Raw genomic sequence first — 144,179 nt, 5'->3', positions numbered from 1 at the left:
TGGTGATCAGTTGGCAGATATCTTCATAAAGGGGCTCATTCATCATCAGTTCAGTAACGTTTTGAGCAAGCTGGGAATTATGACATATATTCTCCAGCTTGAGGGGGAGTGTTAGAGTTTATATATTAAGAGTTCTTTGGGAACTAGTTTATTTACTTATTGTCTTACAATGTATTTGTCTTTTTTTACTTTTTACCTCCCTAGGGAGTTGTATGTATTTCCATATATTATGTTAGTGAAGTAATATATGTGTGGTAAAGAACATTCTCTAAAACACAACATTCTACCATCATTTCTCTTCTTCTTCTTGTTCTCCTTCAACCTTCTACTCTCATCTCTCTTCTTGTCTTCTTGTTTTCTTACAATCTTTGACTTCCAACTAGTAGAGGAGTTGATATGGAAATAGTAGCTGTTAGATAGATAGAATACCATGTGGTTGGCAATCTGTGATGCTTGAAGCCAAAATCCTTCCCTGATCATCCAAAACTTGATTAAGATTGTGCAATGTAGTGTAACGCTTTTGAGCTGAAACCTACCACAAGTCAAAGGATGGTGATTGCACCCTCTTTTTCCTTTTGTTGCGAGGGGAAATCAAAGTGAACGATTTGTTAACGTTGTATATTTTATAATTGTTTCTATTTTAGTTTTTGTTGTTGCTCAATTATTGCAGAACCTTGTTGAAGTCAATTATTAATCATGCTACCACGGCTACTGCTTCTGCTACTACTATTGATATTTTCGTTGTTATTGTCATCTTATTCTTATGCCCTCTCTAACCGGTCCACCATTTTTGAGGCACGTGGATGGCTGATCTTGATGATTCCACAGTTGGACAGATAGAGCACCCTTTGCAAATAGTCTACATGTTGAATTTTGTCTCCTATCTCACCATGTCTCACCCTCTTGTTGATTTGCTGTTGTGCATTTCAAGCTGTCTAACAGTGGAGGGGCTGATATGGCAATAATAACTGTTAGATAGAGGACCATGTGGTTCAGACTGTGAAGCTTTGAAGCCAAATAATCATCTAAATCTTGAGTAAGCTTGTGCCATATGGTGTAATGCTTTTGAGATGAATCCTATAATGGTAGATGAGTCAAGGATGGGGACAATAAGACCATAATTTTTGAGAACCCTGAACATCTCATCAGTGCTCGTCAAGAGATTGCCCTCTTGGAGGCCCAAGGTCTCATCGAGAAGACATCTTCCCCTTGGGCCTGTGAAGCTTTTTATGTCAACAAGAGAGCAGAACAAAGACGCGGCAAGCTTCGCCTCGTTATCAACTATCAACCTCGGAATGCGTTTTTGCTCGATGACAAGTTCCCTTTGCCAACCAGGCCGGCTCTTCTCCTCCAGCTTTCACAAGCCAAGTTCTTCAGCAAGTTCGATCTCAAAGCAGGTTTTTGGCAGTTGGGTATCCATCCTCGACGATCGGCCCAAGACCGGTTTTTTCGTATTCTGGAGGTCATTACCAATGGGTGTTCTCCTTTCGGACTCAAAGTGGCTCCATCATTGTTTCAGCAGGCCATGTTACAGATCTATGCTCCCATTCAAGAGCATGCTCTCATCTACATTGACGACATCCTCCTGTTTTCTACCACAGAGGACGAACATGCCCTTCTCCTTCAACAATTCTTGGACATTACTGTGACCCAAGGCATCATGCTTTCTCCAACAAAGATGGTTGTAGCAGTCAACACAATTGACTTTCTGGGTGTCACCATCTCCAATGGACAATTCCAGCTACAACCCCATATTGGTCACTCCTTGCTCGATTTCTCAGACGGTCCTCTTACTCGGCAAGAAGTCCAATAGTTCCTCGGCATCATCAACTATATGGCCGAATTCCTTCCTCATCAGATCCGTATGACTAGTCATCTTCACCGTCTCCTGAAAAAAGATGCACCTCCATGGTCCACTATTCATACTAAGGCAGTTAAGGATCTAAAGGCTCTGGCTCAAGACCTTCCCACTCTGCAAATCCCTACTACAGGTCTCCGCATCCTCCAGACAGATGCTAGTGATACTCAATGGAGTGCTATTCTCCTCGAAGAACTCCCAAACAAGACACGCCGTATCTGTGGATATCGCAGTGGTGAATTCAAGCCCTCCGAACAACATTATCACTCCACATTCAAGGAAATTCTCGCAGTTCATCGCGGCATTGAAAAGTTCCAGTTCTTCCTCATCGGACATTCTTTCCTCATCGAAGAAAATCAATGAAAAACTCAACAAGACACGCCGTATCTGTGGATATCGCAGTGGTGAATTCAAGCCCTCCGAACAACATTATCACTCCACATTCAAGGAAATTCTTGCAGTTCGTCGCGGTATTGAAAAGTTCCAGTTCTTCCTCATCGGACATTCTTTCCTCATCGAAATGGACATGACAGCTTTCCCAAAGATGTTACAGTTCAAACAGAAGCAACTTCCTGAATCTCAGCTCCTTCGTTGGGCTCAGTGGTTTTCCCAATGGTCATTCAAGGTTCACCATATCAAAGGCAAAGACAATGTGCTTGCAGACTTCCTCTCTCGCACCAAGAAGAAATTACCATTATCTTCTTCCATCCCTGTCCTTTGCATGCCCCTAACTCCAGGTGCTTCCTCTTCCTCACTTCCACAGCCTGACCCTTTGCTTCGTCTTCTACCAAGGCTTCCAGCCTCTCTTTTTAGCCATCTTTCTCTTCGTACCCTGCAAGCATATAGCATCTCTACATACCAGTCTATCCTCCTCTCCATTGTTCACACCAGTGGTCTTCAGTTTGACTGGGTAGCTTGTCACCCGGACTATCCTTTCCTTACCCCTTTTGCTATTAATCCAGCCTTATTTGATAAAGAATGTGTGGTCTTCTTCTGGCATCTTCTTGCAGTTCATAAGGTGGCTCTCACCTTCAACCACCATACCCTCTGGCATTATCTCAGCACCGTTTCCACCATCTTCTCCAACCCAATAGGCTCAGCCTATTTTCGACTACAGAGACCCCAGTGCTTAGCCCATTTTCTCCGTCTCTTTGCTCCTATTCCCACTTGGCTCGATATCCTCTCCGCCCTTGAGGAACTTCCCTTTGTCACTTACATCTTCCATCGACCACCAGACTTCATCCATCATCATCTGGTTACTCCCCCCATATTGGATCATAACCTCATTGCTTATGACCCTACCTTCACCTTCCATGAATCCAGCTCTCAGGATCTCTTCATCCATCGTGATCAGTCAGATGAGCATAAGGCTCGATGGTTCTCTTTTATGACAACCATGTGCACCCATAACCATGTTGATCCAGCCACCTTGCCCTCTTGTCTTCTACAAAGTACCAACACGGCTTGGGAAGTCAACAACGTCTTGCAACATCCGTTCATCCATCGCATACTGAGCGAGCATATGGAATTCGAGGTCGATCATGCTCTGGACTTCTTCATCCCCTACACCAGCGATACCGACTTTGATACGGATTAAGTTTTATTTTTGAATGTATGTCTGTATTGGGTTTTCTACTTGTATTTGTACCGATTGTCTGTATTGGGTCTTCTACTTATCTTTGTACCGATTGTCTGTATTGGGTCTTCTACTTGTATTTGTACCGACAGCACTCAACATCAGTTCGGTGTCCGTGTCCACCAACTCTGGTTAGATGAAGACTTCTCCACCAACTCTGGTTAGATGAAGACTTCTCCACCAACTATGGTTAGGTTACTTTAAGACTTTGTAATCCTTTGTAACTATGGTTTGGTTAGCTAGGTTTGAATAGTTTGCTTTTGTAATTCTATATAAGCAGTTGTCCTGCTCAGTTGTAAATCATCGAAGAAAATCAATGAAAAACTCTGAATATGGTATCAAAGCCTTGTGAGTAGTTCTCTTGACTCCTGTTTGTTGGAGCTCTGCTCCCTGTTCTTCTGTCTCTTCCTCTGGTTTCTTATGGTTTCCTTTTTTGTTGCCTAAGTATGCTCTGCAGTTGCCGTCTCTGACGGATCCTCTGCATCAGAAATAGGTGTGACGTTTGAATAGTGTTCTTCCAAAGCTCTGGTTGGTAACGTCCCTTGAGGTAGGTGTGGGTATGCAGGCAAGGCCGCTATAAAATCCCGGCACAATCGGGTTACCTCCAACCAGGGTCTAAGCAGTTTAGTATTCATTCTTCTCCGGTTATATTAAACCATCTCGAACCAGTTCCCAGACAGAGGTCCAGATGCATCTCTAGCAAACAGTAGTCCTCCTTTAAGTTTCATGGCTTTACAACCTCCAACTACTGTTACGGCTCCGGTTACTCTTAAGCAATCCCATGCGTCTAAGGTGGATTACTTGTACGAACTCAGTTACACTCCGGCTGAGCAACAGATCCATCCGTCGAATTTCCCGATCCTCAATCCTTATGATGTCTTTCCGCAGACGTCATCTTCGGTTACCAGGAAGCTTCGAACTATTATAGCTCCCAAGAAGACTCAGGGTCTGAAAGAGTATGTTCAAGCTCCCCGTTTTCCCGGGAACGATTCACGCTAGTGGCAAGGAACAATATTTCCCGGTCAATATTAGTCCGGACTTGATCCGCGGTGGATCCATCTTGGCTACACTCATCTCCATTTGGGTGCGGTTAAGATCGCAACAACCTTCCATGGTCGCAAAGGTCTCCCCGTGGCTATGCGTCTCAACTTCCTGGACACTCGATTCCAGAATTTCCCTCATGCCACCATTACAGACGTTCAGACCACTCTGAACGATGGCACCGTCTTCTATCTGTATACCCCAACTACAATATTTCTCTTGGGATCCAAATCTTACGGATGCCTGGCAATTCTTGATCTGACTCACCGGTGCTCCTCGGAAGGAATCGGCAATTGCAGCCACCCTTCATTATCGGATCACTACAGTTGCAAAATCATGCTATGAATCTCAATTTGGATTCTCCGATGTGATGCAGCTCTCTTCGTCCGGATCGGCGAAGACAGGATCCCTACAATCACTCATGTTCCCGACGATTGATCGAGAGCGCTCATCAAGCTCATCCCGAATCTGGATCACTTTGCTTATGAATCTACCCACAACATACTGTGCAACACCTCCGTTGACAGCAACAAACCCCGTCTACAAAGCACTTGACGACGGACGAACTATGGTCACTTATCCACGTCCGACTGATATGGGTATGATTCTCCCAGTTCCATCCTCGGATGACTGGTTTGATCAGGTGAATGATCTCGATGATTCCCCTCCTCCTACGCCGCCTCCGAAAACCAAAAAGAAGAAGCGCGGCCCGGACTCTCTCTGGCTCCGTTATCAGGCAGGATGCCCCAACGTTGGCCCTCTTGGCGAAGATCGTGGACGATATCAGTTCATCGTTGAGTATGGCAACAGCAAACCCTGTCTTGTGGGTTGTTGTTCGTCTCCTGACTCTCCGGTGCCCACTCCGCCATCCACTCCTTATTGCAAGCCAGATCTACCTCCTGCTCCTCCATCTCCACCAGCGGAACCTCCGCTCATGTTATGGCAGCAGCAGCCTATTCCATGTTACATGGCTACCAGTTCTGAAGGCATCAGCAGAAATTTCCCTCCTACAGTTGATTATGAGGATGCTGATCGCCGCCATCACAAATGGAAGATTACACCACCCAATGTTCTTGACAACAATGGCTTGATGGCCCATAATTCCTCAGTTGAATCCCAACTCAACTGGCAGGCAGAAAATGCTTTGGTTCAGAATCAGTACCTCACCAAGCTTCTCTCATATCAAGAACATCATACGCTTGCTCTCCGTCAGAATGAAGGCGACATCCGTTATTTGAAATCTCGGATTGAATCCCTCCACCAGGAACTTATGACTATAGCTATGACGGTGAAGGATTCTTCTCAGGCCTCTTATCTCATTTCTGGCCGAGAAAAAGAAAAACGTATGCTAGAAGAACAGCTTCGACTGGCCCAAACTCAAAACTATCCGGCTAGTCCAACACTGTTCCCTGACTCAGTCATGACCCCTGCTTATCATGACTATCAGGCTCCGCATAGTTTTCCTACAGCTATGTTCAAAGAGCTCCAGGATCAGCAGAGACATCTAGCTGCACATAAGGCACGATCCGCTAAACCTAAGCGGTCTCATGACTTACCATACCCATCAGTGCCACAGCCAGTCTTTCAACCTTCCCCTATAAATATTGCTAAGCCCATGGTGCAACCCACTTTCCAACCTTTACCCGAGCAACCTTCAGGACCTCCTGGTTTTGTCCCCTGGGTCCCTCCCAGATCTAAACCTTCACCTCCTGACTCTGCTTATACGGTTGTTCCAGCACCTGCACATCCAAATACACTTAGCGATTACTTGACACAGTTAACCTTAGCCCCTCCGAGCATCCCTGCTTTGGCTATCTCTAAGGTTTCCTCTGTCACGACTTTTTCGGACTTAGACTCCCAGTCTTCCTCGGGTCCTTTGCCAGTCTACCAGACCAAGGCACCTGATGATCCTCAGGCAACTGAGCCTATCATCTATAGCAGTGATAGTGAGGTGGATACTGCTTCACATACTGCTCCTCATGCACCGCAACAAAGGCAACATCAGCCTCAAGCCCAGCATCCCACGATGCCTCCTCAGGTTCAGGCTCCAAGCCCTTTTGGCAATCAAGACCCCAAACAACTGTTTACCTTTGACGGTCTTCCTTTCCACAAATGGCCTGAACGTATTTCCGAGTTTCATGCTTGGCTCACTGCGAAATGTTGATTGCGTTGCGACGAAATACTATCCTCACCAAGTTTTTGGCCCGTTCCCATGGCACTCTCCGAGAATGGTTTATGGCCCTTGGTGGTTATCGTCAGCTCCTTGGTGGTTATCGTCAGCTCCAGTGGACTCAGATCCCCATTGATGTTTTCATCGCCCAATTATACAATGAAATGATTGGCCCTATTGAAAACAACCGCATCAAAGCTCGAGAGGAATATTTCGGATGAAATGCTTGCTCCTTCCGAAAGCGACCTTGCCAAACATTACACCGCATCTGCTGGACCGCTTCTACATCTTAGGTGGACTTGATGATCCTAACATGAAGCGGGTTTTCCTAAACTCTTTCCCCGAACCTTTGGGAAAAGAGGCGACTAAGGCTCTGCGACGATATGGCCTTCGTATTGATCGTGCTCCTATTGGACGTCTCTACCAAGAGATCCTCGGGCCCTACGAAGCTTTGTGACCAACTCTTCTTCAAGCAATGGGAGAAGACTACCCATAAGCTCACGATGCTTGTGACACTTCATATCTCAAGATCAAATGTAAAGATAAGGACTTCTGTCCTTCCAAGAAGAGATCTCATTTCTCCAAGATCCAGCCCAGCAAGTTCCGTTCAAAACATAACCGACCTCATCGGTTCAAACGGACTTCCCAGCAGCAGCGACCTTACAAGTTCTTCAAACGTAAGAAGTTCAGGCACAAGACTTCCACGAAATGCTATGCCTGCGGCAAGATCGGACACTTTGCACAGAACTGTCCTGACAAGGCTAAACAGGCCAAGCTCATGCATATGCTTGCCCCCTTTTCCATCACAGATGATCCCGATGCAGACGTTGAATCTCTCTACTCTGTGGACGATGATTTCACGCCAGATCTCCTGTTCGTTCTTGAAAATTGGAACGATGATCCAGACTCTTCTTCACCCGAATCCGAACCCGAGTCCGATGGATTTGACCCCATCTACCCGATTACTTCGTCATGGTCTTTTTCTAGCCCTCCTAAGTCACCAGCTTTGGCTATCACCAAAACCCCTTTACCGCAGGCCCCTTTTTCCATCCTACCTACAACATGGGATCGTCCTATTAAGATCATTGGTTATTTTGACACTGGATGTGCTACAACTATCCTAGCCCCCCATGTCCTTCCCTCGGATTTTTGGAAACCCCATAGCCAGTTCTTTACTGCAGCAGATGGTCAAACTTTCTCCATTGACCTCATTTCCAGACATCCTATTAGGCTTCGATTGTTCCCCAATCTTACCGTCTCCCACACAGTATTAGGCTCCTCTCTCCCTGGTCGAGATGCCCTTATTGGCTTTGACGTCTTATGTCAATTACCCCATCTTCGATGGAGTATCCATGGCCTTAGCTATAAGAAGCATTTTATCCCCTGGACCACTACTCCCACATTGTTTCTAATGGCTCCTATTGCAGGTATCAAGGAACAATTAATCCTCCGTTGCAGTGCAGATAATCATGCTGATTTTCTCCCGAAGTGTTCCAGCCCCCTTTGGCAAAATGCTAAGTTCTTCATCTGTGTCCCTTTCAAGAAGAATGAGGATATCAATCCTACCAAGGCCAGCCATTCGAGGCATGAACCTGAACATCTCATCGAGTGCTCGTCAAGAGATTGCCCTCTTGGAGGCCCAAGGTCTCATCGAGAAGACATCTTCCCCTTGGGCCTGTGAAGCTTTTTATGTCAACAAGAGAGCAGAACAAAGAAGCTTGTCCTCGTACTTAATATTATTCTATAGGTTTAAGTTTTTTAGGGCCTTTTAGTGAAGGCTCTCCAAAGGGTCCATGTAAGAAGCTTGTCCTCGTAATAATATTCTATAGCTTCAAAAATTCAAACCTATCAAATATGTAACCATTAAAGGTACAAGGGGAAGTTGATTGTTGGCAATATGAATCAGTTGGCCTGGCCACCAAAAATCTGGTATGTTGACTGTGTTACCTAGACACTCTCAAAACAGGAGCCACACCTGTGTCTGGAATGTGTACATATGGACACAGATCTGACTGACACAGCCCATTGTCTAAACCTTATATAAAAAGGCAATATATATACATACATCTAAATAAGTTGACCTTCTCCATCTAAAAAGGCTCTCAATGGATCAGATATTATCCGAAACTGTATTTGTGTTCGATCTGATTAAGCAGGAAATGTATACAACAATATTCAATCTGATTAAGATCCAACCCCTTATACCTGATGAGTGATTGTTGTTGTTGTTGTTGTTGTTGAAAAAGTATCATATCTATTTCTTTTCCTTATAACCACTCCATTAATTAGAGGTCTTAGCTAGGTGTAATTTTTAATAAAATAAAAGGTATATACTTCCATATAAGGTCTTCATTTGTATAAGGTCACCCTTCTGTTTATTTAACAAGTGGAATAATATTTATATATCTGTACGTAGTATATTTTATGGGAAAATTCTGGCTCGGTGCCCACCCACGTGACCCACCTATATATGGTGATCGATCTCTTGGATATTTAGTCAAATATTTGTGGTTATCCGCTTAAGTAATTGATCTGTATCTGGTATGCACATAGCCACCCCATATCTGATCGACCTGTTTACAACCCTAATTCCATAGCACTTAAAAGAACTATTTATTTCATTGTATGATATGGAATTATTTGACGAGCTTGAGAGGATGGAATGCAGTTTCCCATGATAAATGCAATTATCGATCAGATTTTTAATCTCCAGTAACTCTGTGATTAGCTTATACCTGGTTTTATCAGTAACTCAATTTGTCTCATTCCAGACGTTGCAATTACTCCTTCAATTTTTTTTATATTTCTTTATGTTGGATTGAAAGTTTATTTCATAGATATCCTTCAAAGTAGACCCAAACTATATATGCACTTTGAGAGCCATAAGAAACTAACTTTTTTACTCATTGCATGGCTGTGCCTACATACTTCCTTAGGTACTCATTGGAGGATTTAGGGTCTGGATCTCACGTGCATTTAAGTCTGTGGGAAAATGGAAAGAATGTATTTATGGCATCCAGTGAATCATCTAGACATGGAATTTCCAAGATCGGAGAGGAGTTCATGGCTGGAGTTCTTAATCATCTTCCTTCAATCCTAGCATTTGCAGCTCCACTTCCAGATAGGTTGAAGGATTTTGTGCTTCATTAATTGTAAATTGATTACATTTTGAATTCTCTCAGATTATTATTTCTTTATTATAGTATAGGTTACTAACTGAAGTGAACTATATGTTTATGAAACCTAAGAATTTGCAATATTAATTTTGCAAGAGTTTCTTGTTCACATTCACTTCACTGTTGGAGATCCAATTTTGAAGTATGATTTCTTATGTCTCTCTCTTGCTTAATCTTGAATATGACTATTATTAATGTAATTATATGTGACTCCACTTACAAATCAAATCCTTGTTTCATATCATCTGAACTCCAAAGGCTAGCTCTTAGTGCATCCAAATGATTTTCATTTGGGTCTTTTTAATTTTGTAAAAACTTTTAAATTGGTGAAGTTTTCATAAAATGGTTTTAAACAGTGAATGAATAAATAGCCTTGTAGGCTGTAGAAATGTAAGGATTTACAGAATTTAGACTTATTCCAAAATCAAATGGTCATTGCTTTGATTTGATGCTCTTCTAAAATTTATTCATTCATTGTTTGTTGATGTCATGGATTTATTCATCTTCAGTTTCAACCAAATACATGGACTGGGGCATACCGTTGCTGGGGAAATTAAGGAAAATAGAGAAGCTCCGATCCATTGAGGACAGCATCCCCACCTGGAATAACGGATGGACTCGTAAGCAATTTTGAGATTAAATCCTTTGACGGGTGTGCAAACCCATACTTGGGCTTGGCAATTCAGTAGTTGCTGCTGCGATTGATGGCCTCCGGAGGCATCTTTGCTTACCTGAACCCATTGGTATGTTGTGTAAAGTTTAATCCTCAAAAATGTATCTGCTTCTGCTTACCCATTTACATTCACATGGAATTGTTATTCCCAGGCCTAGAGGAGTTCCTACTTAAACCATCTACTTTCCTACACAAGATATCTATCCAAAGTGGTGGAGAATGGAAATTATTATATTTAGGGAGAATAATTCCCGGCCCCACACTCTCTCCTGGTACCTTTTCCAATAAACACTGTAATTTTCTGCTATTTGGACTGATGGTTTGCAGTCTGACTGACTGTGGGATAGATGGAGGAGGACTCCCTGGATAAAGAACTTGTCAAACTTCATTGCCAGTCTCAACTGTATGACCCATTATATATTTTTGGGCTTTTCCCCTTGTCCTTTCTTCAAGGTTCTTGAAAATGTTTTAGACAGAATTGGTACAAAAAATTCAAAGCATTATAATTACTTGTACAGTGGTTTTAGTTTGGTCTGAAATTTGACATGTCTATATGATGGTGTGGACAATATGTTCACCAAAATTGAATTGCTAGGTACGTGGCAGTTCAAGAGACATGATTGAAGGGGTTGCGTGTAAGGGCAGGATGGAACCCTGCTCGCTTAAAGTAACGGTTATCCAAATTCCCACTACTTACTAGAAGAAAAGCTAGGTATTATAGTATTTAGTGTTTTTCTTTTGGAGTCAAAGATGCCAAATTAGGCCTAATGTGGGTTCATGGTTTTCCTTTTTTATTTTCTTGTGGTGCTTTCCTACCCCATTGAAATCTAAAAGCATGAGCTAAATTAGCAACTATTTTATCATATGAAGCTTTTAGTAATTAATAATTCTTTATGAAATCTGTATATGTTCCAACGTCACATGATTGAATCTGTCATTTGGGCATAAGGGCATTTGGGTTGATAAGAGAAACAAAAGATGACTGCTTGCCCGAAAAATAGAATATGGAATTTTTTTTCCTTTTTAAATCGAAACCACTGAAATGGGCTTGCCAACGTTTAATTTAACAACAATTTTTTTTTATTCGGCATAATGACTTGCTGAGTCTTCATTTCCCTTATCATCCTTATATTAGAATTCCTGTCTGATTTTTGTTACTAGTGTGTAGATCATATCTACGAATATGATTCTTTGACCTAAATTATACAGAAACAAACCCTTCCAGGCTCCATGGAGAAATTGAAAGATTGCCACAAGAACTTTCTGAATCTGTTGAAGCTCGCTCTTGAGAAAGATGAGATTTTAAAGGATCTGATCAATGAAAAGCTTAATTCTGACAGCTGTAATTGGTGTTCGCAAGGCAAGTTCAATCTCCCAAACTTGATTTCCAAAAGGTTTTCGAAATGTTACATTATTGAGATGTATACAAGCAAAAAATTTTAACCCTGACAATCTCAGGCATAAATATTTGGTTAACATTTTGACACTCCTGATTCTCCTTGAAAGATTGGGAGTCGTCAATCTGTCTTGGAGAGTTGGGTCTAAACTTGATTAGGTAGCGGAGAATTGCCTGGTAGGTAGCTAGGTTTCACTGCTTATGAATCTTTAACTCAAATTTCACCCTTGTTTTCTTTCTGAGTACCTTTTAGATTGCATTTTTTTTTTTTTTTTATAAGAAGAAAATCACTTTTAGATTGCATTCAGTTGTGGGCAATTAATTATAATTTGATTGGTAGATCAAATTCTTAACTTATACCTGGAAATGTTTTTAGCTAGGTTTCACTGCTCACCATGATGCTTTCTTTTGCAGGCAGAAGTTAACTACTATTCCAAAAACAAGGATGCTTTCAAGCAACTTATACACCGCTACTAGTGAGCTGACAAGGTTTCAAACAGGTATCTTCTACACAAATTTTCAGCTTGAATTTAACGGATGCCTCTTATATTTCTTATGGTTAAGCATGAATAAGTTTACTCGAAAGTTATAATTACTATGTGATAAAATTGGTCCATGTATTTTTGGCCATCAGATTTGCATCTTAGTAAACTACTAGTGTGACCCCTATGGTAAATATAACAAGCCCGATGGATGTAGTTTAGGTCAGCTGGCTGACTTTTGAATTCTTCTCTGAACCAATAGAAGGTTTACCTCACTGCTAAACATTATTGCTAAAAAAATTTGGGTCAGACTTCCTGCAGCTTGGTTGAATTTTATTCAACATAAACCCAGACTCTATTTTAATCCAAAAAAAAAGTTTTGTTGGAATTTGAAGTATACCATCCATGTTGTCCAAAATTCACATGAGGAAAAATCTTATCACAATAACAACAACTACTCAGACTTATCCCAACTAAATTTGATTTGCTACATGGATCCTTACACTCCAATCAGCTTTGTTCGAGGTCATACTGGATATATTTCCTAAGTTATGCATGTCTTTTCTCACCACTTCTTCTAGAATCATTTTAGGTCTACCCCTGGCTCTTTTAGCTCCTTCAATCTGAATCAAATCATTCCTCCGTATTAGATCATCCAAAGGCCTCCATTGAACATGGCCAAGCCATCTCAAACAACTTTCTCGTAGCTTATCATGTATCAAAGCTACTCCCAAATCCGCTCTAACATGATCATTCCTTACTTTATCCTTCCTAGTTTTGCCACACATCCATCTCAACATCATCTCAACTACACTGAGTTTATCTATATGATGCTTCTTAACTACACAACATTCAGCATCATACATCATAGCGGTCGTATGACTGTCCTATAAAATTTTCCTTTAAGTTTTAAAGGAATACATTGATTGCACAACACTCTGGACGTACCTCTCCACTTCATCCATCTTATTTTAATTCTTTGTAAAACATCATCCTCTATGTCACCTTTTTTTTTATGATTGAGCCCAGATACCTAAAATAATCACTTTGTTGAATCTCCCTCTCATCAATTTTCACCACTTCATTATCTGTCCTTGTGTATCTAAAGCTACACACCATATACTCCATCTCTGTTTTACTTATCTTAAACCTTTTGATTCCAAGGTTGATCTCCATAACTCCAACTTGGTGTTAATCCCTGCTTTTGTCTCATCCACCAAACAATATGAGAGAGGGCCGTACCCAGTGCACAAGGCTCTCGCATTTCGTAGGGTCTAGTTACCACCAGCGCAGTGGCCCAGGTTTGAGTCATGGGAATCAAGGAACACTGAAGGAAAAAACATACACCAAGGAACCTCATCTTGAATGTCTCTTGTTAAATCATCCATGATAAGCGCAAACAAATAAGGGCTTAAGGTTGATCCTTGATTTAACCCAATTGTAATTTGGAATTCACTACCTTGACCCCTCCCCCCCGCAGTTCTTACACTAGTCACCACACCATTAAACATATCTTTAACTATGTCCATATATTTAGTTGAAACACTTCCCTTCTCTAGTACTTGCTAGATTAACTCGCTAGGGACTCTACCATAAGTTTTTCTAGGTCAATAAAGACCATATGGATATCCTTCTTACACTCGCTAAATCTTTCCATGAGTCTCCTGAGTATATAGCTTCTATCGTGGATCTTTTTGGCATAAGACCAAATTGGTTTTCCATAATAGTAGTTTCTTGTCTCTAGTGAGTTTCAATACCTCTCTCTCATAACTAGTTGGTATGACTCATTAGTTTTATGCCTCTATAGTTATTGTTGCTCTGAATGTCACCTTTATTTTTATAAATTGAAACCACAATGCTTCTCCTCCATTCATCTGGCATTTCCTTGTGCTCATAATCTTATTAAACAACTTGATTACCTAAGATAAACCACAGATTCCTAAGCTCTTCCACACTTCTATTGAGATTCCATCTGGACCTCATGCCTCGCCTAAATGAGAAAAACCTTATACAACATAAGTAATTTAAAATAATTGTCACTATAATTAACATAATAAATTATATCATGCATTAAGAATGGCAGTGCAAGCATCTTCAGGGTCCACATACCTTGTGTTGTTCTAATGTACCCAATACTGAGTCCATTTACTATAGAAAATGTTAAAAATGCTCTTGATATATTGATGGTGCAGTAAATTTTAATACATAATTGGGTTAGCATTGCATTGGCAATTTAGGGATTTTTTAGTTCACGGAACACAAGTAGAGGGGATATCAATACCAAAAATGTGGTTAGCATATTCTGACAGAGATAAAATGAGACCCAAACAAGATCATGTTTATTCAAGGAGCTTGTAATTTATTGAACAAAATGTCCATTGACATTACAAAATGGCCAAATAGCTTTTTCCAATCCATTGTAATGGAGGTCAAGATAGGATCAGATTAAGTTCATGTTGGTTTAGAAAGAGAGTTTCTCATTAGTGACATGGGGGGGAGGGGGGACAGGCAAATTTATTTTCACGCTAAACATATTGATTGGGTTTTCTATTCTTACAAAATAACCAAATTCCCTAACAAGCTGGCTGTTCAGTGTAACATCTTTTTAGATTTGAATCTTAATGCCAGAACAGACTTATGTTGTGCTATATTTTCATGCAGGCCCAGTATGGTTATAAGTAAAGTGAAATTAAAACAAAAAACCAAATGTATATTTTTCTAGTCATGATTGTATAACTAACTTTGAAATTTACTAAATATGTAATCAAATTTTTTCAGTAGTTCAAATAGATTTGTGCTCCCTTTGTGATACTCTTTATTAAATCTTTGGTTGAGAAATAAAGTAAAATTTAGTTACCATATTTAGCAATTTTGGGGGGTTGAATTACACAATTGTGGTTGGCCATGAATTGAAAATTCTCTCTTTTTTTTTTATTTTCACTTCACTTTTCTTCAACCATGGATTTAAGGATCCGGACCCTCTCCAGCATATTGGCTAAGTCCACTCGGGATCGTGTGGGACCTATCTGAGTCCTAATCCAATACAGGGTGCTTGCAATATTACCCTGTTTACCCCCTGTTTTGCCCTAACTTGGCTGATCCTGGCCAAGACTTGTCCAAGTTGACTTGATATCAGATCAAGATCAGCAATGGCCAAGCCGAATCACCTAGTCCAGGCCCTACATCCTTACTTGCAATTAGACAAAGCCTTAGTATTTTTCTTTGAAGGAATGAATTAGGGTTAGAGAAACATTAGTTGTGTTTATATAATAATTTCAATCATAGGCAACAACATGTCTCTGTCTTTCTAAGCTATATTATAAATAGTCACTTTTTCTTGTTTTTGCAATCAGTCCCATGTTTGTTTTGGTTCTTATAGTAGCAATTCCTAGAGCTATGTTATTTTAAAACCCTTATAATTCCCATGGATTTGCATGGACTGAATTTTACAGGATTTCGTAGATTTACATTAACTTTAACTCAGCGTTTAAATAGAAACTATAGTTTAGAACTTGAAACTAATAACTGAGTTTTGCAGGTGCTGATCCCCGCAAAAAGCAAAACTTAAGGCTAGAGGTCTAAAGGGATACCCAGGAGCTCGTTGGCTAAATCATCGATTATAGAGTTATCATATCCCTTGTTCTTTGATTTTAGAATTTTTCCTGTGATGTGACGTGGTGGATATCATAGGATTTCCTACAAGTATAAGTTTGTTTTATTGGGTCAAGTAGGAACTAAAGGAATAAAGAGAGAAGGTTCCCCATGCCCCCAGTGTGAGAGGGATCTCCCACGCCATACCAATGGCAGCACAGAGAACGGTATTATTCACATGGGACTCACATGTTTAGAGGTGAAGAAAAATTATAATAAAAAAGTCCATTGTGAGAAGGCGTATGGTATATTGGTTGCATGAGAAACTTTTTCCCATAAATAAAATGAAGGCAAAGAATAAACTTCTCTCCGATCCCCCCCCCCTTCCCCACCCCCCCAAGAAAAAAAAAAAGTAGTTGGTACTTCATTGAAGTTGCAGTGCATTAACCTAACAGGGGGAAAGAAATCTTTGCTAATCTCACAGGTGGAGTCTGGGCACTGTGAATCCTCTAAAATAGGGGGAATCCAAATTAAAGTTATTTTCTGTGTGATTTGGCTGTGAGGTTCACAAATCTGTGAGTCCAAAATCTCCCTCTCCCCCTCCCTAAATAAAAATTAAATTACTAAAGTAGTATCAATTCTTAGCCATGCTCTGAGCTGAAGTGAATTTCCCCAACCCACCGAAATTTTTCTGCATTTTGGAATTAATACCAATCTAGATTGTACATGGTTGGTCTGTGATTAAATGTTTTCCATCCCTTGCCCTGCCCTAGATTAACTTGTTACCTACCTGGCCTCTTGGGTGGCATGTGTGTTAGTTTCAGTTGATGCTATCCTCATGATCATAGTTTGCCAACTCAAGGTTTTAAACTCAACTTAGGGTTCTCGATCAGGAGTTGACCCTCAAGTTGCATGGACTGAAGGAGTCAAAGGTCAATTAGGGGAGTGAAGAGTTTTAATTCAAATTTTATTTTCCTGTAAAATAGAATTTTCCATTGTTTATTTTAATGTAAAATACAAATTAGGGCATTAAAAAGTATGAAAACTTTACATGGAGAAAAGTTTGTGTGTAAAATAACAACAAACATAGTCTTTTCCCAGCTTAATGGGGTCAGCTACATGGATCCAAAACGAAAAGGAAAAGGGTAATGAAGAGATGGAGAAAAGGGGGATTGGAAATGAGATGAGAAATGCAAAATTGCAAATGACAAATGAGAGATGGAAACTAAAAAAGAAAAAGGAAGAAAGAAAGATCAAAGATCAAAGTAAGAGGAAAGAGGAGAGGCATAGCCCAGCAAGTCAGTAGAATCTCTAGTAAATGAGGTCTGCTACATCGATCCTTGCCCTCCAATAGGCTCTATCTGAGGTCATAGTAGGTACAAGACATAGACCTATGCATGTTCTTCCTCACAACTTCTCCTATGGTCATTTTAATCTTGCCCTACACTCTTTTAGCTCCTTCAATCAGGAGCATATCACTCCTCCTTACTTGGGCGTCCCTAGGCCACTGTTAAAATATCATTTACACAAAAAATAAATAAATAAACGAAAAAGAAAAAGAAATAATATATCAATGAGTTGTTCTGGAATCTCTACTATCCCTTAAAGAACGAGCCCATGTCTAGGCCCAATCACAGTACTACACATGTCCTAAGGTACAAAAATCGAACCAAACAATTTTCAAAATAGAAATTATCCCATGAAATTGAAATAAAAATCATACAAGATCAAGCCTAATTAAAGAGCAAGTGACTTTCGTTTGTGTTTCAGACTTTCAGTTGTCCATGTTCTTTTAATATTTTCATAAATTTTATTACGTCACCCGGTTGCGCTAAACACGTTGCCCCTACGCCTTGACACAGGGGTATGAAATGATCGCCGCACCCCCTGGAACCCCGAAAATGACCAGGGGTGTGGCGGTCATTTCGTGCACCCTTGTGTTAGGGCGCAGGGCTGGCGTGTCTTGCACAACCGGGTGGCATTCTTTCTCCCATTTTATTTTTTTATTAAAAGGATGAAGAAGGCTGTTAGGCTGCATGGCGCACCTACATCAAATATAAGCAAGGAAAAATGACACTCTTGCCCCCATGAAATGAAAAATCCCACCTCTGTTGGGTTCCCTGTACGTACTCTGGTGCAGGGCCACACAGCTTGGCCAATGTCAACACCTGCTGCCGCGCTGGACGATCTCTAACTCGAGGATAGGGTGCGATGAAGAGGAACCTAATCCCCAGACTAGTAACTAGTTAACTATTGGTCCTGGCCTTACACACCATATTAAGTAAAAAATAACCAAAGGAAGACATCAGTTTGGAGGTATTTAATTCGGGTAGGTATCGAGAGAGAGAATGCCTCAAGAAAGAGCCATGAGCCATTTCACAAGACTAGCGTAATTCAATGGCATTTCTCTCTTTCTGTAGGCCAACTTGTAAGAGTATTTATGTAATATCCCTTCATATGTTCTAATATAATCCTACTTGTATTAATACTCAGGCTGTGAGGGGCAATCTAGTAATTAGCCCCTCTGACCTAAACCCTAGTTTCCTATAAATACTAGCTGGAGGCAGCAGTCTGGGTATTCCAAACTAGATACTCAGAGTCTAATGCTTTAAGCAACCTTGTGCTTAAACCCTAAACCCTAACAATCTTAAAGCATTAGGATTTTCGTTTCTCTGCGATCAAGATCGACTTTGGATTTCGGATTCACCTTCGGCTTCGTCACAATTCTGGTTTTCTGATCGGCTTTGGAGTTTATGTGATCGGCCTTTTGGTGATCGAATCCACGGTAACGGCTTCTTGAGAGATCGATTTTCAACTTTGGTGATCTATCATTCACGATTCTGGTCTTTTGAAGATTGATTTTTGAAAGTGTGGAAAAGTGATCGTTCGTTGGTGATTAGAAGTGTGCATAATTGGTTTTTCTGGTCAGTTGTGCGTTATACGGATTCACGGTTCTGGTCAGTTTTTCTACACCGTTTTGGTTTTATCAAAACCTTTAGAAAAATAAAATTTAAAAAAAAAAAAAAAACCCCACTAAGAAAGGACGTTTGCTTTTTTATTCAATTCTAAAAGCCAAAAGTCAGCAAGTCGTCTTAAAGGTTTTCTTTTGATTTCTTTGATTGCCACAAAACTGAAAGAGACAAAAGAGTGACTTCTGATTTGATCGATTGAAAAAAAAAAAACATCATTAACTTTGTCAGAGAAGGACGTTTGCTTTTGGATTTTTGCTTTTGACTCAATTTCAAAAGCCAAAAGTGGTTTGCAGAACGGTTTCTTCAAAGAGCATCGATTTTTTTTATTATTTGAGAAAAGGATAAAAGCAGCTTTTGGCATAAATTTTTCCTTTCTTGGGTTTGGCCACTACCCGCGAGCAGCCAATATCCGCATCAGCGCCGACACCTCTACAATTTTGCAAATCTTTCCTCCGCTGTCTAAATTCAGGGTTCTCCATCTCAGGTGTGATTATTCCTTGGAGCATTTATTTTTATTTGAATTTTTCTTTGGGCATATAAATAAATCACTTACAATGGAGAAACATGTTGTTCTAATTGAGATGATCAAACTGGAAAGCTTTAGTGGCTCTGAGTTCTTGGAAAAGGAGGACTCAGTTTGGACTGAAGTACCTCAATATTTTTTACACTGTAGTAAATACTTTTTCTGATTGTACGGACCTAACTAAAGCCCAATGGATAAGTGATGAGGACTTTTGCAAAGACTACCTATTGAACTGCCTATCAAATAGGCTGGCAGAGACCTATAGTAAATATGAGACTGCAAAAGAGATTTGGGAAAACTTAGAAGCCCAATTCAAAAAGGAGGAGGACCTATCAAAGACTCACTTGGTTGACAAGTTTATGGATTTCAAGTTTTAAGAAGACAAGAAAATACTTCCTCAAGTAACAAACTTTGAGAACTTGAGAACAAAACTGAACCAAGAAAATATCCATATTGTAGATGCATTCTTAGTGGGCGCAATTATGTTTAAGTTACCCTCTACCTGGCATTCCTTTAAAACTGAGATGCATAGGAAGAAAACACAAGTGGGGCTGGATGATCTCAAACGGTTCATTAGAATCGAAGATGAGAACAAGGCCAGGAATAACTTGGAGATGGTGAAACAAAAATAGGCATCTGCCAATTTAGTTTCACAATCCAAGAAAAATCCTAGGCAGTCCCAGCCACCTAAGAAAGAATCCCAACAGTTGGAGGCCAAAAAGACTAACTTTAAAAAGAAGGGCAAGTGCCGCAATCGTGGAAAGTGGGGTCACTATGCATCTGAGTGTAGGGGTCCTAAGAAAGGGAACATTGACACACCACAGAAGGAAGTTCACATGTTGGTGGACAAGACTGAGCCTACTAACTTTGTTGCCATGGTTGGCAAGGGTAAGGGGTTGGCCAGTACATCTCCAGACTGGTGGTTAGACTCTGGAGTGACTTGTCATGTTTGCAATAGCAAGAACATGTTCACTGATGTTGTTAAAGTAGCAAAGACTGTCATTATTGCAAATGGAGACGTCGTGGAAGTGCTTCAACAAAGGACAGCGAACCTGGTTCTTTCATCAGGTAAAATACTTACTTTGAAAAATGTTAAACTTTTTTCTGGTTTTGAAAAGAATTTAATTTCAATTGAAATTTTGCTTGATGTAGCATGTCTATTACTTTTAGTAGTGGTAGAGTAACACTGTCTGTTAACTCTTTTTATTTTGGATGTGCTTATAATTTGAATGGTATGTTTAGATTGAGTTTAGCTAATGAGACAATAAATCAGGTTAACCATATTTCACTTGATCCCAAAATACTACATTGTAGGTTAGGACATGTGAACTATAGAAAAATGCTCAAACTAGCTAAAATTCATAATTTACCATTAGACACTTCAATTAGATTTAACAGATGTGAAGTGTGTGCTCAAACCAAAATAACTAGAAAATCTTTCAAACTGGTTTCTAGGAGCACTCAACTTCTTGAACCTATACAGTCTGGCATTTGTGACTTTAAAAACTACACAACGCAACTAGAGGAGGTCGAAAGTATTTGATAACATTTATAGACGATTTTTTTAGATATTGTTATTTATACCTATTAAAATCTAAAGATGAAGCATTTGACAAATTTAAAATTTTCAAGAAAAGGGTAGAAAATCAGTTGAACTTGAAAATTAAAAGATTTAGAAGTGATAGGGGAGGAGAATACAAATTGACAGAGTTCAAGAAATTTTGTGCCTCTGCGGGCATAATCCTTGAAACTACTGCTCCTTACTCACCTCAATCAAATGGCATAGCTGAAAGAAAGAACAGGACATTAACAGAGATGTTAAACTCCATGTTATTGACAGCTGGCATGCCCTCTTAATATTGGGGAGAAGCAGTGTTGACTGCAAATCACATTCTAAATGGACTACCACATTCAAAACTGACTTCTACACCTTATGAACTATGGCATAACCATCCATGTATATATGACACTCTTAAGGTTTGGGGCTGTATAGCTTATGTTAGGATACAAGACCCTAGGAGACCTAAGGTGGAAACTAGAACAAACACTTGTGTATATCTAGGTTGTGCAGAAGACAATGCTGCAAACCAGTTTTTGGATCTATCAACCAATGTGGTGATAGAATCTAGGAATGTCATATTCTTTGAAGATAAATTACTCAGAGATAAAGGCTTGACCTTGCCTGGTTTGACTGAAATGGTTACAGAATCACCTTTGGAATCTGAACCAATTATTTCTGACACTACTCCCACAATGGTTATTAAATCATAACCTAGAAGAGTATCTACTAGAGATAGAGTACCCAGGAATTTTGGTGAGGATTTTATGACCTACCATCTAGAGGCTGATCCATCCACCTATAAAGAAGCAATGAGATCTAGGGACTCACTGCTATGGAAAGAAGTCATTGACCAGGAAATGAGCTCTTTAATGCATAATGAGACGTGGCACCTTGTTGATCTACCTAAAGGGGCCAAGACAATAGGGTGTAAGTGGGTACTGAAGAAGAAACTTAATCCGGATGGGTCTATAGCCAGGTATAAAGCATGGTTAGTAGCTAAGGGCTATACCCAGGTGAGAGGGATAGATTATTTTGACATCTACTCTCCGGTCTGCCATTTGGCAATGATAAGGATTCTTCTTGCCATAGCATCTATTGAACACTATGTTGTACATCAAATGGATGTAAAAATAGCTTTCCTAAATGGAGACCTAACAGAAGAAATCTACATGAACCAACCTGAATGGTTTGTCATGGAATGTTTTGAAAAAAGAGTTTATAAATTAAACAAATCTCTCTATGGTCTTAAATAAGCACCTAAATTATGGCATGAGAAGTTTGACAAGACAGTAAAGAGCCTTGGTTTTCAAATCAGTAACTCAGATAAGTGCATTTATTTTTGGTCTGAGTCAAACAAGGTCGCAATTATTTGCTTGTATGTAGATGACATGTTGATTCTAGGTTCTGATCTCTTTGTAGTGAGTAACATTAAAGAAACTTTGTCCAAAGAATTCAACATGAAAGATCTTGGTGTGGTAGACATCATTCTTGGGATGAGAGTAAACTTCAGTGGGCAAGGGATCACCCTTAGTCAGTCTCATTACATTGAAAACCTACTTTCTTGTTGGGGATACAGTGATTGTAAATCGATTGAGACACCCTATGACTATAACAAACGGTTGAAACCTAACAGAGGTGACATCGTGAATTAGTTAGAATGTTCTAAACTGATTGGTATTCTTATGTATGCAATGAGTTGCACCAAGCCAGACATAGCCTTTACGGTAGGCATACTGAGTTGTTTCACTAGTAATCCTGAAAAAGAGCATTGGGATGCCCTGACGAGGCTGATGAGATACCTTAAGGGTACTCTAGGTTATGCTCTATGTTATACTGGACATCCTCCAACTTTGGAAGGATATTCTGATGCATCTTGGTGCTCAGATTTGTGAGACAGCAGATGCACCAGTGGTTATGTATTTACACTAGGAGGAGCAGCTGTAGCATGGAAATCCAAGAGACAGACTAGTATTGCTCTGTCATCTATGGAATCAAAACTTTATGCTCTAGCTTCTGCGGGAGATGAAGCAGAGTGGATAAAGGATCTGATCATGCCTATTCCATTGAGGAGTTTTAAGTTAAACTCTATATCTATTTTCTATGATAATCAAGCAACAAAGACGATAGTGAATAACTCACTCTTTAATGGTAAGAGGAGACACATCAGGCTGAAACAGGTCATGCTGAATTATCAAACAGAATAAGGGATTATCACTTTGATTGATGTGAGATTGAAGGATAATATGGCAGATGCCCTTACAAAGGGATTGAACAAAGATCGAACATTCAAAATTACGGGGGAGATGGGGTTAAAGACCATTTAGTCAGGTCTTAACTTAACCCAGTATTATTTTGAATTATTCGAATCTCATCTAGCCTTGGTAAGCATTCGGGACAGTTTACATGTTTCAGATAACTTAGTTAGGTTACTTAGTATAGGGGTTTGTGAAACCATTCCAAACTTGATGGTGTAGCAAATTTTCATGTGAAGTTTCCTTACTTTGTTATTCCACAAAGGAATATGAAAAATGTCTGATATGTTTCAATGATATTGCGCTAGTCTTTATATCATTCCAAATTTGATGACATGTCTTTCATAGTATGGTGTACCATTCTACATTTGATGATACAATATAAATTCATGACTGATATGACGAACACAGTATTCCAAATGAAAATATGGTATGGTCCTTGTGATAAAGACTATATAGGATCGAGTTCTTGTAATAGAAACTTGATGATGATGCTTATTATTTTTTGATCTATCTTCAGTCATATATAGAATGTACTAAGTTCTTATTGTTGAACTAGATACTATTGTACAAATGATTGAATTCATATTATCTTATGAAATTCATATTGGACAAATTACAGAGAATGGCGAAGATGGAGGAGAACGGTTGAATCTGGATCTCGATGAGGATGACTTACTTGATGAGTAAAGTCACATGGATTGTAAGGACTTTTTCTTTTGACTATTTCTTTTGGTTTAGCCACTTGCATGTGGAACTTCAGATTTATTGTTGGGTTTAGTTTTGATCTAAAACCCTAGTTTTATTTCTTGAAGTTTATTTTTTTTTAATTATTTGATTTTTTGGATTATTGATATTCAATTTATTCAATTTATATTGATTCAATTACTGATTGAACAATGGTTTTCTATACATGTGTGGTGGATATATGTAGAACATAGGAGGAGATTGTAAGGGTATTTATGTAATATCTCTTCATATGTTCTAATATAATCCTACTTGTATTAATACCCAGGCTATAAGGGATAATCTAGTAATTAGTCTATCTGACCTAAACCCTAGTTTCCTATAAATACTAGCTGGAGGCAGCAGTCTGGGTATTCCAAACTAGATACTCAGGTGTAATGTTTTAAGCAACCTTGTGCTTAAACCCTAAACCCTAACACAACTAACTAACCTCAAAACCTTATATAGTATATTCAATTTAAACCACCAAGAGAGAGAGGCAACCCATGCATGTCGCTACCTAGCTTTCCTTCAAATTTTATATAAAAGTCTCAAACCCAGTTGCAAAGACCATTCAAATTCCCTGCGATCATCAATTTAACCTCTGCTAAAATGGCATCGCCTGGGTGCACCCTCTTGTCATTCTTGCTCATCCTCATAGCGCTTGTCCTACATGAGGCTCAAGCCGCTAGCATCCACCATCACCAATTGAATGGCCACTGTGCACCTTGGCGACATGCCAATCAAGCTCACCATGCACCTTTGCTCCATCACAAGAACCACAAACCCCGGTTCAAGCCTGGACCCTGGCAAATGGCTCATGCTACCTTCTACGGAGGCAGCAAATAGCAATGGCCAAGGAACAATGGGTAGGTTACGTTTGGTATGCATTCTTGGAATAGATTCTGAATCTAAAGAAAAATCAATTTTCAAAATATGTTTTAGATTTAAATTCTATTTAAAAAATGTATACCATACCAAACACAGCTTTAGTAAATTTGCATATTATTTATTTGGGAGAAAGTTCAATTCTCTGGCCGGGAGCGTAGCCTCCCCATATGAAAAGACACCTCTGCCCCCTTATTTTGAGGAGAAGAGAGATAGACACATGGAAGTGCTGGCGTAAGCCACACTCTGGACAGAGAACTACTTTCCTATTTATAAAAATAATTATTTCATGCATGCATGTATTATATAAATTAATGAAAAATAATGGATTTGTGTGGTAGGGGGTGCTTGCGGTTATACTGATTTGAATAGCCAAGGCCCAAGGGTATGGGTATCAAACTGCAGCATTAAGTGAAGCTATGTTTAATAAGGGGTCGACATGCGGAGCATGTTATGAGATCAAGTGTGTGAACGATCCCCAATGGTGCAAGCCAAGGCAGCCTTCTATCTTTGTCACTGCAACCAACCTTTGCCCACCAAACTACTACCTATCAGCCAACAATGGAGGATGGTGCAACCCACCCCTCTAGCATTTTGATCTTACCCAAGCTACTTTCCTTCAGATTGCTTAATACAAGTTCGGCATTATTCCCGTTCAGTATCGCCGGTAAATCACCATTTTCTACAATTTTTATTTTGTACATTCTTTCAAAAATAAAATCAAAGTTGAGCAGGAAAAATAATTAAAGGTAGGGGAGGGGGAGCTTCCATATCATACATCTTTATCCCCGGCCTCTAGTTCTCGGCCTGGCCCAGTTCCCCAGTGCCCCTAACAAGGGGGTGCAATGACCATTCCACCCCTGCCTGAACACTCTGGCTTTGGTTGGGTCTAAACCCCCCCCCCTCCCCCCTTATTAGAAGCATTGGGGAACTGGAAGAGATAATTTTCCTCCATATCATATATGAGTGTTGAGTTAGGTGGGATAAAAAACTTGTACTTGTTTCCCACAAAGTGTCACAATTCACAAATATGAGTGTTGATTGGGTAGGGTGGGAAATTTATTAAATATATTTTTTCTTGTTTTGTGGTGTCAACTCACTTTTTCCCACCCTCAAAGTCATTTTGTGTCTATCACTCTCCTCCTCTCTCATTTCCTCTTTTTTCCATATAGAATCCCACGGACTCAACTCAAATTCATGTACGAGAACATTCTTGTATGCCTGGATGCTATCCACATAGAATCCAGAGAAGGAGTAGATTCCATATGGATGGCATCCAGGCATACGAGAATGAGAACATTAGTCGACCTCGAATCCCACCCCAACTCCATTTCCTCTCTCTCTCCTACCAAATCTTACCCTATTACAAAATACATATTCCATTATTTCCTTCCCTTCCCATTCCTTGTCAATCCAACCCACATTTATAGAACGTGGTTGCATGCATGCATGTAGGGTGCCTTGCCAGAAGAAAGGAGGGATTAAGCTCACCATAGGAGGGAGTCAATACTTCACGCTGGTTCTGGTATGGAAAGTGGGAGGCCCAAGAGACATCAAGAGTGTGCAAGCGAAAGGTGACAAAGTGCCATGGACACAAATGACACGCAACTGGGGTCAGAACTGGCAAACCGGTACCGTTTTGATGGGCGAGTCACTCACCTTCCGAGTCGTGGCTAGTGACGGCAGGACCTCTACCTCCTGGCACGTTACCCCACATAACTGGCAGTACGACCAAACCTTCGAAGGCAAGAACTTCCGGTAGTCATCGATCGATCCAATCTCATATCATCATCGATCAATCTACGTTATACGTACTCATTTCAAAAATTAAGCAGAGAGGCAGCCTACATTCAGCACCTCATCATTTATATTTATATTTATATTTATATTTCTCTCCCCAAGAGTCTTGTTTGATTTGTTATAAATCGCTCATGTTTGCTGATTAATTTTGGTCAAGAATGGTATGGGGTTTTTTTTTTGGAGGGGTTAGAAGAATGGTGTGGTTATTACTTGTAATCCATAGTTTCACAAAATGTTTGAAATTAAGAGCAAGAGCTGGTTATTTTGTTTTGGAAGAATATTCAAGACCTGGTTTGAGTGAGTACATACTGTGTATATCATCTGTACGACAGTATAATTAAATTAAAAGCTCAATGTTGCTGAAAATTGAATTTTATTTCTGGTGTAATTCATCAAAGGTACATGAGTCTATTAAAAATTCACTTTCAAGGTTTTGGGAAGAGCAAAAATATATATAATTAGATTAATACGAGAGGATTAAGAAGATAAAACGTCAACTCAAGAACAAAATGAGACACTACATTTTTGTTGGGAGGTGGATTATGTGAGGGCTTTTTTCTATGTTTCTAATTAGTTGGGGTTGGTTAATTTTGGTATTTATAAGTGTCCCTAATGAATTACAAGCCAATTAAAACTCAGAAAATTCTTTTTTATTTTCCACTCCTTTATTTTATGGGATTCTGTGTTAGAATTGCGAGTACAATTCGGCGGAAGCGAATTGGAATCATTGCAACGGATGGATAAATTATTCAAATCTCATAACGAAACTTAGGGTTTTAATTGTGACATGAAACTTCACAAGCGCAAAGCAACCTCCATGCGATCTTAGCCCTTTCGTAATGAGTCTCACACACACATACAGCTTTACGTTCCCTTTAATGCAAGCTCGCTCCTCCACAATCAATTGGATTTTTGCCAAAACCATGATCACAGACTGGCAGAGAAGGAGATTAGAAAAGATGGAAATCCTCAATAATATTATGAGAGCTTGTTTCAGGGTTTTTTACAACATATTTTTATATAGTGCAAAACCCTAGTATTAAGTGATGGGATAATTATTAAACTACTCCTGGATTATCCTAATGCTAATCCCCTGGTATGTGTTCATATTGGCATATAAGCTAAGTCCTCCATATATATATATTTAAAAGGTTAAGGAGTAAAGGAGGGCTCCTATAAACTAGCCTTGTGGATGCCCAAATAAAAACGCTACGGACACGTGCCCATCAAATTCACATTTGTGTAGATTAAATAAATTAATTTGTATAATTTAATAATAGTCTTTGGTAATCTTTAGGTTTTAACCTAAAATGGTTCACAACTAGGAACAAGATTAGACATTCCATTCGTATGGTTGGCCGCACTATGTGTACCTTGAAATTGAGATTTCAGCGCACAAGTGTAAGTGTACATATAATGTGTACATTAAACTAGATCATACGAGGATTTCACATGTAGGTTACTATCAGTTTAATTGGAATGGAATTTTCTTTGGGAGTGCACGGTCGGTCCTTTTACCTGAAAGGTCCTTATTGGTGTGGTTACACATTCTGGGTATTGACGCACCAATGGTTGATGTCTCTATGACTATATCGGTATACTTGATTCACAGTGTTGTCGTATTAAAAAGAGATGCCCAACATGGTATCCATTGCCCTAATTGGAAGAATATCAAGGAAAGAGAAAGTTTGTAATTGATTGCACATAAATCCGGATCTAATGGCATTTTGGTAAAATATTTAGAAATTTATATTCATAGATATATCAACCGTTGGTGTGCCTAAGTTATGATCATGTTCAATGGAGGCCTAGGGATGCCCTAGTAAAGAGGAGCGATATGATCCTGATAGAAGGAACTAAAAGAGCAAGGGGCAGACCTAACATGACCACAAGAGAAGTGATGAGGAAGGGCATGCATAGTCTAGCTAGGTCTTGTACCAAGTATGACCTTGGATAGAGTGTATTGGAGAGCAAGAATCCATGTACCAGACCTCATTTAGCTGAGATCCTACGGACTTGCTGGGTTGTGCCTCTTTCCTCTTACTTTCATCTTTTGTTGACTTTTTATTTTTCAACTTTCGTATGTCATTTTCCATTTTCTATTTCCCATCTCATTTCCCATTCCTCTTTTGTTTAGACCTTAGTTTTTCCTACCTTATTTTGTTTGGATCCATGTAGCCGACCCCATTAAGTTGGGATAAGGCTGAAGTTGTTGTTATTTTGAAATTTATATAATTTATTGATTATTAATATATTATTTTCATAAACAATTGTTGAAACGTTTTCATGGGCTCTCTTTGTTATCATTTTTATTTTTGTTTTCTGACGCAATGTTTTTGTTAGTGTTTGATGTCATTTATGGACCCTATTTCTATTTAATATAAGTCAAAATAATAGAAAAACCATAATCGGATCAAGACCCATTTATCTATCATGACAAAAAGTCATTTTTAGCCAGTTATGCAAGTACAATGCATTAATGAACATGTACACTTTCCTTTTGCCTCTCTCTCTCTCTCACACACACACCCACACACACACACACACCCACACACACAGCTACGTTTAACTACCTATATATTATATTATATTATATTATATTATATTATATAACATATAATATATTTGTTGAGGATATGATAGTTGGTATTGTCATTGTTGTCAACACAATTAGGATCAACATGCTCACACATATCATGGTGTGAAAGATAGTCAGTGTGACAGACTTACACAGTGGTGGATATATGTTCAATGTAGCACTGTAACATGGACAGAGCAAGTATAGTCAATAGAGTACAGTTATAAGAATGTACAGTGGGTACAATGATAAAGGGCAAGCATTGTACATGTTATAGTGGTAGTTGTACATATATTGTAGTATACTTACAATGCAATGTTAGTATAGTGACTAGTAATGCGTTATTGGAGTGGCAACACAGCTGAAACTGATAAATAGCATTTTGGCAGCTTCTGAGGTTTTGTCTACAAGTTTTCGCATCTCTACTCTCTATTGCCTCAATGGAGATCGTGCAATGCACTCCAACTTCAAACTCCTCAACCGCGAGATCGAGATTGAATGGGAAAAATCGTACTCAATATGTAATAATAATTTGGGTTTTAGGGCTGCAATAGGGTCGGATTGGGTCGGGACTTTTAAAAACCCCAACTCAACCCTGAGTCCCCTTAGCTAGGTCTAGGCCTGGCCCGACTTGACCCTGACTCAGGGCTAAAAAAACTAACCCTGACCCGCCCTCAAGGTCAGGGCGGACTGATCCTGATTGGCTCTGGCCATGGGGTGAAGGGAGATGCATGGGTTGGCTACGTTGGGAAGAAGAAGAAGAAATTTCTAATCCGATTGATGTTCTAACATCCCGAATCAAGGTGGCTCTAGAGGAAGAAAGAAGAGAAGAGAAGAGAAAGAGCAAGAAGAAGAGAAAAAAAAAAAAAAAAAAAAGATAGGGTCGGGCCGAGCCGGGCTCAGCTCGAGGCCTCAACCCTGGCCCGGGCTAGCCCAACCCTGACTTAGCGCAAGAAATTCCCAACCCTGACCCTCCATCAAGGCTAAGGTATCTCAACCCAGGCTTGTTCGAGCTCCAAACGGGTCAAGGCAGGCTCGAACCATCATGCAAACTTGCACCCCTATTGAGTTTTTGTAGGAAAAAGAAGAGCGTTGATGTCAAAGATCGGTAGGGGTGACTCAAGCTGGAGAATGGGAATGTTGAATGAGGAAAAATCATATTCTAGAATGGGCTGCAGTATTCTTGACTGCTTTTCCAATGATTAGAGAATGGAATGTTTACCTAACAACATTTTTTTTACGATCCAGAATACATTCTAGGTCGATTTTTGCATTCTGAGATGAAAAAAAAAGAGAGTTAATTTTATCATCTCTAAATGCGAAATGACCTAAAACACATACCAAACGCAGCCTAAACCTTAATGAATCTTATTATAACAATAAAATGGGCTGATGTTCTCTGTGTCGCAGCGCAGCTTGCGCCCCCGAAATAGAGAGCATTTGGCCCAATAAAATAATGGGAAAGAGTTCTCTGAACAAGCAACATAGGGGAGTTGATACACAATGAAACAATTTCGTACATGGAAGGGAAATGAGGTCATTTTATCTGAGAAGGAGAGAGATAGACACAGAAGGTGCTAACATATCCAATCCAGCAACTCAGACAACCTTTTCCCTCTGAGTTCCCATGCTGCCAGTATGGGGAGGAATCTACATGGCACCCAAATGAGTGTCCCTAAAATGGGTATCATCCACATGAGACCCACATATTCATAACATGAGAGAGAAAATGACAAGCTAACCCATGTGAGAGGGAAATTGCACTATGGTGTCATGTTGAATTTTTTTCCCCAAAAAAATATATTAAAGAGTGGATTTGGACCGGTTTGGGCGGGCAATCGTTTGTGGTGGGTGGGTTCGGCCATGAAATGGAAGGGGAAACAGTGGAGGCCCAGAGAAATGGGCCAAACCCTTAGCAGGCTGAACTCAACCCAGGCCCAAATACCAACAACTTGTAGTGGTCATTTGGATCATGTTGTCGTGACACGTGTCCTCTGGTTGGCCTTATACTCGTTATTTCAAAAGTATTCAGAATCACTACCCCTTTTGCTATATTTCTTAGTTATTCGTTACTCTTCTCCCTCCAAATAAACAGAGCCTCTCTACTCTCTCTCTCTCTCGATTGCCATGGCGGTAGCAGAATTCTCAGCTTCACGCACAGAAACTCGGTTTCTAACCTCTCAATTCTCTTTATCATCCTCACCAACACGTTTCTATAACCACCGTCGTATTGAGTTGCGGGCGCCTTCACGAGCCCGCAATGCCAAAGTGCTCTGTTCTATTGCACCCAGGTAAGTGTTTGGTTTTCATTTTTTATTCGATTGGATTCCTTTACTATATCTTCTCCTTTCAATTGTTAAATTCTACTTCTCTACTTCTTACATGTTATTATCTCTGTTCCATCTCAGCCAAGTACAGGCACCGGTCACTTCACAGGTTAATGAGGTCAATAAAAACGACTGCTACGGGGTCTTCTGCCTCACTTACGATCTCCGAGCCGTATTCTACTTTAATTTTACTCAACCCTTTCTTTCTTCTTCTTTTTTATTTTTTTTTTTTATTTTTAATTTCATTTTAATCTCCGTTTTCATGAGTTGGTTCTGTGATATTTTTCGTTGTTGCATTTGGGTTGGTTCCTTTGGTAAGCTCATATACTTTGACGTGAAAGTAATTTATAATTTAGGATCTGTTCATCTCTGTGTTTGTTATTAGCATCGCTATGATTACTTGGTTCTGCATCTATTTTTTGTTCATATGTGATATGACACGAACTCGAAGAAGTTTAGGATATTTTCACTGTCTCTTTTTCCCCCTTTACATTTTCTTTTGTGAAGAACGTAAGATTAGGCATTAATTGGGAACCTAAGTGTTGCGTGTGAAAACCTCCGGTACTTGGTTCGCCCGTGAATGAACCTGCAAAACCAAGCAATGAGCGCAAGAGGGCCGGTGTGGCTCCGGCCTAGGACTCTCCGATGCTCAAGTCGGGTCTTCAACGCGACAGCAGAATCTCAGTACTAAAAAGCCGGATGTGGAATAGAGCTCCATACCTGGGTATTTATAGAGTAAGGAGGAGATGAGACGGTTGGGAGAGTCCTAGTATGGTAGGAGTCCTTCTTTCGGAAGGTCTCTCGCGAGAGCGGAGTGGAGAGTTATTTTTGGGTCGGACTCTTATTAAGGTAAGAGTCCACGTGGAGTGTGATTCTGTGTTGTCGGGATCGTGGCTCGGTCCTTATCCCGTGATTCTCGGGATGTGGGGGTCGGTTCTCGGATTGAGGTCGGGTCGGCCACGTGGCAGCCTCTGATAGGTGGGGTGTTTTATGCCTCATCACTAAGTTCTAGTTTCAGGGAGAAGTAGTGGATGAAGTCTCATACATAAATTCATGACTTCCCTAGAATGAACTACATTGATAAGTTCTCTACCAGATAACTGGCGTCGTACCCATGATCTCAACTTTGCAAGAAAAAGCATCTTTCTTTGTGGTGGTTTATATTAGTAGACCAAAACTAATTCCTTTGGATTTGATGCATGAAAATGGGTTTCAGGATCTAGGTTTTGATTAATAATTGAAGTTTCTACCATTGATTCGCTAGCATTAGGTGCATGTAGAAATCTTGAAGCGCCCGACCGGGTTTGCAACATGAAGCTAGGACAACATTGACACATCTAAATTGGTAGTCACTACTATTCTCCAACCCCCCCCCCCCCCCCCCAACAGAAGTCTTCCATTTTTCCTTAAAAAGAATGGCCTGAAAATTGTTTTTCTATCAAATAAAATAAAAAATTGGGTGATATCATTATTTATTCTCTCCCCCCCCCCCCAATTAAAATTATCTCGACAATGCCTTAGTCTAACTAAATAGGGTCTGCTACACGAATCTTCTTTTACCATTCAACTCTATTCATAGGCGTACTTAGCTTGACAGATCTCCAATCAATAGCTGAAAAGATGAGGGGAAGTCAGTTACGATTGTTTGGTCGTGTTCAACAAGATCAGTACTTCACCATTGCAAATGAGCAGGAAGGTGCAAGTTGAAGGATCTACAAGGACAACAGAAGGCCAAAAAGGATGTGGGCTATTGAAGTTGAGAAGATGTCAATAATAGTGATCAAATAGTAGTTATGTCCCTAGATAGATGGGAATGATAGAACAGGGATCTTTCCAGCCATGATAGCTAGGTACGATGGTGTGATTGAACATTAAAAACAAAACAGTGGATTTTGAGTTATTAACAAATCTCAGCATAACTCCAGCAAAACCAAACGTATTATTAATAGCTGTTCATCCCTGCCAAGTCCCACCCAAAACTCACCTTTTTGTGACTCTTCATTATGTGCAAGAGAACCATGATAACTGTTCAAGAAATTCTATTCTTCTGTACCGTTAGTTTTTTTTTTTTTTTTTTTTGGGGTGGGGTGATATGTGCACTGCAGATGAACCCTCTCACAGTTTCTGAGACGGGACATTCGAATGAGGAAGACTCAATTTTTTTTTTCTAATTCTGATAGTACTTTTGTCACTTATGGGAAAGAAGCATATGTGTTCGGATTCCATGAAATTGTTTTATTGCAGTTATGTTTCCAGAAAATGACTCTCCTTACCATCTTTTGATTGTTTAAATTGATGTTATCTAGTGCTAATGCATTTGTTTTTAATCGTCATTACAGGAAGAGGAGACAAAATCGTGGAAGAGCTTAATTAAAGTAGCAGTTTCAGGTGCTGCTGGAATGATATCTAATCATCTGCTTTTCAATGTAAGGAATTCTTTTTAATTGAGCTATCTATGTTAGTTAGTTATTAAGATTCAATGGCAATCCATAAGTTCTCATTATAGTTTTCTGTAATAAGTATCGTTTCACAAGATAATACTGATGTCCCCTTCATAATATTCAAGAAGAGCCCTTTCTTTTTTGTGGATGAAATTGGAGATTGATTTTCAAGAGTGGGAGCATTGTTTCTGTAAAATATGAGAGGATCCATACCTGAGTGTTGATCAACATAAAACTGCTGTACAATCCCCAATCAATAACAAATCATATTCAACAACATATGGACTTCCAAGAAATCTCAAAAAGGAAAACCTGAAGACCTAGTTCGCATGGTTTTATAGCATCATAGGATCATAAAGTACTAATGTGTTGGATGAATTCAGTATACGTTTTGAGAGACAAATGCAACAAATTATCGAGATAAAAAAAATTAGAAATAATTTGCTACAAATATGGAAACACACTTTCCCAAGCCAGACTTTTCATCAAGATAGTAGCTCGATTGATTAGTGATGTTAGTTGACTTTGATAGAGCATTTGGTGCTTATTGATGAGCAGATACCTGCTTGCTGCAGCTTTTTAGCTTCTTATAGAAATTGTTCTTACATAATGATGGAATATGTTGTTGCTTCACAGTGGTGAGCCCAATTACTGATACCAATGACTACTATCCATCTCATAAATTCATAATAACTCTGTACTTATTTTCCTGAGTTCGATTAATAAGTACTCATTTGGTTCCATATTCATGTAACGAATACTTACCAGTCTTTTAGGAACATTACCTGGCTTGCTCTAGTGAACATCAGACTTCTATCCAATTCCATAATTCCTCAAAGATGATCCACTCCCTTTTTGCTATTGAACTGCTATTGCAAACTTAAACCATCTGATCAACAAAATGTAATTTTGACTCACAACCCCACAAGAGCTTTAAAAAAAATTAAAGGGGAAAAACTAAACCCTGAAATATAGATTTGTTGAACAAGGACACACATTTTCTCTATGTTCTTACACTTCGCAATTTCCATTTCAGAGTTTGAATCTAACTTGTCTCACTTTGTCAGCTTGCATCTGGTGAAGTTTTTGGGCCAGATCAACCCATTGCCTTGAAATTATTGGGGTCTGAAAGGTCATTCCAAGCTCTAGAAGGTATGGCTTTTCGAAGTTGGATAATTTTGTCGAACTACCTCAGTTTTTTTTCCCATATGAGTTACATTTTCTGAAAAGGTAGCATGCAAATAATATAATGGACACAATGATATGACAATCAATTAAGAGAATAATTTATAGACAAGACCTAATAAGCGCATATCACAGAAGGAAATATTTTTTTGATTTAGAGATACACCATTAAAGCTATAAAGTAAAATATAGAAATTTGCTAGTTAGTAGGAACAAAACATGAAAATATATAACTGCTAACTAGTTTAGAAACATGGGAGTGGGGGCTCAGCACGCCCTCACCCGGAAGTAGATCTGCATGCCGTGGCAGGTCAGTTGGGTTGAAATCTGTGTACAGGTTGACTCCCATGTCCTGTACTTGCATGTCAAGTTTCAGCTCAATGCGGTTTGCCAAGTGGCAAAACAAGGTACTGAAAAAAGTAGGGAGTACCATGGGACTATCATGGGTGCATGGACATACACGGGAGGGTATGCCTACAGATACAACAACAAAAAACTCAGCCTTATCCCAACTTAATGGGGTCGACTAGGGTATGCCTACAGATGTGAGGATATATTAAATCTCAATTTGAAACTTGACCTGTGGTCAATTTACATCATTTTCTAAATATCCGACGGTCAGAATTGCTACATCACTCATCCATGTGGCAAAAAAAGAGGGTGTGCTGGAACATTTTCCCCAAAAAGAGGAGACACACACACATGGTAGCAATGCTTGTCTAAGACCCCCCCCCTCCAATGCAAAATACAGAGATCGTAATCTGTCCTCTAAAATCCCTAAGAAGGTGTGGTCATCTGTCTTTCTTTGATTCCAGTCCACTATTAATTTTGGGTCATTACAAAAGCAACTAAATTGAATTTTTTTTTTATTTTTACGAATTAATCCACTATATTTATTTCTTAATTTAGGAGGCAATCTTTATCACTATTTAGAAGAGTAGAACAAAAATAGGAGCCCAAAAAAAAAAAGGTAAGAAACAAGTATGTATGCAAACCTTATGTAGATTTCTGAAAATTTCTGAATTATTGTGTAGCCAATCTGAGCCCATTAGTTGATCTTGAAATTATGGGTTCTTGGAATGGTGAATGTCATTTCTCCAAGCACTTCAATGTTGTGTTGGCCTGTGCAGGAGTTGCCATGGAACTAGAGGACTCCTTATATCCTCTTCTAAGGGAAGTAAGTATCAGCATTGATCCTTACGAGGTGTTCCAGGATGTAGAATGGGCTCTTCTAATTGGAGCAAAGCCTCGAGGTCCTGGAATGGAACGAGCTGACTTATTAGACATAAATGGGCAAATATTTGCTGAACAGGTTCTTTTGTAGACCTCTCCTATCAATCATAACTTACATATAAGTCATAACTTACATCTACCTCACTCACTGTTTGTTATATATTCCTCAATCCTTTGGTTGTTAATCTAGGGAAAAGCACTCAATGCTGTTGCATCCCGTAATGTTAAAGTGATAGTCGTCGGCAACCCTTGCAATACAAAGTAAGGAAAAAATCTTGAAATGTGATTTTCCAATTCGTTGATTCTTATTCAAAGACCTGATTTGATTTCTCTGTCCAGCGCTCTTATTTGTTTGAAAAATGCACCAAATATACCTGCAAGGAACTTCCATGCTTTGACTAGGTTGGATGAGAATAGAGCCAAGTGTCAGGTAGACATTGCCAATGAAGATGTTCTTCTGGTGATGTTTTTCAATTATGATTATCACTATAAAAATAAATGAAATGTTATACCATATTTGTGCAGCTTGCCCTTAAAGCAGGTGTGTTTTATGACAAAGTGTCAAATATGACAATTTGGGGAAATCATTCCACTACTCAGGTTACTGGATAGGTTCTGTAGAGAATGTGCAAATATGTAAGAAATGTCCACTTGGGACTCTCTTGAATGAAATTTATTTTTTAAAATTTATATAGGTTCCAGATTTTTTGAATGCAAGAATCAATGGTATTCCTGTGAAAGAAGTTATGAAGGACACTGATTGGTTAAAGAAAGAGTTCACTGAGAAGGTCCAGAAGGTAAATGTTTTAGAATAGAACTGCTCAAGACTTTAATTGCCAAATCTGGTTGCATGTAAACTCTCAATTAATAGAGGCAGACAAACAATGGTTTTGCAGCGAGGGGGTGTGCTGATTAAAAAATGGGGAAGATCTTCAGCCGCATCAACTGCTGTATCAATAGTTGATGCCATAAAGTCCCTCGTTACTCCAACGCCAAAGGGTGATTGGTTTTCTTCAGGGGTGAGTTCATGTTTTTCAGAACTTTTACGGTTCTCAATATTGAATACATAAGCATGTTGTATTATGCATATCTTTTTTTTTTTGGGGAGGGGCGGTGTCACGAACCAACTGCTCTAGCAAAATATTTCACTTCATGTTAAACACTTAAACCAAGAAAGGAAATAATTTTTAGCTCAATGCTCACGACAATGGCCCAAAATGATAAATCCAAACCAACGTAATGACTGGCATGTCATCCATTTAGTGCTCTTAATATGGTTTATTTTCATTTCTTTCTACTTCCCCACTTTGAAAGATATTTCTTGTTCTGGGAAAGATAAAGAAGACTAGGCTACGGTAAATTCCAGCTTCAAGTTCTTATATTTTACTCCAGGTCCCACCTTTCACACCATTTGACTGTCCTAAAATTGGAAGATATTGATAAAATTCAGAATTTGGGAGATAGATATATGTCCAATCTTACATTTTACTGTGCACTTCCAGGTTTATACCAATGGAAATCCATATGGTATTGCAGAGGATATTGTTTTCAGTATGCCATGCAGATCAGATGTGAGTTCTGTGCTTGGTGATTAATTACTAATGATGTTTCTTTTGCTTAAGTACATTTAAGATACTCCCATCAATTACCTTTAATTTTCAGGGAAATGGTGATTACGAGCTTGCAAAGGATGTGATCATTGATGACTTCCTCCGTGAGCGTATAAAAAAGGTTTGCTTTATGAACAACTCATTACTGATGGACACCAACATGTGGCATTCATCTGACATGTGATGCAACTCTGCCAATATATTGCAGTCTGAAGCTGAGTTACTTGCTGAGAAGAGATGTGTGGCTCATCTTACAGGGGAGGTAAGTAATTTGGGCACAAGTGTGGTTATAAAGATCCTAGAAGATCACCTTCTTTGGTGGCTAATCAAGGTAACACATTACAAAATTTACAATATGATGTGCTCTTATCCAGGGTAATGCATTCTGCGACCTTCCTGAGGACACAATGCTTCCTGGAGAACAGTAAGACTGATCCAATGGTACTTCTCTCAGAAATTTAATAGAAGCTATCAACAAGAGAAACAAAATTTCAGAGCATAAGCTTTTCAGAAGTCTGCTGCTTGTTTATATGTACAATAAACACACGCATAGGTCCTGATTAGTGACGTATTTAGTGGCGGGAAATGTGGTGGTTTTGATCCATTGTCAAATGCTCTGGAATGGAATAGCTTTGAGTTGGTGTGGTATCACCATTTTTTCGATCCAATAAGCACGTCTAAATCAGTTAAAATATTAGATAAATTGTGTACTTGTATCCTATTCTGTTGTATCCTATTCTATGAAGTCCAACTCTTCAATTGTGGAATAAGTTTCTTTGATGGCAAGGATCTTGCATGTTGCTCTCCTTCCTGCAGACTGCTTTCTATTTACATTTTTTTTTGTAATTCAATAATAGTCCTGAAAGATTACAGCATACATAGGGTATGTAGTAATTCTTTTGGAATTATTTTCTTTTCCCAAATTTTGAGTGGGCAATGAAGGTAGGTTGGTGCTCATACCACCTGATCATAGATGTGATAGTCGATAAACATCAGATTATTTTGTCAAGGTGACTTGTAGTCGATAAACATCAGATTATTTTTTCAAGGTGACCTGTCAGATGTTGAATAAAAACCCTTAAACATTACATTAATATATCAGTGCAATGTTCCCTATACGTTCAGAAGTTCTAGCTTTTACCATATTTATTTTATGAGGAAAGAAAGTACACGTTGTCAATGTTTGCGTTTCTGCATACATGACGTTTTGAATTCCTTGGGTGGCCATGTCCTAATCATTGGCATTAAAAACATTTTCCACTATGCTAGATGAAAGAAACACCAATGGGTTGAGCTTGGTATAAGAAAGAGCAAGAAAGGTAGTTTTAAGATATGGCAAAGGACTAAGGAGGTAGGGGATCTAAAAAGATATAAATCTACTAGAAATGAAGCTAAGAAAATTATGGAGAACCAAAGACGAGGAAGTATAATGAATTTTGCAACAATTTGAATACACAGGAAGGGGGGAAAAACTATCTTTAGGATAGCTAAAGCAAGAAAAATGATATGTAGAGATGTTGACCATGTTAGATGTATTAAAAGTGAAGATGGTACAGTATTAATAAGGGATGAAGACATAATGAAGTGATAGAATGAGTATATTTGTAAGAAGAATATAATTAAATTACTTTTGTACCCTTAGGCGGGCAAACAAAAGGGTAACAATGCCTTAAATGTATAAACCAAGTAGAATTTGTATCAAACAAAAAGGCAGTAGAGTAGGCCAGATTGCCAGAGGCAAGCCAAATTCTTGAAAGGGAGAATGATCCAAACGATGCTAAGTATGGTGGAAATCAAATCATCCAATAGGGGGTTAATAAAGAGAAAGTGTGTGGGGTCCATGGGGGATGTGAGAAAGCGTGCGTAGAAATCTGCACATTGGTGTCATGACAATTAATCTTTTTTCCCCACTTGTCTTCTTTATAGGGAAGGGATTGCTACTACGCTGTGTGGCCCCTCTATCGGACCAAATCGGACAGTTTTCCTCTAATTTCAATAAAAATTTATTTTATTAGAAAATTTATCCCTAAAAACCATTCATCTGATATAGGATCGGGCAAGCATTGGTATCAAGTAAAACAAATATCAATACAAATCAACCAATATGCATGATCTTATACCATTTTTAAAATCATGGAACCTTGGCTACATAATCAGGAAAACGGGGAAGGTTTCTAAGCAAGCCACAAAGGGGATGCTCATGGATTCAGTTTATTATATCAATCACTATTGATACCAATACGGATTGGTCATTGTCGATACCAATACAGATTGGTCGTATCGAACACTTCTATGCCCAAGTCCCAAGATTCCAATTGCAGCTTTTGTTTTTTAAACTACTTTGCCCTCCTTAGTTGTTGTATCTCCAGTCAAGTATTAGGTTAGTATTGGTATTGGCCACAGTCGATCTGATCTTGATACCTAATATATGGGTATGTAGCACTCTCTCCCCCTCCCTCCACATGAAATGACCTCTTTGCCCCCTCCTTTATATAGGAAACCATTTCATTGCCTCTCATTGTTTCCATAAACATGTCCCAAGCTTGATGTTGAGCTAAGTAAAGGAATGGTGTGACCAAACTATATCATGATAGATATGATGCAATCAAATGGGTATTGGTCAAATTTCAATTTGGTAATCCAACATAACTATAGGCCCTCCTTGTATTCTAAACTCATATATACTTTTTTTTCACATCAAAGTCCCTTAATGACTTAAATGCTCATCAACTAATTCCTATGCCACATGGCATAACATACTTACTCATACCATAATTGAACACGGTAGCTACTCTAACCCAACTACATAGGCACACACGAAAGAACAACATGCACTGTAATACATAATTAGAAAAACCTGAAGTGAGGATTCTTTTTCAGGTCTTCTCACATAACAAGCATGGGTTCACATTGACACTTTTCTTCTCAGACAATATGTGGATTTCTACTGAATGAATTCACCTCCTACCCTCTCATTGGTGTAGTGACCCACTTTAATGTCACTATTCACCAAAAAAAAAAAAACTTTAACGTCATGGGAGCGAGACTTTTACCCCAAAAAAAGGGTAAGGGATGGGCCGCCATTTACTTTCCACAAGCTAGCGGCATGCATCAATAGGGGTGCGAGATGGGCTAAGCAAAGGTGTCATTTCACAGGGGTGGGGAGAGATACAGACACATGGCTGGGCAACCCAACATCGTGTCCAGCCTTTTTCCAAAAATTATTTAAAGAAATGTTTTACATAAGAAACGAAGGAAACAATGAGTAACCCCACCAAGTTGCATATGATATTGACTTGTTCCTATTGTGTTTATTATTATGGGAATTGATGTTGGGACCATGGATTTAGTTCACGATATTGGTGGTGGTACCGGCACCATCTATACTGATACCAATACCAATGTGTATTAACCATCCACGCCGTATCAGTCCAATTTCATATCAAAATATTTTTTTTTATTAAAAAAAAAAAACAAATCGAATTTCAGTACCATTTCGGTTGGATCCATATTGATCACAGTCAATATGACCGATCATGTACTAATTCCTAAAACCATGGTTTGGGCTTAAACTAGTCACAACTGTTGAAATGGATATTAAGTCTTAAAAGATTTGATGTTGATTGAGCACTCCATGAGTAAAACAATAACTACCAAGTTCCAACCTACATAAACGTCTTATGGAGCGATATCATCCATACATAATTATGGAAAAATCATCAAAACAAGCGTCACCAAAAGAGGCTTATCTACATGGTTTGACCTTTATTTTAGCAATGTGGTGGCTTGTTTAATCAAATTGACTATTTACTAGTAAAACCACTAGAATATTAACTACATGCCGAGTTTTGAGTTCTATCCATATTGGATGGTCTACTATGTTAGACTTTTATCCTTTTATGTTTAATAATTGAACTGTCATGTGGCATATATTGGGATTGTTAATTAAGAGAATATTTTTCATGTAGAATTGATTTCTTTTTGTGAAATTCTATTTAATTGTTAGTTTTTTTTGTCCAAAAATATATTTTATTGTTATTTTACCCCATTTTAATATGTGTACGTTTTAAATGTTTTTAAGATAAAAGAAGTTTCAACTAGTTTTCATGTGCCTCTTTGAGGCTTACATCCTTTTGGAAATGATGCTTCCAAGGGGTCTTTTGCTCTATAAATAGAGGATGTTTTGGATACTTGAGAAAAGGGATTCCATTTGGTCTACACTCTCTGAAATTCTCTACTTATTTCTACCTCCACTTTCAGTATTTTTGAGAAGTCTTTCTACTCCATCCCTTTGATTGATTGAGCACACCCCGAATGTGTATCGACATGGCCTAGTAAGCGAGTGTAACTACTAACTGGAAGGGCCTGTGGGGTTATTTTATCTTGGAGGTTGATTCACAAAAATCCGCTTTGTATTATGGGGGTGTCTACACTCTTAAGGAGAATGACCGGTACGTGGCACGATTCACCTCACTGATTCCTTAAGTTTCTCCATATATTTGTAGGGATAAACCTGTGATGTATGGAGTTTGAGTCTACCGTCTACAACCTTGGTTTGTCTACAATTCAGATAAGTACTCTATACCCCTTATTGCATGTGGTCTCATGTTTGTTTTGGATGACTGTTTTCCAACATATGCATTGAAAAAAAAGAAGGAAACGTGGTTTGGTTTGCTAAGCTCTATGATTCCCCACAATCTGATTCCCTTGGGCCAATTCACTCCATTTGAATTGTACTATTACTACATACTTCACCTCTAAATCAGTGCCACCACCAATATCAGGTAGAAAAGATTCATTCTTCCGGTAGCTTTGTCAGACGATCGCTATCTAATCTTGTACAAAGAAAACCATCCCTAAATCCTTCCTTTGGGAGTGGTGCTTTCAAGGTCCTTTGCTTTATAAATAGATGACATTTTGAACACTTGAGAAAATGGATTCCATTTGGTCTACACTCTCTCGAATTCTCTAACTAATTTTGCTTCCTCATTCATTGTTTATGAGAGGTCTTTCCACTCCATCCCGTTGGTTGATTGAGTACACCTTGAGTGTTTTTCGATATGGCCTCGTAAGCGAGTGCAACTACAACTGGAAGGGGCTGTGGGACTATTTCATCTTGGAGGTTAATTCACAAGAACTCGTTTTACACCATAGGGGGTGTCTACAGTCTTAAGGAGAGTGACCGGTGGCACAACTCAGCCCTACTGATTCCTTAAGTTTAAGGTATCAGAAATTGGATTGGGATAAGGATTGGCTATCGATCCGGATTGCCCTAAATCATTTTGGATCGGACTGAATTGCCTTTGTTTTTGTGGTTTTAGGTGTCCGAAATTGATTCAGGACCGACCAATATTGATCTGAATCGCCTTGAATTATTTTGGATTAGAAGGAATTGCCCCTTTAAAAAAAGAAATCAATTTCTATTACTTATTTATCATTGAATCCTACCAATGGATTGGTATTAGATTGGTCAATATTCAAGATTGGCCTCAGTATGTCAATATTGATCCGATCTTGACATTATATATGTTTTTTATATAGGTAAGAGATCTTTGTGGGGAGTATACCCCTAAGTGCATTCATGCCCACTGAGGGAGTATGATGACATCAACAGGATGGTGTTTAGCTCCTTTCATGAGGGTGGGGTGGTCATTTTGCCCTATGGCAGGATGCTCACTCCCCACACAGAGAACTTTCTTCCTTTTTAATATTTGTAAAAAATTTACATTCATGTGATTCCTTATTTTTCAATGAATCTTTTTATATTTTTATGATTTATTATATATTATATTTAGGGAATGTCGTGCGATATGATCGCCACACTCTTAGAAAATTTTGCACTTTTATTGGGACATAACTGTCATTTCATGCGATCCCATTTCTGGGTGCAGGGGTTGCGAGGCACACTGGACCATAGTTAGTAAATACCCGTATTATATGTGTATCCGAACGTATGAATGAAAAAAACTCCGTATTGCGTATAATACTTTAGAATCGGCAAAATACGTGCATTTTAAGGGTCGCCGTATGATACTCGAATGAAACGCGTATAATACATTTACATATATATTTAAAAAAAAAAAAACTAAAATCTATCTTAACCATTAAACCAATTCCTAATACTAACTGTTAGATTAAAAAAATACCTAAAATCCACCAAACCCTCGTCTCTTCTTCAGCGAAAAACCAAACTTCTAGCGGCTAGTTCCCCATCTCCATTCCTCTCTATCTCTTCTTCCTCTTCTTGCATTCTGCCGGTGATTGCAGCGGTGGTTCTTGCGTTCGTCAAGTCAGCGATTACAGTGGGGCACTTGAAGCGACAATTCTTAAGGTATTTTTCAGAAACCTTTTTCCTTCCATTCTATGGAGGATAATCACAAGGAGGGCTTACAAATTGAAGCCCAACAACAGCACAAGGCAACTCGTTCAGTTTTTTTCAAGAAACCCAACCAAACGAAACATATATAATTTGTGAGAACTTAAAGCTTTTCTTTGCCAAAGACTCCATCACTGTAGATTCAGAACCATCCATTCTTTCTATTTTTGACGGTCAAAGAGATCGACTTTGAGATTTATTAAAGTCCAAAACCCATGAAGCATGAAATACACTCAGATTTAGTTAATATTTAATAACAAACTCAATTAAGCGCCAGAACTGAAACCTAAAATTAGAAATTGAAAATAGAATCTAAAACTAGAGAAGAAATTAGAAAGAAAAATATAAGAGGGGGGGGAGGAGAGAGTGTTGCGGGAGAGACGTTTATCTTGTTCCAAAGATGGCAAGATTTTATGAATGAATAGAAGTCATGTTATCTTACTTCTTGTTTGGTACATAAAAGCTAAAAAGACTCTTTATAAGCAATATTCATTTCAATCATCCCTTTCGATTGGCCATTCTAATCCCTACAATAAAGAATGTAATGAATCTAGGCTTATTAACCAATCAAACTATATATTTAGGCACATCAGTAAATGCTATTATAGTGTTTATTAGGTGTACATGTCTATTGCATAGTGAATATATGCGCGTATTTTTGTTCCTGGATTTTTACATAGCAACTGTATTATACACGTATTAAATACGTACCATATTATTATCGTATCATATTATTGCGTCGGATTTTTTGAAACATATTATTAGTGTATAGTCTGTTTGACTGCCGTACGTATCCGTTCCCGAATTATTGTCTTTCCCAAACTTACTAACTAGTAACTATGCATAGGACCAGGTAGCGTTCTTTCTCTCTTATTTAATAAATCTCTTTGAAAAAATATATATATAATCCCTTCATCATAATAGTCGAGTCTAAAAACCTAGTTTTCCACGTATGGTTTCAGCTCCTTTTTCACTCGTTGTGAACTCATTTCCCCCCTCCTTTTCAGAAACGTGACTCTGCCTCTCCGATGGTTGCAATGGTTCCACAAAGAGGGTGTGAACATTGGAGTGCCTAAACGTAACAGCAACAAGAAGTCGGCCAAGATGGAATCTGGGGCCAAAAAAACCTAATCAGAAATAGGGTGACGAGGGAGGGGCACTATTTTAGGTAGTTTTGTTGTAACACAGACTTGGGAGTTGGGATGCCCACACCGCCCTGAAGGTCCTCCTGCCGCAGCTTTGGTAGTAGCAGCAACTTAACTGTCGTGAGTTTGTAACCCTAACATCACCGGCTCATCTTGCATAGAAATGGTGAAATCGTACCTCAGATACGAGCCTGTGGCGGTATTTGGTGTGGTAGTATCGGTGGATTCCAACATCAGTTACGACAGCACCGGAAAACACCTTCTCACACCTGTGCTCGAGAAGCTCGGTGTTTGGAATGTCAGGCAAGGCATCTGCTCCAAAACCCTCTCCCCTTCTCCTTCCTCATCCGGCCCTTCCCTCGCCGTTACTTCCATTGCTTCCCCCCCTTCTTCTTTGGTAAGCAAAACCATTTCTCTTCTTGTTCATGTATAATTTTAACTGTGAAATTAGTTTTGCTGCTGCTGCTTCTTCGTGTATTATTTATTTTCATTTATGTGCCAGATTATACTTCCCTCTGTATAGAAGAAATAGTGATTTTTCCTAGATTGCTATTGTTATTTTTGGTAGATAGCAAGCGGTTATGCGGATGGGAATATAAGGATTTGGGATATCATTAAAGGAACTTCTGATACCACCTTGAACGGCCATAAAGGTGTTGTTACTATACTTCGTTACAATAAGCTTGGCTCCTTCTTCACTTTTGAACTGAAAATGGAGACTCATTCTATGAAGTCCAACTCTTAAATTGTTGAATGAGTTCATTGATGGCAAAGACCTTGCATGTTGCACTCTTCCCTGCAGACTGCTTTCTATTAATATTTTTTTTTTTTTTTTTTTTTTGTAATTCAAGAATAGCTCCAAAAGATGACAATGAATCCCGCATACATGAGGTACGTAGTAATTCTTTTGGAATTATTTTCTTTTACCAAATTTTGAGTGGGCAATGAAGGAAGGTTGGTGCTCATTCCACCTGATCATAGATGTAATAGTCGATATGCATTTGATTATTTTTTCAAGGTGACTTGTCAAATGTTTAATCACAGCCCTTAAACATTACATCAATATATCAACGCAATGTTGCCTATACATCCAGAAGTTTTAGGGTTTACCATCTTTATTTTATGAGAAAAGGAAGTAAATGCTGTCAGTGGTTGCGCTTATGCATACATGACGTTTTGGATTTCTTGGGTGGCCATGTCCTAATCATTGACATTAAAAAACATTTTCTGCTATGCTTGATGAAAGAAATACTAATGGGTTGAGCTTGGTATAATGTTTGAGTTAAAATAAAACCGCAAGCGTACGGGTCAATCGTAGCTACGGGTCGAACACGAGGAGATATACACCACTCTATTTAACTAATCTTAAAAGTAATGCAAAGTGAACCAAATTAATTAAATTACTAAATTAATGGTAATTAAACTAACGGATCCTAAACCACAAGCATCTAACAAATTACGCATCTACGGGATTAAGTTGGCGTCCTAACACATAAGAAAAATAAAAGAAATAGAGGGAGAAGAAGAAGAAGGAGAAGGAGAGAATGAGATTGAGAGTTTAGATAATGCAAACCTAGATGTGCTTAAACCGGATTAATTGAAGAAGCTTGAATGAATACTTGCATGAACTTACCATGGCTTGCTCTTCTAAATCTCCAAGTCTTGTCATCAACATAGGAGCTTAGACTAGGAAGCTTAAAACTAAAACTATTACAACCATATTGAAGATATTGAAGCATAAACTAAACCTATTACGACCATTAAACTACTCTTATGAAAGCAAAACTAAGAACTTGAAAGAACTAATTTATGAAATTAAAATTACAACCATTAAACTAATCTTATGAAAGCAAAACTAAGAATTTGAAAGAACTTATTTATGAAAGCAAAACTAAGAGCTAAAGCCAAAAATAGGAAAAGAAGAGAAAATTTCACTAATTGAATGAATAATTTTACAAGAGAAGAGGGGGTATTTATAGGGGAAAGGGGATAAGAGGGGGAGGGAGGCTTCCAACGAATTTGGGGCTTCTCTCCCTCTAAAAATCGTGGAGAGGAGATAAGGTGGGAGAAAAAAAATAAAATAAAAGATAAGAGAAAAGAGATAGAGAGAATGTGAAAATCTAATTAGAGAAGGGGGGAAGAGAGAGAAAAGAATAAGTTAGGAAAGAGGGAGTGAGAACCCGTGAGAGATATGGGGTGTGAAAGAGAAAATAGGATGAGAGGTGGTGAGAGCCGTGAGTGGGAGATGGGTAAGAGGAGATAGGAGAGAGAGTTTAAGAGGAAGTGGGAGAGAGACAATATAGAAAAGAGCAAGAGAGAGAGAGAGAGTCCGTGAGTGGGAGAGAGTTAAAGAAAGAAAGAGAGAATAGGATTACAGATGGAAAGAGAGAGATTATCTCTTCTTCTTCTTTTTTTTTTTTTTTTTAAATATCTTTTTCCTCTTATCTCTCCTACTATTTCTCCCATCTTTGCCGATCCTTGCTTGTAGCCCACTAAACTTCTACTTTGGATATGAAATTCCTCCTTTGTCCTTGGTAGCTTCAGTGGGAATTATTCTCATCCTACTCTTGGTCACATGTGAACAGGTGTGGGTCCCATTTGGCTTTTCTTTCTCCTACAATTGTAAAAACAATGCAAAAAGAGATAAATGCTTGAGAGGATCTCAACCCTTGATCATAATCGTCTTCCTCGAAGCCAAATATAAATCTCAAAAAAATTCAAACTGGCCCGGGCTTGTGTTTCGGCTCATTTCTGGCCCATTATCATTTCTTGGGCTGAAAAGAATAATTGACTATACAGTGGCCTAGACGAATGCGTACTTGCGTTCCGTCACATCCAACCTGCTCCAAATTTAGTCATCTTTATAGCCATGCAAAAATATTAAGTAGCTTTACGTGTAAAATTGGAGATGTAGCCTCTGATAGTCCAAAATAGCAATAAATAGCCCAAAAATCTGAAACGCACAAGAAAGCACCAAGTAACTCTGTCCAATGTGGTAAAATATATGCTTTATGCCCTAAGATTTCACACATAAATGTGCTCATCATATAACATGTTAGAAACTCCTTGGGTTTTTTACAACCTTAAATCAATTCCATACAGTAAACTAGAACATGATTGAATAAAGAAAATAGGAGAAACAGTATGTACCTTGCACCCACGAATGTGTATTTATACTACAAAATCCTAATCCTTGTCCACCCCACAATGGAAAAGATTAGTATACCCTCATTAACCTTAAAGTGGTCCCAAGCCGGGTTTTATGCTCATGGATCCACACCAATAGTTAGGGTATAATTAATTAAGTCAAATATAATATTAGTAATATCTTATATAACAAAGAGTAAGAAAGCTAATTTTAAGATGGGTAAAGGACTAAGGAGGTAGAGGATCTAAAAAGATATAAATCTACCAGAATAGAATATTGTGGGGACAAAAGGCGAGAAAATATAATGATCTTTGCAACAATTTGAACACACATGAAGGGGGAAAAAATATCTATCGAGTAGCTAAAGCAAGAGAAATGATATGTAGAGATGTCGACCATGTTAGATGTATTAAAAGTGAAGATGATAAAATATTAATAAGGGATGAAGACATCATGAACCAATGGAATGAGTATTTCTGTAAGAAGAATATAATTGAATTACTTCTGTACCCTTCCTTAGGTAGGCAAGCAAAATGGTAACAATGCCTTAAATGCATATATCAAGCAAAATCTGTGTCAAACAAAAAGGCAATAGAGTAGGCTAGATCGCCAGAGGCAAGCCAAATTCTTGAAAGTGAGAGGGATCTAAATGACACTAAGTCCGGCGGAAATCGAATCGTCCAGTAGGGTGTTAATGAAGAGAGGGTGTGTGGGGTCCATGAGGGATGTCAGAAAACGTGCGTAGAAATCTGCACACTAGCATCATGACAATCTTTTTCCCTCACTTGTCCTCTTCTAGGAGGGGATTGCTACTAGGCTATGTGGCCCTATATCGGACCGAATTGGACAATTTTCCCTTCATTCTAATTAAATTTTATTCTATAAAAAAATTATTCCCTAAAAACCATTCAACTGATATAGGATCGGGCAAGCATCGGTATCAGGTACAACAAATATCGATACAAATCAAGCAATATGCCTGATCTGATACCATTTTTATAATCATGAAACCTTGACTACATAATCAAAAAAAGAAGAAAGGTTTCTGAGCAAGCCACAAAGGGTATGCTCATGGATTTAGTTTATGATATCAGTCACTATTGATAACAATACGGGTTGGTCACTGCCAATATCAATACAGATTGGTCGCATCAAACATTTCTACCCCCAAGTCCCAAGATTCCAGTTGCAGCTTTTGGTTTTTTAAACTACTTTGCTCTCTTGGTTTTTGTATCACCGATAAAATATTAGGCTAGTAGTGGTATTGGCCACAGTCGATCCGATCTTGATACCTAATCCATAGGTATGTAGCACTCTCTCCCCCTCCCTCCACATGAAATGACCTCTCATTGTTTCCATAAACATATCTCAAGCTTGATGTTGAGCTAAGTGAAGGAATGATGTGACTAAACTATATCAGGATCGATATGGTGCAATCAAATGAGTATTGGTCAAATTTCAAATAGATCTTCCTCGTATTCTAAACTCATATATACTTTTTCTCACATTAGAGTCCCTTAATGACTTAAATGCTCGTCAACTAATTCCTATGCCACATGGCATAACATACTTACTCATACCATAATTATACCATAACTGAACACGGTAGCTACTCTAACCCAACTACATAGGCACACACGAAAGAACAACATGCACCGTAATACATAATAAATAAAAAAATTGAAGTGAGGATTCTTTTTCAGGCCTTCTCACATTATGAGCCATGGGTCCACACTGACACATTTTTTTTTTGTGGATTTCTACTTAATGAATTCACCTCCTAGCCTCTCATTGGTGCAATTACCCACTTTAATGTCACAAGAGCGAGACTTTTACCCAAAAAAAAGGGTGAGGGATGGGCACGTCACTCACTTTCCACAAGCTAGTGGTATGCATCAATGGGGAGCTCGGGATAGGCTAAGCAGAGGTGTCATTTCAAAGGGGTGGGGAGACACATAGCTGGGCAACCTAGCATCATGCCCAGCCTTTTCCTAAAATAAAAAATAAAAAAGTTTGTTTTATATAAGAAACCAAGGAAACAATGACTAACCCCATCATGTTTCATATGATATATTGACCTGTCCTTATCATGTTTATCATTATGAAAATTGTTGTTGGGATCATGGATTTAGTTCACGATATTGGTGGTGGTACCAGTCGTTGTCCATACTGAAACCAATACCAATATGTATTAACCATTCGGGCCGTATTGGTCCGATTCTAGATCAAAATATTATTTTTTCATTTAAAAAAAGCTCATCAGATCCGAATCATTTCAGTTGATCTATATTGATCAAGTATCTATATTGATCACAATCGATACAATCAATCTGGTACTAATTCCTAAAACCATGGTTTGGGCTGAAACTTCACGATTGCTAACATGGATATGTAAGTCTTAAAATATCTGATGCTAACTGAGCACTGCGTAAGGAAAACAATAACTCCCAAGTTTTGACCTACATAAACGTCTCATGGAGCGATATCTTCCATACATAATTATGGGAAAATCGTTAAAACATAGCGTCACTAAAAGAGGCTTGTCTACATGATTTGGCCTTTGTTTTAGCAATGTGGTGGGCTTGTTTAATCAAATTGACTGTTATACCAGTAAAATCACTACAATATTAAATACATGCCGAGTTTCGGATTCTATCCATATTGTATGATCTACTATGTTAGACTTTTATCCTTTAATGTTCAATAATTGAACTATCATGTGGCATATATTGGGATTGTTAAGAAAATATTTTCCATGTAGAATTGATTTTTTTTTTTGTGAAATTCTATTTAATTGCTAATTTTATTTGTTCAAAAATATATTTTATTTCTATCTTTAATATGTGTTAGTTTTAAATGTTTTTAAGATAAAAAAGTTTCAACTAGTTTTCATATGCCTCTTTGAGGGTCACATCCTTTGGGAATGGTGCTTCCAAGGGGTCCTTTGCTCTATAAATAGAGGATATTTTGGACACTTGAGAAAATGGATTCCATTTGGTCTACACTCTCAAATTCTCTACCTAGTTCTGCTTCCACTATCATTGTTTTTTAGAGGTCTTTCTACTCCATCCCTTTGATTGATTGAGTACACCTCGATTGTGTCCTAACATGGCTTAGTAAGCGAGTGCAACTACTACCTGGAAGGGTCTGTGGGGCTATTTTATCTTAGAGGTTGATTCACAAGAACTAGTTTTGTACCATAGGGGACATCTACAGTCTTAAGGAGAATGACCTATGGCATGATTTACCCCACTGATTCCTTAATTTTCTCCATGTATTTGTAGGTTTTTTTTTTTTTTTTTGGTAAACGGAGATCTTATTAAGAAATCAGTGAAGGGCTCGCAATCGAAGAGGTACAAGATTCCTTCAACCACATAGTGGAATTGGGCCACACTGTCTTACACTAAAATGACAGGGTCTTCCAGACTAGAGAGTCTGCAACAACATTTGCCTCCCTAGGAATGTAAGCGAAGTTACAAGAAGATAAACAAGGGATAAGAAATTTTATGTCGTCCACAACCGGTTGAATGAAGGAGGGGACTGCACTGGATGGATCAATGATGTACGAGACAGCCTTCGAGCTGTCTGATTCAATAATGAGATCATCCACAGCCTGAGCAATTCCTTCCAGGATACCATATCGAATTGCCAAAACTTCTCCCAAACTAACATCATCAAATGAACTTGTGTCTGAAATAGCCAAAATAGGGGAACCATTTGTTGACCTGATAACTACACTAATCCCACATCTTTGGCTCATCGAGTCTCTTGCGGCATCACAGTTCACTTTCAAAACACCTTGAGGGCAAGGTTGCCATTTCTATGTAGGTCTAGAGCGATCAACCTTGCCATTCAACACCCATTTTGTAGTCTGCAGTTGAGCTAATAGAAATTCCTTTTGTGCCTTCGAAGCAGCCTCGAGGACCTCCAATTGGGACCAGGTCTTTCAACCAAACACTTGGTCGTTCCTAGCTTTCCAGATGAGCCAGGTAATGAGGCTAATAAGACAAAGAGCTTCCTTCCCTTCCTTCTTCCCCAAACCTAATAAGGTCCTCCAAGCGGTGATCCATTGCGAAAACTTCAGGCTAGGATCAACTAAACTTTTAAAAGAGAATTGAGAGAAAAACCATATAGATTGAGCAAACTGGCAATGCAAGAAAATATGATCTACAGTCTTCATATTTGCTCCACACCTTACACACTAGTTATCAAACTTAAGCTTACGAAGCTGCAGTCCTTCCCCTGTTGCTAAACCATCTGCATAGGCCCACCAGAGCAAGGATCGAATCTTAGGGAGGGTATAGCATTTCCAGACTTCCTTCCAGGCACTTTTCGGCACCATCTAACAAGAACCTTTCGATGAAGAGGAAGGCTTACATGAGAGAACCTGCTTCTCCTTGTTACTTAGCAATTGGTAAGCCGATTTCACAGAGAACCTCCCATTTCTCAATACTCCCTAAATCAGTCGATCCTCTTATGGGAATAGAGGGAGTTGACTCTTGAGGATTGCCTCCTTAATTCCTTGAGTGAACACCTCATCCATGATCTCCACCTTCCATCTTCGATTCTCTGCATCAATGAGGTCTACGACATGCTAAATAGGCCCTCCATATCCTTTAAAATTTTGCACTCTATAATGAGGAAGGCCCGACACCCATCTCTCCAAATGTTAATAGCTTCCCCTATTCCTATTCTCCAATAAAGTCCTTCTTCGAGAACCTTTCTTCCCTCCAATATGCTACGCCATCCCCAAGAGGGGCAATGACCCGGGGTAGCTTCAAAGAAATTGCACGTAGGGAAGTAGGTGGCTTTCATAAGTCTGCTCCAAGCTGATTCCGGCTCCTTCCATAATCTCCAGGCAGCCTTGGCCAACAAAGCTCTATTATGAAAAGCAGAATTTTGAAAACCCAAACCTCCATTAAATTTCGGTTGGCAAAGCTTATTCCAAGATAGCCAATGAATTTGTGAAGCTTCTTCTTTCCCACCCCAATAAAAGTTTGCTGCCAAGGAATTTATCTTGTTGTGAATAGCGGCAGGGAGCTTGAAATGGGATGAAGCAAAGTTTGAAGTGGGAAGGATAACAAACTTCAGAAGAACGTCTCTTCCTGCATTCATGATGTATAGTGTTTGAGTCTACCGTTTACAACCTTGGCTTGTCTACAATTCAGATAATTAATCCATATCCATTAGTACATGTGGTCTCATATTTGTTTTGGATGCTATTTTCCAACATATGTATTGAAAAAAAAATTTGTGGTTTGGTTTGCTATAATCTATTATTCCCCCAATCTGATCCCCTTGGTCCAATTCGTTACGTCTGAATTGTAGTGCCAACTTGGCCTTTAAATCATTGTCACCACCAATATTAGGTAGATAAGATTCATTCTTTCGATAGCTTTGTCAGATGATCGCGATCTAATCTTATACAAAGAAAACCGTCCCTAAATCCTCCTTTGGGAATGGCGCTTCTAAGGGGTCCTTTGCTCTATAAATAGAAGACATGTTGGACACTTGCGAAAAGGGATTTCATTTAGTCTACACTCTTAGATTCTCTACCTAATTTTGCTTCCACTTTCATTGTTTTTGAGAGGTCTTTCTACTCCATCCCTTTGATTGATTGAGCACACCCCGAGCGTGTCCCGACATGGCCTACTAAGCGAGTGCAACTACTACTGCAAGGGCTTGTGGGACTATTTTATCTTGGATGTTGATTCACAAGAATCCGTTTTGCACCATAAGGTGTGTTTATAGTCTTAACAAGAGTGACCAATGGCATGACTTAGCCCCACTGATTTCTCAAGTTTATGGTATCAAGAATTGGGTTGGGATTGGAATCGTTATTGGCTATTGATCCAAATCGCCCTAAATCGTTCCGGATTGGATTGAATTGCCCTTGTTTTTTGTGGTTTAAGGTGTCGAAAATTGATTTAGGATTGGCCAATATTGATCCAAATCGCCTTGAATTGTTCCGGATTGGAAGGAATTACCCTTTAAAAAAAGTCCATTTTTATTACTTATTTATCCTTGGGTCCTTCTAGTGGATTCATATCGGATTGGTCTCAGTACGTCAATAGTGATTCGATCCCGACATTACATATATCATACTATATTATAAGTGTAGAAACTAAAAAGTCATGGCAAATCTTTTCATACCAAAAATACCCTTCAACATTATCAATAACTCTAAAAAAATATCCTTCATTAATTATTAATTATTAATTGTTATAATTTTCAGCTAAATTAAATTATTCCTCCATTAATAAACCCCCCTTTAATGTTACATTAATTATTCTTTTATAAGAGATAAATTCAATAAGAGATAATTATTATTAATTAGAAATTAGAAATTAGAGAGAGTAAAATAATCTTATCTTCAAAAAAAAAATAGGAACGAGGAAAATAACAAACTTTTCGCTTTAGGTAAGTATAATTAAACTATTTAATTTAATAAGTTAAAAAAAAAAAAAAGACTTTCTAACTTTCTAACGTTGTTTTTTTTTTTTTTTTTGTCATTCTTCAAAAAAAAAAACAAAAAAAAACAAAGGACTCTATGTACATTCACTGTACATCTCGCTCTCCCAAAAAAATAGGGTTCATAAATTGAGCAAATAAATACTTTTCCCTTGTTTTTAGGTAAGTAATCTTCATTTACCAAAATGCCTCGATCTCCCAAAAAAATAGTGTTCATTAATTATTCTTTTATAAGAGATAAATTCAATAAGAGATAATTATTATTAATTAGAAATTAGAAATTAGAAATTAGAGAGAGTAAAATAATCTTATCTTCAAAAAAAAATAGGAACGATTCTATATACATTCACTGTACATCTCGGTCTCCCAAAAAAATAGTGTTCATAAATTGAGAAAATAACAACTTTTCCCTTGTTTTTAGGTAAGTATAATTAAATTATTTAATTTAATAAGTTAAAAAAAAAAAGACTTTCTAACTTTCTAACGCTGGTTTTTTTTTTTTCATTCTTCAAAAAAAAAAAAACGAGTCAATGTACTTCACTGTACCTCTCGGTCTCCCAAAAAAATAGGGTTCATAATTGGGAAAATAAATACTTTTCCCTTGTTTTTAGGTAAGTAATCTTCATTTACCAAAAATGCCTTTCAACAATCTTTTCTTCAAAAAAAAATAGGAACAATTCTATATACATTCACTCTACATTTCGGTCTCCCAAAAAAAATAGTGTTCATAAATTGATAAAATAACAAACTTTTCCCTTGTTTTTATGTAAGTATTATTTTTTTCCCATTCTTCAAAAAAAGAAAAAAAAAAACAAACGAGTCTATGTACATTCACTGTACATCTCGCTCTCCCAAAAAATAGGGTTCATAAATTGAGAAAATAAATACTTTTCCCTTGTTTTTACCAAAAATGCCTTTCAACAATCTTATCTTAAAAAAAAAAATAGGAACAAGTCTATATACATTCACTGTACATCTCAGTCTCCCAACAAAATTAGTGTTCATAAATTGAGAAAATAACAGACTTGTCCCTTGTTTTTAGGTAAGTATATTTAAATTATTTAATAAGTTTAAAAAAAAAAATACTTTCTAACTTTCTAACGTTGTTTTTTTTTTTTCCCATTCTTAAGAAAAAAAAAAAAAACCACAAACGAGTCTATGTACATTCATTGTACATCTCGCTCTCACAAAAAAATATGATTCATAAATTGAGAAAATAAATACTTTTCCCTTATTTTTAGGTAAGGAATCTTCATTTCCTAAGACTTTTCCCTTATTTTTCGGTTATTCATATATGAAAAAAAACAAACACATGCATTTGCACGTGTAACTTTACTAGTTTTTTATATAGGCAAGAGTTCTTTGTGGGGAGCGTATCCTTACGTGCATTCAAACCCATTGGGAGAGTACGCCGACATCAACAGGATGATCATTAGCCCCTTTCATGAAGGGGCAAGGTGGTCATTTTTGCCCCATGGTAGGACGCTCATTCCCCCCCACACAAGTCTTTCTTCCTTTTTTATATTTGTCAATAATGTACGGTAATGTGATTCCTTATTTTTCAATGAATCTTTCTATATTTTTAGGCCAAAGATTTCACATACAGTGGTGCAAGCATGCACAGTCATGTCCCCTCTCACATAGAGTTGGAAAAGTCATAAAATCCTCCACCCCTATTAAAGTTTCGAAAGTCATGTCCCCTCTCACAAGCACAGGTTACATAGCCATGTATGAAAATTGTCCCCATATTATTATGATTATTATTTGGGAAGAAAAAGATCTCTTCTTGGTGTTGTTTCCTATGCCTCCTCACAGGGCACTGTGAAATGACGTCTCTGCCCCTTGGGTAGATATCTAGGCGTGCTTCCCCCATTGGCCCAGATGCCTTTATAGAGACCATGCAGCCAAGTAGAGATCTCCTGTCCTATATTATTTAGGGAAAGAGAATGCTACATGGTCGCATGCTGTGCGTGGCCCCCTGTGCCCAAACACATGGCTGTAGGGGTGCAAGTTTGGCCATGTTGGCCCGAACAAGGCTTGGGCTAAAGATTTCTAGCCCTGAGGGCGGGTTAGGGTCAGAAATGCCTGGCCCTGAGTCAGGGTCGGGTTGGGTCCCGGTTGAGGCCTTGGGCTCGGCCCGACCTTGATTTTGGCCCTGATTTTTTACCCTGATTTTGGCCCTGATTTTGGCCCTGAACTTGGCCCTGATCTTGACCCTGATCTTGGCCCTGATCTTGACCCTGATGTTGACCTTGATCTTGGCCCTGATGTTGACCTTGATCTTGGCCCTGATCTTGGCCCTGAACTTGGCCCTGATTTTGGCCCTGATTTTGACCCTGATTTTGACCCTGATCTTGGCCCTGATCTTGACCCTGATTTTGATCCTTATCTTGGCCTTGATCTTGACCCTGATCTTGACCTTGATTTGCCCTGATTTTGACCCTGATCTTGGCCCTGATGATGACCCCTGATCTAGACCTTGATTTTGACCCTGATTATGTATAATGATAATATGATATTCTATTATATACGAAATTATTAATGTAACAAATAACAACTGATAAAGGTTCATAAATTAGACTTTTAAGTACATTATATATATTATATAAATAATATTATAATCTATAATCAGGATTGGGAAGGATTAATATGTAAATTCATTGAATAAATAAAAGGCTGAGAGAGTGAGTGACTGAGAGGTAATAGAGCCTTGAGTCATGATAAACTCGGCAAACGACCAACAGCAACAAGCCAACGAGGGACCAACGACAACGAGGGTCATAAATTGTTCAAGTCATATAATGTTATAAATACAATCATATTTATAACATTAAAAAATAAAAAAATGTGACTCATCTTGACAGAGTTTTACAAGGCTGACTCACTAGGTTTTTTTTGTTTTTTCTTGAAAGATAAGTCATGTCAAATAAGACATGATTTTCCTACTATATTAAAAAAAAAAAAAAAACACATAAAAAAGGTGAGAAGTCGAGAACCTTGATCTATAAGGCAATGCCTAGACAACAATGTCGTCGGTGAAGAATCAGAGCTTATCTACAATAAAATACTAAAATCAAACCGTGTCAATAGATAATTGAATTAATAAAATTGCGACTTAGGTCGATTCAGAACCATATATGGTTTAGCTCTAAACCTCTAGTGTTTTACTATAGTACTATACGTCTATACTCTATAGTCTATACCCATCAAGACATCAACCTCCATATCATCAGGAGAAATCGAGGACAGTAAGACATAGATGTTACTACTTACTAATGTTAGTATGTCACAGAAGCAAAGACCAAGAGTAAGAGAGAACTAATCATAAATGACCTAACTCAATAATTCTTTTTTTTTTTTTGGATTACAACAAAATCATCGATTCAAGGGAAAATAAAACTGACCAATATCGGGTCTGGTCATTTTCTAAGATTGACAACTGACGAATGTCCATGAGTCCATGACACTTGATCAGATTTTATAATTTTTTAATCAACTTGGGTGACTTATCTTGACCGAATCAAAACCTGGTTCAATTGTCCATGTATGATTTACATGTCAAATTTTAAAATGATCAGACCGATCGAAAACTCTCTTTTTTTTTTTAAAGAAACCAGTCCAGCAAATTTAACCATAGTTTATTTTAAAAACCCAAAGCAAGTGAAATCTTTTTTTATTGTTTTGGGCTTAAGCAAGTGAAGTCTTAAAATTTAAAACGAATCTCATTTTCCTAGCCTCTTCTTTTCCCATTTTATTCGAACCCTAGCAGACTAGCAGAGTAGTAGCCGCGGCCTTCCCCCAAACCCCAATCATCTTCTTATTCTTCTCCATCTCCGATCTACGATCGCCAGCGAATCTTCTTACAAGACTCAAAGCCTCAACTCCTCAACGGTGACGGCGACGGTGACAACTCTTTTCCTCCTCTTCTCCATCTCTGTTCGGTTGCAGCGACGACGACTCGGTTCCTCCTCTTCTTCTCCGTCTCCGTTCGGTTGCAGCGGCGACAACTCGGTTCCTCCTCTTCTTCTCCATTTCCGTTCGATTGCAGCGGCAGTTTCCTTAAGGATCCCTCCCTCGCCAACTTTCTCTTGCAGCAATTACATTCCTGTAAGAATCTCTTTCATTTCATTCAATTGTGCATTTAATTTATATCTGGTTCTCTAAGATGGGGAACGTGGTCTGTGAATCTGAATTTTTTATTTGTTTTTTCTCCCTTTTCTTGACTTTCATATAAAAATCTCTTTATTTATTTATTTATTTTTTGCAGTGTAGATCTGCTGCTACTACTCTAATAGGCTTGGTTTTCTCGGTTGCTAATACAAGAAGGTATAGCCGAAACCCCCTTGTATATTTTCTCTTTTCAGCTCTCGTGTTGCTTGTGAGTTGTGACAGCTTAATGTGACAGTTTAATAGATTAGAAAATTGTTTATTATGATATTTTGTACAATTTTTATCAGGGTCAGGGTCAGGGTCAGGGCTAGGGCCAGGGCCAGGGCCAGGGTCAGGGCCAATAGGCCAAGCCCGGCCCAATCAGGGCGGGCTTGGCCCGTCATGGTCAGGGTCAGGGTCAGGGTCAGGGTCATGGTTTTTAGGCCCCGAGTCAGGGTCAGGGCGGGTCTGGGCCGAGCTAAGGGGACTCAGGGTGGGCTAGGGTTTTAAAAAGCCCAACCCAACCCGACCCTGTTGCAGCCCTACATGGCCACGTGAAATGATCACCACTCCCCTAGGAAATTCTGCATTTTTATAAGGGTACGACGATCATTTTGCGCGACCCCATGTTTGGGTGTAGGTAGTGTTCTTTCTCCCATTTAATTAATTGGAGCAAGAATGCTAACTGGTGTTGAGCCTTGGTGTGTACCTGTGCCCAGATACAACTCAACGTATCCCTGATCCTTTTCGCCTTTCTAGGGGTGCGCCGATCTTTTCGCTCTAGGTGGGTGCATGTATACGTCGAGGCCAGCACCGATTAGCGTTCTTTCTCCCTTATTTAATGGGAAAAAAATCTCTACTTGGTGGTGTTTTCTATGCCTTCTCATATGGCACTGTGAGATGATGCCTTTGCCTCCTAGGTAGATACCCAAACATGTTTACCCAACGCTTGTGTAGAGACCATGCGATCAAGTAGAGATCTAGTGCCCTTATTTAATATATCTCTTTGGAAAAAGATATAATTCGTCATAACACTATAGCAGTCGAGTCTAAAAACCTAGTTGTCCACGTATGGTTTCAGCTCCTCTTTCACTATCTGTGAGATTGACTCATTTTTTCCCCTCCTTTTCAGAAACGTGTCTCTGCCTCTCCGGGTGGTTGTAGTGGTTCCACAAAGAGAGTGTGAAGACTGAAGAGTGCCTAAACGTAACAGCAGCTTCAATTTGGCCAAGATAGGGTCAGGGGCAAAAAAACCTAATAAGATATAGGTTGACGAGGGAGGGGCACTCTTGTAGGTGGTTTTGTTGTAACACAGACTTGGGATTTGAGACGCCCACGCCGCCCTGCAGGTCCTCCTGTCGCAGCCTTGGTAGTAGCAGCAACTCAACTGTCGTGAGTTTGTAACCCTAACGCCACCGGCTCATCTTGCACAGAAATGGTGAAATCGTACCTCAGATATGAGCCTGCGACGGTATTTGGTGTGGTAGTATCAGTGGATTCCAACATCAGTTACGACAGCACTGGAAAACACCTTCTCACACCTGCGCTCGAGAAGCTCGGTGTTTGGAACGTCAGGCAAGGCGTCTGCTCCAAAACCCTCTCCCCTTCTCCTTCCTCATCCGGCCCTTCCCTCGCCGTTACTTCCATTGCTTCCTCCCCTTCTTCTTTGGTGAGCAAAACCATTTCTATTCTTGTTCATGTATAATCTTAACTGTGAAATTTGTTTTGCTGCTGCTGCTTCTTCATGTATTCTTTATTTTCATTTATGTGCAAGATAATACTTCCCTCTGTATAGAAGAAATAGGGATTTTTCTTAGATTGCTGTTGTTATTTTTGGTAGATAGCGAGTGGTTATGCGGATGGGAGTATAAGGATTTGGGATATCATTAAAGGAACTTGTGATACCACCTTGAACGGCCATAAAGGTGCTGTCACTGCACTTCGTTACAATAAGCTTGGCTCCTTTCTCGCTTCCGGAAGCAAAGATAATGATATTATCTTATGGGATGTGGTGGGCGAGTCTGGACTTTTCCGTCTTCGTGGCCACCGGGATCAGGTCTTAATGTCTATCCCTTTTCTTATGTGTATTTATATGCTAGGAGTTGAACCTTTTCGTGAATGCTTGATTAAATTCCCAAGATTTTTTTTCTGATTCTTTCATCTGCACACTTTACATGCCTCCAGGTGACCGACCTTGTTTTCTTGGATTCGGGTAAAAAGCTTGTTAGTTCCTCCAAGGACAAATTTTTAAGAGTTTGGGATCTTGACACTCAGTATTGTATGCAAATAATCAGTGGTCATCACAGTGAAATTTGGTCCATTGATGTCGATACAGATGAGACATATTTGGTCACTGGATCTGCGGACCCAGAACTGCGGTTCTACACAATACATCATGAATTGGTGGACAGAGAACCTTCTTTAAATCCAGAGGGAACTGAAACTGTGAGTGGTGGAGACTCTGCTCGGAACAAGTGGGAAATCTTGAAGCTGTTTGGTGAAATCCAACGGCAGAGCAAGGATAGGGTTGCCACTGTGAGATTCAACAAATCTGGAAATCTACTTGCTTGTCAAGTGGCTGGGAAGATAGTAGAGATATTCCAAGTATTGGATGATGCTGAATCTAAACGTAAAGCTAAAAGGAGGATTCACCGGAAGAGGGAGAAGAAGTTGTCCAAAGGGGCTCCAGAGGCAACTGAAAATGGAGACTCAAACCCTGGACCAGGAGAGGAAGGAAGAGCTCCTGTTGTCATTGTTTCTGATGTATTTAAGCTTCTTCAGACATTGCGTGCTAGCAAGAAGATCTGCTCAATTTCTTTCTCTCCAGCAACCCCAAAGAGTTCACTGGCTTCTCTGGCATTGTCTTTGAACAACAATTTGTTAGAGGTTTATTCGATTGACAGCAGCACAGCAAGTAAAACCCTTGCTATTGAACTTCCGGGGCATCGTTCTGATGTTAGAAGTGTCATTCTTAGCTCAGATGACACTCTCATGATGTCAACTAGTCACAATACTGTAAAGATTTGGAATCCAAGTACTGGTTCATGCCTTCGGACTATTGATTCTGGGTATGGTTTGTGTGGCTCATTTGTTCCTGGCGACCGTCATGCACTTGTTGGAACCAAAAGCGGAACATTAGAAATCATAGACATTGGTAGTGGTACTTGCATGGAAGTAGTGGAGGCTCATGGTGGCTCTGTGCGGTCAATTGCTATGACTCCAGATGGAAGTGGTTTTGTGACAGGAAGTGCAGACCATGATGTTAAATTCTGGGAGTATCAACTCATGCAAAAGCCTGGTCAAGTGCGTCCTTTTGCCTTTTTCCCTCTCTTTTTTATGCGTCATTTTCAGCTTGAAATTTTGTTGCTTATTCTTATTACTTGGCAGATACAGAGAATGAACCGCCTTCTCTTTGTAGCCAAGAAATTGTCCCACTAGGAGTGAGCTACACAAATTTTATTCTGCCATATAGATGGCCATGCCTCCTTTTAACTCCTTACTGATCAAAATTCTTTGTTTCATTCACATCACGAAAACTCGAGTCCCTTTTTTCCTATCTATCTCCTTTTAGCATCTTTGACTATCACGATGTCATTCCTTGCTGGTGCATTAATTGGTCTATGCCAGTGAACGATCTCAATTAACTCTGCCACATCTTGTCTCCTATTGCCTTTTATAAAATTTTTTTGTTATTTATTTATTTATTTTTTTTTCTGTGTTTTATTTGAAGGAGGAACTTTCTGCAGTAATTCTTTGAATGTAGTAATATTTGAAAGATTTGTTTACAAATTCTGACAAGAGATTAATTTAACCTCTGCATTAGTTTTATATGATACTTGATTTGTGTCTCCCGACGTCATGATATGGTTTCCTATTTTTAACATGTTTATTCCCCTTCCCATCCTTCCAACAGGACTCTAAACACCTAACTGTGACCAACATAAGGACTTTGAATATGAAGGATGATGTTCTTGTGGTTGCTATTAGCCCTGATGCTAAATTCATTGCTGTTGCCCTTTTAGATTGCACAGTCAAGGTAAATTATAAAAGTTTTATACTATAGGTGAACTTGGGCTCTTGTATTCCCTTATTCTTTTGTCTTGCATTATTCACATATTGCTTTCTTTCCTACTTTTTGGTTAATAAAGTTCCCTTTTACTGATAAATTACCTTGCTACTCCTTTGTTTCATCCGAATTATTGCTTATCTGAATTTTATGGTAAGACAGAGGAAGAGAAAAGGTTTGTCATCTTTATGACATTGTGAGCAAGGTTTAAAGTATTGGTATCGTGTATCGTATCGAAAGGGTGATTTTAAGAGACATATTGTATCATTGTATCGGAGATACTTAGCGTACGCTACAGATAAACATGGAAACGGTCAAGATACGCATGGAAATACACTTTTGGAGCAAAAACTATAAATAAGCATTATATAACATGTATCATGCATCAATACTAAAATGGAGAACAGCGTATAACGAGACAAAAGACTTTCATCGATTTGAGTACAAATCCTTGCAAATGATCTTGTTTAATGTGTCTACTAACTTAGTTTTGCCTAAATCTATCGATTTATAGCAAAAAATAGGACTAAAAACCATGATTTAAACACAATGATCAAGTTTTTCAGAAACCTACCTTTTTCATATCTGATCTCAAAAACAAAATCATAATCTGATAGTCACATGGGCCTTTAATGGGTGTATCAACGTGTATCAGTTGGTATTGACCATACTTACCGATACTCCTACAGAACCTTTAATGTAAGTATCGGTCCATATCGTATCTCAGTCCATATAGGCCAATACAATACGATACCAATCGTGACATTAATGTAGTCCTAGATAGACAAAGGTCTTACTAGGAGCCAAGTGAATCAGAATCTTCAAAACCTGCTGGCCGATTGGGACAGGGTTGGAAATTCTGGACAGAATTAGGGTAGGGTTTAGGTAAAGTGAATGGGATTTTATTTGGTAAAGGTAGGCAGGGTTGTGGGAGTTTAATGGTATAGGTTTTGGAGGATCTGGATGAAAATTTGAATTTTATGAAATTAGGGTTTCAGGTTTGGGTTTGTGAGTGAGGGAGTGAGGTAGTTTTTAGGGTTTGTAATGGGAGTTTAGGGCTAGGGTTCTGGTTGAGTTTCCCAATGATGGGGAAGGACACTTGATCAGAATATGGGGTTGAATGGATGGGTAGAAGTGTCTGATCTAGAAATTCTAGGGTTTAATGGAAGGATGGGGGAGAGGTTGCTGTCGAGTGTTAGGGGGAGGGTGAAGATGCTGTGGATGAAGTTTGGTTATAATTGATGGAAGGAATTGGGCTGGACAGGGTTTAGATGAAGCTAGGGTTATGGGAATCGATTATGGGGATGTAGACTTAGGTTGGAGGATGAGGAAAAGAAAGGTAGTTGTAGGAAAATTTAAATAATTTACTGGTTTTGCAGGTTCTTCAATGGCAGCTTGAAGATAAGCTTGAGGAGGACCTCCCGATCTTAACAGATGCAAGGAGTCGATCGGAGTCCACCAATCCCTCCACCTTGATATGACTCACAAGGTCTCCTTGATATTACCCTCAAGGTCTCCTTGATATTACCCACAAGGAACACTCTCAAAGAGCAAGCAACAACTTTCATGGCAGCAGCAATAAAAAATGATTTTTTAAAGTCTGAAAAATTCTGTGGAGGAGCCTCCCACGTTTTATTAATATAATAGGCCTAAGGGCCTAATTCCTAAACCAAATCTGATTCCCTCTCTCTCTTCAGAAATCGTGGAGAGGTGGGAATAAACAACTTAAAAGCAATTAAAACACTTGAAATCTAAAAGATTCCTAAGTGGCCAATAGGATATAAGATCGCTGTATAGTTGTCAGGGCTTCATGGCGATCCAAGTCGGTGGAGGGGTGTCACGTCGATATATCGACATGTCGCCCGCCATGGCGATCATGTCGACCATGTTTTATTTTTTATTCTCTATTTTTAAAGTCATTTAGTATGCTATAATATATACCCTATAACATCAAAAAATCAACATGCAAGTGTACTACTAATATACTATGGTTTAATTCATGAAAGTGTAATATCCATTAGTGTATATGGAAGTATGAAAACATAGATTAGCCTATCAAATAGTTGAAAGCAATAGTCTGTGTGTGTGTATGTGTGGCTGTGTGCAAGGTACGAAGAAGAAAAAATTAAAAAAAACACCTTCTCTGTGACTGTGCAAGCCTGCAACTGCAAGGTAAGAAGAAGAAGAAAAAAAAGAGAGAACTACTGGCTGTAATAAATCCCTCCCCCCCCCCCCCCGGTCTGTCTCTTGACTCTCTCCCTGTCTCTATTTGTGTATTTGTGGCTGTGTGCAAGGCAAGAAGAAGAATAAAAAACACCTTCTCTGTCTATGTGCAAGCTTGCACCTGTAAGGCAAGAAGAAGGAGAGAAAAAAAAAAAAAAAACTGAGGTCTGTGACTTTGTGCAAGCCTGCAACTGCAAGGCAAGAAGAACTGAAGAAGAAGAAGTTAAGAAGACGAAGAAATGAGAAGAAGAACTGAAGAAGAAGGATCGAGTTGCCGGAGGACTGGGAGGAGATTGGAGAAGAAGAACTAAATAAATAAAAAAAAAAATTAATTACTTGGAGGTTGCCGGAAGGGTTCGAACTTGCCGAGAGTTGCAGGAACTGAAGCTTCAGTTCTTCTTCTTCTCACTTCTACGTCTTCTTCAGTTCTTCTTCTTCTTCTTTTCACTTCTTCGTCTTCTTAACTCCTTCAGTCTTTGTGTCTCTGTCTCACGAACTCTCTCCTCTGTCTCGACCTTTCACTTTATGATTTCTAAAATCTCCCAAATTCCAATTCCAATTAGTAATAGTGTTTCAAAATTAGGGTATAGTACTATAGTGTACTATTTAATGGTTTTAATTTTTTTATGTTAATGTGTCCAATACAAATCAAGGAAAAAGCATTTAATCTCTTAAATGGTTTTAAAAAAATAAAAATAAAAACCTAAGTTTTATACACTAATATCGATTGATATGCCGATATATCGTGGTATGGCGTCCATGGCGGCACCATGGTGACGCCATGGAGGTCATATCGGGCGATATTTGTACATCATCCATGTCGAAGCTCGATATGCTTGCTTCTCCAGCACCAGGACGCCATGGCATTGCCATGACAACTATGCTAACAACCAATATGAACATTTCACTTAAATTGAACCAAGTATGAACCGGTTCAATTAAGTTTACAATTAAGCAGAAAAAAAAAAAACTATGCATAGAATGCAGAAAATTAAAACTAAGGCTAAAATAACTAAGTATAAAACTAGTCTAAGGCTCCAACACTAGGCCCTATGATTAGGGCAGCTTGTCTTCCTTGCGGATGCTTGGATCTGCATCAGACATACAACTTTCTAAAAAAGATACTCATCGTATCGGTATCGACTGATATGATACGACACAGGCTGATACTTTAAACCATGAATTTGAGATTAAATTTTACTCGACAAGTTACTTTTATCCTTTAGTCCCCCCCTCAAAAAAATAAAAACAAATAAATAAATAAAAGAGAGTTAACCTTCGTGTAATTAAGAATATTTACAATTTGCCAGTGATGTTTCCACACTTTTCACCCCCTTTTTTCCCTTCCCTATATTTATCGACTTGTCAAATTTAATAATAGAACCTTCTGCGTGGGTAACATTGAACGGGGAAATCTATGATTCAACTAATGTAGAGTGAAACCTCTCTCCAATCATACTCCTGAAAGTTATGGAGTATGATTGTTGGTTTTTGTTATGCTATCTGTGGTGCATCAATTTGGTTATGGCCTCCACTTACGGTTCAGAATTTTGGTTCCAATCCTAGTTGAAGCCGTAACTTTTTGGGTTTCTACCAAAAGCCTACACATTTCGGTTGATGGATTTGTTTGTACATTTTGTTGTCAAGTAGTCATATTTTGGCCCGAAACTTCAGGGACACTCTAATTAAACATCTTTAAACATATTGAAACCTTTATATTGTAGGAAAACATACCCAAAATGGTAGTTTGCTTTTGGACCTTAGGTTGTTAGTGTATGCATTACACTGCTGGATACTTTCTCTACTATAGTTTATTCTACACATAATTTAGTATTAAAACACACAATTCAAATCATCAAAAAAAAACAAAGAAAAACAAAAAACATACAATTCAATTAGAACAACTCAAACATGCATTAGGAATGAAGAAAAATCATTTGTACACACAAGTAGTCAAATACAACAATTGCTCCGACTCTATTTTAGTAACTCATAATTTCGGGGCCCTCAAATCCACTAGAAGTATGTTGCCGCTAATGAAACTGTTCCTCCAATTCTATCGTAAAAGATGGTTATGTACTTATGTCATGGTATGCCTGGAGAAACGACGATCGAAGTCCAACACAACAACTTCATGTGTGTAATCGCCAACAGACTCTAGGTAACCCAACCTTGGATATTGATCACCAAGTTGAGAATATGATGCAAATATGGACCCACTAAAGTTGCTTAGTGGATAGGGTGGATATGGTTGCTAGGGAAGCTGGGTATGAGAAGATGCTATCTAAAAAAGAAGACCCACCTTGTGATTGACGTTCATAGGTAGTGGGAATGAAGCAGATGACGTATAGTGATCACAACCACCGTACCGACCATCCATGACAGTGGAGCCCTCTGTAGAAAATGAGGGTTCATTCCATTGTCCTGTCTGTCCATACCCATCATATACACTACTCCCCTCTATGCTCAGGCCTTCACGTGTGTTAGACAAGCTCGTAACATCTATCTCCAAGCTATCCTCCACATCTGGTTTGAACCGACGGTGTGGGCCTCTCGAGTAACCTGAACGTGTAGGGGCATCTGCACTATGATCGACATCCTCTCTAGAATGATCGAACTAAGGAGATTCTTTGAATTGAATAGACTCCAACTTAGCTCCACTTCTGCCTAGTCGTACTCTCGGAGGGATGCAATCTATCACCCTCATCACCACCACCATCATCATCATTGTCACCATTGGCATCATCTCCATCAACAGACAAAATGGTATACCATGTACTAGTGTGGCCATTAGAATACGAGTAGTCAATGTCATCATCCCCACTAGGTTGGGACTCAAAAGGTTAAGGTGTTTGTGAGTGAACTCGACCCTCTTGAGAACCCATAAATTTGTTGACATCTGCACCCATCTGACTAGCAATCTCGGGGTTGGGCCTACCACTAGGTTGATCCAATACGGGGTCATCTTCATGTAAATCCTCTTGGAAGATGTTTCTGAGCTCGATTGGATCTTTATCATTCTCCATGCCCATGCATATGTACTCTATCTTCAGCTTCATGCAGTAGTGCACATACATTAAGTGCTCCAACCGTTTGTGACCTAATTGGTTCAGCCTCTTGGAGTGGATAAGTGAATGTAATCTAGTTGCTCTCACATCCATAGGCGGAACATGTCTGAGAGAGCACCTTAATAGCAATCTTCCTCAAGTAAGGTGCATCACTCCCATATAACACCCACCATTCACCTGCAATAGATTATTTTGGTAAGTGATTGACTGATTGTACTTTGTCCATACTTATATGAATCAAACTAAGAAACTAAGTTAATTAGCTTACCGAGAGCAGTAGTATCTCGACCGGACTTTGCAGCTGCACGACCGAAAATCCCATATGAATCCTTGAAGTTCTTTATCTATGCCCATTTCAAACATTGGTAAGTTGGCATCAATACTCAATCAAGTAATTACATTGATTATAAGTGCTTAATAAATTACAAGTCTCACTTCACTATTGCACTTGGACTGTATAGATGGATTTGGCTCTAGCTTGGCCACTACCTCTTGTACTTCATCTATCGACTCTTGATTCATCCCAAGTATGTGCTTGTATTGGTACTTAGATTGAGATAATAGGCTGGAAATGATATAAAGCACTTGTCAATGCTTATGGAGATGTAAATGGAAAGTTATTTGACTTAAGGACTTAGGTAGATGAAAAAAAAAAGACTCACCAGCCTTATGCAGTGGATGCATAAGTTTCTTTTCTCAATGATCTTGTATAATCTAAAGGTAGCTCCTGCCTCCATGTGGTATCGCTGCCGCCACGTGGTCCTTCATCATTTGCACTTCAACATACAAGTGTGGCAAGATAGGCTTCTTCTCATAGTCGACTATCCTCAACACCTTTACCAATGGCTCTCGTAATATAACAATCTTCTTCAAGTCGTGCAAGCACTGGTCACTGGATATGGTCGTTTGGGCTGCTCTACCTCCCTGAGAACCCGACTCCTTCCAACTAAACAACTTCTCTGAAGCAAACATAGACTTGAGTCCAACCTTCTTTGTCTCAAAGTTCTTCAGGGCAACGTAGTTCGTGGCGAATCAAGTAATGCCAAGCCTCACCAAATCCCCACCACATTTGGTAGTCAGCAATTGTAGTGCATGTTGATAATTGTACACAAATGTGGTCACTTGTCTTGCCCTCGACTACTACTTTGTACCAAGGACTTCTTCCCCATGTCCTTCAGCATGAGTTCAATGGAATGGGCTGCAGATCTGATGCGGGTCCGGGGTTCCAATTACCTGACTTGGATCGCTTGTGGGACCACTGAGTAACAAAAGTCCAAATAATAGGAAAATGGCAATTTTGTAATAACCAGAATTTTATAAGGTTTAAATTGGTAGTTAAAGAAGAGAGGACCTAATAGGGATTAGTATTTATTTGTCAAGGACATACTTGGAAGGGTATGTAAAATATGGACTAGGTGGAATAAAGGGGGAAAGGAGGGGTATTATGGGAAAGGGGGTAATAGGACCAAGAAATAAGGAATCATGAAGGTTATCTTCTTCAACCTTCGAACTTCAAACAGGGCGGTAGAACCAGTCTAGGTTTCGGGTGATCGAACTCACCTAGCAGGTTAAAATTAATTCCAAATTCCAGGCAAGGGAAGTACTCTAATATTCTACCGTTTGTAAGTCATGGCAGCTCCATGGATCCACAACTAACTGAGATTTAAATCTCTGAATAGTGAATATATCTCTGGCTTTGATTGGAATCTCATGATAAAATGGGCTTTTGGAATGAGATTCAAGGGCTCGAGTTGCCCTAGGGTGGACACCTCCCGCCTTAAAACTTTGGCGGAAAGAACCATTATCCAGGGAGTTCATAGATGATGATATATAGGGCGGCAAGTGTCGCCCATGGCAGGAACAAGGAACGGAACAGAATAGGAAAAGACAGAAATAAAGAGAGAGAACAAGGAGAAAAGAAAATAACTGATTGACAAGGTGGGGGGGGGGGGAGAGAGAGGAATTATGTCATCGAGTATGAAACCATTCTTTGATTGGTATCTGAAGAGCTCCAACATGAGTTATCAGCAATTAGCTTTTGTTAAGGACTTTGATGTTTTCCATTTTATGATTGGTTCTACTATATGGTTTCAACGTCTTGTCAGAATTCAATTGGTTAATATGGTTTTGACTGGTGCTTGAAGAAAAATAAACATGGAAATATCTAATGGCTTTGTTTTGTTAAAGCTCTCTCTGGCATAGTTCTTAATCTTGGTTTCAACAGAAACTGAGACGAAACCTTGAGTCGATACTGACTAGTAACCAGTTTCGACCAGTGTTGACCAAAAAATACCAAGTTTCGACCAGCCCTCCATGACATGTTGAGTTTTGGCCAGAAATTACCAGGTTTCGGTCGAATCCTGGGAAATCTCGGTTTCATCCAGGTTCAAAACCGGCCTCGAAATCGAGATTTAGAACCTTGCTCTCTGGTGGAAGCAAGAGAGTTTAAGCTTTTCATAAATCTCTTGTTGGGTCAGTTAATTAACCTAAACCCTGATGAGGACAATGCTGTTTGTGACACCATTGTACTGAATATCAGGCATTGCGATACTATTGTGCAAAATATCAGGTATTGTGGCAGGAGTCTCTTCCGCTTTATTCTAAGCTTTGAGAGGGAACCCTTTAGAATTTTGAAATGTGGAAGCAGGAGAATGCATTGTTCTGAAATCCTAAGTGGTCAACAATCAACGATGCAATGGTGGGTGTTCACAAACAATTCTTGCATTTCTAGATGATCAGATGATGTGTATATCTGGCTGATGGATTGTTCAGTCCTAACATTCTGATTATTCAGATCATTCAAACAGGGTGGTTGGATCAGCAGGCCTGCGGTTGGAGTGTAAGTCATACTTTAAGAAATGCTACAGAAAGCTTACTCTTGGAGAGATTCAAAATCAATTGTATCAACTACACGTAATGCTATTCTGGCTATTGTTGTTGATAACAGTGTCTCATTTCTAGAACTGAATGGTTTAGTAAGTAGTAACAGGATAACTTTTTCTTGGTATTTTTAATGAACATTTTCATTTTTTCCATTCATTTTTTTTGGGTGGGGGGGGGGGGATGCTCACTACGAGACATACTCCTTTTCACAATTTCCACGTGGAACATGTAAATCTGAATCTATGTAAATACTAGCATTTTTTGTATACCTCAATGCAATGGAAGGGCAAACCGCTTAATAAAAAACACTAGGGTTATTGGTGACTGTACTGACACAGTCTATACCAACCCTTTGCAGGTTTTCTTTCTGGATTCACTGAAGCTTTTTCTGACATTGTATGGTCACAAGCTTCCTGTGCTGTGCATGGACATTTCATCAGATGGAGATCTCATAGTCAGCGGTTCTGCAGACAAAAATTTGAAAATTTGGGGTTTGGATTTTGGTGATTGTCACAAATCCATTTTTGCTCATGCTGACAGGTCTTTTTTATTATTTTTGGTATAAAAAAGTGTTGGCTATTGATATATCATAGATATAGTGGAACTGATGTTGGAATTCTGATTAACTCTTTTCCATGGCAGTGTTATGGCAGTGCAATTTGTTGGCAATACCCATTATATGTTTAGTGTTGGGAAAGATCGGCTTGTAAAGTATTGGGATGCTGACAAATTTGAGTTGCTTTTAACTCTTGAGGGGCATCATGCTGAAGTGTGGTGTCTCGTGGTCAGCAACCGTGGTGATTTTGTCATCACAGGTTCTCATGACCGATCAATACGTCGTTGGGATCGTACCGAAGAACCCTTCTTTATTGAGGTAGTGCATTTTTGTATCTGTGGCTGTACTGATCTATTGTTTCACGTGTGGATGTGTTTACATCTCTCTTAGGTGAATGATGACATTTGAGTAGTGAGATTGCATTTTGATTATTTGGAACTGTAATATTTTTTTTTATCACTGTGGGATGCAACTTTTGGATATGCAGGAAGAGAAGGAGAAAAGATTGGAAGAAATGTTTGAGGCTGACGTTGATAGTTCATTTGAAAGTAGGCATGCACTTAGGGAAGTACTTCCGGAGGAGGGAGCTGTAGGGTTAGCAGGGAAGAAGACTCGAGAAACCCTCACTGCGACTGACTTAATTATTGATGCACTAGACATGGCGGAGGAAGAATTAAAGCGGATGGCTCAGCACAAGGTATCTAAGATCTTTGTCTCAGATTTTGTTTTCTTGGTCGACCTTTCTAGTTCTTACTTGTTACATATAACTAATCTATTAAAAATATGTGGCATCATGTCATTGTTCTGCTTAATGTAATCAAAGCAAGATACAGGATGAATAAACTCGTATTGCAAATCTCTGTGGCATCATGTGGTTGTTCTGCTTAGCTGCTTCTACTCCTATGCCTAGAAAATTTCCTCAAGAGTGGGGAAGTAATTGATTTTGCAGATGAGCAATGACTTGCCAAGTTGATGTTTTGGGTTCTTCAACGGTAAATTCATGGGAGACAGAGACTGAACTTGCGGAGGCAGATACCTTCTTGTGCCTGAAGAAAATGATAAAGTGAGAAGGTTACACCTGAAGGAGACAATAAAATGAGAAGGTTGAGTATTGAAGCCGGAAATTGGAATACCTATCTGTGGATTTGTAGAATCTTTTAGTGCCTGATAAGTTTTTGAATTTTGATTTTATGGAGATATATGGTACACATGGTGTTGGATGTCTCTGTTGATCCTCACATTATAGGATCTGGAGGATAACTTCTATTTGTGCTTTTAATAACCGAGTTCTTTAGGAAAATAGATCTTGCAGATAAAGAATGAGAACTCGGTATTTTGGGTTCTTCAATGAAACTTACGGAGAGAGTTTCTATCTGCACTTTATGAGTGATGCATGTCTTGAAACAATAGTTGCAGCAGTCTTCTATAAATCTTTTGGATTTAAATGGCAGTTATCAACTGGAAAATAAAAGCTCATCAAGCTTCCCGTTCATAGCTCCAAGAGACGTGAAAGTCATCTGTATCTTGGTGATTGATTATTTTTCTATGTAATGATAGGTGGGAAGTTTAAGAATGGTTGTGTGCATCTATAAATGTTTCCTCATGGTGGTACAGTCTGATTTATTTTGATGTTTATGTCTATATTTATGTATTTTTATTTATAGTTGGGACCTTGGGGGTAAGGGGGAGAGAGAAAAGGTGGAGGGATGGGGGTTGGAGGATGTATCATTGCAGAATTGCACATACATTTCCCTCCATGATAAGAGAACTAGCAAGGCAGTAGAGAGATTAGTTCCCTTCTCCCCCCACCCCCCCCAAAGAAAAAAAAAAAAAAAAAAGGGAAAATTTCACGGACACCCCCTGAAAGTATCCAATATCTCATGAACTTACCAAACTTGGTCAAAATGGCAAACTTCCCCCTGTCGTTAAGCAGGGTGACGCCCCCAAGATAAAATGTCGATTTTACCCTCTTGGAAAAATTACTAGGGCAAGGCTGTCCTTTTTCCTCCTCTTCTTCTTCTTCCTCCCTGTTTCCTTCATCGTTCAATTTCCCGGCGACTTTTGCTGTAATACAACAATTTTTTTCAGTTGGACCTGCTACTTTTCCTCCATCCGAGCACTCCAAGGTTGGCTTCTCCCTGAAAATTTCCTGAACCTGTAGTTACCTGACATCGTTTTTCTTGTTTTCTTTTGAAACCATGGAAGATCTGACTTTTTTAAGGTATTAGTGGAGTTGTTCTTTAGAATGCAGGGATTTTCTATTTTTGTGAGCTTTTTTTCTCCTTCTCTTGTTTATTTATTTTTATTGATTCTTCCCGTTGGAGCGCGAAGAACAGAACCTCTGTTTCATGTTGTTGTTGGTTTCTCAACTCGGAGGTGCTCGAAATGGGTATGGAAGAACTGCGATTAAGACTCCTGGAGAAGCATCTGGATAACCAGATGTAACTTTACCGGGCCCATTTTCTTCTCTAACACCCCATTTTAACCTCTTTTATTTCTTTATCTCTCCCACTCATTCAAATCCAACATCTTAAACCCTTTTCATTTTCTCTTTGGTTGACAGCGGAAGAAGCAAGAACAGGGAAGGGGGGCCATGGGACTTCTTCTTCTTCTTTCTCCTCTTGCAACCTCTTTCCTGCAACTCCACCCCACCCTGCTCCTTCAACCTTGTATGAAATGCAAGCTCTTAATCTTCACTCTTCTGCAACTGTGTTTGGAACTCCTTCGAATGATTCTTTCTCTTAATCTTCACTCTGTTGCTCTGCAATCGTGTTTAGAACTCTTTGGGACTCCTAGAACTCGGTAAGAAGAGGGAGGTTCACCTTGAATTCGGGAATATGGGGGGAAAAATCGATTTTGGGGATAAGATGTGAGAAAGTAAAGGATTTGAGCTTTTAAGAATCAAAATTGATGGTTATCTGCCAAAGCGGTGATGAAAGTAATATTATTCAAATAGTCTTTCGTAGAAGAAGCAAGTATCGTGTTCTAAATTATTAAAAAGAAGTTAAAAAGAGATCGGGAAGCTAATAGTACATAAAGGAGAGAAACCATGAATGTAACTGTGAGGACCAAAAAGGAAACTGGACATTACTTTACTAGGGTCAAATAGAGTATTGTTCAAGATCTAAATTTGGAAAATCCAGCTAAAATTCTAAATTTTGTGGATTTGTAGAACCAAAGATTTCAATGTTATACTGTAATTATTTTATTCTTTTGTGACTGTGGATTTGGATCAAAATCAGCCACAGACCATCCCTGTTCCAGCCGATCCAGTCCAGTAAGTTTAGGCCTTTTTTGTCGATTACTTAAGATTTTTTCAGAATATGGCCAATTCTTCCCAATTCAGATGGCTCGTTTTCACACTCTCTTTAGGGTTTGGTTGCAGCAGCGGCCTTTCACGGAGACGAGAGATGGAAGCAGAGCAAAGGGGAGATCTGAGAGGAAGAAGACGATGGATGACTTGGGGTTTTGTCTTGGGATTCAAGATCGGTTCGGTCCTTTTGGTCTGATCGATTTTACCCTTAAGGGTATTATGGTTTTTCACAGGTAAGGGTTATTTCGCCATTTAAAAGGAGTTAACAGACACTTAACTGCAGAGACTAATGGAGTGGACTAAGTTGAAATAAATTCGTAAAAATAAGGGGTGTCTCTGACATTTTGACCAAGTATGATAAGTTTCTGAGATATTGGATACTTTTAGGGGGTGTCCGTGAAATTTTCCCCAAAAAAAAAAACAACAAATTTAAATGAAATAATAAATGGTACTTCCCTCCATAAATATAACATGCATATAATGTGCAGGAAGAAGGAAGATTCTGTTAAAACATCCTTGTAATCCATAATTAGCTGATTGTGAAGGTGTAAAGTCACTGGTGTAACCTTGTTTTGCTTCATGGCTTGTTTGATATATAGGTCAGAGGGTTCATATTCCAATGCAGTGGGATCTCTTGGGGAATTTTTGTCTTGCCATCTTACATGGCTTATGAATGGAATAGGGAGTAATTAACTTAGTAAATACACTTATCTCACCTCTATTACCGTCATAGATGAAACAGAGTGGTATTATGTTTTCTATTTATCAGTTATTTATCCCAAGAAAAAGAAAAAGGAACCGTGGTCTTCAAGATGGACTCTCATGGGTGTTAGTAATCTGGAAACGTTGAGAGATTGCAGTTGGGAGACTTGGTCCTTCCTATCCTCTGATGCAGGAACTCAAGTTTGGCTGGTTTTCTTTTGGCTTCCCGACACTCATGGGTATTTACATGCTGTGTACACTTTGAAATTATGGTGTTTGATTTATGAATTTTTGGATTTGATTGGGCATTGTTAGCTCAATGAAACCCAAAACATATGTTCTCCGAGGGTTGGGAATCACTAAAAACATCTGGTGGAGGGAAAATTCAGCAATGTTTTCCTGCGGTTTCTTCTTCTTTTGGGTTTTTGAATGACCAGTAAGAAAAGGGGCTTGGAAACAATCACCACTGATTATAATTTGCATTTTGCATCTCCTTGCAACTCTTGAGGTTCTGGTATTCCATGATAAGCATATGGAAGTTAAATTTTCTTGCATAAGGTATCGTGTGGTGAAGTGGGTTAGTCTTCGTCATTGTCTTTTTTAACAGTTACTTTTTCTTTTCTCATTATAAGTTATACAGTTATTTTATTGATGTTAAATACCACAGAGTTACTAGTTTTGCTTTGTTTGTCTTCTTTGGGATCGGAGACAGTGAGCCTAATCAGTCAAGGGCTTGATTAAGGTAGGCTATATTTTTCAAATTTCTCCTTAAATTTTACAGCAGGTTCTGATTGGAAGACAGGAGATTTCATGCGGTCCGGATGCAATTTTTTTCTCTACTTCTCTGCCTACTCTCTTGTCTAATGTAATGAAATATTTTACATTACCTGTCCAAAAGAAAGAGTCCTTTAAAAAAAAAAAACACTTCCTCTTCCCTAACGATCTGATTATCAACTATTAATTTTCAGGACAATGCAAGTGGAAGAATAACTTCCTTTCAACCAAATGTTATGATGCGAGGGCTCTCTCCATCTGATCATGTCCTCCATGCTCTTTCTAGTGTTCACACCAATGATCTGGAGCAAACATTGCTGGTATGTGAAGCTGCCCCCCCCCCCCCCCCCCTATGAATCACTGTATCTGTTGAGAGAATAATTTGGAGATTCATCTTACAGGGAAAAAGGGCCTCAGCCACCCGATACATTATGGAATCAAAGGGAACATACAACTTAGATAAGCTTTACCAAAGGAAAACTAATCGTACAAACATTCTTGACCGCAATGCTCCTAATGAGTACCTGTGCTGTTATTTCCTGTTGAATTGAGTTTCTTTATGAATCCTAGTATGGTTTCATATTCTGGAAACAAACTGCCAAATAGGGTACAGTTCTGCTAAAACAATACCTCATTACATTTCACCCAAGTTTTGTGCTGTGGTTGACTTGATTGTCTCTATCATGCTGGACATGGTCATCATTCCCACTCTATAGAGTGTTCATAACCATCATTGATGGTGTTTACCTTCAACAAGAAGTACTAGTTGTGATGTTAATAGGTCAAAAGTTTGGATATGTAATTAATTGTTTCTCTGTTTCTAAGAAAATTCACCTTGCATTTCAAAAGTCTGAGCCATTTTTTATTTTGTTGCCATGTGATTATATGTTTATGCCTGGGTTGTTGTGTCCTGTAATGGCTTCAGGTTGTTGATAACAGTTAGTTGTATGGATTACTAACTAAAAGTTTTTTTCTTTTGGCAGTCTATACCATTCTCTGATGCCTTGAAGCTTATGTCTTACTTGAAGGATTGGGCTTATATTCCTGATAAGGTTAGCCTTTGTATACATAAGAAATGTGAACCTAGATATATCCATTGATATATGCAAACATGTACTTTGTATGTATCGCATGATTTTTACTTGAAATGGTGTGCATCAGTGCTTATGTTGGGATTTTTCATGTTAGTGATTCTCAATTCTCAAACGTTGATTTTGATTTGTTTCCTGACCTGAAAAGGTGGGGGAAAGCATGAACTTATCTTCTTATATTGTTTGGTCTGGGGAACTGGAGTTCACTGTAACCTACTTACTATTTTTTTCCAACTGCATGCAGGTTGAACTTGTTTCTCGCGTTGCTACAGTGCTCTTGCAGACACATCATAGCCAATTGGTTACTACCCCTGCTTCCAGACCTGTCTTGACCATTCTCAAAGACATTCTTTATACTAGAATCAAGGTAATTCCATGACCTTGTTTTGAGTAATAAATGTGCGATGACTGTTGTACATGTAGATAAAAAAGGTCATCAAACTCATCAAGAAACTTGGGCTTCTACTTCGGAGATGTTGAAACATTCAATTCTCCCATGTTTACTTGAGAAAAATCTGTTTGCAGTGTTGTTAAATGAGGATTCACTTCTTTATAGAGTCATAAACTGATCATTCACTTCTTTATTTTTTCTAAATTTATTCACTATCTAAACTTTTTAGCATTTTTCAATCTTGTTTTTAGCCTTCATGACTGTCTTCATCCTGTATGCCACTGTTAACTGGTCCCATCTTTGGCCTTGTTTGCTCCTTTTCTGTTATCTTGTGTATCATATTGAGGCAGCTACTGTACTAGCAACAGATGAGTTCTCTGTCCTTCTGTGACCTGCCTCATTGCAACTCCACTGCATTAATGTGCGTTTTCCTGATTGTCCAAACTGTCTACTCCATGAGTCCATTGTTTGCATTCATTGTTGAAATGCCTTGTTGTGGATTTTCTGATTCCTTATGTAACATATTATTTCTATACATCCACATATGTAAAAAAGAGTTATATACCTGCTTAACTTTGATAAGAATATGTACATACGCAGATACATATATATATATAAAAGAGCGATACATATGTGAATGCAAAAATTCCCTGGTTGTTTTTCTACATTTCTTCGGTAGAATATCTTACCCATTTCAACTTTCTGAGGAATGTGGGAGATGCAGCTTTTAAATTGGGATCCTCTGGCTTAGCTATGTGATCAGTTATTGGGTTTGCATCAGCTTAGTATCTTTTTTCTTTTTGGGTGAATAAAAAATTTCATTGCCAAAGAGGGAGAAAGAAAAGTATAACGGCTCCCTTAGGGGGAAAAACAACCAGCCAACCTCAAAGAAGAGGGGCAGAAGCTACAAGAGAGACAGAAGAGAGACCCCAGGATACAACAGTGTGCCTGTTCCTTGGGGTGTCAATACAAGAAGGAGGAGCACACGATAACTTCGTTTTAATTTCAAAGGAAATGGAATCCCAAATCTGATGGTAGGACCAAGAGTTGGAGGTCCATTTCCTGATATTACGCTCCATCCAAATATGATCCAGAGTTGCACAAAAAGCCATCTTGCCGACCGAGTCATAGATAGAGGAGCCTCCGAAAGTTGTATCAATCCAAATCCACTCTCTAAAGAAAGGAAGGATTCTTCTAGATGAAGGCCAGCATTTGGACAAGATTCCTTTACAAATGGCAGAAGTAGTAGGGCAACCAAAGAAAAGATGGTCAAGAGTCTTCAACGTTGTTCCAACAGAGGCAACAAGAAGGGAAGACTGAAATATGACGGTTGCGTAGAAAGGCCCGAGTAGGATGGCAGTTAGAGAAAATCTTCCAGGCTGTGAAGTATTGACGGGGGATGTGATACTTGAACCAAAGAAGATTCCTCCAAGGGACTAAAGGGCCTTTTAGATGGACTAAATTCCAGGCTGCTTTAGAGGAGGTAGAATTGTTTGATGACCAAGAAACACAATCGCCTCTATCCGCTGGTCTTCTGGAGATGAGTTGAAGGTCATTCCAAATAAGATTCAACACAGGGATGGAAGAAGGGGGGGGGGGGGAGACCAACCAGCCTGGTCAATGATATCAGCAACCAAAGAGAGCCTGTGGAGGCCAGAAGCATAAATGATTTTGGGAGTGACTGAGTGAAGGAGGATCTAATGTAGTCCTATATAGGCAAGGCTTGAATAACACTGATCTCCAATAGTAGCAGATTGAAGAAGAGTTAAGAGAAGACCTCCCGATCTACAAGATGCAAGGAGTCACTAGGGATTCCCTTCCTTCAATCCTTGATATGACTCACAAGGGGGGGTCTTGATATGACTCACAAGACTGGATCTCATAGGAGAGAATAGCAGCAACAAAGGCAACAAGCATAAAGCTAAGTTTTATTAATCAAATTCGTATCCAATGCTGGCCTCCCTTACAAACTTATATAGAAGACTCAAAAATAGACTTAGACTCTAAAAAAGAAAGGCTTAACCCAATCCTTAACCTATTAGCTAACTTAAACTGACTAGGAAACTGAAAAAGACTCAAAATAGAGTCCTAATCCAGCCTAAGTAAACAACTAAAAGAAAAACTAATAAAATCACTTAAATTGAACCATTGGTTGAACCGGTTGAATTTAAAACACCAAATAAAAAGCTAAATATGGAAATAAAACTAAGTATGGAAGCTAATCCCGTATGCAACCTATTTACCCATATTTTAGGCCCATGAAAGTGGCCTACATTAGAAACCCATGGGATCAAAGGCCCAACATGTATGTAATCCAACCCTAGACTTATTCCCAATGAAACAAGTCCTATTTGGTGAAGAATCTGCATCAACTCTCCCTAACTTGGAAAAATTCTTCCTTGAATTTTGTAGTGATGAGGGGGAAACAACATGTGAGTAGTAGCTTTGACCATTCCCAAGTAGAATTATGGTTGCTTGTAGACTTTAGGGATGTAGTCTTCAAGGCGTGGAGCTTTCTCTTCAAAGAACCATAGTGGCATAACAAATTCTATGTGCTCGACCTCTTCAAGAACTTGGATGTCGATGATTTCTTGTGGAGTGTTCTCAATCACCACTTCATCTTTTATGTCCTCAGCCTTGTCTACTTTGTTCTCTTCAGTAGTTTCTTCTGCCATTGTGTTTTGGACCTTCACATCAATTTGATGGCCGAGCTTCTCAACCATGATCTCAACTACTGGTGCAGCTTGGTCTACTTGAATTTCTTTAGCTATAGGTTCTTGAATCTCTTCAATACAAACCGCCTTAGTAGAATCTTCTGTTGGTGCATCCGCCATTGGTGAAACTTGAAAAACAGTCGATGCTACTTGTGTTTGAGTTGACATGTTCGGCAATCCCTGTGGCTGTACAGTCGATGTGGTCACCTTTGGTTGTAACCCTTTTAGAGTAAAATAATGGTATATAACTATAGATGGTGTCGATCAGGTAGGACACATGAGTTGTTTTCAAGTTCAATCCAACCTTGTTGCTCGTTCAACCAATTATAATCTACTGCAATAATGCTCCTTGGAGATGGTACCGGCTGGCACCAAGCACCGTTAGAGTATGAGGAACGCTCAAATTCAACAAAGACTTGTCCTGTAGGCATGATGCAAATCTCTCCTGACTGGGACAACATATCCTCCACGGATTGTGAAATAATGTTGTTACATTGCCTCTCATCAACAATTAATATGGCTGTGCTCCCATTAGGTAGACGAACTCGGGTCTTAAAAACGAATGGAGGTGGGTCTTTCGGGGCTTGGTTGGAGCTTCCCTCCGCCATAGCTCTGATACCAATTTAATGTAGTCCTATATAGGCCAGGCTTGAATAACACTGATCTCCAACAGTGGTAGATTGAAGAAGAGTTAAGAGAGGACCTTCTGATCTACAAGATGCAAGGAGTCACTAGGGATTTCCATCCTTCAATCCTTGATATGACTCATAAAGGGGGGTCTTGATATGACTCACAAGACTGGATCTCATAGGAGAGAATGGCAGCAACAAAGGCAGCAAGCATAAAGTTGAGTTTTATCAATCAAATTCGTATCCAATGCTGGCCTCCCTTTTAAACTTATATAGAAGACTCAAAAATAGACTTAGACACTAAAAGGAAAGGCCTAACACAATCCTTAACCTATTAGTTAACTTAAACTGACTAGGAAACTGAAATAGACTCAAAATAGAGTTCTAATCCAGCCTAACTAAATAACTAAAAGAAAAACTAATAAAATCACTTAAATTGAACCATTGATTGAACCGGTTCAATTTAAAACACCAAATAAAAAGCTAAGTATGGAAATAAAACCAAGTATGGGAGCTAATCCCGTATGCAACCTATTTACCCATATTTTAGGCCCATGAAAGTGGCCTATTACATTAGAAACCCATGGGATCAAAGGTCCAACATGTATGTAACCCAACCCTAGACTTATTCCCAATGAAACAAACCCTATTTGGTGATGAATTTGCATCAGGATCCCTTTTGGGTGCTAGTGGTCTAACCAAAGGAAAGAAGAGAGACCATCCCCAATCTGAGAACGAATGGAATGAATCACCAAATTGCGGGTTGCAAGGATCTTACGCCAAACCCAAGAAGCTTCTGACAAGGCTGAAGCAGTCCAAATAGAGTCCTGACGGAGAGGCCCCGAGTAAATCCAATCAACCCAGATGCTTTTCTTTTTTGTAGCGATCTTCCAGATTAGCTTGATAATACCTGCAGTGTTCACATCTTTGATCCTTTTGATACCCAAGCCACCTTCCTTCTTAGGCAAGCAAACAACAGCCCAACTTAGAGGGTGGAGAAATATAGAAGAATCATTGCCCTTCCAAAGAAAAGAAGTCAGGAGAGATTCCAAAGACTTGATAGTAGATTGCGGGAGACCATAGATACCAGACCAGTAGATAGTAGCTTAGTATCTTAACGTGTAGGCCATAGGGTACTTCTCACCCTGGTAATGTTATCCTTTGAAACTTCAAAGTCAAACCTTAAAAAGAAAGGTTTTGATTACCATGTGGATAGGTTATATTGCTTTGAAATGTGTTGAATGAATGGCGTAAGATTTGGCGAATTTACTAACAAAATTGTCCTTTTCATGCCCGAGTCAAATGGATGTTTGTGCTTAAGAGGAACCTGGCAGCGCAGCTGCCTTTAGCAGCATTTATTATCTAGTTTGATTGGTTTGCAGATTATAACTTCAGAAACACTTTCTGCACTTTAACCACTCTAATCTGGTAATGTAATCCTAGAATAGGAGAGAATCCTACTAGGAGCCAGATAAAAGCAAGGTCTGGTGAAGCCTGCTGTTTGGGGCTGATTAGGGGCTGTTTTAGGGCAAAATTAGGGTTTAGGATGGGAATTTGGGAATGGGGTTTATATGGTTTTAATCTGCAGGTCTAGGGGGGTCATTATGATATAAAAATATTTGAATTTGAATCAGTTTTAAATTCCTGCAGAAATTAGGGTTAGGGTTTCGGGTTTTAGAATTATGAAAACAATCAAAACTAGGGTTTTGAGTGGGGGTTTAGGGCTAGGCTTGGGATCGAGTTTAGGGGGCTGTGGGAGGGAGGTTTGATCCTAATATGGGAGAGTTTTGATGGCCAGAAGTGGGGAATCTGTAATTTTAGGGTTTAATGGCTAATGGAAGGTTACAGAAATTAGGGTTTGGACTGGTCAGAATGGGCTGCAAGTCTGGTCGAGTGGAGGGGTTGGTTTGGGAGGGCTGTGATCTGATTTTGGTGAAACACAGATGTAGGATAAAGGCTGGGTAAGACTTAGATGATCTAGGGTTTTAGAAATTCAAGTAGAAAACAAGAGGGATCGAATGGGGGGAAAGAGGAATGGAAACAGAAATTTAAATTTAGACTTACAACAGATATCCACGGCAACAAATCTAACATTGAAGGATAGAACCACCTTCACAAGGAAAACCTCCCAGCCGTCACGGCGTAAAGAGTTGCAGGATTCTACCCACCCTTCCACCTTGATAACCCACAAGGATGCACACACTCTTGAAGAGCAAGGAGCAGCAGCAAGACAGCCACGAATTCTGTATTTTAATTTCAAATCTCATGTGGGGGAGCCCTCCACGATTCAATATATTTATAATATGGCTAATGCCAATTCCTATTACAACTTAAAGTCCTTTCCTTCACAAAATCGTGGAAGGGAGAGGTTTAAATCTAATTTAACTAATTTAAACAGTAAAATGTCCTAACTACCCCTACTAACTTAAAATAAGAGAATCTAACTTAAAAACAACTAATTTAAAGTAGATCCCATGTTAGCCAATAGGATATAAGGACCTATTGACCAATAGGAGCACTTCACTTAAATTGAACCAATTGAACCAATTGGATGCAACCAATTCTAACCCGGTTCAATCTAAAAAACAGAAAAATAAACTAAGTATGGAAAATATAAATCCTAACCTACGGCTCCCTATTCAAACCCTAAGTTCAGGGCCTCTTCTTCTTCTTCTTCCTTCTTGGAGCTGCATCATCTGGTTAATGGGAAATGTCGTGCAGTCTCTTCTCCTTATTTGACTATGGTAACTTTTGGTAAATTATTAGCCATCATCTTAAGCGACATCTCATCTCAATCATATGATTTTTTCTTTCTAATGCCACGTTCCTTATGTGATGACTGTATCTAACTTACTCAAAGCATCCCTCCATGAGTTTAGTTTTGCATTTCTCTCGCGCTCTACTACGTTATTATTATTATTATTTAAAAAAAAAAAAAGGAATGATAAACTTGTATCAATATATGTCAAAAGACAACCTGTACAGTCAGGATGCTATAAAAAATGAACAGCAGTCCATGTTGGGCAGTACAAAAATCCTATTCCCCTCTTTCATAGTTGTCAAGGCATCGCCTAGACGTCCTTTGCTGGAAGGGCGCCTTGGTGTCTGAGCCCCCTCCAACGCCTTGGGTCGCCTAGATGCCGTAACAACTATGCTCTCTTTCATAACCAAAGTTCCCAAATTGGAACTCGAAAGGCAGAAAAAGGAAAGAACAAATTCTTCCCAAGTATCCCATACTCTACATATTAACCCCCTCAATAAAGACACCACAGAACTCCAAGTGTCCAACTTAACAAGTTCATTTTTTTTCATGATATCCTGTCTGATGAAGCTTCCTTGTCTTCAAACACCCGTGGATTTCTTTCCGTTCATATACACCAGTCATCAGCACAGTGCAACAAGGTTCTAAATCCCAATTTCGAGGCCTGTTTCGACCTAGGCCGAAATCGAGATTTCCCAGGTTTTGGTCAAAGCTTGGTATTTTTTTGGGCAAAACTCGACATGTCATGTGCTGGTCAAAACTGATCGAAACTACTGAAAATGGGCTGCTTGAAATTGGTCGAAACTTGGTATTTTTTGTCGAAACTGGTCAATTATCAAAATTTCCGTAATATTGTCAAAATACGTCGAAACCTGGTTGATACAGTATTACATATGGATTTCGTCTAAAAAACTTGGGAAACCGAGATCTTGAACTATGCACTGCAAAAGGGATCTACTTCCTCAGGGTTGCTACACTTCCCTCTACCAGTGCTCCATTCCACTCCTCTGACAACAACAGCAGTGATGCAGAAAAAGACCACACTGCCCCAATAACGGTAGTAATTCTTCCTACAGTTAAAATGTGAACCTCTCTCTTGATTACATTTTCCCGTGTCCCCCCCCTACTTAGGGATGTAAACGGATCGAATTCGGTCGGATAGTGGCATTATCATATTCGTATCCGATTATATTCGGACGGATTCGGATAATATCCTATCGGTTTTCGGACGGATTCGGATAATTTCCGGATAGTGATTTTTTGAATACCGATTCTCCTAAATGGATATGAACATGGATCGAATACAAATTTTTGACTATCCGTTGACATCTTTACCGTTTTTATGATGAGGGCTAGGGTTAAGACTTGAGAGTTCAGCGACTCCCTTTTTTTCTACTCTTCTTAGTCTTTGATTTTCTCTTGTATTTATTTTCATAGATATGTGATTCCATGTTATAACATTCTATAAGACAATATATATAAACCAATAGAAAATCTAGAAAAAGAATCACATTATCTTAACTTATAAACTTATAAAAATAAGATAACAAAATCCAATAAGGTAACGTAAAAGGATAGATGAACACAGAGATATATTTTAGATATTTTATTACTTTCAGATTGCTAAACGAATCGGATAATAATCGGTCGGATAGGGGGATTATCATATTCGTATCCGATTAGTTTCGGACGGATTCGGATTCTCCTAAACGGATATGAATGCGGATCGAATTCGGATTTTCGAATATCCGTTTACATCCCTACCCCTACTCTACCTACATTCTTTATGTTCCATCCCCTCCTAATCAAATTATCCATTGTTGCAATCCTGTCAAAGTAATACAGATTCTTGTAGGAATCAATATGTTCCAGACAATTTAATGTGTAAGCCTTATTAACATTTTGTCAATTTGTGTCATGTTGACAAAAGATTTCACTGTGAATTTATCATTCATGTCAAGTTGAGAAAGGACTTCTCCTTGAATTTACCAGTCCTACTTCCTCCCCACAAACTTATATCCCGCCTTAGTCTTCAGTCTCTAGCACCTTCATTAACTCCACAACTCTCTCCACTTTCCAATTCAGTTTCCTTCTAAAGTTTGAAACCCACACCTTCCTACCCTCCCCACTGTTTCATATCACAAGTCACAACTGCATCTTGGTTCCAGGCAGACAAAAACAAATTAGGAAACACAAATTTCATTTCCCATTCACCTTCTCCTAGTTCTTATGTTCCATCTCCACAACAATGTCATACTCAAGTTTTACATATCAATATTACTTCCAGTAACATGCAAAATTTGCCTTGTTTTATAGGAGGTATGGAAGATAGAATTCATGCCACAGTGCAAAAAATGTGTCAGCATTATGTAGACACTCTTGTAGAATAACTGATTAACTTTATTTTGTCTTGTTTTAACCTATTGTGAGTATGTTATATACATATTATGAGTGTTTATAATTCTTTCTAGGTGTTATACTATCATACGTTGTATTAGTATCAAACTATCAATAGATGTGAGGCTCTTAGAGTAGCAGATTTTGTGCAGTCATCATGTTCTACTGCTTGTATCAATGTCTTAGTCACATAGGATTTGGACACTCACGAGAAGGTAGTATTTGTCAGGGAGATTGTCTTGGCCATACCTCGAAGTTAAGGGGCCACTGCTTGGATTAATGGTCTTTTGGTTTTCATTCTATTGACTGTTGTGGTTAAAGCCAATGATTTCTTATAATTATGTATCCTTTTCTTTTTGAGTAAACATCTAGTACACCTCCTGAGGTTTGTTCACCTATCTTGTAGCCCCCTTATGTATTAAAACCTTACTTACAGATCCCTGGAATGACGGAATATCCATTCCGTTAGAGTGAACAAGTTAAGTGATGATGTCATCAGTTCATAAATATGGAAATGACCAAAATCACCTTCTTTCTTCTTCTTCTTCTTCCTCCTCCTCCTGCAACTCCACCAGCCACCACCACTGCTGCAACCCAACCCAATGCCAGCCGCCCCTTCCCCACGTTGCAGCCCAACTCCACCCTACACGTTTCCCCTTCCTGTGCTGTGTTCCTTCTCCAAGGATAGAGGAACTCACACCCAATACCTTAGGAAAAAAGGGGAAGGAAGGGAGATTGACCGAAGTCTTAAGGCACTGTTAATACTGCCGGAAACAGGGATTGATGAGGAGAGTTTAAGAAACTCAAATACGAAGGAAGACAGACCAGGAGATAAGAGTGATCGGAGAAGAGATTCAACTACGGAGAGGTGGGCAGAGAGTGTGAGGAGAGGGAACAGCTGTATGCACAATCACAACCTGTGAGGAAAAGTTGCAAATTTCATTCAATATTCAACTGCATATCTAATTGATAATTTGAGCATTTAGACTCTTTCAAAACTGAAGTTGACTCAAACAAGAAAACTAGAACAAATTTGGACTCTACTCTACTAATCCCTATCCATGGGTAACAATATAATAATATAACAAAAACAACCCCAATAAATAAATTCCTAAATACTAATCCTGGTTCTCTGTTTTTCCCCCTCCCTCTTTTCTTCTTCTTCCTCCTCCTGCATCTCTGTTTTTCCCTTACCAATTCTAATTTCTAGGGTTTCAACTAACATTTCAAAAAATGAGAGATCTAACGATCAGTGCGATTCTTATCGTAATCGGCTGGAAATGGAGTAGAATCCTTCCTGACGATTCTTGCCTACAAATCCAGGAAGTTTATGATGATTAATGGGGATTTTGCAGCTCTTTGAGAAATGCTTCAGGCATTCCCTCTCTCGGACTGGGCTTCTAATGCGATTGTGGAGGACATTTTATCTTTGCTTTTCTTTCATATTTTAGGTTCAGATTCCTTTATAATAGGGATGCCCATTTCTTGGCATGGGAGCTTCCATTTTTGGGCTGTCTGAGGCTGAGATCGCAGCAAGGGGTGGGGTTGCGGTGAAGCAGGGTGTGGTGGGTTGGAGAAGGAACAGAGGGAGCGGGAAACGTGTAGGATGGGGTTGGGCTGCAACGTGGAGAAGGGGTGGGTGGCGTTGGGTTGGGTGTTGCAGCAGTGGTGGTGGCTGGTGGAGTTGCAGGAGGAGGAAGGAGGAGAAGAAGAAGAACGAAGGTGATTCTGGTCATTTCCATATTTATGGACTGCTGACATCATCATTTAACCTGCTCAATTTAACAGAATGGGTATTCCGTCATTCCCAGGGGTCTGTAAGTAAGGTTTTAATACATAAGGGGGCTACAAGATAGGTGAACAAACCTCAGGGGGTGTACTAGATGTTTACTCTTTCTTTTTTTAGTACAAATATTCTCTGCAGTCGTTTTCCCCCTCTTTTGAATGATCCATCATCATTTTTATGAATGTTAGTATATCGTTTTTTTTTTGGGGGGGGTGTTTAGCCTGTAGCTCGATTGTTCGACATTCTGCATCTCAACTGGAGAAGATTCGTAATTGTTTAAAAAAGTTTGAAATTTTGTAACTGTACAAGTAAAACTGTCTGGGTGAATTTGAACACCATCTGATTCATCATCCTGGTGATGGGTTCATCCCGATTTGTCACGTTTACTTGTGTAAAGATCTTATGACATTCGTTAGGGGGTGTTGCTGCCATCTGATCATGACCTAGTGGTATTAACTGTATAAGGTTGCAACTTGAAAAAATGTCTCCGGTTGCCTTCTGTACTCGTTTGCTATTTATTTTTAGATACATGATCATTGGTTAGCAATTGGTGACCCCTTAACTAGCAATTGAATCTTGTGTCACACTAGTCATTATTTCTTTTGCTTTATTGAAAATGCCTAGTAACAATTTTACTTCCTACCAGAACCATACCCAACACCCTTCCTCCCCCATGCGGGTGGGAAAAGAAAAATAGACATTCTTAGTTGTTGACCTAAATGGAGTTTCAAATTGTCTCGTGTCAGGAATGCAAGGACACCCTTGGTTTCAACCTTGCAGCAATGGATCATCTGAAGGTTAGTGAAACTGTGTGTACCACGGTGCTAGTGTCCATGTTCGTGCATGTTTCTGCTTGTGCGCCTGTGACAGTTATGTTTTCTAATCAAAGAGACTGAGATCTGCCAGTTTCTTTTTGTATTGCAGCAATTGATGTCTTTGAAATCTGATGTCCTTTTCCGAGATGCAAAAACAAAGCTACTTGAAATCCGTTCACAACATTCAAAACGTCTGGAAGCAAGGACTGACACAAAAGAAGAGAAGAGGAAAAAGAAGAAGCTGAAGAGTAGAGCTGGGGCCTAATCAGACCAAAGAAATGGCAGGACATCAAGTTTCCAGTGTGTGTCAAGACAGTCGGGTCGACCCCGTAATCTTGGAAAGCATGAAGTTCCTCAATATTTAAGGGGTTCCAAACAGAGACCAGATAGATAACGTAATCATGGAATCCTGCATTTCCCTGCTCTGAATAGGGAATGTTGATTGGAGTAATGGAATTCCAGATGTTTTCAAAAAGAAAGGTGAGATCTTACTCATGGCTGATGGGAGCTCACTAGTCGCACATCTAATGAATATCCTGTTATCCCATCAGCAGCAAATTTTGTTTCTTCCTGTAGGAAATGAAGTGAGCTAATATTCATTGCCAGATTAAAGGACACATGTTTTTGTTCTTGTTAGTATTTGCTGAAGCACAAGGGCTTATAACTAATTATTCTGATTCTTGCATTTGGCTGCTCAACTGTAAATTATACGATGTTAGCGAGGTTGATTGTTTTTCTCTTCAATCCACACATTTATGTCACCATATGGAACTGAGGAGCATCTTAGTTAATTGAATTTACTGTGGAAGATGATTTTCAATTAGGCTAGTTGGATCTTGAGCATCATCCATACAGTGGAAAATTGATTCAGTTTTATGTTCTGAATTCCAGGCCTCTCTTGGTAGATCAAAACTTCCAAAAACAATTGATACCTCATAAAATAGCCTAAGAGGTGATGTTTTAGCTTCCATGGAATGTGGCCATGTGGGTATTATCATGGTTTGTATCTGAAATGGTTGTAATTGAAGCTGGGCTAGATTAATTGGGTCCACGGCTGGACTGGAAAGATATTTTCTAATTCTGGGGAAGATTAATCCTACAAACAAACCAACATTGTTTCTTTGTAGTAGCTTCTGTTGTCTGCCCCCCTTTACTGCAGGCTTAGATCATCAAGAATATCACAGGGCAAGGTTGGGCTAGGCTGTCTGTAGCATATAGATGACTTTACGATTGGGCTGTATTGCCTTCTATAATGAGGTACGAACAGGGCCCAGGAACATGAATAACAGCAAGTTGCTAGGCTCATGGAGAACCCTGCACCGGGCCTAAATGACAAGCTGGTCAGGAACTCTAGATGTAAGCCATTCATGGGTTACAAGTTCACTAAACACAACATTGCAGGCATTGCACCGAAAAAATTAGAAACTTTTGATGTTTTCATGGAATTGCATGGATTAGGCCCATGAGTGGGAGCCAATTCCATGTGATCATGAACTATGATGCATGCCGCTCCTACCTCTCTTGTCTTGTAAGCCAATAAGGATGGTATGGTTTGGAGGGTCGAGGAGCCAGGGCTGCGTTGGGATAATGCTTCTCCACAACTGATAGAGCTGAGAGGTAGTGCTTCTCCATGCCCACTTATATAATGTAAAAACAGTTATTAAGGATTTGAACATGAAGCTTCCTCATCATGATCTGTTTATATTTATTTTATGGGGAAGAAGCTTCCTCATCATGATCTGTTCATATTTAATTTATGGGGAAGCTTTCTCACGCTCTTGGGTGTAGGAAGAATCTCTCACACTACACCAATGGAAGAGGATAGAATGGTATCATAAAGAGGGAACTTACAATGGTCAAGGGGGAAAGAGAAGATGAATAAAAAAACTCTTGTAGAAGTCTGTATGTTAAGCGGAATGCGTGAGCAATACTTTAACACAAGCAAAAAACAAATTATCTTGCGTAGAAAAGCTCGCGGATTGGATTCAACGCCTTTCTCTTACTATGGTATGAATTAAATTTTTTAAAGGAAAAATTTGGTAGTAACATTGAGAAACTTTATTAAGATCAACGTGAATTACACATGGATGAAGTTTAACATAATTCCTGAAACCATGGATCGGAATTTGGTCAGACTATGACTCACATTGTCAAACCTGGATTCCCTTCTTTCATTCTCTCTTCTCCATTTTGCTACTCCTGTCGGACAAACCGTGATCCATCCCTCCCCCCCCTAGTCACTGTGCTTGGGAAGCACAGGCTACAATGGAACTTATTTATCCTCCTCCCATTAATTAATGATGGAAAGCAACCATTCGTGCGAGTATGAGCTTTTTAAATATAGGAAAAAATTCTCCACACCTTAATGAAGTTTCCTTTTCACAGAGTTCTTTCTATGGACCACGTTTTCCTCCACCTACATTGCATGGGATTCCATTCATCGCAGTCCCATTCACAGTAAGTATGGGATGGGCAGGAGAGGGAGTTGGAAAGGTATTTTGGGAACATACTAAAATCCTATACAGGTTTATGAACCCGACGATGGTGGGTGAACTGTCCTCTATGGGTGGAGAAAAACTCTCTTTTTTTTTTTTTTTTTTTTTTTTTTTTTTTAACTCTGAACACGTGGGCTTATGTGGATGGTTCATTTTTGGGGTGCTGTTCTCTGTGCCGCAGCGCAGGCTGCGCCCAGGCACATGGGGGTCGGCGCAATGACCACCCTACCTCCCTACACAGGCTGCCCATGTGCCTGGATACAGCCTGCGCTGCAGCACAGAGAACATTCTCCCTTCATTTTTTATGACAACCATTGACGTGGTGTGTAGATTCCTTCGCACACTGATGTTGTGGGAATTCTTTCCCATTAATTTTATATTTCTTTCTTTAATGGTTAGAAAATAATTATCTCCACCCAACAAAGAAAAAAGAAAAAAATAAATGTAGTTAGAACTTTAGAATAACCTTTTGAAAAGGGGATATTTTCCCTTGATTATTGAAAGGTTATCCTTGGATTATTCCAAATGACACTTTCCCACATGCAAAGTATGTTACGTACTAAAGATGGACTTCTTTTCTTTGGACAAACAAAGAGAAAGAAGGGACTGGAAACTTCGTTTCTTTGATGTTTTGGTTATGGACACTTGGACATGGTATGTTGCAAAAAACTACTTTGCCAGTTTGGTTGTCCCCAAATGTCACTTTCTTTCCCATGAGAGCTTCCAACCAAGAACAACAGATCCAGTTGCCGAAAAACCGGCCTCTCTCTCTCTCTCTCCCCAAGATTCCACTTGACCTTTTTCTCACTTGATATATTTATAGATTTATGGCCAGGGAAGAATAGTGGTCCATTAATTATTTTATCAAAAAAGAAAGAAAGAAAGGCAAATGGATTATGCATGGCTCGGGTTCCGGGCGGGACCTGATGAAATCTATCCAGCCAACCGCGGATTCTGTTGAACATGTGTCACCATATCACTGGGTGGCCGACCATATTTAGGTATATCACTAAAATATGTTTATTACTCAGCAATAGTGGATGGATATTCCACCTTTGACTTTAACTCCATTTCAAATCTTTTTTTGTGTTTTTTGGAGTAGAACTCCATTTCAAATCACCTATCTAAATTAGGGTTTGATTGTAAACTGCATCACTTTAATAAATCCCAAATGGAACCTAAAATATCTTACCTTCCTAAATAAGAAAGATAATAACTGCTATTGGGTTGTGTAAACTAATTGGATCACTACAAGTTCCATTATGTACAGCTAATTCTTCCCTGTCGTTGCACAGCTGATTGTTCTGTCTTTTTTTTTTTTTTTTTTTTAATTTATATATATAATAGAAGGTAATAATATTCCGTTAATAAAATAATATTAATGCATATCATTGAAACATCAAAATGTAGAAAAAGTATAACCGTGACTACATATCTACCATCTATTGCAATTTTTCACTTATATGTGAATTCTCACTGAACATGAAAGCCTCGTTTGGACTAAGGATGTCAACGGATATTCGAAAATTCGTATTCGATCTGCGTTCGTATCTGTTTAGGAGAATCTGAATCCGTCTGAAAACTTATCAGATATGAATATGATAATCCCCCTATCCGACCGATTATTATCTGATTCATTTAGCAATCCAACAGTAATAAAATGTTTGAAATATATCTTTGTGTCCGTCTATCCGATTAAGTTACCTTATTGGATTTTGTTTTCTTGTTTTTGTAATTTTATAAGTTAAGATAATGTGAAATTTTTTCTAGATTTTCTATTAGTTTTTATATATTATTTTATGCATTGTGGTACATGGAATCACATATCTATTAAAATAAAGGGAAAATTTCACATACCTCCCCAGAGGTATGACTTATGTACACTTTCACATGTGAAGTTTGGAAAATTTCATGTACCTCCCTTGCTTTCCAAACTAAGTAACAAAAACACCCAGTCTGTTAACTGTAGATGTAAACGTTAAAATTGTATTTTAATTGACCAAAATGCTCTCATCTTTCCCAAATCGTTTAAGGTTTGAAAAGAAAATCTCTTAGTAACGAAATTCAGACCTTGCCATCGAATCGAACCCCTCTCAACCCCTCATCAACGTCATTTCCAATGCTACAATTAAGGTGCACTTTCATCGGATTTCACAGATTTAAAACAATTAAATGGGGTTGTGGCAATTTTGGAAGTTTGATTTTATTTTATTCTTGTGTGGCACATGAGTATTAACAAACTTTGAGGATTAAGTAAATCTGTTTAAAATAGAAAACAGTGGATGTAAAACAAATTTGAAACCTACTTATCTTGTAATTTTCGTTCTTATCTAATGGATCTAAGAGATTTCTTTTTTATTTTGGTGACTATGCATGGACATACATGAGATGCATATCACTGCTTGAAAAGATATTTGATTGAAAATCAACCTTTGATAGTAGCTAATCAAACGGTTAGAATAACTACATCATCTCTCCCACGTACAAAAGAATAGTAGGCATGTGCCACATGGACTACTTTCGCTATATGTTCAACTACGTTAGACGCCATCTCTGAAGATTATGAGCGTGTTATCATTGAGAATGATAACAAGAATATAGTCTTTCTGTTGTAGGGTGGAATAGAAGCATCACCTTTGTGTTTGAAGCCTATCTTGGAGGACATCAGGTATTTTGTCTTATTGTTTTGTATCTTGTGTTTTTAATTTTGTTTCAATGGAGAATAATACCATTGCTGACTTCCTGGCTATGAGGGAACTGTCACTTAGGTATAGGATAATTTGACCCAACTCCAATCCATGGATCGAGGAGATATGCGATGTGCCTGTCTCCTCCCATGTGTAATGTTCGCCAAAAAAAAATCTGACTGAACATGAGGTCCCCATTCCCTAGAAATGTAGAAGTGAGACTGTAGTGGCCATGGGGTTGGATTTCTCACTTTATGAAAAGCCTCCCATCGAGATTGTCTTTCCGACCTCACCATTTTCAAAATCTCATAAAATTTGTAGGACGTTTGTCGGGGAAGAAGTGAGGGAAAGTTGCAATGATCATAAGAGAGCTGTTTTGAGGAGTAGAGAAAGATGAGAGCGATGGTGCACGCTTGTAGTCTGTCATGATGTCGGTCATCGAATGATGCAGCCACCACCAAGCCGTAGTCACCTTCATCTAACGGTGCAGCCACCACCATAGTGTAGTGGCCATCATCGAACGGTTCAGCGGCTTCCATCACTGTAGCTGCCACTATAACTACAATGATCATCATTGAATGGTCCAGCCGCCTCCATGGCCCTCTCACCATCTGGAGGATTTTCATCCTCTCAAGTGCTGTGTACTGTCCAGTGCACCACACATAAAAATCCAACTGTAAAAACATGGGTAGTCACGTCTTTTTTTCCTCTTTAAGTGTTGGGTGGATGGTTGAATTCTTAAGTGCGATGCACCGGACAGTACACTGCATTTGAGAGTTTAAATTTTCCCATTTAGAGATCCTCTTGCACATGGTTCTAAGTATCAGTATCGGATTACCTGTATTGCACGATCTGTACCAGTTTTTCCCCATTGTCAATCTCGATACCATGCCGATACTATATCAATGACACAATACGAACAAGGGGTAAAATGGTATAAAAATCTATTTTTAAAGAAGGATCAAAGGCAAATTTATCCGATACAACTGATCCTTGCCAATACCAATCTGATACTATATTGATTTTCAGATTGACCGATACCCGTTCGGATACCGACCACTAAAACAATGCTCTTGCACACATTCTTCCTCTTCTTGGAGAAGACATGCATCTTTTGTAAATTTGAAGTTAAGGTATGTTTTGAATTTTTTATAAAAAAATGGCTCTATTTTTTTTGTCTCATAAGATTTATTCTTATTTAAAAAAAATGAACCAAATACGCCAAGAAATGAATATATGCATATATAAATTTATGAAAATTTTGTATTATAAGGTTTATTCTTATAAAAAAAATAAAATAGGATAAAGAACGCAACCCGGTTGTGTGTCTTGTGTGGCTCCCATGCCTAGACACACAAGGCGCCTTGACCACCTTAAAATGACCCCCTTGCCTCCATGCAAAGAAAAAAATCCCAGGCGATCAAAGCACCTTGTGTGTCTAGGCGTGGGAGCCACACAAGGCGTACTATCGTATAGCGTTCTATGTTTCAAATCAAATATACCAATAAATAAAAAAGGGCCAGAGATCATTGTCTGGTTATGTACCGTCTACACCAACAGAGGGGCCAATGAGAGAGTGTACGAAGAGCATTAACATAGATGTTAATTTTTGATTTCATGGGGATAGCACAGTACTTTCATGCGTTCCTATGTCTTGACACAGTAGCCATGACTTCCCATAAAAATAAAAAAAACTATTTACTCATTTTATTTTTCTTAAAACTCTACAACATGTGAGGCCCAATGTCTCAACTTTTCTCAGATCAATCTCCCCACCAATCAAGATGTCCTAAGAAAAGAATCCGGATCCTCTACTTCCACTTGCTCGGTACTGTTGTGCACCCTATACACGGCAAGGCGACCGCCTTACCCCCACTTGGACAAGGTGCTCAAACATGGGTAAGACGGTCTTTATACCACCCTACTCTATCTAGGGTGTACATGACAGTACCGGACAGGCATTAGTAGAGGATCTCGATGATGGGTGAAAGGAAGGGAATCACATTGGCGATATTTTAATTGATTCCCATTTGTACTTGCACAAAATGCCTCTGTATCGGTTTCGGGCAATGCCAATTCTGATATGGGTCGGATCAACCATTATAAGACCATAGGTGTCTACTGTCTTATACATATCGCCGATACAACACTGATACCTAAAATAAATGTTTTAATTATTTTATAATTATTGTTGGGACTTGGGAGAAGAGTTTTATTGAAATTGTTATTTTTTTATGTCTGGCTGACGGGCGGCACTCCTTAGGATTCGATTCACATTGCCTTCTTTGCCACCTGTGGTCGTCAAACCAACCGGAAATTTAACCATCACAACACCACCCACGCACCCACCACCACCACCGCCGCTACCAACACCAGAGAATCAGTTCTCCTACCAGTGCTCTTGTTGTTCTCGTTGCTGTCGTTGTTCTTCTGCTACTTCTTTCTTCTTCTTCTTCGTGGTGTTCATCTTGCGTCCTCTCTACGCACTCAAGGTAACATTCTTTATTTGTCATCCAAAAGAAAGAAAAGAAGAAGAGAGGAAGAAACATTCTTACATCTTCTTTATATGTATTTTCCATTACTGATTACTCGTGCGATGATATCATTATGGTTTGCGAGGACATGTATTTGTTGGCAGAATTGTCACTATTGGTTTTATTCTAGATTTTTGTTTTAGTTGTTTCAGTTCTATTTGATTAATGGATGACTTAGTTTTGTATTTCATTGTTCGGAAGCTTGAGAATACTAGACTTGGCGCTTCAATGTAGTTTTGGAAGGAATGAGGAAAGAGGAAGAGCGATAGGATTCTGTGGTCAGAGAGTCCAACAGATTCCATTTGTAATCGGATAGAGGATACCTGTTGTTGTCTACCTATTTAAGCTACAAATTAGTTCGGTACAATGTGAGGTGTATAGGCGTTAGTTGGACTACAAATTATGTGTTCATTGTATATATCCTTATTTTGAAGTAAATTTGTGAATTCTGCCTCTCTTGAAGTTATAGTTATTTCTAGAATTGGCAGATTGCAGAGTCTTCGAAGTGTCCTAGTAGTACTTTAGTACCCCACCTTAAGAACAAAATTAAAGAGATATATAAAAGGGTCTGCGGCTCAATTGATTTGGAAGATTCATTGTCTGATTTACTATCCATTGGTTTCTGTAATTGATTTGGTTTCTCTTAAACTGATTCAGTTTTTCCAGTCCTTCAGCCTTTCACTTTTATGGAGTTAGAAAATCTCATACTACCTCTGGTAAACCTTTTTTTATTGTTACCATCTTCTTCTATTTTTGTATCATCCCGAGTTGTTGGAATTATATGTTCTATTCAACAACCATTTGAATTATCCACGTATTGAAAATTGTTAATATCTTCTCAATTCTGTTGATTATTCCTCATGATGAATGTATAAGGAAAAAACCAACCATAATCAACTGATAATAATCTGAGCAATTTGAGGAGATGGACCAGAAAATCAAGATCTTTCAGCAGATCTGGGATGCTATCTCCTTTGATGTCCGGGGCAAACTTGATCTTTCTGTTGGTTCTTGTTTGGATACCCACCCCTAGAAATAGGAATGTTGTTCTCTTTTGGGACCTCCCTGTCCAGTGTACTTGGCAGATTGAAGCACCCAGTGAGCTTGGTTGCTGTATAGTAGTTTTTCTCTATTTTATTTTCCTTCTGCCCTCCCTCTTTGGGGAGTTTATTTGTACTCATTTGGGGTAATTGAATATATGTTTTTACCCATCCAAAAAAAAATAAAAAACAAATAAAAAAAAAATCTAACACCAGGATGATGTGTATCAGTGGTACCTTTTTTATTGAATTGAAAGAGATAATAAGGAGAAAAATGTATTAGAAAATGAAGACAGATCCAAAAGGCTTCACAACTCACACACACATTTCTCAATCAAGGGAGTATCAGCAACCACATTGGATCTTGAACTCAGAGCAATCCATATTTTCAAAGAATTTGGAATGACACACAATCCAAAGCAATAACTGATGCAGAGCATAACCTTGAGATTCATCTATTTTTTTCATAAAAGATTCACCTATTCTCCCAAACTCAATAAAAAGCCATACATTAAGCAGCATTTTGTAACTTTTAGGGACTGGCCACAAAACCCCAAGTGAATCCGGCCATAACGAACTGCCACAATGAAACAGAAAAACCACATTGCAGAAATAGGTGAGCGACCGTCACCTCTCCTCATCCTTTCCATGTTGATATACATTGTTGTTGCCCTTACTTAGCAGCTCGAGCTTTTGGGATAAGCGGTTGTAACATGGTATCAAAGCAGGGAGGTCGAGTGTTTGATCCCTGGGAAGTGCAACGGGGTTTCCTAACATATTCTCCCCTCGGTGTCACATGATGGTGTTTCCACATGAGTGTGTGTCACATGTAGGGCCGTATGTTTACAGGCCTGCAGTGCGAGGTGTGTGTTGATATACATTGTTGTTGCCTTTACTTAACAGCTTGAGCTTTTGACATAAGTGGTTGTAACACGTCATGCACATATAACATTTAGCCAATCTAATTTCTCTCTTCATATTGCAGATCAGAGAGATGGATCTGCTAGTGGTGGGATTAATTTAAAGATCAAAGAAAAGATTCTGATCTGATGGTTGATACATACCAGATTTGATAATCAAGATAAGGGGAAATAGAAGGAAGAAGAGACAGAGAAAAGAGGACAGAAATGAGAGGGAAGGGCGAGGAGATTGTGGGAGACTAGAGAGAGAGAGGAGGGAGCTCGCAATGAGCGCAACCCTCGTGTTTACTTGCCACCGTTGAGTTTGGAACCTTGAACAGACTGCTGGTGATAAGCTGGAGGAAGGTGAGGATGACACCAATTTATCATGCCCCTCATGCCCTGGGCGACACATGTGCTACAATGGACGGGACAAAGGGTCGCGATCCTGAGAGGGTGAGCTAACTCCAACACCAGTTGGCGAAGTGGCATTAAGCATCCCTAGTGGTACAACAAGAGAGGTCGTGACCAATCCTCACATGAATTGCTAAGGGCACAATAAGTCCAACGTTGATTCCTTCAAACATTTCAATTGGACAAATACGTCCATAGTGACTAGGATGAATATCTTATATCCGAAAACTTGCAGTTCGTCCTGTTAATCCTCCAGGCGAGTGCCTTCGAATTGATCGGGTCATGTAGGAACAAGGTTCAAGTCTATAGTCGGTCTATTAGGATGCCTCAGCTGCATACATCACTGCACTTCCACTTGACACCTATCTTAAGGAACGAAAGAAATGGAATGCAATTGCATGCAATAGAAAAAAAAGGAAACATAAGAGATTGTTTTTTCCCATATTCTATCCACAGTAATAGAGACAGAAAATTCTTATTATGATTAAAGGGGTGACGGAGGGATCGTACCATTTGAGCTTTTTTTATGCTTTTCCAGAGATCTAGAGAAAACTTCAATCAATAGGTCGACAAGCCTCCCTTCCCGAAAGGAAGAGCGTGAAATTCTTTTTCCTTTCCGCAGGGACCAGGAGATTGGATCTAGCCATAAGAAGAATGCTTGGTATAAATAGATTAGAAAACGGATCTTAGAGTGTCAAGGGTTCGGCCAGGAGGATCACTTAACGCCTATATTTTTATATATATCATATATATATATATATATATATATATATAGCCTCAAATGGCCCAAAGGTAACATTTTCTCTCTTGACAATATCAACACAAAAATATCCACTCTAAAGGGTACCCTTTTCCCCAGATCTTCACCCTTTCTTTATCAATAACCAACCCATTAAACAATGTCATGAGTCATGACAAGATCTTACATCCTCCAAACAAAAAAAATCCACAAATTTGGAATCTTTATAGGTAATCATGAAATCCTCCAAGTCCCAATCATAGGATGTCTTTTCTTAGTGAGTGACCTTGTAGTTCGGTCCAACCATAACATTAATAGAAAAGGACTTACATAACATATAATCTAGCATATGAAGAAAGCATGATAGATATAAATTAGTGTCATATGGAAAAACAGGGCTAAAAATAACCTCTACATTTATGGAATTGCATACAATCGAGGAAAAAAGAAGGTAAAAAAGGGAGCCTGTTGGTGAGATCGGATTGACAGCCCATAATTGTAGCCATTCTAATCCTTATCTCAATCCCATTATAGTAGGGAATAAGATAGGATCAAAGTGTGATTGTAGTTTCCATATTAAACATACAAATCACTCTCATTGTAATCTATTTAAAGATAATAGAGTTCTCCCTAGAAAAACAAGTTGAGTGGGAGATTGATCAGTGGATGTAGGCTCTCAAGAGCTGAACCACGTTAATTCCCTGCCTCTTTCTTCTTTCTCTTCTTCTTCTCTATGCAGTTATTTTATGTGGAAAACGAGTATTGAAACATGGTATCAGAGCGGGTTCGATGTTACGAGGCATCTTCGTTCCTGAGTTTCTTTTGTTTTTAAGCTTTGGTGGGTTCCTCATTCTGGAAGACGAAGACCTGCAGAAGTTGAAATCTGATTCTGCATTTTTTATTCAAGTGGAAAGACCAATCTGGTTTCCACGTTTCAGATCCTTTTTTATTTAAGAAGACCTGCATTTTTTGGACCTGCGTTCTTGGTGACAATTGTTCCTTGTGGTTCAGTCCAAGAGAAAGGAACTTGGTGTTTTTTTTGGAGACGTCTGCTGCTTCTTCTATTCACAGATAAGTTTCTGCATCCTATATCTATATTGTGTTTTTTTACAATGGCTGATTCAAGTAAATCGAGCACCACCGAGACCAATAATCGACTAACGTCGATCCTCCTTAATGGCAGAAATTATCTGCCGTGGTCTAGAGCTGTTCTTGTGGCCCTTGGAGGGCGATCTAAACTGGGTTACATTAACGGAACCGATGTGGCTCCTGCCACTAATGATGCCAAATTTGGCGATTGGCATGCTAATGATAACCAAGTTATGACTTGGATTTTTCAATCCATGGAACCATCTATATATGAAATATTTGCTTATTCCGAGAACGCTAAGGCTCTTTGGGATGCTTTGAAGACTATGTATGGTCTTGAAGACAATGCTTCACGTATTTTTGAACTACAACAAGAAATTTTTCATAACTCTCAGACCTCTGGTCAGACATTTACTGAACACCTTGGCATTCTGAAAAAGAAATGGGATGAATTGCGGCAGTATCGACCCACCACTCAGGATGTTAAGGATTATATTCAACGGGAAGAACAGGACCGAGTCTTTCAGTTATTGGCCAGTATTCGGCCAGAGTACGAAGATCTTAGACGACAAATTCTCATGAATCTTGTTCTCCCATCTTTTGCCACGGTCTATGCCACCATACAAAGGGAAGAGACTCGACGTCGAGTGATGAATCCCGATTCCAAATCAGGGGGAGATTCGGCTGAAATCTCAGCCCATGCTGCTACCAACTCTTCAAAATCCCAATCAGCTTCCCAGCAAAATTCTACAATACAAGTCACCCATGGAAATTATTTTGGGACGTCCCATTAGCTTGTCTCATCTACGTGTTTTTGGGAGTGTGTGCTTTGTACATTCCCCTAGTGGGAAACTTGATCCTAGGGCTCATAAATGTGTTTTCTTGGGATATTCTTCCGTCAAGAAAGGATATAAGTGTTTTGACCCCTCCACTCGCAAAGTCTATTTCTCTCGTGATGTCATATTTGATGAGACTCGCATGTTTTTTTCTCACAGGGACCACCTTCAGGGGGAGACCGCATGTGGGGAAAGACCCGATTATAGTGATTACAGTGACCTTGATGTTGAAGCTGTCCCTATGCCAAAAATTGATAATAATGCATCCAATGAACCTCGTGATGGTGATGGTAATATTCATGGTCCAATCAGCCAGACCGAGGCTCATGCTCATGACCAAACTGGTCATACTGATACACCTACTGTTGATACAATTGGTGATGTAGGTGATCAAAGTGAAGCAACTTCTGTTGCACCACCTGTTCGCAGGTCTACTCGCATCTCTCAGCCATCGACCAGGCTTCGAGACTTCACCACATATTACTCCACTCGGTTTCCTATATAGGATTATGTGGGATATGACAATATTTCTCCCAAATTTAGGGCATTCTTATCTGCCATTGATACTCACAAAGAACCTGCAAATTTTCTTGAAGCAAAAAATTCCCCTGTTTGGCAAAAGGCTATGAAGGAAGAGCTAGAAGCACCCAGTAGAAACAACACTTGGAGCATTACTACTTTACCAGAAGGAAAACATTCTGTGGGTTGTCGCTGGGTGTATAAAATCAAATACAGGAATGATGGGTCTATTGAGCGCTACAAGGCCCGCTTGGTTGCGAAAGGGTACACTCAAACATATGGGGAAGATTACAAAGAGACCTTCGCACCTGTTGCGAAAATGAATACTGTAAGAGTTTTGATGTCTATTGCTGTTAATAATGATTGGCCGCTCTTCCAAATGGACGTCAAGAATGCATTCTTGCAAGGAGATTTGGAGGAAGAAGTTTATATGGATGTTCCCCCTGGACATCACTTGGAGCAACAATCTGGAGCTATCTGTAAGCTTAACAAAGCTATATATGGGCTTAAACAATCGCCACGTTCTTGGTATGAAAGATTAAGCACTGCTCTTGAAGAAGTTGGTTTCACAAAGGGAAAGTCAGATTCCTCGTTGTTTATTAAACACAATAGTAAAGGGACCATGGTTGTTCTCGTCTATGTCGACGATATTATTGTCACAGGTAACAATCTCCTGGAAATCGAGTCTCTGAAGCGACATTTAAATAAGGAGTTTGACATCAAAGATTTGGGGCAGTTGCGATATTTCCTTGGTATTGAAATTGCTCGTTCAAGTAAGGGCTTGTTTATATCTCAAAGAAAGTATGTTCTTGATCTCTTAAAAGAGACCAGGAAGTTGGGAGCCGCTCCTGCTGAGTCACCTATGGATTACAGTAGTAAATTTGTTGACAACTTGACCCCAGTAACAGACATTGGTCGGTTTCAGAGGTTGGTAGGAAAGTTAATCTACTTGACTATCACACGACCTGATATTGCCTACGCCATTAGCTATGTTAGTCAATTCATGCATGCCCCTACAGCAGGGCATATGGCTCTTGTTGATCGGATATTGCGATACATAAAGTCCTGTCCAGGACGAGGAGTGCTTATGGAGAAACATGGGCATGCTGAAATCATAGGGTATGCTGATGTTGATTGGGCTGGTAGCCCTTCGGACAGAAGATCCACTTATGGTTTTTGTACATTTGTTGGGGGTAATCTAGTTACCTGGAAAAGTAAGAAACAGAGCGTGGTGGCCAGATCAAGTGCCGAAGCAAAGTACAGAGCCATGGCCTCTACCACTAGTGAGTTGGTCTGGCTTCGATTGTTGGTTCAAGAATTGGGTTTTGGTACTCCAAATGTACCGATGAAATTATTTTGTGACAATCAAGCTGCCATTTATATTGCCTCAAACCCTGTCTTTCATGAAAGGACAAAACATATAGAAGTTGACAGCCATTTTGTGAGAGAAAAGGTGCAAGAGAAAATTGTTGAAATGCCCTATATTCGAAGTGAAGACCAGTTGGCTGATGTGTTTACCAAAGCTCTCTCCAAGTCTGTTTTTCAAGCCTTGATATCCAAGTTGACTTCAGATGGAATCTTCACTCCAACTTGGAGGGGGAGTGTTGGTGAGATCGGATTGACAACCCATAATTGTAGCCATTCTAATCCTTATCTCAATCCCATTATAGTAGGGAATAAGATAGGATCAAAGTGTGATTGTAGTTTCCATATTAAACAGACAAATCACTCTCATTGTAATCTATTTAAAGATAATAGAGTTCTCCCCAGAAAAACAAGTTGAGTGGGAGATTGATCAGTGGATGTAGGCTCTCAAGAGCTGAACCACGTTAATTCCCTGCCTCTTTCTTCTTTCTCTTCTTCTTCTCTATGCAGTTATTTTATGTGGAAAACAAGTATTGAAACAGAGCCAAATATTTTTTTTTTTAAAATTTAAATTTTTACAAATGTCAGTAATTGTTGATGATGAGAAATGCTTTCCATAATACCGTGCTGCTTTTCTAGTTAACGGTTGGTACCTCCTTTGGGTCATTGATGCATGTTGCAGCACATCTGGCGTCAGTGGCTATGATGATCTTGTGTATCTTATTGTCAATAGAAGCCTTCAATGCCATGTCTATGGCGTTGAGCTTGTTTAGGGCAAGTTGCTGATCAGAACTCACATACTTTGAGGTTTTGAGGACCCCGCCAAGCCCTCCACAGTTTATTTTGGGTTTGTTTGTATTTAGCATCCGGTCTTCTTACATAGGAGGCACATACTTGGAAGTAATGGTTTTCATAGAAATGGACTTTATTAATGCCCCGCCTCAAAGCCACACATTCAAAAGTTGTAGGTTTACCTGAGTGGCGCACAGCATGGAGTGTTGTAGTGATTTACAAGGAGGATGCAGCTGCCCTTGGTTATGTTGTTTTTATTGTTTTTGTTATCATTATCTGAGTAGAAATGGAACTGCTATTTTTAATGAATTGCTGACTTATTGTGGTGCATGTTTTAGTTGGAAACAGAATAGACATAATTTTTCTTCACAGATGGCCTTCGATCTCTATGGTTAGTTTGTTGTTACTGGTATCTTATATCAGCTGTTGTTGTTGGTGGGTATTTTCATACATTGAAATAATAAGTAGTGTTCAGTCTTGAGGATGATGATGTTTTTCATTTGCTTATATGCATGTGCTGGATATAATTTTCAGTGATTAAGTTGTTACAAGTTACTTTTTCCTTACTAATTCTTTTTTGTTTGGTCAGATGAAAGAATGAGACAGTTCTGGGAAATCATTTGAGTCTCTGTTTAAAAATATTTTTGCGGTATCCTCTTTCACCTACCAGCTTATGTGAACCGGTAGGTCTATCATCCATAGGGGACACGTACTGAATCCTCTTGGACATTGTGCATGTCTGTTCCTGTGGCCTTTGCTGATAATGCAGAAAGGGAACTTTCTTGTGCAGAACGAACAAGATCTCTTGATGCTATTTCATTTAGTAGCAAAGAACACCAAGTTATAGTAGGTAATGGGCAAGCTGCTCATGCAACTTTTGAAACCTCTGGAGGGAATTAGAGTTGATGAGCTCTTTCTTCCTAATGGAGAATCTTATTCTGGGTCATTACTTGGTAGCATGCCAGAAGGTTCTGGGAAATATGTATGGTCAGATGGCTGTGTATATGAGGGTGAGTGGAGAAGGGGGATGAGGAATGGAAGTGGGAAAATCCAATGGCCTTCTGGAGCAGTTTACGAGGGTGCATTTTTTGGTGGCTATATGCATGGTACAGGGACATATATATATTGGACCTGATAAAGTAGTCTACGAGGGACGCCGGCGGTTGAATTTGAAACACGGTTTGGGGTGCCAAACTTATCCCAATGGAGATGTCTTTGAAGGATTCTGGATTCAGGGAGTTACTGAAGGGCTTGGTAAGTATACCTGGGCTAACGGAAATGTTTACTTGGGCAACATGAAAGGAGGGAAAATGTCTGGAAAAGGAACTCTTACATGGACAAATGGGGATGCATTCGAAGGAAGCTGGTTGGATGGAATGATGCATGGATTTGGAGTTTACACCTGGAAAGATGGTGGGTGCGATACGTTGGACCAGGGGTTTAAAGGACGGCAAAGGAACATTTTATCCAAAAGGCAGCAAGTTTCCAGCTGTGCAAGAGCTTTATCTTAATGCTCTAAGAAAGCGAGGGCTGTTGCCGGATCTCAGAAAACAGAACATTAATGCTTCACACATCCGTCATGCTTCACTGGATATTGGGGATGTTAAAGGTGGTGAGAAACAGGTTTCATATCGAGGTTCATCTGATAAGCTTCCCAAAGCCAACCTGCTAAATTTGGATCAATCTCAATCTAAGAATGTTTCTTTGCAAAGACGCTGGAGCCTTGAGGTATCCATTGAAAAAGTAATTGGACATGATTTATCTTTGAGTTCAGGAGAATCTGGTTTAGAAGGTAATGAAAAGGAGACTGACACAAATCCTCCAATACTGGAACGAGAATATATGCAAGGTGTTCTGATTAGTGAAGTTGTACTTAACTATAGTTTTTTGTCAGCATCCAGAGGAGCAAGAAGAAGACAAAAAACAACTTGCCAAGGAGGTGAAAAAACCTGGTAAAACGATTATCAAGGGTCATAGAAGTTATGACTTAATGCTCAGCTTGCAGCTTGGAATCAGGTATATTCTTTTATTGACCTTTCGTAGTTCTTATTTCTATCTGTTTGGAACTTTGGATGAGCAACATGCAACTTGTATCCATTACGAAGTATCAAGCAATACAAGTATGCCTATATATATATTATTAAATTCAAAATGTATTTCAATGCCTTGAATATTCTTTGTACAATAAACTATATATAATGCATGACAATAAATGGAAGGTGATGAATCAAGGAGATAGGGTTGCCATGCAAGGCTTGGATTCATATCAATGGACTACCAATAATAACTCTTGAGAGATGTCACATGTGATAAATGAGCCATGCACCGTTAAGGAAGGTTGGTGAGGTAGATGCCATGGCTGTCCAAGATTGGAGTTACCAAACCTGGTGGATCACAATCTGACAAGTCAATCTTTGATATATGACATGTGATCCAAGGTGAGGGATTCTCTGCTGTCCAATGGGAGAAAAGATTCTCTATTGTCCAATACACCCCCTCAAGGTGGAGGTGCGATGGCTCGGATTTTCAGCTTATCACGAAGAAATACAAACCGGTTTGAAGATAGGCCCTTGGTCATAATATCGGTGATCTAATCAATGGTGGAGATGAAGCGAACATGGAGTTCCTTTTTGGCGACCTTGTCGCGAACAAAATGGAAGTCAATTTCAACATGCTTTGTACGCTCATGAAATACCAGATTAGCGGACAGATATGTAGCTCCAATATTATCGCACCATAGCATGGGTGGCTGAGTGAGGGGAATGCCCATTTCTCCAAATAGAGATTGTAACTAGGTGAGCTCGGCACATGCATCGGCCAATGCCTTGTATTCCGATTCAGTGGATGATCGGGCCACAGTCTTTTGCTTCCTAGAATTCCATGAAATGAGGTTCGGACCCATATAAATGGCATATCCACCTATGGACTTATGATTAGTATCATCCCCCGCCCAGTCGGCATCAGTGAATGCTTGTAGATTTTGGGAGCTAGAGCGTGTAATGGAGAGCCCATAATGTTTTGTGTGCTGGAGATATCGTAGGATGCGCTTGACCATGGACTAGTGATCATCACTGGGAGCATGCATGTACTGACAGGCTCGATTAACAGAGTAAGTAATGTCTGGACGAGTCAATGTAGCGTATTGTTACGCTCTAACTATGGACCTGTACTTTGTTGGATCAGTAAACAGGGCACCCCCTGTGGAGGATGCTTTGACTGAGGTAGCTATGGGAGTGAGAACCGGTTTGCAACCACTCATCCCGACTTTGTCAATCAGATCTTTGATGTACCAAGCTTGGGATAGAATCACCCCCGTGGTTGTATATATTGCCTCAACACCCAAAAAAAAAGGTTCAAGCAGCCCAGATCAATGATGGCGAATTCAGATGCAAGATTTGCCAATAGCCTAGTAATATGTGAGGGGTCATTACCAGTGACCAAGAGGTCATCCACATAAACAAGGACATAAGTGATCTTCATCCCTTGTTTATAAATGAATAAGGATGTGTCTGTCTGAGACGGGGTGAAACCCGAGGAGACCAAGAACTAAGATAATCGTTGAAACCAGGCCCGTGGTGCCTGCTTAAGCCCATATAGGGACTTATGAAGGCGACATACATGATTGGGCCGAGATTGGTCTTCAAACCCCTGTGGTTGTGTCATATACACTTCCTCATCAAGGATGCCATGAAGGAAGGCATTTTTAATGTCCAGTTGGCGAACAGACCATCCATTGGAGATGGCAAAGGAAAGAACTGTCCGAATGGTTGTGGGTTTGATGACGGGACTGAAGGTCTCATCATAATCAACCCCGTGCTGCTGATGGAAACCCTTGGCCACCAACCTCGCCTTGTAACATTCAAGAGAGCCATCTGCTTTTCTCTTAATCTTGTATATCCACTTACAGCCAATTAAATTCATGTTAGGAGTACGTGCAACAAGAGACCACGTGTTATTACGTAATAAGGCATTAAATTCCTCGGACATAGCAGAATGCCAATGGGGGTCACGGCTGGCTTGGGTGTAGGTTGTAGGTTCAGCTGGCATGGAGGATGATAGGTTGGCGTGAAGAGAGGATGGTTGAGGCTCGGTGAGGGCATGAATGTCCATTAACAGCCTTGTGCGACGTGGGGGACTGGGTGGCGGTGTAGATGTGGGAGCCGTGGGTGAGGGTGTTAATGGTGGGGCTGTGGAGATGGCGGGTGGGGGATCAATTGGGTTCGGGGGTTCAGGTATTGGTGGTGGTGGGACATCCAATGGTGGTAAAGGGTTTGGTTGTAATGGCAAAGATACCCATGGGGTGATGAGTAGTGGTGATTGTTGTGGAGGACATTGGGGCTGGGATGTCCTAAATGGAAAAACATTCTCATCAAATCGCACATGGCGGGCAATGTAAATTCTATTGGTCTCAATGTGCAAGCATCTATAGCTAGAGTGAGCGGGGCTATAGCCCAAGAAAACACATGGAGCAGAGCGAAATTCCATCTTATGATTGTTGTAGGGGCAGAGGAAAGGGAAACAGAGACATCCAAAAGTCTTTAGAAATGAGTAATCCGGCGGATTTTGAAACAAGATTTCAAGAGGGGTTTTATTATGAGTTACTGTGGAAGGCATTCTATTAATGAGATACACAACGGTCTCAAAAGCATAGTCCCAAAAAGTATGAGGAACAGAACCATGAGCAAGTAAGGTTAGGCCGGTTTCAACAATGTGACGGTTGCGGCGTTCGACCGCAAGTTGTTGCTCATGGGTATGAGGGCAGGACAACCGACGTTGAATGCCAAGAGAGGCAAAGAAGGGAGCAAGAGGACGATACTCACCCCTCAGTCGGTTTGAACCACTTTGATTTGGCATGAAAATTGATGTTCCACAAGTAATTAAAATTGCTTAAAAGTGGAGAAAACTTCCGATTTGGCCTTGAGTGGAAAAAACCAAATATATTTGCTAAAATCATCCACAAATAACATAAAATAACGATGTCCCAAAGATGATAGAGTGGGGGATGGACCCCATACATCACTAAAAATTAATTGTAAAGGAGAAGTGCTTCTAGAATGAGTTTCCCGTAAAGGAAGGCGACAGGGCTTGCCCAATTGATAGGCAGGGCATAAATATGGTGATTTAGGAATTTTTGTGTCACGCATAATAAGCCGGAGAACACGGTCATGAGGGTGACCCAACCGGTGATGCCAAAGAGCGTAGGATGACTGAACAACAAAATGAACAGAAGGATTCTGCAGCTTAGATGATTGAATGGAGTAAAGACCATTGTTACTCGGCCCCAAAAGAAGAGTGTGCTTGGACCTCTGATCCTTCACACAAAAATAAGATGCATGAAATTCAAAGAATACATCATTATCAAGAGCGAATTTTTGAACTGAAAGTAATGATTTTGTAAGATTAGGAACATGTAACACATTAGATAAAGAAAGAGAACGAGAAGGAGATGAAAGAACGGACCGTCCAATATTTGAGATGGGAAGGAATTTACCATTGCCAAGCATGAGTTCATTGTTACCTTTGTAAGGCTCATAGGACGAGAACGCTTGAAGATTTGGTGTAGCATGATGACTGGCCCCTGTGTCGGCTATCCATTGTGGATGGAGAGATGGGTTATGGGGTGGCGGATATGAATGAGTGGTGTAATGGGCGTGAGGGGTGGGTGGTTGGGTGGATGGAGAAGGGTAATAGGTGGTGGGGGTATTATTTGGTCGGTTATAGGACTGGTAGTGACTTGGGGTGGGTACAGGCGGTTTGGAATTCTGCCTATGATTTTGATGCTTGTAATAGCACGTGTCTGCTTGGTGATTGGTGAGGCTGCAAATGGTGCATGGACTATAAGCGAAAGTATTGGATCGACCAAACCCAATTGGCTTTGTGGGAGGACCATGACCACCATGGCCACGCCCCCTTGAGTTACCACTGCCAGCAGGTGAAGTGTGCTAGCCACGGCTTTGCTAAGCAATGTTGGCTGATGCAGCAGCTGCCGGGTCAATGATGGCCTGGCAAGCTGTTTGTAGATGTTCATGGCTCAGAAAAAGACTCATCAACTCCGAGTATGGAATGGGATCAGAACGCCCCATAAGTGTGGGAACCATAGCCTGAAAGTCTAAGCAGAGGGCTCTAAAAATATGAATGTTGAAGTTTGCTGATGGTAAGGGTTTGCCTGCCGCAGCAAGCTCATCAGATAGTGCCTTGGCACGTTGAAGGAATTGTGTGATAGTTTCATCAGGTTTTTGAAATGGATTTTGCAGCTCCACATTGAGAGATAAGAGGCGTGTGGTGGAGGCAGAACTATATGCATTATGGAGGGCATCCCATAGTTCTTTGCTTGTGTCACAGTCAACCGCAAGAGGGAGGGCTTATTCTGAGAGAGAGGAAATAAGGATGCTCATAATTGCTGCATCTTGTTCCATCCAAGTCTCGGCAAGAGCAGACTCAGAGGGACATGGCTTAGTTCCATTAACATAGCCATAATATCTATGACCTTTGAGAAATGGCAGGACTTGAGTCTTCCAATACACATAATTGTTAGATGTGAGTTTGAGAGAAAGCACATGATGAGGATTAGATGAGATAGAGATAGTAGTGGTAGTCATGGCAGTGGTGGTGTCACCCATATTGAGAAGAGAGGTTGAAGGAGGGACGAAAAGATGGGGTGGTGGAGGGATCAAATTCTTTTCTTTTGAGTGCTTAATGGAGCATTTGGCTCATGATACCATATTAAATTCAAAATGTATTTCATTGCCTTGAATATTATTTGTACAATAAACTATATCTAATGCATGACAATAAATGGAAGGTGATGAATCAAGGAGATAGGGTTGCCATGCAAGGCTTGGATTCATATCAATGGACTACCAATAATAACTCTTGAGAGATATCACATGTGATAAATGAGCCATGCACCATTAAGGAAGGTTGGTGAGGTAGGTGCCATGGCTGTCCAGGATTGGAGTTACCAAACTTGGAGGCTCACAATCTGACAAGTCAATCTTTGATATATGACATGTGATCAAAGGTGAGGGATTCTCTGCTGTCCAATGGGAGAAAAGATTCTCTACTGTCCAATATATATGTAGGAGAAGTACTTTTGATGCGTAAATAATGTATGAAAAATTGCTCTCTGACATCCTCATGGTGTGATAATTCTTGGAGGGCTATAACCCAATCTATTAGCAGTGATCTCATTCCCCACAAATCTTGAGCAACTTTGTAGTAAGGTAGATTAAAGAGAAGGTTTGTTCATTTTTATTAAGATTTGAACTCCAAACTTGTTTTGTCATTTGTGGCAAGCTATTTATATTGAAACATATTAAATAATATTTGGAAGCATATCTATGTACCCTTTCTATGATGATGGTTTCAATGGTAAATTACAGACAGAAGAAGAGCACTTGCTGTGGTTTTTTCCTGTGTCAGCAACTACAAAAATATATATTCATTTCATGAAAAAGGTGCAAGTACAAACTGCCCTAGAAAGGGCAGTTGGCCCATTTTTTTGTTAGCTGGGGTCATTGGACCCCTCCTATCCGGATTTGTAACCTTATAGGATTTTGGCAGTTAGTCTCCCTTATAAGGAGGGAACTTTATGCGTCAGTATGACTTCTTGGTTACTATTTGAACCATTGTGGAGGAGAGGAATAGTAGGATGATTGGAGGTTAGGAGAGATCCTCCTAAGTGCATGATCATGATACTTGTAGATGGGCTTCTACCTTGGAAATTTATCATGGATTCTCTATTGCGTACTTATGAGACATTGAGATGTTGCAATGTTTTCTAGACAGACTCTATGCCAGATTCAGCATATACCATAGTTGTCAAGGCGCTGCGTAGCCATCCAGGCGCCTTGCACGCCTTGGTCACCTTGCGTCTAGTCCCCCTCCAATGCCTTGGGTTGCTTTGCATCTAGTCCCCTCCAGTGCCTTGGGTCGCGTAGACACTGTGACAACTATGTACTCAGGCTAGGATGCTTGTTTACATTACTAAGAAAAAGATGGGGTGGAGGGAATTAGGAGCTTGGTGGCTAGTGGTATTCCCAAATAGTACAGAAGGTTACTAATGGTGTCATTATGTTAGTTATAAGAGTTTTAGTTATCTTATTTATATGTTGTTGGATTCAGTTGTACTTCTGTAATTAAACAAAACCTGGCCTTGGGGTTGGGTCCAGACATGATGTGGGTTTGTGGTTTTATTTCCTGCAATTGGGTCACTTATGGCTCTACTGTAGTTTGTTGGTTTGGATCAATCAGTTTCATTAATAGGGTAGTCTTGTCTTTTGAAGATTATCCATAAATATGATGTGGGATTGTGGTTTTATTTCCTGCAATTGGGTCACTTATGGCTCTACAATAGTTTGTTGGTTTGGATCAATCGGTTTCATTAATAAGGCAGTAATCCATAGATATTTAGCTTGTAGCCTTGTACAATGTTGTTATTTCTCAAGATGCAAGCACATTGAACCCTAATTGTGTGATTGCCTACACATCATCTTCTTTTTCTAATTACCAAAAATTTTCTGTTACTCCAACCAATGGTACTGAGATATTCATCTACTCAAATCACTGAAGTATTCAAACCCCAATCAAATCATCACATGTTAGAGCCTAACAGCCCCATAATAAAAGCTCGGCCACTACAGAGGAAAAAAAAATCTCTTTTGCTTCAGGCCTGGAGAAATCATTCTTTACATGAAAAACCAAATGGGGAGTACACTCTATTACCAGAATGGAGGAATAGGCAAGGGAGGAAGAAAAGGGGTGACATCAACAACCTTTTCACTCCTATTATTCTCCTCCTAAAGAGGACACTGATGAGGAGTAAAGAAAGGTACATATTCAAAGGTGATATCTTTGGAGAGAAGCCTCTGGAAAGAGGGATGATAGCACTTATACCTTTTGATAGAAGAGGAACACCTAAGAAATAGGCATTTGAGGGCCTTGGGGTCCAATTTAGTCTGGGCAGACTTATTAACATGGACATAACAGTCGCACCTAAACACCTTGGGGGGAAGAGAAAAAGCAAAAACCTGAGGAAGACAAGGTTTCCAAAGGGGATTTGGAACCAAAGAGCTTAGTGGGCATGCGATTGATTAAGAAAGCAGCAGCAAGAAGGGCATCAGACCAAAAAGTCTTAGGGATATGCATGCCAAATAGTAGTCTCCCAGTGACTTCCAACAAGTGGCGATTTTTTCTCTTAGTTACCTCATTTTGTTGGGGTGTGTCAACAAAAGCAAGCTGATGGATAATGCCATTGTCTGAAAAAAAGTTTTGGAGTCCACCAACCACCATACATGTATTCCCCCCCCCCTTTATCAGAACGAACAATTATAATTCTAATATCAAATTGAGTACAAATCATTTGATAAAAATTGTTGAAGGCATCATCGACATCACTCTTATGTTTCATCAAAAAATTTCAAGAGGATCAAGAATAATCATCAACAAATAAAACAAAATAATGAAAACCAAACAAAGAAGTAATGGGAGCCGGTCCCCAAACATCAGAATGCACCATATGAGAAGGAGCAATGATTCTATTACCATGATAGGGATAAGAAGAACGACAATGTTTAGAAAAAATACATGGTTCACATTGAAAAACATGGGAAGAAGAAAGAAGAAAACAAGTGTGGTTATTGTTTTTTCATAGCAACAAAGGAAGGATAGCCTAAACGTTGATGCCAAAACATCACAAAATCCACAGTACTGCTGTCACTACGTCCACACACATAGGATTGAGCTATGGGCAAAACAGATGTACGTGGCTCAAGATGGTAGAGTCCTTTCTCCTCACGTCCCTTGCGTATAATCCTCTTCATCATCAAATCCTGAAAAAGACAATGAGAAGGAAAGAAGGTGACATAACAATTCAAGGATTTGGTTAGATGACTTATATAAGAGAGTAGGGGACATGAAGAACAAAGTCAAGGGAAATGGAAGAAGTGACATGAACACTATTTTACTGGAAATAGAAGAAAGGGAACCGTTAGAAACCCTAATAACCCTATCAGAGCATACAGAGTATGAATTATAACACTGAGACATACCACTCATGTGATCGGTAGCGTCAGAGTCAATGACCCAAGTAGCAGTGGAAGGTGAAGATGTAGAGACCTCAAGGCTGAAGCCAAAGCATTTGGCACTGTAGGTGTAGTAGAATTGTAGAAGAGCTACCCAACTATGACATCACCCTACGAAATGCTACAATATCCTCTCGAGTAAGGGAACTATGGTTTGTCTGCAGTCCAGATGGGTACCTTATAGGCTCAGTTGCAACCGTCATAGTGTGGGCTCTAGCTCCCCCTCTCCAGCCACCACGCATACTACGGGGACGGCCATGAAACACCTAACACCTCTCTCTAGTGTGCCCGTATTTCCCACAATGGTCACACACAAGTCTATCTCTGTCATCCCCATGGGGTTACCCTAGGCCTCTTCCTCCACCTCACCAGTCTCTATGGGAGGTAGAGGTAAGTGCAGATCTCTCCAAGGATGATGCAGTCTCCATGGCCATTCTTATAGGGTCCTCACTTTGCAAGTGGCTACATACTTCATCTAGAGAGGGAAGGTAACCAGCCCAAAATTTGTACTCGGATTGGTTCATATTCCGGGTTCAGCCCACCAAGGAGAATCAAGATACGTTCCTTCTCAAGAGTTCTAAATACCTTTGCTTCATCCTCAGGGTTGGACAATTAAAGGTCCCTATAGTGATCATACTACTCCCAAAGGCCAATAACAGTGTTATAGTACTAAAAAATAGTCTTGTCTCCCTATTTCATTGTGATGACTTTCTGAAGGAGTTGCTAGACCTTTGTCGAGTCACCTACTTGATCAAAAGTCTTAGAAACACTGTCCCAAATGTCTTTGGCAGTTTTCTTTCGTATAAATCTCCTTCCAATCTCAGGCTTCATAGAGAAAATCATCCAAGTCATAACAGTGGAGTTCTTTGTCTCCCAGTTCTAATATGTTAGAGCACTCGAGTTAGGAGCTTGAATGGTGCCTGCAATATATCTTAGCTTCCCCCGACTCCTCAGGGAAAGCTTCACCGAATGACCCAGCTTAAGTAGCTGGTGTTGTCCAACTTCACAATGGAAATCTGGGTATTAAGGTTTTCAAGGTCATTTGGGTAGGATGGGAACTACTTGAAGCACTAACCGAAGCATCTGCATGTCCACTGACTTCAGACATAATGCAAGAGTACTCTTAAAAATATGGGAATGATATCCAAACCAAGTAAGGAGTACACACTCAACCCAAACACACATTCCGAGTACACAAGAAGAAAATCAACAAGAGGAAACAAGCACCAAACTTGAAAAAACTCCACTCAAATATACCCTTCCAAGAGTAGCACCATCTCATGGCAACTCAAAAAATCCATACAACATAACTCATCAACACAAGTAAACTAGGAACACCATACTCAATATTTCAAGAGCAAAAAAGCAGAGAGAGAGGGAACCAGGTGGTTTCTGCCCTTTGTTGGGATGATCTTCAATCGACCATTTCTTCACATGAGGGCTCCTTTGATGCTCCTATAGTCTTTATCCAAGATTTATCTCATGAAATCTTCAACCTTTTTACATGGTAACCTCTTCCTTAGAAACCCTTTATAATCTAGGGTTCCAAAGAGAGGAAATGGTAGTGAAAGATTCGAAGTACGACTCTCAAACCAAGACTGTGAGTGCTCTGATACCAAGTTAGAATTCAAGGAGCGTAAGCGAGTAAGAGAAGAGGAGAAGGTGAGGTTAGGGAGAAGAAAGAGAAGAAGAATATGGTAGCAAGTTGTGGGAGAGTGATTCACTTACTCTCCCCTATATTGATTCACTTAAGCAGTAATGAAAATGAAATTACATACCTGCCCTTCATGCTAATATAAGATAGCTAAGAGAGATAGAAAGGTAAAAAAATAAAAGAACAGTACACATAATATGTCCTAGTACCCAAACTACTCATATTACATGAACTCTAACAAAAAGTGCTGAAATACTCGTTCAAAGATTTGCCCCCTTATTTGAAGTTAAACATTTTCTTATATAAGTCATAAGTCCGAGACATATTCTTTACCTGAGAAAAGCTTTTCTATAATTCATCCTAAACTCCTTTTGCAGTGGCGTAGAACATGACATTAACGGCAATAGCGGGATCCAAACTGTTCCACAACCATATTTTAATGATGGGATTCTCATGCATCCACTCCTAGTAGGCTGTGACCACAGAGGGATCTTTAGATTCGGCAGAGGGTGGTTTAGATGTGAGATACTACATCTCCCTTTAGCATGAATATAAACCTGAACGGCTTGAGCCCATAATAAATGATTGGAAACTTCATTGAGTTTAATGGTAGTAATTTGGACATAACATTGTCCGAGGGCGATTGGGATCAGCCATCATGCATACTGGGAAACAACTGGCTAAGACAGCCAATAAGAGAAGTCGATAGGGCCAGGTAATGATGCAGATCCAAGCCTCCATGAGTTGAAGAAGCCCCCTTGATCATAGGGTTTTAGTAGGAGCCTTAGACTAGTTTATACTTAGTTTATTTCAGTTATAGTTTGGTTTTTTTTTTTTTTTTTTTTTTTTTTGTTTTTTTTTTTTTTTTTTTTTTTTTTTTTTTTTTTTTTTTTTGTTTTTTTTTTTTTTTTTTTTTTTTTTGTTTTTTTTTTTTTTTTTTTTTTTTTTTTTTTTTTTTTTTTTTTTTTTTTTTTTTTTTTTTTTTTTTTTTTTTTTTTTTTTTTTTTTTTTTTTTTTTTTTTTTTTTTTTTTTTTTTTTTTTTTTTTTTTTTTTTTTTTTTTTTTTTTTTTTTTTTTTTTTTTTTTTTTGACTTAGTTTTATTTTTAAATCTTTAATTGAACTGGTTCAAATTGGTTGCATCCAATTGGTTCAATTTAAGTTGGCCTACTTTAAGTTAGTCTCTTTTATTTTAAGTTATTTGAGGTAGATAAGTCTTTTTACCTTTTAAGGTTAAGTTATTTTGAATTAGCTACTCCCTTCCACGATTTATGAAGGAGAGTGTGAATTGTTTTAGGATTTAGGCCCTAGGCCTCTTTATATTAGTAAATCATGGGAGAGGCTCCCTCACAATTTAGTTTTTTTTTAAAAATAATTCGTTTGCTATTGGCTACTGCTGCTGCTATTTTTCTCTTCTGAGATTGTCTTGTGAGTCATATCAAGACCTCCCTTGTGAGTCATAGCAAGGTTGAAGGGCTAGTGGATCTCCAATGACTCCTTGTATCTTGTAGATCGAGAGGTTCTTCTTCAAAGCTGTCTTCAAGGTTGTTGCCATTGAAGATCTCCTTAAAATAGTAAGTTATTTACTGTTTCAGTATTCCCCTCTTTTTCTTAATCCTCCAACCCAAACCTCACCTGCCCTAATCGATCCACATTGTCTCATCCATTAAAATCCCATCGATCCCCATAAACCCTAATTGTTCTAAATTCTGTCCGGCCTTGTTCCTCCATCCAATCTCAACCAACTTTCAACCACAGCCCCCTTTCATCTCCTCCTCCACTCGACCTAACTTGCAACCCCATCCAACTACTCAAACCCTAATCTACATTGTCTCAGTAAAACCCTAAAAAACCCTAAATCCTTCCTAGACCTAACTAGCCATTAGAATCATGCCATATTACGACCGAACCTTCCCCCTAACCCCTCTAGCACTCGTCTAGAACCCCTGGTTACAATTCCATCTTAAAACCCTAATTTCTACTGTTTTCCTAAAACCCAAAACCCGAAACCCTAACCCTAATTTCTAAAAATTTTAAGGTAGGTTTAAACCTTGTTCAAACCTACCTTATTAGCTTCTCCTAGACCTACCCATTAAAACCATATACGATTTAACCCCATTCTCACAAACCTAACCCTAGATTTGACCTAAAATACTCCAATCTGCCCCAATCAGCCAGCACCTGTGTGAGGGTTTGATCTACCTGGCTCCTAGTAGGTCTTCTACCTATCTAGGACTACATTAGGTAAAGCACCTCTAGTCAGTAAACAAAAATCTGTTCCAACCAGCAACTGAAAACCTGATAGATATATCTCCAAAGGGCAAATGTTAAGCTTTCGATTACCTCTTCCACTAACTGTGAGATGCTGCCCATGATTCCTATCAGGGTGAAGGTCTTAATTATTTTCTTCCTTGTTGCTAATTAATCAATCCATTTGCATGAACTGAATTCACTCAATTGGGGTCTTGCCCATTCTCTTTTTCAGGCCCTTGTCTCCCTCCTTCTGTAAGGCCCCTTGTAAGTTGTTTGTTCCCCCCCCCTTTCTCTTTCCTTTGGCAACAAATTTTTTATTCATCCAAAAAAAAAAAAAAAAAACACAATTGAAGCATTGCAGGATCATGTCTCTAATCTTGTGTTTAGTGTGTATTGAGACACTTAGGGTGAACCTAGCTCTCACTACCTTTTGCAAGCTTGTTTTACACATTTCAGCCATTGAAAGACACCACTTCTCTGTTCCTTCTTAGTGGTTATTTGCTGGTCCTTGTTATGTTTTGGTATGTATCTTAGTTGCAGAGTTACATAAAAATCACTCACCTATTCACTAATTTAAATGTGATTTTTTATGTCATTGCATTCTTTTCCTTAATAAATTTACACTGGACAATGTTCATATATGATCAGGTATACTGTTGGGAAAATAACACCAATACAAAGACAAGAAGTTAGGGAATCAGACTTTGGTCCCCGAGCAAGCTTTTGGATGAATTTCCCCAGACAAGGGTCTCAATTGACACCCCCTCACCAGTCAGAAGATTTTAAGTGGAAGGACTACTGTCCAATGGTTTTTAGGTTAGTAGTTCATATCCATTTTGTGGAAATTTTGGGAAATGCTGAGGTATCATACTTACATTTATGCAATTATTTGTCCTACTTGAATTGTTCTCAACTAAATCGTATTTTGGTTCTATACATCCAGTATTGCTACAAGGGACATCATTTTTCTATATACAAAGGCCGTACAGTTAAACAACAGCTTTTGCAAATATCTGCTTCCTTTAATTTGCTAAGAGTCTATTATTGAAATGACTTCGTTTGAAAATTTATTTTTTATTTTCAATTTTCAATCTCTATTTGAAAATCTTGAGCTGTTCAATGTATCAAACCTGGGCATGTCAGAAGTTTGTGCCATCTTACCAAGATCTATTTTCTTTGGTGTTCTTTGTCTATCTGAAATAAAATATTGTTTCTAGACTTAATTCTATGACATCATGGTTGTTATTTCTCCTCACAATAGGATGCTCTCCTAGCAGAAACTTAAGAGAGTTGTTCAAGATTGATGCTGCAGACTACATGATGTCTATTTGTGGGAACGATGCTCTTAGAGAGCTCTCATCTCCTGGGAAAAGTGGTAGCGTATTTTTCCTGTCTCAGGATGACCGGTTTATGATTAAGACCCTCCAAAACTCTGAAGTGAAGGTGTGTATCTTCTAAACTGATATATTATACAAATAAAATTGCCTTGAAACATAAAAAAATTCAAACATTATGCCAGAAATTCAATAGCTTCCTAACTTTATTTCATATTATAAAAAGGTCAATTCATCTCAAGTCAAATAGGTTGAAATAATCAAATTAGATTTTCTGTCTTCCATATAGTTTGTGACGTCTGATGGATTTCTGTGTACATATTGATGTATTTTGTGTCTTGAGGTGAGCCTAATGTGCACTGCTTTTGTTTTTGAATGTTCAAGGAGAGGGTGTGGAGTGGTCACAGGGTAAGTTAGGTTTACCCAGAATGGCAAGCAAGAATCAGTCAGCTCCCAAACAAGGGATTTAACTTCCACATACTGAGAAAAGAACAATTACATGTGATGGTTGGATAGAAAACATACCAGTCTATCCAATTCCTATTTATCAAGTAAATCATTTAGACTAAGTAGACAGTTGCCTCCATTGGCTCCACATATTCAGGGAAGTGGCAGCCTGGTATCCAGACACCAGCAAGCAAGTTGGGTATTCCAAAATACTCAGCATCCTGCTCTGTTAGTGCATATACTCTCCCCTATGTCTTGGGCTTCTGACCTCTCTGTTTACCCTGGTTCTTCTGCTTGGACCATTCAGGACAATCTTTGATCATATGTCCTGTCTTTCTGCACTTAAAACAAACTTTCCCCCCCTGCTGTTCTGTACAGTCATTAGCATAATGTAGCATCCTTCCACACTTGTAGCACATCACCAACCCCTGACGACACTCACCTAAATAGGCCTTTCCACACTTGGGGCAATTTTTGGAAGGTTTCTTGCCTGAACCAGAATCCTGTCCCCCCTTAGCAGTACCACCTTGATAGTTGTTCAGTTTGAATTTCTTCCTTTGTTCATTTTCTTCAGGTTGGCTAACATCCTTACTATTTCTCTCTATAATCAGGGCTCGCTTTAGTACTTCACTATAAACATTAGATTGTGTTGAATTCTGTGAATACTGGCTTGAGTCAGAGTGACTACAGCCATCTTTATTTATAACAAAGAGAAGAACATTCTAGAAGGAGTACAAAGATAGAAATACCCTTATGACTATTCTACCCCTGAACCCATATTACAACTCCCCCTCAAGTTGGTGCATATATATCAAACATGCCCAACTTGCTAACAATAAGAAAAAATAACTTATTGCTGATCCCTTTGGTAAGGATATCAGCCAGTTGTTCACTAGACTGGATAAATGGAATACAAACTGTTCCCTATTCCAATTTCTTTTTGATGAAGTGCCGGTCAATCTCAACATGTTTGGTATGATCATGTTGGACCGGGTTGTGAGCAATGCTGATTGTTGACTTGCTGTCATAGTAGAGCCGCATTGGAAGATCAACATTCATCCCCAAGTCTTGAAGAAGCCCCTGGAGCCAGAGAAGTTCACAAATACCCTGTGCCATAGCTTAAAATTCACCTTTATCACTAGATCGAGCTACCACAACTTGTTTTTTGCTTCTCCAAGTAGTTAGGTTCCCTCCAACAAATGTGCAATATATGGATGTGGACTTCCTATCATTAGGACTACCAGCCCAATCTGCATTAGTGTATACTTCTATCCGGAGATGGTTATGTGAAGAATACAAGATTCCTTTTCTAGGAGAGGACTTGAGGTAACAGAGTATTCTGTGTGCTGCTTCCAAATGAGAAGAGTGAGGATCATGCATGTATTGACTGATAACACTTATAGCAAATGTGATGTCTGGTCGAGTATGTGAGAGGTATATCAATCGGCCAACTAGCCTCTGATAGCTACCCTTGTCCACTGGGTCACCTTCCTTACTCTGCAAATGTGTGTTGGGCTCAAGAGGGGTGTCTGCTGGTTTACACCCAAGCATCCCTGTTTCACTCAATAGACCTAGGGTATATTTTCTTTGGGAAAGAGATATGCCCTTAGCTGAATAGGCAACTTCAATCCCTAGAAAATATCTCAATCTCCCCAAATCTTTGACTTTAAATTCGGTGCCCAAATATGTCTGTAGCTTTTAGATTTCATGTGCATCACTACCTGTGATCACTATGTCATCAACATAGACAATCAAAATGGTCACCTGCTATTCCATCCTCTTAACAAACAGTGTATGGTCAGCATTGCTCTGCTTATACCTATAAGCAACCATAGCCTTATGGAATCGGCCAAACCAAGCCCTTGGTAACTGCTTCAGACCATAAAGAGCCTTCTTCAACTTACACACCTTTCCCTAAGTCCTTAAAGAGGTAAAGCTAGGAGGTATCTCCATGTAAACATCTTCTTTCAAATCTCCATGTAGGAGTGCATTCTTCACATCAAGTTGTTGGAGTTCCCATCCTTGATTCACAACACAAGAGATGATAACCTGCACAGTATTCATCTTTGCTACAAGAGCAAATGTCTCTTGATAGTCAATTCCTTGGGTTTGGGTAAACCCTTTGGCTATGAGTCTTGCTTTGTATCTTTCCACTGAGCCATCAGCCTTGTGCTTCACAATAAAGACCCATTTACAACCAACCAGTTTCTTTCCTAGTGGAGGACTTACCAAATCCCAGGTCTGATTCTTCTTAAGGGCAAGCATTTCTTCTTTCATCGTATCCTTCCATTTCTGTTCGACTATTGCTTCCTGCCAATGGTTAGGGATAGAAACAGAGGATAAAGAAGATACGAAAGAATGGAAAGTAGGAGTTAGAGAGTTATATAACACAAAGTTGGAAATAGGATGTTGTGTACAACTCCTTTTTGGTTTTCGAATAGCAATGGGTAAATCAAGACTGGGATCAAGAGGTGGTTTACCAGAAACATGACTAGGAGCAAGACTTGGAGTAGGAACAGATGCCGATTGTGTAGGGTCGGTGGTGGTGGTCTCTTTGTACCGAGGGCCATCCAAAGGAAAATTAGTTCCCCGAGTGTAAGTCTGCACATTAGTCTTCACATTATCTCCCCTTGCACTTATCGCTGTTGCTCAATCTGTCCCACTTCTTGTTCCTGACTTGTAACTCCATCTTCTAGTTCAATAGAGACATCCTCTATAGTAGGTATCTCAATGTCCAGAGGAGCAATCAGCGGGACTTCTTCACCACTTAGAATCTTCCCCTGCAGAGGGACCGACTGTTTAAAGTAAGCCTCAGACTCCCGGAAGATGACATCCATAGTGACAAACACCTTTCATGTAGGAGGATGATAGCATTTATACCCTTTTTGGGTAGCTGAGGATCACCTGGTTCTATCCCTTCACGTGACCTTCAATTGGGACCACTGCAACGACGATAATCCCATACACAGCCACCTCCAGAGCAGCAGCGAATGACGCTACAAGAATCCTCCTTTTCGCAATCGCATTTGACATTAATCAATGGTGATGACGAAAATGTTAAAGAAGAAAGAGAAGTAACGAATCCAATGGAATCAGATTGGGCGATCTCCATTAGAGAAAAGCTAGAGTAAGCCCATCAAGATCATGAAGCTGCCTCATGGGCCAAGTTCTGCATCTACCGAGTCCCACAGTACCTCTGTGTGGGCGACAATTACGGCAAGGCCGACAAGGCCTTCATCCCACAAATCGCTTCCCTGGGTCCTTACCATCACGGTCTAAAGAACCTCCGAGATATGGATTGTCACAAGTGGCGTTCTCTCTATCAGGTTCTGAATCGAACCCATCAAGACGTGAATCTTTACCTCGATTCTACCCGGGAGGTTGAGGAGAAGGCTCGAGCCTGCTATGAAGGACCAATCTCTCTTAGCAGCAACGAATTCATGGAGATGATGGTTCTCGATGGCTGCTTCGTTCTCGAGCTCTTCCGAGGTGCCGCCGGGGGTTTCAAGCATCTGGATGGGATTTACCAAAAAAAAATAGAGAGGGGCGTGGAGGTGATTGGAAGCGGAAGGGAATAGCTAGGGTTGAGAGAGATTTGAGAGAATGAGAGAGGGGCGCGCGGGGAGAGAGATTTTTTTAATTTTGGTAAAGGCAGGGAGAGAGATTTGAGAGATTGAGAAAGGGGTGCACGGGTGACTGGAAGCGGGAATGGATTTTTTTTTTCTTTTTGGTAGGAAGAAGCGGGAAGGGAATGGGGCTCGGGTTTAAGGCGGGAAAGAAAAAGATATTCAACACAATTTATATTGAGAATTGATCATCTTCATGTACGTGCAGACGAATGTACATCTCATAGCCAATCACATGTTTATTTTGAAGTTATAATTTAAGCTGAATTGTTCGGTTCAATTTTTTATTTATACGGTTCAGCTGGTTCTTATACTCGGTCCATATATTATAATATATAATATATAATATAATCTATTATACTATAGTATAGTATATAAAATCTAATAATAATTCTAGTAATATAAATATGTATATATATATACTATAATATATTAGTATTATAATATATTAATATACTATAATATATTAATGGGAAAGAGAACGCTACCTTGTCTCGTCCAGCGCGTGGCCCCTACACCTAAGCAGAGAGCTGTACAAAATGACCGTTGCACCCTTAAGGATTTTTGCCTTTTCATGGGACACGACGGTCATTTTGTGAGGCTATGTGTCTCGGCATAGGGGTTGCACGCCACACGTGACCAAGTAGCATTCTTGCTCCCTATATTAATTCATTATAATATACTAATATCCAAAATCAGTTTGGATTCGGTTATGAAATTCGATACTCAAATTGAAGAAAACATTTTATTCGATTCAGTTTGGCTTATTCGAAACTAGTTCAAATTTGACACTCTTAAGAAACTAGGCAAAAGCTATACATGTATGCACACCCTTGCACCCGGTTCTGGTTAAAAAAATGTTTTTTTTTAAGTGATATGTACGTGTATGCATATTATGCACGATTTTACTAACTATGGTGCTGGCTAAAGGTAATGACTATGGGAGAGGGTTCTCTCTGTGTGTGAGAGAGAGAGATTACCTTCTTCGCTGTCGTCGATGCAATAGATCGAAAGTCTGGAGTGCACAGGGTTATTAGAGAGTGAGAGTGAGCGAAGAAAACGGTTTGCGGGTAGGTTTGGGTGAGAATGAATTTAGGGGTCATAGGTTGGGGGAGAGATGTAGTTACCACAGTTTTAAATACCACATCAAGTATCTTGTATTACTGCGATTTTTAAGATTTTGTTCCTACAGTTATAGGGTCCTCTATTACTGTAGTTTTAAATACCACATCAATAAGTATTCCATATAATTGCGATTTTGTTTCCATAGTTATAGGGTCCTCTATTAGTGTGATTTTAAATACCACAACAATAAGTACTAGATATTACTGCACTTTTTAACTGTGATTTTGTTTTCGGAGTTACAAGGTCTTCTGTTTTATTACGGTTTTGAATACCGCAGCAATAAGTATCTCATATTACTGCAATTTTTAACTGCAGTTTTGTTTCTGCATTTATAGGTTCCTCTATTACTCCAATTTTAAATATTGCAGTAAAATGTATCCCATATCACTGCGGTTTTTAACTACGGCTTTGTTTCCGTAGTTATAGGGTCCTCTGTTACTGTGGTTTTAAATACCGCAGTAAAAAGTGTCTCATATTACTGCGGTTTTTAACTGTGGTTTTGTTTCTGCAGTTATAGGTCCTCTATTACTACGATTTTAAATACCGCAACAATAAGTGTTCCATATTACTGCAATTTTGTTTCCGCAGTTACAAGGTCCTCTGTTACTGCGGTTTTTAAATACCGCAACAATAAGTATCTCATATTACTGCATATAAAGAAACCGCAGTTTTAAGACAGTTATAGCTACAGTTTTAAAAAACCGCAGAAAAGTATCCGTAGCTATAAGTGTATTTTGTTGTAGTGGTAACCCAAAAAAAAGCACCGCTGTCCTTTGGGATCAAACTTGCCGTACACATGGTGATTCCTGGCAAACATGACACAACTAAAGACCTTTGGAGGCACAACAAAAGTCGATTTTCCAACCAATATGTCCAAGGGACAGTGGCCACCTAAGACTCGAGAAGGAAGCCGATTGATAAGACAGGTAGCTGTAAGAACAGCATCATCCCAGAAGTGTGGAGGAACAACCATAGTAAACATAAGAGAAAGAGCAACCTCCAAGTGATGTATGTTCTTGTGTTCAGCCACTCCATTCTGAGCAAGAGTGTCAACACAAGAAGTCTGGTGTATGATTCCATGGCTGTCCAAATAAGAGCGAAAGTCACCATCCATATACTCTTTTCCATTATCTGAGCAGAGATTCTTCACCTTGGCATCGAACTAGGTCTGGACCATTTTATGGAATAGAGTGAAACAAGTGAAGACGTCACTTTTACTATGCATCAAATACACCCAAGTTGTTTGGCTAAAACAGTCAATGAAAGTGAGAAACCATCTAAATCCAAAAGTAGAAATACATCGGGCAGGGCCCCACACATGAGAATGTATCAAACCAAAAGGCACATTGCTTTGATTATCAAAAATAGGAAAAATACTTCTAGTTTGCTTTGCCAAAGTGCAATCATCACAAGAAAAATTATGTTTATTACACCATTTCACTAGACTAGGAAATAAAATAGATAAAACTACTATAGGAGGATGGCCCAAACGATGATGCCAATTATTCAACTCAAATAGCACAGAATCAAAATCAGAAGATGCCGACTGAGATGTCAAAGCTCCCCGGGAACTATTAAGCACATACAAACCACCAACCACTTTACCACATGCAATCGTACTATCTGTTGCCAAGTCCTGAAACAAACAATAGGTTAGAAAAAATGTTACTTTGTAGTTTAAATCCTTAGTTAGGCTACTAATGAAAACAAATTAGTAGTAAACTTTGGAAAATGTAAAACAGAGGAAAGGTGGAAAGCAAATTAGCAGTAAACTTTGGAACATGTAAGACAAAGGAAAGACTCAGAGAGGAGGTGCACTAGATAGGTCCCTTCCCCGAGATCGGAGAAAGAGACCCATCAGCCACACGAACCTTGTTATGACCAGAAAGAGGAAAATATTTAGAAAAAACAGATGAAGAACCTATCATATGGTCGGTTGCCCTTGAGTCAATTACCCAAGAATCGGGCATGACCAAGATGCAGTTCCCACCAAATGAAATACCCATGGAAGAAGAAGAATTTGGGTTGGTAGGCAGAGACAAAGCCGAGGAAGCCATTGAAGGAGATACTGATGCCGCAGAAGATGTGTCCAATCGATTCACCATATCCTAAAGATTTTGTAATTCAACCAGAACTTGGGAAAGCGATTGATCAGGCTGGTTGTCAGAAGTTGCCTGATGGGCACGGGTGTTACTAGGCCTATTGGAACCACCCTTCCCACACCCGCGAGTCTCTGCAGGGCGACAATGAAGCTTCCAACAACGGTCTTTGGTATGCCACTCCTTCCCACAGTGATCGCATTTAATGGCAGGGCGATCACCAAATGTCTGATCAGTACTAGCAAACTGGGAAGAATTTCCTCGGGAAGCTTGTGAACCAGAGATAAGAGCCTATTGTTCCTGAGTAACAGGATGAACCATGGTTATACGCCTACTGTCCTTAGCCGAGAGAATCACATAGGCCTGCTCCAGAGATGGAAGTGGGTCGCGATCCAAAATATCGACATGGATCTGATCAAACTCAATATTGAGGCCGACAAAAAAATAAAAAACACATAAGCCATCCTCCCACTTGTGGAATGCCGTGGAATCAACATCGCGAATGTGACCAAAAAGTCCAACAATTGTCACATAGTACTCATGGTATTGTAATATTGAGACAGAGACAACTCCAACTGCTTGGTAGACAGGTAGAGTGAATTTTCTGACGAAGCTCATAACATTGGGCAACATTCCCAACCTGAGAATAGGTGTCCTTAGCTGCTTTCCAAATCTTCGCAGCCGAATCAAGAAGGAGATAGCGCTTGATAATATCTTGGTCCATGGAATTAACTAGATATGACATAACTAAGAAATTGAAGTCCATCCATCGATCCTATGCAGAACCAGTCTCATCAGGCTTGACCTAAGTGCCCGTGGATGTAGCCAGAGAGACCACGGGAACTAATCGCAAATAAGCAGGAGCGAGACCATAACAAATAATTACTGCCATTCAACTTGATGAAATTCACTGGAAATGGAATGAAGTCACATTGCGATGAACCATTAGAACTAGATGAGGCAGAAGTGATCTCAGAGTTGTCAGGCATGCTGATTGGTAAAAAAATAGAAATAAGTCTCCCAAAAAAAATTTAGAACATAAGGAGGGAAGGTAAAAAACCCTCGGTGGGAGTCAACTCACCTCCAAGGGGGTTTAGGAAAAAGGCAACAAGAGAGAAGCCTCTCGCGCAAAAGGAGGCTAGAGGCCTATGGGACTGGTGGGGTGTGGCAGAAGGGAAGGAAGAGGCCTGCGGGGCCTGGTAGGGGTGGTGGGAAGGTTGTTGGAGCCTAGCAGAGGTGGCGGGAGGTGGTGGAGGGCTGGTAGAGCTTGGTCGAGGAGGCAGAAGGCTGCAGAGGGCCTGGTGGAGGTGGTGGGAGTTGGTGGAGGACCTGTAGGGGGTGGCACTAGGTGGTGGAGGGGCTAGTGGTAGGCTTCCTTAGGGCAGAATCACGAACTGAGAGAGAAAAAAAGACAAAAAAGGGAAAAAATTCCCATATCCCCAGAATATTTTTGGCTTTGATACCATGTTAGAACCGCTTCCTCTAAAAGGCCGACCTTGTAGGAAAGGGAGGAAACAATATGTATATCATACAGGAGCTCTAACACGGTGGACTATCCAAAGGGGGGACACAGATGGATAAATAATTTCAACATGTTGGAACCGCTTCCTCTAAAAGGACGACCTTGTAGGAAAGGGAGGAAACAATATGTATATCATACAAGAGCTCTAACACAACGGACTATCCAAAGGGGGACACAGGTGGATAAATAATTTCAACTCTTGCCTACTCTCAGAGGGACTCGATACCGTGATCCCTGCCTGCTCTGATACCATGTTGAATTCCGTGAATATTGGCTTGAGTTAGAGTGACTACAACCATCTTTATTTATAACAAAGAGAAGAACATTCTGGAATGAGTACAAGGATAGAAATACCCTTATGACTATTCTACCCGTGAACCCATATTATAACAGATTGGTAGGTAGTAACAACCATCTTTATCTCCGATTTTAGTTCATCCTCGAATCGCCTAGCCGTCCTCTCATCTGTGTCCACTAGTCATGGTACGAAATGGGCCAGCTCCTCAAACTTCCTCTCATACTCAGCCACAGTACTGGTCTCCTGCTGTAGCCACAAAAACTCCGCCTCCTTCTGCCAACGGACTAGGGCTAGGAAATACTTATCATTAAACACATCTAGGAATCCTTGCCAATTCACCGGCTGGGTCTCCCCTCCAAGTACACGCTCAGTCGTATCCCACTAGTTATCAGCATCTCCCTACAACATGAAAGTGGCACACTCCACTAGTCCATCTTCATCGCATCAGTGATCCTCATTAGTCTAAAGATCTTATTCATGTCCCGCACCCAAGACTCAACAACTAACAACTTAGTGGTACCCTTAAAGGCAGGTGGATGTAGCTTCCTAAACTATTGATCACCCTCATTGGATCATCCTGTCCTCAGCCTGCTCATCACCTCTCGTGTCTATTGCCCTTCTTCTCTGATAATAAGCCATTCCTTATCAACATAATAAATTATTCTAAATTATCATAAAGTTTTCAATCCAACTAATCAGTCACCCTACAATGCCAATATATTATGATTCATTACAAGTCCTTTATCAATGTCCCTAAGCCTCCAAACTTTACCTTAAAACCATGCTCTGATATCACTTCTGTCACGACCCAAACCAGATACAGGTATGGGTTCAGCTTTCATGGACACTGATCAAATGGTCACTAAAATCAAACAGGTTCATTCGTAATTAATCATCAAATTCAAGTCTCAAACATAAAATTCAAACCATAACATTAACTCTCAAATGACTCCTACTGGTGTCTGTCTAAGGTTTGTCCGAACTGAAATTTCAAAATTCCAATCTATCAGAGTTTACATCTCAAGTGTTCCCTATTACACTCATCTAATAAAATAAAATAACAAGGTATGAAAATAAGTCTTCGAGTCACCCTTGAACTTTCCACCAAGAGCATACCTCCGTCTCAATCCTCTGTGATATTAGAAAAACAAGGGTGACCTAGATAGCCCATTAAGATAGAATATAGTAAGAACACAACACAGAAGTGATAACCAAACAATCACATGCGACTAAACAAAACACTTTTCATCAATACACTTTTACTTATAATCACTCTTTATCACTCTAGCTGGCATTGAGGGAAACATGTTGCCACCGCCCATAACACGAGAGAAACATGGCCCACTGCAATCACTCTCTATTGTCACCCACTCTATGACTATATATACACCACTGACAACTCACATGTGTACAATGGGTATGTTTTCGCGGCCCCACGAAACAGTTTATCTCTCTGGTGGCGATGACTCTCCACCGGCATAGTGCAGTCTATTTACCCTCAAACATTCCCTGCAATTACACTCTTTAACTAAAAACATGCTTTAAATATAACATGTCAATACTCATGGAAAAGCATCCACGTAATAATCACAAGCCCTTAGGTATCACTTTCACAATAAATACGAGCACTAGACAATACTCCCATAACCATACATCATATACTAACACAATTCAAATTACCTTACACATACATATTTCAGCATTAATAAGCATACCAAACCAGACTTAAGTCTATCATACCACACACCAGTAGTGTGCACCCACTATATTCCACTTACCTCGATCTGTGAATGTATTAATTCAATCCTCCAAATTCCAAGTACTCGAATTGGTTCCAACCTATAAATATAATACATACTTCACATAGTCTAAATACCAAAACAGTATTTTATTCCAAGGTACTAAAACTCGAAACTCGACCCTGGGATGGTCGAGTATTTTTTTTTTTTTTTTTAACTCAAAACCTCCACTCGGTGGGTTTTTAACCTAGTTTGGGTCTGAAAGTTGGTATTCAGCCTATTTTAGGCCATTTAAACACAATGGCATTATCAAATTTTGCAAAAACAAAGTCCAAATAAGACTTTTACATCGGACCCTAAGTTGATAGGCGATGACGTACTAAAATACTTTACTTTACACATAAATGACATAATTTAGTAATAGAAAGCAAGCAAAACATTCAAGTAATAGTAAAACAACTTAATAAGCATTATAAATGTTAAAGTGATACATCAAACTGTTTAATAATGTTACAATTATCATCACATAAAATTCCCTTGAATCAGGCATTCAGTCCCCACTAGTGCTACATAGTCTTCCCATGACTTAGTGTTGCTGTATTGTTGCACATAGTTTTCCACAGCAATCATATATGAGTTGTCATCAGCATATGTCAAGTCCCCTATCCTAGGGTATAGCGGTTTCCATGAGGCGACATTAGATCCACTGCTACTTTCGTATTGTGGCATGTATGGGGTGGCTGTTAGAGTTATTAGAATAGTTGTATAAGGGTTGTTCTGTCATTGTCTTATTATTAGACATGGCTAAGATGTATTTTTTTGTTATTTCTTGTTTATTTCTATTACACATATTCGATTCTCCCAAACTCTCTTCTTCTTTCCCTCTTCTCTTCTGTCCTTCTTCCTCTTACTGTAAATCTCTTCTCCCTTACTAGAATCGATCCATCTTCAAGTTCTAAGGTGGTATCAGAGCTACTTCCCCTGGTTTGAGAGTTGACTAAGGCTTGGTTCTTTTCTTCACCTCTTCTTGGAACCCTAGGAAGGTAGAGCATTCCATTAGAGGCTATACTATATGAAACAATCACACATACTACATTCTTTGGAGCTGTATCCTTCAACTCAACAACAAAGGAGAGAGATTCCCAACTCGCAAAGTGTATTTGAAGCCCTAGACGCTGGATAGAGCATTATCGCCAGCGTATATAGCATTCGGCTCATCTCTCTCTCATCTCTTCACTGTTTGGAATGAGGACTGAGGCATTTGATTCGCCTGAGGGCCTTCTTTCAGACCCCCAACAGCTTGGTTATTGAAAGGAGCTGATTGAGAAGCTTAGCTCAACTAATTGGTGCTTCCCAGGTATCGACAGATTCTGGTTCTCTTCTTGTTGAGTTTTTTATTGGTTGTAATGGGAGAGATGGTCCCTTTTAATTGATGATGTCAACTATTTGAATGCCTTTGGCTATTGTGGAATGGAACCAAAGTGCATATAGAGTGTTGGTTGTGACTTTTCATGATTTTTCATTAAGGATTTTCTCTTGGGTTGCTTGTTAGCTGGACTGTTGGTTGTTGATTTGCCCTCCTTTGTTGGCTGGACTGTTGTGCAAGTTTTTTTGTTTGTTGTTGGTTGGTTGAGTATCTACATATCATGTCTACAATGTCTGGCATGTCTGGATCTGAGGTCAGTGGACCTTTGGAAGCTTCTACTGGTGGTTTGGGAGGACTCCACCCCACTATTACTTCCTTTGGTAACCCCAACACCCAAATCTTTATTGTGAAGTTGGACAATACCAACTTCTTAGACTAGTCTCGTTCTATGAAGATGTCCTTGCGAAGTAGGGGAAAGTTGGGGCTATATTACTGGCTCTATTAAGGAGCCTGCCACTACCGATCCAGGTTATCTGAAGTGGGAGACTGAGAACTCCATAGTTATGACTTGGCTGGTTTTCTCCACGAAACTTAAAATTAGTAGGAGGTTTATGGACAAGGAAACTGCTAAGGAGATGTGGGACAGTGTTGCCCTGACCTTTGATCGAGTTGGTGACTATGCAAAGGTGTACCAAATCCACCAAAAGGTCACCAATATGAAGCAGGGTGATAGGACCATCTTTGAATACTACAACATTGTTTTCATCCTATGGCAGGAATATGATCACTACAGGTATCTTTGATTGTCCAACTCTAAGGATGAAGCCAAGGTTTATAAGAATCAAGAAATTGAAAGAATTTTTTCTCTACTTGGTGGGCTCAATCCAGAGTATGAGTACATTCATTGGCAGATCCTAGGGAAGTCTCCCTTTCCATCCTTGGATGAAGTATGTAGTTACTTGCCAAGTGAGGAAACCAAGAAAACAACTATGGATATTGCACCATCAACAGAGAGATCTGCTCTTGTTTCTAGTTCCCACAGAGACTGGAAAAGTGGGGGGAAAGGCCAAGGGCCAACTCGTGGAGATCACCATGAGAGATTTAAATGTGATCACAGTGGAAAGCTGGGACACACCAAGGACAGGTGTTGGGATCTTCATGTGTAGCCCCCTAGTATGCGTGGTGGTTCATCTAGTGCCCATGGAGGCAAGCGAGGGGGAGCTAGGGCTCACTCTATGACATCTGAGTCTGAGACATCTAGACCCCAGTCTGCTCCTGATTCCCTTTCATAGGATGATGCTGCAGCCCTCCGCCGGCTAATGTCTACCCTTGGAGGGTCAGCTACCGGTTCTACCTTTGGAGGGTCAGCTGCTTCTGCCTCAGCTCTGCAGGTCTCGTCTGCTCCTTCTACTATACAATCACCTGAATTATTGACTTTGGAGCCTTTGATCACATGACTGGTATGTCACAGTATTATGATTCCTACTCCATTTTCTCTGGTTAGGACAAGGTAAGGGTTGCTGATGGTTCCCATTCTTCTGTCTCTGGTTAGGGTAATATGAGAGTTACTCCTTCTATTTCCCTTGAGTCTGTCCTTCATGTTTCTAATTTTGCTACTTACCTATTATCAGTGAGTCACCTATCCAAATCCTCAAATTGTTGTGTCACTTTCTTTCCTTCCTATTGCCTTTTATAGGATTTGGAGACAAAGAGGGTTATTGGCAGTGGGACTAAAAAAGGAGGACTCTACCTTCTTGAACCACGGATACCTGATCAATCTACTGCTGTATCTTATGTTTATGGTTGGAGTGACTGTGGTACTTTGGAGTTTGTAATGCTTTGGCATCAATGTTTGGGTCATCCCTCTTTTACTGTTATCAAGGTTTTAAAACTCGGGTCTTGGTGGCATCTCGGCCTAGCCAGAAACCAAGTTGAGCCGAGATCTCGGCGAGTAGTTGCATTTTTTTTTTGACTCGAACTCCTAACTCAGTGGGTTTTACACATATTTTGGTCTGAAACTTGGTATTCAGCCTATTTCAGGCCATTTAAACACAATGGCATGTCCAGATTTCCCAAAAAATAAGTCTAAATATGAGTTTCACTTTGGACCATAGGTAGGTAGGCGACGAGTCGTACTAAAACAACATACTCTACACATAATTTAGTAAAACATAGCAAATTAGCAATCAAAACATTCTAATTAGTACATATCAATCAAAACATTCAAATAAAAGGTACATTACATCAATATTCACTGAATTTGTTACATAAAATGTGATCGAGCAATAAATTCATCCCTATATTGATGCACAAAGAATTTCCATGTCATGGAATTACTTTGGTAGCCTATTCTACAAATAGGTGATGATTCTTGGACTGTTGGAGTTGAATCTTCAATTTAGCACTTAAATCTCACTTGAAACCATGCAATCTACCCAAGATTTAAAGGAAATAGGAAGGGAGAGGACTGTTTTCCCCTTTCTTTAGAGCTATGGATAGAACTCAGCAAGATTTTCGAGTTCTGTCCATAGCTTAGTTTAATTGGTTTTGTTAGATGGGTCAACTGGGCACAAAAAATGGGTCAAAACACATATCCATAACCCATACCGAGATCTCGGTGAGATATTGCATTTTTATAACTACAAAAATCAGGAAAAAAATAAGGAAATTGGACCTATTTGGCTGGGTAGAGACGATACCGAGATCTCAGCGAGATCTCGCCGAGAAAATTCACTTTTAGAATGCGTATGTGATCTCGACTCAAGATTTTGAAAAATCGAGAAACTCGGCGAGATCTCGCGAGTTCTCGAACCATGGCTGTTATGAGGAGACAGTTACCCCACTTGTTTACTTCTTTTCTTTCTTCTTATGTCTTTCAGTATGAATCTTGTATTTTTGCTAAACATTGTCGCACGTCTTATCCTTATCGTGGTAATAGATCTATTGCACCTTTTTCTCTTGTTCATATTGATGTTTGGGGGCCTTCTCCTACTACTTCTTTGTTTGGATTTTGTTACTTTGTTTCATTTGTGAATGACTATTCTAGATTTACTTGGACTATTTTGTTGAAACAAAAGAGTGATGTTTGGATGCTTTCAAGGATTTTTATCGACTTATCAGTACTCTGTTTGGTACTCGAATCCAAATTGTTAGGTCTGATAAGGGGGGTGAGTACATGTATGGGGGGCTCCAAGAGTTCTTTACTGATAATGGCATCATCCATCAACTGGCCTATGTTGACATCCCTTAACAAAATGGGGTGACTGAGAGAAAAAATGCCACTTGTTAGAAATCACCAGGAGTCTCCTCTTTGGTATGCATGTGCCTAAGACTTTCTGGTCTGATGCACTTCTTACCGCTGCCTTTCTTATTAACCGGATGCCAACTCCACTCCTTGGCTCCAAATCTCCCTTGGCTCTTCTTTCTCCTCAATCCTCAATCTTCTCCTTATGTCCAAAAATCTTTGGTTGTCTTTGTTATGTTCATGTTAACAAATTAGCTCGCACCAAGTTTGATCCCAAAGCTCTCAAGTGCATCTTCTTGAGCTACTCTGATCAATCAAAGGGTATAAGTGCTACCATCCTCCTTCCCGAAGGTGACTTCTCTCCAAAGATGTCACCTTCTTTGAGTCAATTCCTTACTTTTCTTCTCTTCAGCATCCTCTTCAGGGGGAGAGTACTAAAAGTGAATAGGATGCTGATGTCATTCTTTTGCTATCTCCCTTGCCTACCTCCACTTCTCCATTCCTATTTGATGTTGAAAAATACAAAGAAGTGGATGTTGTTGATGCTAATGGTGTTGTTGATATTGATGCTAGTAGTGGTGGTGATGCTAGCAGTGGTGGTAATGCTAACAGAAAAAAAGAATACAAGGGAATAAGATTCAAAGATGATGTATTCACAAGAGGTGAATGCTTGTTGAAGGGAAAAGGAAAGCAACCCTGGATCCATATCCTCAATCTCATCCTTCTCAGTCAGTTAATACTTCTTCTTCTAAATTAGATCTTCCCATTACTATGAGAAAGGGGAAGAGAGCCGATACTAATCGCATAGCCTAGTTTGTTTCCTATGACTCTATTTCTCCTATAGGTTTTACCTTTTCCACTGTCCTTGAGTCTTCTTCCATTCCCAAAAATGTCACAGATAACTTATCCGATCCAAAATGGATGCAAGCAATGTCTGAGGAAATGGTGGCTCTGGAAAAGAACAATACTTGGATACTAGATGATCTTCCCAGGGGGAGAACTCTAGTTGGATGCAGATGGGTTTATACCATCAAGTATAGATCCGATGGTACAGTGGAAAGATACAAAGCTAGGTTGGTTGCAAAAGGGTATAGTTAAGTGTATGACATTGCCTACCAAGAGACTTTTGCCCCTGTAGCCAAGCATAACTCAATCAGGGTTTTTCTTTCAGTGGAAACCAATAAAGATTGGCCAATGTACCAATTAGATATGAAGAATGCATTTCTTCATGGAGATTTAGCAGAAGAAGTGTACATGCAGCCTCCACCTAGTTTTAAGTGTCCCTCAGCTAAAGGGAAAGTGTGTCTCTTGAAGAAAGCCCTCTATGGCCTCAAGCAATATCCTAAGGCCTAGTTTGAGAGATTTAGACAAGCCATCCTGAAGAATGGGTATTATCAGAGTCAAGCTGACCACACATTGTTTATCAGAAGAGGTAATGGTACAATTACAGCTCTCATTGTCTATGTTGATGACATTGTGGTAACTGGGAATGATGTTAGTGAGATAGACAGATTGAAGTCTTATCTGGTTAAACAGTTTGAGATCAAAGACCTTTGACTCTTAAAATACTTCTTGGGTACTGAAGTATCTAGATCAAGGAAATGAATCAACATCTGCCAAAGGAAATTTATCTTGGATCTTCTGAAAGAGACAGGCATGATGGGGTGCAAACCAACAACTTCCCCCATCAATCCGAATTATAAGCTTGGTGATGAATGTGGTTCTTCTCATATAGATGCAAGAAAGTACCAAAGATTGGTTGAGAAACTAATCTATCTCTCCTTGACTCGACCAGACATTTCTTATGCAGTTGGTGTGGTGAGTCAATTCATGCATGCTCCCAGGAGTAGACATCTGGATGCGGTGTATCGCATCATTAGATACTTAAAATCTTATCCAGGAAAAGGTCTTCTATTTGCCAGGTATGATCATTTGCAAATTGAAGGCTATACAGATGTTGATTGAGCTGGTTCAGTCTCTGATAGGAAATCTACTTCTAGGTACTGTACCTCTATGGGCGGTAATCTAGTTACCTGGAGGAGCAAGAAACAACCAGTTGCAGCTAGATCTAATCCAAAGGCTGAGTTTAGGGCCATAGGTCATGGAGTGTGTGAGCTTATATGGCTAAAGAGACTACTTCAAGACTTGAGTTTTGAGACTGATGGGCCAATGAGACTTTATTGTGACAACAAAGCTGCTATAAGCATTGCCCATAATCCGGTTCAGCATGGTTGAACCAAACATATTGAGGTTGATCGATGCTTCATCAAGAGAGAAGCTGGATTCTGGGTGCATTTGTACTCCCTTTGTAAAGACAGGTGATCAAGTAGCAGATATCTTCACCAAGGGTCTCATTTCTAGTCTATTTAGTACCTTATTGTGCAAGCTGGGAATGTATGACATTTATTCTCCAGCTTGAGGGGGAGTATTAGAGTTATTAGAATAGTTGTATAAGGGTTATTCTGTCATTGTCTTATTATTAGACATGGCTAAGTTGTATTTTTTTGTTATTTCTTCTTTATTTCTATTTACCTCCTTAGGAAGGTCTATGTAATTCTTAAAAGTGATTAATGAAGTGAATATGTGTGTTAAGAATCACTCAATAGACATAATCAATTCTGCCAAACTCTGTTCTTCTTTCCCTCTTCTCTTCTCTCCTTCTTCCTCTTGCTGTAAATCCCTTCTCCCTTACTAGAATCGATCCATCTTCAAGTTCTAACTGTGGCTGGTTTGGGACTGGGAATATGGGCCCAAAACTTGATCCAGTGCTTTGATTGTCAAACACAAGTGCTAGTTGCCCAAATTGATCACTATATTCGGAACTGGTGCTCTGCTGGCCATAATCATAATGATGAGGCTGAGATAAATGCCACGACTGACGTTCACTAATATTATCTATATTCATGCTTCCGAAACTTGCAAGCATGGTCTACATAGTCATGTCGTCATCTTGAGCCTGTGACTGATTGCGACCCTTCTTTCTCTTGTATGTAGAAGGGGCACTATGGTCTCGATCATGTGTGGCATGCATAAACTGAGACTCACCTATGTAACGTACAGGATTTACCTGCGTTCCCACCTCATACTGGTACTGCTCACGCATCCCCTCATGACGATCATCAAAATAACCACCACTCTGCATGCCACCACCACCACAACCACCATCACCATCACCATCACTACCATCATCATCACCATCATCATCATCAGCACTTCCTGTTGCAGCCTCAAAAGGTCTCAGTGACTCTGAATGTGCACGCTCCTCTTGTGACATATAGTCTTCAACATCTGTACCGGTTACGGACGCAATGGTGGGGTTGGGCCTTCCCCCAGGCTAATCCATATCAGGTGCACCACGATCCCTCCTGGAAGATGTTTGTAAGCTCGATGGGTTGTTTATCATTGGTGTCCATTCTTTCACGTATGTGCCTCATCCTTAGTCGCATATTATAATGCATATACACCAGATGCTCCAGTCGTTGGTGACTCAATCTGTTTCGCCTCTTCAAGTGGATGAACAAGTCTATGGGAGCACTCTCACTGCTATCTTCCTCAGGTTGGATGAACTTGTACCATAAAACACCCACCAGTCGGCTACATTCTAAATATAGAATATTAGGAATATGTACATTATAAAGGGATAAAATTATAATTCATAAATGTAATGCCATGCCTCCTACTAGGGTCTGACTTTTGTCTACCCTCCACTGCAGCTGTTGACTGAAACTTGCGCTAGCCTCTTTGAAGAATTGGATCTGTTTTTCATTCCAAATTTCAAATATTGTTAGAGGCATTAGTATTTACTATTTAGTAATTACATTCCTTTACTTATCACCAAAGTGCCAAGTCCCATATTCTCACCTCATCATTGCACTCAGCCTGTGTCGTTGTGTTGGGCTCCAACTTCTCAATAACATTTTGAACTGTCACTAACAAATCTATGTCTAGCCCAAGATTATGCGAGTACTGGTATTTTGGATTCAGATAGTATGCTAGTAAAGTGGAAACCACAAATATAACTTGTTAGTGACTTAATGCTTTTGAGTTTTGAATATGTAAATGTAAATACTTATGTAAAGTGTAAAGTATGTTGAAGTGTTGAACTCATCAGCTTTATGCAATGGATGACTCAAGTGCTTCTCCCACCACTCATCAATGATGTTAATGTATGACCTTACACTCCGGGGTATGGCAGCTCTGACCATTTCCTTCATCTTCTGAAGGGCAGAATAAATGTGGGACAAGGTAGGCTTCTTCTCTGTATCAACCATCCTTAGTACTGCCAGCACTGGCTCTAATATGGCAACAACTTTATGCAAGTCCTTCTAGAATTGGTCACTTGCAATGGTCTCTTGTGCTGCCCTCCCTTCTTCTGACTTAGACCCCTACCAAGCAAACCACTATTCACTTGCAAACATAGACCTCAGACCTACCATTTTCATCTAAAAACTCTTCAATGCAATGTAATTGGTGGCAAATCAAGTGACACCAAGCCTCACTAAATCGCTATTGTATTTTTCCCTCAACATGGCTAAAGCATAACCATGGTTATATACAAATGTGGTCACTTGTCTTGCCCTCTTGACCACACTTGCCACCAAAATTTTTTTCCCTATGTCCTTGAACATTAGATCAATGGAATGTGCTGCACATGGATTCCAAAAGAGGCGGGTCCTCTTACTCTTCTTGGTCATCAACTTCTCTCCAGCCTTTTTAAAGTTAGAACCGTTGTCCGTCACAATTTGGATAACGTTCTTTGGTCCTATATCATCTACTACCAACTTCAGTTTCTTATACAAGTAAAATGTATCCTTTATATGCTTCGATGCATCGACAAATTTCAAGAATACTGTCTTCCTATTGCAACTCACCATGAAATTGATAATGGACTGTCTAGTAGGTCCAGTCCAACTATCAGCCATAAGAGTAACCCCATACATCTCCCACCTTGAATTCAGACTCTCAATGTACGCTTTTAGCTCATCTACCTCCTTAGGAAAATATACATTATATAATTCATGTGGTGTGGGCCCCTTCCATCCTGGGCCAGCCCTCCCTACAACGTCAAGGAATGAATGATAGTATGTTTCCTGTGCTACATTAGATGGAATGCCACTGTAGAACATGAACTTGCTAAAGGCAATCCGTGCTTCCTCTTGTTTACCACCAAACACTTGTGGGATGGTTGGCTAGTAGGCATCTTATTCCCTAAAAATAGTTGGATCCTGCTAAAAAATGGGATCTGGGGAATGTTCTTGTGGTCAGGTTGGGGGTAGTGGGATATAAGGATTTTGTCTTGTGCCAGTGCTTCTCCTCCTCTCATCTTGTTGCTCTAGTGCAGCTGAGCCAGATCCACCAGCTCCTCTTGCTTACTCATATGCTCTCATATTCTGAAAATGAAAACTTTGTCTACTCTTTGCCAAAGTCTGCTAGTACGTTCTCCACTTAGCTTCTGATTCGAACTCATCTCCTCCATGTATCTCTACACTAGGCCTCTCTAGCACTGCCTCATCAAATTCTCTTTGTTTCCTTTCCCTCTCAGCTTTCTTTGCTCGTCCTCCTCTCAAGTGTTGTGCCATGGCCTGCTGCACTCGGTAAGGAACATTTTTGTATGCAGTAACATCCTTACTTGTACAAGCCAAATGTTGCTTTAACCTAGTGGCTCCTCCAGGTATCAATTTTTCACAGTAGTTACACTTAGACTTCTTTTTATCCTCAGACATCGAGACTCCATGTTGCCATGCTATAGCAACACGGTTCCCCATTGTGTATCAAATGTCTTACTTTTTACACTGTTACATAAAAAATCATGTATTAGTAACTATTACAAATCTAAAGTGTAATTATTAAACATAATGTCAAGCTACTAGAACAATCAAATAGCTATCTCTTATTTATCCCCTAATCCTAGTATTTATTTCTTAATTAAAAATAAAATTTAGAATTTTGATTAAAAATATTTATACCTATACCTTAAAGTATAAAACATTATATTGTAATGATGTATTTGACACCATTTGAAGTTGGACATTATGTACATAATTTTTCAACAAAAACATGTATTTTTTCTTAATATTATATATATATATATATATATATTTAAAATTTAATAATATATTTATTAATTCTAAAAAATAAAATAAATATTTTAATGGATGAAAAAACAAAATGACTCCATGATGCTGTAGAGCAGCCAAAGTTGTCCAACATACTTGAAAATCACTACCAAACAATCACTATTCATCCTATTTTTTTCAAAAAAATCATTTTATTTAGCAGAAAATATAATAAAAGATTAATAACAGAAAAAAAATCCGGACTCCATCAAGTGATAGATCGTCCAAAGTTATGTAACATATCTTAAAATGACATGAATCTACCAAGGTTTGAACAATTCTTTTTGAAAAAAATAGATTTGGGGAAAAATAGTTTACCTTTGAAAAATTCTTCAAATTTGAGATGAATCTTGAAGATGTGTAGCTGAATCCTTCAAATGTGCAGCTGAATCAACTCTCAGGCAAGTTACAACTTCAAATCCAGAGCCAAAATGAGTTACAACCAAGTCTTGAAGTTCAAAAGGAGAAGAAAACAGGTTCTGCGCAAATCTTGATTGAGTTCTATCGAGTTTTGTTGAGTTAGGTACACTTTAAAGAGTTAGATGGGTCAAGATCTGGGTCGACCCGAGACTCGATTTACCCTAGATCTCGACCGAGATTATGCACATTTAAATATCGTTTCCCATCTCGTCTCGCCTTCTTAAAAAACCAAGATCTCGAGCAAGATCTCACGAGTTCTCGAACTATGTTTTATTCCCCCAAACTCCACTCTTAGATCACCTAAATAAATTCCCAACACGTATATACATGCTTAGTTCTTGAACTTTCACAATTGTGAATAAAAAGATTTAATCTATTGATTTTCTACTTTGGTTAAATAATTCTTATGGGCATAAATCAGATCTGGTCAATAATCCTTTTTTGTTAACTTATTATATGCAATTTCTGAACAATAATATGTATCTCTATATATCTCTGAAACCAGATTTTTGAGAACTGAATGCAACCCTATAAAATAAAATTTGAATTTTGTACAATGTACTATCCTGGATTGTTCTTCTTCTTTTCTTCTCGGTTTTCTTTCCTTTATTTTTTTCCCCCTGTTTTCTTCCTCTGTCTCTCGTTATCTCCCTCTCTCATGTTTCTCTTCCCCCTCCCTTTTTTTAAGACTTATCTCTATCTTCTTTTGGTTTTTTTTTTTTTTTTTTTTTTGCGATCTCTCGCTTTATATCCCCCCTCTCTCTCTTTCATGTTTCTCTTTTCCTTCTTTTATAATTCTAATTTGATAAGGAAACCAATTCCTTTCATGTATGGGATAAATTATTTTATGCAAGCAACAAGACTTGACCTTAGACCTCACACTCATATGTAGTCACAACCACTAAGCCAACAGCTCAATTGTTAACTAAATCCACAAAATCAATTTCAATAAAAGAACTAAAGCACTCTTTAATATTTAAGTATCTCATTCACCATTATGCCATCTCATACTAGGTTACAACAACAACCATAACCTTATCCCAACTAAATGGGGTCGACTACATGGATCCAAAGATGTCATTAAAAAAAGGGGGGGGGGGGGAAGAGTAAAATGAAGTAAAAAAGAGATAGAATAAAATTACTAAAGGAAAAAGTCTAAGCAGTAGTCAAAGCAGCATCCCAAGAACATCCCCCTATAAAGGGTCGGCTACACGGGTCATGGTCCTCCAAACAACTCTATCCGCGGTCATACTAGAATCGAGCCCTACCACATGCATATCCTTTCTTACCACTTCTCCAATAGTCATTTTAGGCCTGTCCTTACCTCTTTTAGCTCCTTCAAACTGAATTTGGTAACTCTTTCTTATTGGTGCATCTATGGGTATCGGCTGGACATGACCATACCACCTCAAGCGGCTCACGGAGCTTGTCATGGAGCTTGTCCTGGATTGGTGCAGCTCCCAATTCGGTTCTAATACAATCATTCCTTAATCTATCTCTCCTGGTCTTGCCATACATCCTCCTCAACATCCTCTTCTCCACCATGCTCATCTTATCTATATTACTCTTCTTAACGGTCCAACATTTCACTCCATAAATCATCGCTGGTCTTATTACTGTCTTGTAGAATTTCTCCTTAAGCTTAATAGGCATGCGTTTGTCACATAAAACTCCTGATGCACCTCTCCATTTCATCCGTCCTACTTTAATTTTATGGGAAACATCATGCTCTATATCACCCTCTTTGTTAAAGGTTGACCCCAGGTACTTAAAGCATTCACTATGTGGTAATTCTTGCTCCTCGAGTGTCACACACTTCATCATCTCTCCTAATTTGACTGAAGTTACACATCATATATTCTGTCTTTGT

At 39.3% G+C, this 144,179-nt stretch overlaps 3 protein-coding genes, 1 long non-coding RNA gene and 2 pseudogenes across 4 annotated transcripts; all 6 read left to right on the top strand.

The window, feature by feature from the left end:
- Positions 1-4,905: 4,905 nt before the first annotated feature.
- LOC122650601 (uncharacterized protein C6orf132-like) lies at positions 4,906-6,699 on the top strand. Its single transcript, XM_043844001.1, has one exon. It carries the CDS (start codon positions 4,906-4,908, stop codon positions 6,697-6,699), a length of 1,794 nt encoding a protein of 597 aa, XP_043699936.1.
- A 5,674-nt stretch (positions 6,700-12,373) lies between these two features.
- On the top strand, positions 12,374-30,889 carry LOC122651920. Its single transcript, XR_006331533.1, has 3 exons — positions 12,374-12,450; positions 27,144-27,151; positions 30,878-30,889. It is a non-coding gene; the product is annotated as an uncharacterized LOC122651920 (long non-coding RNA).
- On the top strand, positions 24,855-26,714 carry LOC122651919 (annotated as a pseudogene).
- Positions 30,890-31,382: 493 nt separating the features above from the next.
- Positions 31,383-38,618, top strand: LOC122651918 (malate dehydrogenase [NADP], chloroplastic-like). The gene is made up of 14 exons (XM_043845486.1): positions 31,383-31,614; positions 31,732-31,822; positions 33,990-34,076; positions 35,159-35,243; positions 36,407-36,588; positions 36,700-36,770; positions 36,849-36,939; positions 37,035-37,109; positions 37,205-37,306; positions 37,406-37,528; positions 38,012-38,080; positions 38,172-38,240; positions 38,328-38,381; positions 38,494-38,618. The coding sequence occupies exons 1-14, from the start codon at positions 31,451-31,453 to the stop codon at positions 38,545-38,547; spliced, it is 1,317 nt and encodes a 438-aa protein (XP_043701421.1). The 5' UTR covers positions 31,383-31,450; the 3' UTR covers positions 38,548-38,618.
- A 22,101-nt stretch (positions 38,619-60,719) lies between these two features.
- On the top strand, positions 60,720-90,268 carry LOC122651542 (WD repeat-containing protein 3). Its single transcript, XM_043844958.1, has 12 exons — positions 60,720-61,077; positions 61,249-61,464; positions 61,593-62,711; positions 63,322-63,444; positions 72,007-72,188; positions 72,291-72,522; positions 72,692-72,903; positions 77,187-77,313; positions 77,977-78,045; positions 78,329-78,451; positions 89,509-89,559; positions 89,687-90,268. The coding sequence occupies exons 1-12, from the start codon at positions 60,844-60,846 to the stop codon at positions 89,840-89,842; spliced, it is 2,844 nt and encodes a 947-aa protein (XP_043700893.1). The 5' UTR covers positions 60,720-60,843; the 3' UTR covers positions 89,843-90,268.
- A 6,871-nt stretch (positions 90,269-97,139) lies between these two features.
- LOC122651543 lies at positions 97,140-120,660 on the top strand (annotated as a pseudogene).
- Positions 120,661-144,179: the final 23,519 nt, after the last annotated feature.

This window comes from Telopea speciosissima, chromosome 2 (assembly GCF_018873765.1).
Source record: "Telopea speciosissima isolate NSW1024214 ecotype Mountain lineage chromosome 2, Tspe_v1, whole genome shotgun sequence".
Taxonomy (NCBI): domain Eukaryota; kingdom Viridiplantae; phylum Streptophyta; class Magnoliopsida; order Proteales; family Proteaceae; genus Telopea; species Telopea speciosissima.
The sequence above is the reverse complement of the archived record's forward strand: the minus strand, read 5'-3'. Positions and strand labels throughout refer to the sequence as shown.

Bases quoted from the DNA above. Each gene is read 5' to 3' on its own strand.
- LOC122650601 (XM_043844001.1), top strand. From the start codon at position 4,906: ATGCAGCTCTCTTCGTCCGGATCGGCGAAGACAGGATCCCTACAATCA.
- LOC122651918 (XM_043845486.1), top strand. From the start codon at position 31,451: ATGGCGGTAGCAGAATTCTCAGCTTCACGCACAGAAACTCGGTTTCTA. The intron at 31,823-33,989 runs GTATTCTACTTT...TCGTCATTACAG, and splicing joins TCACTTACGATCTCCGAGCC to GAAGAGGAGACAAAATCGTG. The intron at 38,081-38,171 runs GTGAGTTCTGTG...TTTAATTTTCAG, and splicing joins GTATGCCATGCAGATCAGAT to GGAAATGGTGATTACGAGCT.
- LOC122651542 (XM_043844958.1), top strand. From the start codon at position 60,844: ATGGTGAAATCGTACCTCAGATATGAGCCTGCGACGGTATTTGGTGTG. The intron at 72,189-72,290 runs GTCTTTTTTATT...TTTCCATGGCAG, and splicing joins ATTTTTGCTCATGCTGACAG to TGTTATGGCAGTGCAATTTG. The intron at 77,314-77,976 runs GTATGTGAAGCT...TTCTTTTGGCAG, and splicing joins ATCTGGAGCAAACATTGCTG to TCTATACCATTCTCTGATGC.